The 123,165-nt window shown below is 39.3% G+C and overlaps 2 protein-coding genes across 3 annotated transcripts; one reads left to right on the plus strand and one right to left on the minus strand.

Moving 5' to 3' along the window:
• Window positions 1-17,948: 17,948 nt before the first annotated feature.
• AKNAD1 (AKNA domain containing 1) lies at window positions 17,949-63,388 on the plus strand. The gene is made up of 14 exons (XM_070361868.1): window positions 17,949-18,935; window positions 20,933-20,972; window positions 21,136-21,284; window positions 21,382-21,444; window positions 29,821-29,954; window positions 40,738-40,894; window positions 48,556-48,627; window positions 48,732-48,817; window positions 54,266-54,363; window positions 58,100-58,222; window positions 58,342-58,446; window positions 60,716-60,797; window positions 61,985-62,084; window positions 62,792-63,388. The coding sequence occupies exons 1-14, from the start codon at window positions 17,949-17,951 to the stop codon at window positions 62,921-62,923; spliced, it is 2,328 nt and encodes a 775-aa protein (XP_070217969.1). The 3' UTR covers window positions 62,924-63,388.
• A 5,213-nt stretch (window positions 63,389-68,601) lies between these two features.
• On the minus strand, window positions 68,602-122,774 carry STXBP3 (syntaxin binding protein 3). 2 transcript variants are annotated; one of them, XM_070367571.1, is made up of 19 exons: window positions 122,650-122,774; window positions 106,280-106,329; window positions 105,586-105,667; window positions 104,718-104,794; window positions 101,666-101,744; window positions 100,325-100,425; window positions 96,711-96,865; window positions 92,026-92,116; window positions 90,869-90,993; window positions 88,762-88,857; window positions 88,570-88,627; window positions 84,330-84,395; window positions 83,469-83,549; window positions 82,442-82,580; window positions 81,345-81,451; window positions 80,701-80,793; window positions 78,422-78,507; window positions 70,156-70,304; window positions 68,602-69,328 (listed from the first exon to the last, which is right to left on the minus strand). In XM_070367571.1, the coding sequence occupies exons 1-19, from the start codon at window positions 122,696-122,698 to the stop codon at window positions 69,234-69,236; spliced, it is 1,779 nt and encodes a 592-aa protein (XP_070223672.1). In that variant the 5' UTR covers window positions 122,699-122,774; the 3' UTR covers window positions 68,602-69,233. The 2 variants fall into 2 exon arrangements, with proteins under 2 accessions (XP_070223672.1, XP_070223673.1); XM_070367572.1 differs by having other exon boundaries at window positions 105,586-105,654; window positions 122,650-122,739.
• Window positions 122,775-123,165: the final 391 nt, after the last annotated feature.

Consider the following 123,165-nt stretch of genomic DNA (forward strand, 5'->3'; position numbering starts at 1 on the left):
ATAGGTTTCTCAAGAGGCAGGTCAGGTGGTCTGGCATTCCCATCTCTTTCAGAATTTTCCACAGTTTATTGGGATCCACACAGTCAAAGGCTTTGGCATAGTCAATAAAGCAGAAATAGATGTTTTTCTGGAACTCTCTTGCTTTTTCCATGATCCAGTGGATGTTGGCAATTTGATCTCTGGTTCCTCTGCCTTTTCTAAAACCAGCTTGAACATCAGGAAGTTCACGTTTCACGTATTGCTGAAGCCTGGCTTGGAGAATTTTGAATATTACTTTACTAGCAAGTGAGATGACTCCACATTAGTGTCTGTAAATTCCCTTCATTGCTTCTATTCACAGCCGATTACAACTGCCCACCAGCTGCCCAGTAGTTTCATTGTGCAGCTTCTTTCACACATGGCACCATGTGAAGTAAGAGCACTTGACTGATTGCTTTGCCAACTGGCAGCCTCCAGGTCTGCTGTTAGGCTGTAACACTGAACATCAGGCTTTAAGACATTCATGAGTTCTCAGAGTCCCTCGAACTGTTTAGGTGGCTTAGAGATATCTCCACGCTGTCATGCAAGGTATAAAGGCTAACTTTTAAGTCCAACTTTCTCAATTAAATTTCAATATATATATGTCCTTCCACTAGGGAAGGGGAGGAAGGGGAAAGAAGACTGGACAGTCATTGAGCACCTCCCCATGTGTCGGACTCTGAGCAAGCCATTCTCTATACTTACCTCATTTAATCCCCACAAATACCCTTTATCCTCATATTGTGAATGAGAAAACCAAGGTTCCGATCATTTAGAAAAGTTAGTCAAGGTCCTCAACAAGGAGTGAGCTGAGTTTTTTTGTTTTTTGTTTTTAATATGTGTGCTCTTTCCCCTCTTATCAAACAGCCAAATGGGTCTTTCTCCTTCCTTCCCCTCCTCCTCCTCACTCCCCTCCTTTCTTCCACCAATATTTCATAATTGTGATAAATGTCATTAAAGAGATACGAGAGGGAGAGAGTAAAGAGATAAAGTAGGTGATTACATAGTTAATCCCACTAGGGGACTGTAAGTAGAAAAATTATGGGAGACCCTGTAAGTTAATGATTACTCGAGAGAGGCACACACAACCAAGCAGGCTTGCTAAGCAACAAAACGAGGCAGCAGAGGCACAAGACATGCCCCCAAACAATGAAAAGATGGTGGCATGAGAGGCACATCCCGCTCAGTGAGCTCGCTAAGTTAATGATCCCTAGGACATGCCCTCTGAACACATAAACAATTTGTGGACCTAGCTGGACCATGAAGAGACAAGAAAACTCTCCTGCTCAACCTGGAGGAGGAGCTGATAATGGAAGCATGATGTCTACTCAAGAAAGAGTTTTTCTCCCCCTCCCTACTTTTCCTTGGATTGTGAAAAAGACTGCTTCTAAGCCTCACAAGCATCCAATTCTAATAGATCACTTCCTATTGATCACTTTACCTCTCACTGAATTTTATCCACACTGAGAACTAAAGGACTACTGTACCAGAGCTCTTGGGAGCCACCGAAACACCACCCAAATGGTTTCACACAGAGTGCTCTGAAGGCTCATATCACGTGAACCAGAACTACTACAGGACATGAGGGAAGGTTCTGGAGGAAGAGGAATGCTAAGAGACCAGTAAGAAATATGCAGGTAGAAAAACCTACTGTATAGCACAGGGAACACTGATCAATATTCTGTAATAATCTAAATGGGGAAAGAATTTGAATGTATATGTATAACTGAGTCTCTTTGCTGTATACCTGAAACTAACATACATTGTTAATCAACTATGCTCCAGTACTGAATAAAGATTCGAAAGAGGGAAGGTGGGACAGACACTTTTTAAGTAGAGTGAACAGCACGAAGGGAAGTCCCCAAGGTGGAGAGGAGGCGGGGCTGTTGGAGGAGCAGAAGAAATGACGTGCAGGGGGTACGAGGGCAGAGTGGAGCTCAGCAGTCTGCAAGGCAGACCGGGGCCAAGGAAAGTGAGTGCTTGAAGCTGGGGGAGAGGATCCTGTCCTTCACTGAATCATTTCACTCTGACCCGAAGCACTAAGGAAGAGGAGTATTTTCAGTCTTCACCAATAAAACACTTTTTTACCTTTGGAGTAGTGTTTCTTAACGAAGGCCCTATCGGTACTGGATGTGACTGATCTAGGTACAAGACTGCTCTGTCCCTTTCTTTCAGACTGGTCTCCAGGTAATAAGGGCTTCCCTGGTGGCTCAGACGGTAAAGCGTCTGCCAGTACTGCGGGAGACCCGGCTTTGATCCCTGGGTTGGGAAAGATCCCCTGGAGAAGGAAATGACAACCCACTCCAGTACTCTTGCCTGGAAAATTCCATGGACGGAGGAGCCTGGTAGGCTACAGTCCATGGGGTTGCAAAGAGTCGGACACGACTGAGCGACTTCACTTTTCCAGATAATAAATGCCAGCAGCAACTTCTTCCCCCCTAGCCCAGGCACTATGATGACCCAAAATACCCCACACATTTCTGAAACCTCCTGAGTGGTTCTGCCTCTCACTGAGAAAATTTTTCTCTAATTTGGGCTGCAAGAATCATTGCCACCAACTTCATGACTTCTTTATCCTTTCCTCTCTCAACATCCAAACTCCTCTTCTGCTAGATGTCCTTTCTACAGACATTCTAATGGTGCTGATGTTTGTCTCTATGACATATTGGGAGTGTTTTTTAAAAAAGTTATTTATTTATTTGGCTCTGCCAGGTCTTAGTTGCAGCATGTGGGATCTTTAGTTGTGGCATGCAGAACCTTTAGTTCCCTGACCAAGGACGGAATCCAGGCCCCCTGCATTGCAAGTATGGAATCTTAGCCACTGAATCACAGGGGAAGTCTCCTGGGGGCATTTTAATTTCATGTAGTAACTGTGGAGTCTGTTATATATCAAGGTTGGGAGTACAGATAGGGTAGTGACAGAGAAAGCTTACACAAGGGACAGAGGAGACAGAGGAGGAAGTGATGACCTCTCCTGGCCCACGAGGCCAGGGAGGATGAACATTTTACAGGTTGAGGAGGCAGCAGCACATTTTATGGAGACATAATATACCCAGTGAGCTTGGCAGCTGTAAAGAGCTTGGCATTGTTGAAGCATGAATTTCAAGTTGAGGTGTGGCAGGAAGACCGGTTGGAGAGAGGGGCAGCCACCGTTCACCAAGGGCCTCACATGTCATGATTAGGAGCTGAGAGAACATGCAAAATAAATTCCTAAATGTGGTATACTTACAAATTTTCAATCATCCTGAAATGACATCTGAATGAGATGTTTACGTTTTCTAGGGACTTCCCTGCCAGACTCCACACTTCCAATGCGGGGAATACAGGTTCAATCCCCAGTTGGGGACATAAGATTCCACATGCCATACATCGTGACCAAAAAATAATAAAAAATAAAAAATAAAATACAGCTTCCAGAAAATCTGTTCATTCATTCATTCACTCATTAAACTTTTTAAAAAAACTTTCTAAAGAGCTATATAGATAAGGTCATGTCAGTGTGACACAGTTTCTCTCTGACTCTATAACCTCATTTATGAAGTTCCTGTGTGCCTTGGTAGATTTTAAAGTTTCTTTTCATGAATTTTTTAAACAGCTTTATTGAGGTATAGCTGACAATAAACAGCACACACTTTGAGTGCACAGTTTGTTAATTTCATGTTTATATGACATACCTATACATTTACGAAACTATCAATACAGTCATCATATTCATCCATAAAAATTTCCTCATGCTCCTTGGAAATCCCTCCCCCAACCTCCATCTCAAACCCAGGCAACCACTGATATGCTTTCTGTCACCACAGATTAGTCTGCTCTCTGTAGAGTTTTATATAAATATGTACTCTTTTTTTTAATTTTGGTTTGGTGCTGGTGCTCAGATGCTCAGTCATGTCAGACTCTTTGCAACCCCATGGACTGTAGCCTACCAGGCTCCTCTGTCCACAGGGATTCTCCAGGTAAGAATACTGGAATGGGTTGCCATGCCCTCCTCTAGGGGATCTTCCCAGCCCAGGGATTGAACCTGAGTCTTTTACATCTCCTGCATTGGCAGAGGGATTCTTTACTACTAATGTCACTTGTGAAGCCCTGCTTCTTTCAAATAGCATAATTATTTTGAGATTCATCCATGTGATTTCATGTATCAATAGTTATCATTTTTTATTTTTTTAAAACACTTTCCACTTTGAGCTATGCCCCCCTACAGTACTTACTGTATCTCCACAAATTTGCTCCATGGGATAACAAATCTGCTTCACATTAGGAGGTGCTCTGGGGATAATAATCCCCCCTGGAACTATGAGATACTGCTTGAGGAAGAGATGATGATGCATAGACCCTAGTTTTCTAAGAATTCTCCCAAATATAAGAGTGCTATAATAAACAAAATAATGGAACCAAAATATGTCCACATCCTTGTGCCTAGAACCTTGAAAATACTACTTTACATGTCAAAAGGGATTTTATAAATGTGATTAAGATAGGGCTTTTGAGGTGAGAAGACTATCTTGGGTTATCTGAGTGGGGTCCTTTTGTAATCACGGGGGTCCTTGTAAGGGAAGAGGGAGGCAGGAGGAACAGAGTCAAAAAGAGACTGAAGATGTTGTTTGATGTTGTTGAAGATGTTGTTTGAAGATGATGTTTGATGTTGGCTTTGAAGATGGAGGAAGGGGTCACAGGCCAAGGAATGTAGATAGCCTTAAGAAGCTGGGAAAGGCAATGGAATGGATTCCCCCCTAGAGCCTGTAGAAGGAATATAGCCTGCTGACCTTGATTTTAGCCCAGAGAAACCTGTTCTTGGACTTCTGTCCTCTAGAATCAAAAGATAAGAAATTTTTGTTGCTTTAAGCCACTGCATTTGTGAAAATTTGTTATAGCGGCAATAGGAAACTGATACAAATACCAATCCTATTTTTAAAAACCCCCAGTCTCTCTGTAACAACCTAGAGGGTGGGGGAAAGGGTGGGACGTAGGAAGGAGGTTCAAGAGGGAGGGGACTATATACGCCTATGGCTAATTCATGTTAAAAAAATTTTTTTAATGCTGAATCTGACCACTTCTCTTTTCTCTTCCATTTTGTGACACGTGGTCTAATAGGAGTGGAAGCAGGTTGGATTTGGAATCAGACTGACATATCACAGCTGCTCCTCTGAGCTTATTTCCGCATCCTAAAGGAGGGGAGATGCAGTATTCATCTCCGGGGGGCATAGAAAGAATTGATGAGATGATATACACAAATGATATTTCACATGCTAGTAAGGTTATGCTCAAAATCCTTCAAGCTAGGCTTCAACAACACGTGAACTGAGAACTTCCAGATGTTTAAGTTGAGTTGGGGCAGAGGAACCAGAGATCAACTGCCAACATCCGTTGGATCATAGAAAAAGCAAGAGAATTCCAGAAAAATATCTACTTCTGCTTTATTTACTAAACTAAAGCCTTTGTGTGGATCACAACAAATTGTGGAAAATTCTTCAGGAAATGGGAATACCAGACCACCTTATCTGTCTTGTGAGAAACTTGTATGTGGGTCAAGAAGCAGCATTTAGAACCAGACGTAGAACAACTAACTGGTTCAAAATTGGGAAAGAAGTACGACAAGGCTGTATATTGTCACCCTGCTTATTTAACTTACATGCAGAGTATACCATGGGAAATTCTTGGCTGGATGAATCACAAGCTAGAATCAAGATTGCCAGGAGATATATCAATAACCTCAGATACAAGTGAAGAGGAACTAAAGAGCCTCTTGATAAAAGTGACAGAGGAGAGCGATAAAGCTGGCTTAAAACTCAACATTCAAAAAACTAAGATCATGGCATCTAGTCCCATTACTTCATGCAAATAGAGGGGAAAAAGTGGAAGCAGTGACAGATTTTATTTTGGGGGGCTCCAAAATCACTGCGGATGGTGACTGCAGCCATGAAATTAAAAGACGCTTGCTTCTTGGAAGGAAAGCTATGACCAACCTAGACAGCATATTAAAAAGCAGAGACATCACTTTGCCGACAAAGAACTGTCTAGTCAAAGCTATGGCTTTCTCAGCAGTCATGTATGGATGTTAGAGTTGTACCATAAAGAAGGCTAAGCACTGAAGAATTGATGCTTTCAAGTTATGGTGCTGGAGAAGACTCTTGAGAGTCCCTTGGACTGCAAGGAGATCAAAACAGTCAGTCCTGAAGGCAATCAACCCTGAATATTCATTGGAGGGACTGATGCTAAAGCTGAAATTCCAGTACTTCAGCCACCTGACGTGAAGAGCTGACTCATTGTAAAAGACCCTGAAGCTGGAAAAGACTGAAGGCAAAAGAAGGGAGCTGCAGAGGGTATGGCTAAGTAGCATCACCAACTCAGTGGACATGAATTTGAGAAAACCCCGGAAGACAGTGAATGACGGGGGAGGCTGGCGTGCTGCATCCATGGGGTCTCAGAGAGACATGACTTAGCAACTGAACAGCAACATACAGAAAGGGCCCAGCACACAGTACACCCTCAATAAATAGTCTTTTTCTTTACTTCCCACCGAACTTGATTGAAGAAACTCAATTTTCTTGCTAATGATGTGCTGTGAATTTTGGCTAAACTGCTTCTTCTCCTTCAACCTATTCCATGAGGGTAAAGGAAGATACCTGTTAAATCTCCAAGAGTGTTTATGAAGTCTCTTAGAGTTTGTAATGTGGCTAGATACTCTTGATTAAAAAGTATTATTTAGATGCAAAGTTCTGTTATCTTTTGAGTAGGTAATTATTTCCTGTCCTAAATTGTTCAGCGCTATACTAAAGTTCCATTTCTGAGATAATGATGTTGCTTGAGAGGGTGACAAGATACGTCACCTGAGTGTTGTGAGTCTTAATTAATTAACATTTTTCACTTTTCAAGCCTACACAAGCTTATCATAAAAAGCTAAATGTTGAGCATTATTTACTTTGTATATGGTGTCACTTCCAGTATTTTAATATAGCAACTAAAACTGCCCAATACAGGCTGGCATTTTAGCATTGGATTAGGCAATATTTACTTTACTTGGGGGAAGTCTAATTGAGAACTATTTAAAGAGCTTTGTGAGCTTCCCTGGTGTTCCGTGGTTAAGAATCTGCCTGCCAATGCATGGGACAAGGGTTCTATTCCTGGTGCAGGAAGATCCCACAAGCCTTGGTAAAACTGAGCCCGTGAGCCACAACCTCTGCACCAGTGCTCTAAAGCCTGTGCTCCACAATGAGAGCAGCCACTGTAATGAGAAGCCATGCACTCCACCTGGAGAGTAGCCCCCGCTCCTGGCAACCAGAAAAAGCCCTCATGCAGCACAGCCAAAAATAAATATTTTTTGAAAATAAAAGCTTTGTGCTTTTAATCAGTATAAGAAAAAGGTAAGGGAAATAGTGCTATTATTTTTCTACAAGGGTTTAGTTTTTAACAGATTTAAATGTCAAATTCTTCTCTCTTAGATAACGCAATACAGATCGGTTTAAAAAGCTAAAATTTTGAAGTACTGAAAGAGATATTTATGTAACAATAAACAATATTTTTCAGCTAGCATTTATCAGACATTATGTGCCACACAGTGTTCTGAACCCTGTGCATGCTTGAAAGCTAAACTAAGCACAATCCAGCCCCAACGTACTACAGTGAGTTAGAGAGCCTTGCTATCTGGATGGATTTCCAGGTATATAACTGGTTCATCAGGATGGGTGTGAGGGTGGAGGAGGATTTGTACAGCTAAGGACTTTGTTCCATAGTAATGGCTACCTTTTGGGGGACATACTACATGACAGACACTGGACAAAGCAAACACATTATCTTATTTTGTTCTTACATTAATCCTTTGAGGTAGGGTTGTCATCACCATTTTACAAAATGGGAAAATAAGATTCAGAGAAGTCAATTATCCAAAATTGTGAGTATAGAGAGTGGCAGATCTAAGATTCAAACTCAAATCCTGCTGTCCCCAGAAGTGTCTGTGTGAGGTATAGACACTTATCCTGCTGCTGCTGCTGCTGCTGCTGCTGCTGCTAAGTCGCTTCAGTCGCGTCCGACTCTGTGCGACCCCAGAGATGGCAGCCCACTAGGCTCCCCTGTCCCTGGGATTCTCCAGGCAAGAACACTGGAGTGGGTTGCCATTTCCTTCTCCAATGCATGAAAGTGGAAAGTGAAAGTGAAGTCGCTCAGTCGTGTCCGACTCTTCGCAATCCCATGGACTGTAGCCCATCAGGCTCCTCCGTCCATGGGATTTTCCAGGCAAGAGTTCTGGAGTGGGGTGCCATTGCCTTCTCTGACACCTATCCTAAGTACTCAGAAATGTTCTGTGACTACAAGTATGTTTAAACCACAGAACAACAGGCTCCAGTCAGGGTGATCACTTTTTATCTGTTTAGATAATCATGTTTTCCTCATTTTCAATGCCAGGTATATTTCATTTTCTGTGAATTCATATCCTTTGCTCTTTGGGGTCATTTCCTTATTGATTCAAATGATCTTTATTATAAAATATGTGGAAATATAAGAAAGCATAACCAAGGAGTCATGATGAATTCCTCCTTCACCTTCAACTACCTTCACAAGCATGGTGCTGGGTTCTGTTGATTTTTCCTCCCAAATATGTCTTGTGTCTTGAAAACATCCATTTCTTTCATCTTCACTTTCATCACCCACTCTAGGTCCTTTCAGTTTCTCCAACACACAGAGTTTTTTTCACATTCTAGTCTTTAGGTACATTTCCCCTGTGCCCAGAACACTCTGCCCCAGCTCTCTGCATGGCTGCTTTTGCATCCTTCAAGGCTCCAGTTTGAAAAGTATGTTCTCAGAGAGTTCTTCCCTGCCTGTCTTATCTCAGGAAAGTTTTCCTTTCTTACATTCTTTTCCTATCTTTCAGAGTACTTATCACCATTTATAACACAAAATAGTCTAAATCTTTTGCATGCAATTAATGAATTAATATTTGTAAAGTGTTTAGAGCAGTGTAAGGCACATAAGTACTATGTAAGTGATGATTTAAAAAAAAAAACAAACTCCCACAATCCTCACAACCCTACTTGTGCTATTAATGTCACCTTTTTACAGAGGACAAACAGGAACAGAGAAGTTAAGCAACTTGTCCAAAGCTGCACAGCTAATAAGTAACAGAGTCTAGCTACAAGCTCAGTCAGGGACCAAAATCTACGTATCCAACCATTTTCTACATTTCCTTTTCAGTCCAGGACCTAGAATAGTTCGTTGCACCTACTAGGTACTTTCAATAAATATCTGTTTAATAAATGAAGGGCTTCCCTGGTGGCTCAGATGGTAAAGAATCTGTCTGCAATGCGGAAGACCTGGGTTCAGTTGGGGAGATCCCCTAGAGAAGGATTGAAGGACCTGCTCTATTAAGAAAATAAAATTTACCTGTAATCCTACCACATAGAGATTTTGGTATTCATACTTTAGATTTTTTTTTAATGTAAGGTTATACTTTTCATCAAAATCATAACTTTCAGAAATTATTTTGATAATTTAGATTATCAAAGCATCATAGATCAAGCATCAGTACATAATGTATTTGACATTTTATTCTTTAAAACATTTATAATTTCAAGTGAATTTTCTTCCTTTAGAAAGTAGGTGGAAGGTGGGGAAAAAAAGGCTAAGTCTTTAAACAAATGATAAAGAATTTTCTTAAAATATTCTGGCCCTTCTTTATCTCTAGGTAGAAGTTGCCAAACTACAGCTAGAAAGTCTAGGGAAAGCATGAGATATTTTAAAAAATATTATACTTCTTTAAATCAAGTATGTTTTAAAATTTGTCATGAGAATTATCTTTAGAAAATCAACTGGCAAGAGTTTTCCAAATATTCTGAAAGCACAGCAAAGGTCCATTGTTTACAAATCAACAACAGTCTATGATGGTTACATGGCTATGTCAATGGGAAAATTAGATAAAAAGACAGCGGTCACCCATAATGGGCAAGAAAAACAAGCAAAGGCTACTGGTAAACACCAACGGGAAGCTTCTGCAGATACTGGTTTGCTCAGTTTCAAAGGATTTTTTTTTGTTCTTTTAAAATAGTTTCAGGATACATAACTTGTAGCAGCTGGTCATCAAATTCACATACACTCATGGAAGGCCCACACCACTAAGGCTGACTATGAATAATACATCGGCTCTCAGGGGAGGACTGGGTTGGTCTGCCGCTCCTTTGCAGTGTTCTCCTTCTGCCATTTGACAATAGCAAGATGAAGCCAGACACCATGCGGGATGGTGTGTGGTTACAGCCACAGACACTGCATTCATGAGCACTCCACGTTTCTGAGATAGAGTTAGTGGATAAGGACTACCAGAGCATAATCCAATGCAGTCACAGCAGTGGGAGCCTTGTATCACATCACCTTTGAAAATATTTTAATCTAGAAACACCATACATTGGATACAAAATCCATGACTACCTGACCTATCCCAGGCGTGGCCTGGGATATACTATTCCGAGATATCTCCTATTTGCTTTGGGTAAATAGAAATCTTGAGCTAGGAATAGAGAAAGTTTGAAAATTAAAACAGAGTCTAAGTATTTTTGAATGCTTTTAAAAGACAACGAAAAATGACAAGCTTAGATCACATCAGAGGCTCCTCATGTAGTCTTCAAAGCTGATTTCTTACAGTCAAAGGGACCCAGACGCAGCATGATTTTGAAGCTCAGACTTTGTTCTATTATTCAGTTGCAGCCAACTTTCAACTATTGAAGAAAGAAGAAAGATGATTTAGAATAACAGGATTGCTTGTCTGTATTGCAAGATCCTTCAAGCAGCTCACTACTTGATGTCTAGAGATCCCAGGATGGAGGTGAGTTTCTTTTGCTTCTGCTGTCATCTTATCACTTCGTGTTGACTGCAACATGTGTTGTTTGAAGACTTAGAGAGTATTGATTTATGGGTTCAAAGTATCGTTGGATCTTGTACTTAAAGCTCCTAACTGTAATTTAGGCACATTCTTAACAACACACATATAGAGAAGTAAGAAGATTTTGGATTATTGCATCATTGCCTCCAACACTCAGCTCCTATTTTCATTCCAGTCAGTAGGGTGGATCTTGGAAGAGTGGGGTTGAGGATTTGAGTGGTAAGTTCCTTAGTGGAAGGAGGCAGGGAAGTGTTGGTGGCGAGAATGCCTATTTTTCCTCTGCCTCTGGGCCAGATACACCCTGATAAAGGCTAGCAGAGGTCTAAACACAGAGGGTAATGGGGACAAGGTTAAGAGATTGACACAGCCGCATGGCCCCACAGTTTTTCTTCAAAGGTGAAAACAGTCCTCTGATATATAACATCATGTGTAACATCTGTATTACCACTAAATGGGTCTGGTAAATAGAACAAACATCACCTACCAGCCAGAAACGATTCCCTGACCTTCTTTGGACTCCATTACTAAGGAGTCTTGGTTTTTCCATCTATAGACATTCTTAGTTGATTTCATTAGATTAACAGTCATCCCAGCCATGGCTATCTTCTCTTAAACTAGAGATATTAGTGAGGTCAGGCCAGAACTTGGGCACCAAATTCAGACTTCATAATAAAGTAAACCACGCAGGGAATAGATGTCAGCATGGTGAGCACTTTGCTGTTCATCCCTATTAGGGGATGACTGAGCTGTTTCCTCAGGGCCAGGTGAGGTGCTGGCTGCGTTTACTCAAAGTGTTCACTCGGAGGGTGATTTGTGAGCTATTGCTGAGCACATAATGGTTAGGATAGCTGCAAAAGCAGCCATGGCCCCACACAGGTTCACCTGAATTCAGTAAATCAAATTGGGTTCTAGAGAAATGTTCTGTTGGATTCTGATCAGAAACTCTTGGATATGCCTTTGGATTTCAAGACAGAGCTGAATACTGATATGGGAAGATGGTCCACTTCCTCTGAGCTACCTGTAAGGGGCCCTTTACAATTCTAAGGATATAGCTTGTCCTTTGGCAGAAAAACATCCTTTTAAAATCTTGCAAGCAGACACAAAAATAATGGTAGTAATTACAGAAGCTGCTTTCCTGTGTGTAATGGGAGAGTTTCTCAGGCCTCTAGCTTCTCTTGGTGGTTGCTCTTCATTTTCCTTAAGAGTCATAGCAAAAAATAAATTTTATCAGTTTAGGCAGAATGATATTTTAGAAATTAGGATCTGGCTAACAAAGGGTCTTTTCCAGCAAGAAAGGCTTGGAGCTCAGCAATGAGCACCTCAAGATACAAAGAAGGTATGAGGATGAGTTTGGGGGCCACAGTTTGGGTCATGAAAAGTCCTGCAAATCTTAGAATTCATCTTTCTTTTCTTTTCTTTGTAGGCATTTAAAGATGCTCTCCCTCTCAAAAATTAGACAACTTTTAAAAACTGAAATATTTTGACATATAACAAGGTATAATTTTAAGGTATATGCTAATTTGATACATTATATATTGTAGTGATAACTAGATCACCATTGTAGTGATAACTAGACCTCCATCATGTTACATAATTATCATTTATTTAGTGGTTGGAATAATTAAGTTCTAGTCTCTTAGAAAGTTTGATGATTGTAATATTGTTGTCTGTATTCCTTATACTTTACTTTAGATCTCTAGGGCTTACTTATGGCTTGTTGCAAGTTTGTACCCTTAAACAACATATGTCTTACCCTCCATCCGCCACCCTCTGGTAATTTGTATGCATTTGGCCTTTTTAGATTCCACATATAAGTTATATCATACAGGACTTGCCTTTTTCTGTCTGACTTATTTCACTAAGCATAATGTGCTCAAGGTCCGTTAATGTTATGGTAAATGGCAGGATGTCATTGTCATTCTTTCTTGTTATATACATATGTATATGGCAGGATTCATTCTTTATTATATACATATGTGTACATATATATGTATATATGACATTTTCCATACACAAACCCTTATGTTCATAGCACCACTATTCACAGTAATCAAGACACAGAAACAACCCAAATGTCCACTGACAGATAAATGGATAAAGAAGATATGGTGCATATATACAGTGGAATACTACTCAGCTATAAATGGTATAATGCTATATGCAGCAACCTGGTTGGCCCTAGAGATAATCATACTAAGTGAAGTAAATCAGAAAGAGAAAGACAAATGTCACATGATATCACTTACACATGGAATCTAAAATATGACACAAATTCACATATTTGTGAAACAGAAGCAGACTCACGACACAGAGGACAGACTTGCGGTTGCCGAGGGGAGGCGGGGAAGGGCGGGCTGAGGCGTCTGAGACGGGCGTATGCAAGCTAGTGTACACCAAAGGCATAAACTTTGTTGCTGTTGTTCAGTCACTAAGTCGAGTCTGACTCTGTGACCCCATGGACTGTAGCCCGCCAGGCTCCTCTGTCCATGGGATTTCCCAGCGAGAATACTGGAGTGGGTTGTTATTTCCTTCTCTGGGGGATCTTCCTGAGCTAGGGCTCAAACCTGTGTCTCCTGCATTGGTAGGCAGATTCTTTACCACTGAGTTATCAGGGTAACTTAGACAATGCTTTATCTAAAATTATTTTGTATTGGTTTTCATCCTTAAACAATAAATTCACTTAAAGGTAGATTTTTTTAAAGTAGTTTTGAGACCCCTATAGAGGTCATGTCTCATATAGGCCATTTCTTCCTTTATCCTGCCAATATGCCACAGATAAAGAGTACCTAGCTTTTTGTACTGGGCATTCTTCAGCACTCCAACACTGAGACTGGGTCTGTTTTTCATTTTTAAACTACCCTTATTGATTTCTCACTCTGTGCCAAACACTATGTCAGAACTTTATATACCTTACCTCACGTTCATCTAGCAATCCTGTGACCTAGGGATTATTATTCTTATTTTTCAAAAGAGGAAACTAAAATTCAGAAAAGTGAAGTAACTTGCCTGATGGCATAGAGCTAATGACTAGAGAAGCCAGAATTCAAATCCTGGTCTCCCAAGCCCTACTTTCCCTCTGTGCTTTTGACCTTCCTGGGAAGCATTTCCCTTGTTCTTCAAGTTCAGTTGCAGTAGCCTGTAATTCTGTTCATACGCCTCACTTTACAGTAAATGTTAGACTGCTAAAGTAATCCTGCCGTGATGATGATGGTTCTTTTCCTATTTCTCTCTTTAAACAAAATACGTTTATTTGAATACTCTAACATTGACACCTATCTATAAATTCAAAATTGTGTACAATGTTTTATAGATATCTTTACCACATTTTATTTTTAGTCCCCCTTTTTTTTTTCCCTTCGAGAATTTAGCTCACTTTTTTTGGTCAAACATATTCCTTTAGCTTTTTAGGTTATATAAATAAAGTACAAGTTATAGACTCATAAAAATTTAGATGGGGGAGAAGACCTCAGAGATCTGCTTCTCCAACCCCGTCATTATATGGGCAAGGGAGGCCGGCCAGTGGTTGTGGCCTCTTAGTTGACTCAGAGCTTCAGTTACTCCAGCTAAAACTGGAGGCAATTTGACTACTTCTATAAAGTTGTCCCAAAAGTTTATAAATCAAGAAGAGATATTTAAATGGATGCTTTCAATTTTATTTAAAAGAATACAGTGAAAGCGTTAGTCACTCAGTTGGGTCTGACTCTTTGTGATCCCGTGGACTGTAGTCCGCCAGGCTCCTCTGTCCATGGAATTCTCCAGCCAAGAACACTGGAGTGGGAGCTTCCCTGGTGGTCCAGTGGTTAAGAATCCACTTTGCAATGCAAAGGACATTGGTTTGATACCAGGTCTGGGAAGATGCCACATGCCACGCAACAACTAAGTCCGTGCACCACAACCAGTGAGCCTGCTGGCTGCAACTATTGAAGCCCTGTGCCTGAGAGCCTGTGCTCGGCCACGAGAGAAGCCACCACAATGAGAAGCCCACACACCGCAGTGAAGAGAAGACCTTGCTCACCACAGCTAGAGAAAGCCGCATATCAGTAAGACCCACCACGGCCAATAATAAATAGATTAAAAAAAAAAAAAATACTGGAGTGGGTAGCCAATCCCTTCTCCAGAGGATCTTCCTGACCCAGGGACTGAATCCAGGTCTCCTGCATTGCAGGCAGATTTTTTACCATATGAGCCACTAGGGAAGCTCCCCCAAAGAATAAAAGACTCATACCAAATGGCAGCTGCTTTTGCCCTGAACATTTTCAGGAGTATCCCTAAGACGTGCTACCACCACCAGACTGTGGCAGCTTGACAGGACTGCTCAGACTCTTCTTCGTTGCTGTTGACTTACAAATTTATTTTAGCTTCAGGCATGCTGCTGCTGCTGCTGCTAAGTCACCTAAGTCATGTCTGACTCTGTGCAACCCCATAGAGGACAGCCCACCAGGCTCTCCCGTCCCTGGGATTCTCCAGGCAAGAACACTGGAGTGGGTTGCCATTTCCTTCTCCAATGCATGAACGTGAAAAGTGAAAGTGAAGTTACTCAGTCGTATCCGACCCTCAGTGACCTCATGGACTGCAGCCTTCCAGGCTCCTCCATTCATGGGATTTTCTAGGCAAGAGTACTGGAGTGGGGTGCCATTGCCTTCTCCGAGCTTCAGGCATATAACATAGTAATTCATTATTTTTACACATAATATTCCAGTTAAAGTTGGCTCTATTTGCTGTGCTGTATAACAGATCCTTGTAACTTATTTATTTTATACACAGTAGTTGGTGACTCTTAGTTCTCACTGCTAATTTCACCCTTTCCCTTTCTCTCCTTACTGATAATCACTAGATTGTTTTCTATATATGTGAGTCTGTTTCTGTTTTGTTTTGTTTCATTTTTTAGATTCTACATATAAATAACCGTTATCTTTGACTTATTTCATTAAATACAATAAACTCTATGTCCATCCGTGTTGTTGAAAAAAGTAGAATTTAACTTTTACAGCTGACTAATATTCCACCGTGTATTGTGTGTATTAGTCACTTGGTCGTGTCTGACTCTTTGCGAGCCCATGAACTATAGCCCACCAGGCTCCTCTGCCCATGGAATTCTTCAGGCAAGAATACTAGAGTGGGTTACCATTCCCTTCTCCAGGGGATCTTCCTGACCCAGGGATTGAACCTGGGTCTCCTGTATTGTAGGCAGATTTGTTAACTGTCTGAGCCTATATATATGTATCTATAGATCTATATTGGAGAAGGAAATGGCAACCCACTCCAGTGTTCTTGCCTGGAGAATCCCATGGACAGAGAAGCCTGGTAGGCTGCAGTTCATGGGGTCGCACAGAGTTGGACACGACTGAAGCGACTTGGCATAGATCTATATAGACATATATGTATATATATACACACCATATTGTCAATATCTATTCATCTGTTGACACCTGGGTTGCTTCCACATCTTGGTTCTTGTAAATAATGCTGCTGTGAAGTTTGGGGTTCATTTATCTTTTTTAATTGATATTTTATTTTCAGATATATACCCCAAAATGGAATTGCTGGATCATAAGGTAGTTATATTTATAGATTTTTGAGGAACCTTCATACTGTTTTCCATAGTGGCTGCACCAATTTACATTCCCACTAATGGCACAAAGGTGAAGTGTTCTCCACATCCTTGTCAACACTGGCTATTTGCAGACTTTTAAAAAAACTTTTTATTTTATATTGAAGTATAGCTGATTAACAACGTTGTGATAGCTTCAGGTGGACAGCAAAGGGACTCAGCCGTCCACACACATGTATCTGCTGCTGCTACCGCTAAGTCGCTTCAGTCATGTCGAACTCTGTGCGACCCCATAGACTGCAGCCCACCAGGCTCCCCCGTCCCTGGGATTCTCCAGGCAAGAACACTGGACTGGGTTGCCATTTCCTTCTCCAATGCATGAAAGTGAAAAGTGAAAGGGAAGTTGCTCAGTCGTGTCCGACTCCCAGCGACCCCATGGACTGCAGCCTACCAGGCTCCTCTGTCCGTGGGATTTTCCAGGCAAGAGTACTGGAGTGGGGTGCCATTGCCTTCTCCAACACATGTATCTAGTCTCCCCCAAACTCCCCTCCCATCCAGGCTGCCACAGAACACTGAGCAGAGTTCCCTGTGCTACACAGTAGGACCTTGTTGGTTATCTATTTAAAATACAGCAGTGTGTGCAAGTTGATCCTAAACTCCCTAACTCCCCCTTCCCCCCATTCTTCCTCTCTGGCAACCATAAGTTCGTTCTCAGAGCAAGGCAGCCTCTTGAACTGGGTCTGTCTGGATTCTAATCAGAAGAGGAATATGCTTGAAGGCAGACTAGCCTCCAGGTGTTCAAAAGACCTTTTTGTTCCTTATTCATATTTCTGTCAGTCATTCTCTGCCTTTTGCCAACATACGAGGGAAAACCAGAAGAACAGGACCAGAATGTCTAGGGGGAGACAGATGAAAAAGCACTAAAACACTGAAAGTCGGTGGTTTGTTTGAGCTGATCCAGCTCTCAGTTCCATACACAGAGGCTTATCAGTGGTATGTGGACAAGGGACAGCCATGGTACTTAAAAAAAAAAAATCAATCCCTTACTTGCATCCCAAGCTGCTATTTTGGGAGCACAAATTTCAATAGCACTTCCTAAGAGAAGTTGATAAACATTTGGTCATTAACTGGAAACCACTGTCTCCCTCAAAGTTTAATGAACACAATATTTAGCCCTACCTCCTTTCTAATTCCTTGCTTATATACCACCAATTACGTTAATGTAATATTTAGGATCAGTTCCTCTTGGCAGAGCTTTCTGCCTTCACGTTTATAACTGCATTTCTCCAAATGGAAAACATCCACTTTGATCTGCAGAAAAATGATCTGCATCCACTTTGATAAGCATAGTTTCATACATTACGTAAATAATATTTAACAATAATGTTCTTTTCATTTTGTACAGATGAGGACACACAGTGAAGACAATTAATGAAAACCAGAAGACCTACTGCTATAATTAAGAACATCAAGATCAGGAGCAACTGATAAAGGAGGTCAGGCTGCACAGACATGGACAAAGCCTATTTCCTGGAAGACACAACTTCTAAACAACAGGAGGATTTGCCTTATGATGAGGGTTTCTCCCAAGTTAAGCTATACCATGGTTATAATCTTACCTCAAGATATGACATCCTTGATGTCTCAAATCAAATGAATTTAACAGAAGATGAGTCTCAAGAAAAGGCTACATATAGAGAGACTTGCCAAGAGGCAGATATGACCATGACTTTGGATAAAATGACTGAAAACGCTGTCAGCAAAACATGTGATAAAGAGAATCAATGCACCATATATCTTCCTATTTCAGCTAATCAGGAAGATGCTTCAAAGTCAAACATTTCTGATATTTTACTCCATCACCTTTGCAAAGAAGAATTCTCCAAAGATCAAGGCATTAATTGTGAAACTCTCCCAGAGATCTCTAATAATGACAGCTTTGATGAAGCTATTATTAAAAATATTATTGTGTGGCACGTTAAGAATTCTTGGCCGACAGAACAATCCTCAGAACTCACTGACCTACTCAACTCCAAAAGCGATGATGAAAATAGCAATAAGCCCAGTTGTTTTCTGACTATGACGGAAGAAAACACCTCTGATTCAGATGAGTCAGTGGCTTCTGGAGAAAGCAACCATGAGGAAAATTCAAATTTTCTATCTAAAATCAAGAGTCTATGTGATAAACAAAAAAGTTGCCTATGGCAGACACCTCAGAAACAGGCTGAAAAAGCAAGCTCTGGCAACAAGTTCAAATATGGCCATAGTCAGGTTTATTACTGGTTCTCTAATTTCTCTAAGGTTGCTTCCAAAGTGAAAATTCCTAAAAATCACACAATTGACAAACCACTTATAACAGATCCACAAGCCAGCTTTTCTGCTAAATTGAGAGACAAGTCAGCTGTTGGGCAAGATATTTCAGAAAGCACATCTAGATCAAATTATGTTGAAAAACAAGAGCAGAAGTGGGAAACTACTCAACCTTCACAACCAGTAGAGGTGAGTGAAAGCAGCCTTCAGGAAACACCCGCCCAGGACCGCTGCTCATCCGTATGCGTGTGGGTCCTCAGAAGCTGCATAGAACTAAGTTGTAGTTCTGAGGTTCTGAATTCTAGTTCCAGTCCGGTACCCTGACCTCTCAGAGCTCAGTGGGTGTCCTCATGAGAAGAATCTGGAACTGAACTAACAATAACACAGAATAAAATCCAAATTCTTCAACCAGGAATTTGCATCTCCCCATGTTTTCTGTCATCCTAGCCTTCTGAACTCAGCTCCCCTCCCCCAGGAGTCATCCTGTTAGTGGGCTGGCCCCACCTTCTCTGAGCTCCTGCCTTACCAGGAACATCCCACCTCTGCTTATCAAACCCCTCTCATTTTCATGGTCTCCTTCAACTCCACACTGGCTGTAGGACTTTTCAGAATCTCACAGCCAGTCTTTTGCATCCGTGTTTCTTAAATATTCTGTCAGAGCTTATCTCAGCCTCCTTGCATCATTACGATTTCCAAACATCTGTTCCTTCGACTAGATTTCAAGGCTCTGGAGGCAGCTGCCTTATCTTCATCTTTCCATCACCCAATTCCCCCAGAGGCCTGGCCAGGTGTTTGCATATATTATGCCCTTGGTTATGAATGCTAACTTGAATTGTGATCTTTGATAACACATTTCAAGATGTTATACTGGTAACTATTTAACACAACATTTTGTTTACATTTAATTTATACTTTTTCCCCTTTCCCCATCTTTCCATCCTTCCACCCACCTTCCCAAATACTGAGGCTGAGGATCTCATTGACTATTTGAGGTTCCGTAGTTAAATAAGTTTACATTAATGATCAAAGTAAACACTTTAGTTCTCCGGCACTTTTCCAGGACTGTATGATTTTTCTTTTAAGCAGTCTATGAAGGGCACCCTGCCTGAACACACTCTGCCTGTCTCTATTTCCACCCCTTCATCCACCTTTTCTTTTAACTGAAACTTCTGGGGAATTTGAATAGAACCTCCCTTATGCCTTGCAACTACACACACACATACACACACCTGGAGTCAGCAGCCCACTCAGCCTTGACCGGGATGCTTCTCTCAGTCTTAGAGAAATCTGTACCCCCATGACACTGGGAAGTCTCCACATTCCTCATTCTGCTTGCAGAAGAACACTCTTGGGTGGGCACAGTTCTCAGGGCCCTGTGGGCAGTAGGGGCAGAACAAATATCAAGTTCATCTGTCTCTGGTAACGGGAGTCTGAAGTGGGGCATCTTCTTTTCTCTTGTCCTGTCCATTCAGGTTGGAGAACTGGGCTCTGTAGTTTCCATAGCGATCATATACCCGAGATATTCCTAATAACCACAGTCTAGTTTGACCACAACATTGGCTGTCTGTCTCTAGAGTGTTTGTGAGCTGTGTGTGTTGGGAACAATGGGAAGACAATCAAGGTGAATCACTCTGGAATTTGAACTCTTATCCAGTTAGCCTCTGGTGATTAGAAAAGGGAATGTCCTGTGTGAAGTCACTGTCTTGCTCCCAGACACTAGCCACCATGTATCTGGTGTTAGTGAGAGCCCTAGCGATACAGTCAGTGACGAGACCAACAGAGGTCCCTGCCCTCGTGGAGCTTGTGGTCAACCTGTAGGAGAAGGGTTTGAGTATTCCATATAATAGTATCAAACATGATAACAGTAATAGCTAACATATATTGAATGTTTACCATGTGCCAGATACTATGGTAACATTTAATTCTCATCATGACACTATGAAGTAGGTTCTGTTACTATCCCCGTTTTATTGCTGAAGAATTTGAGGTTTATAGCAATGACGTAATTGCTCTGGGTCACCCGGCAGATAAGTGTCAGAGTGGAATTCAACCTTGGCATCAGGGCCTCAGCTCTTGACATAACCCTGGGTGGCCTCCATGATGACCAGAACACATTGGGTCATCCTGCATAATGGTGTCGTTGGTTAATATCAACAGTAATGTTTTCTTATCTTTTCATTGTGCAGATGGAGCCCACAGTACATATCCACCAAGAACATCTCACAGGTACTAGCATTTTTAAACCTCTTTGACTTAGATATACCTTTTGAAAAGAGATTTTTTCAATAGCGAATGGTGGTGATTGCCACAGACTTCTGTTTTCAGTACTTAACAAAACTGCAATGCAGTTGAGATGAATGGTAGCCAAAATTTATTCTTTCTTTTACAGGAATAGAATCTGAGCCAAGTCTCTCTAACTTGCCATCGACTTCTCAGGAAGACCCTTCCTTGAGTTCTTCTTACATATTTCAAAAGATATCTCAGGGGAAGCAGATGTGTCAGAAGTTAAAAGAACAGACTGATCAACTGAAGGCTAAAGTAATACTTTTAAAGCTTATTATGAAAAACAGAAGTAACCAAATTCAAATATAAGACATCAGGCCCTTAATGAAATATTGCATTTTTTTCACTGCAGGTACAAGAATTTTCCAAGTGCATAGCACAGGATTCTCCCTATCATTTTCAACGCAGAAGGCTGGTAATGAATTTTATCACATTTCAAAAATCTTTATTAGGGAATTTGACACGCAAACATATGACATAAATGACTTTACAGCATCATATTTTCTCTATACTGGTCAGGGTAGGAATGTTCTGGTAAGAAAAATTTTGCTGAAGATTGAGCTATCTTTCTCTTACAAGGACTAAAAGAGAGTAGAGCTTTCTATTTCAATATATATTTAGCCCCTTTTCCTTCTCAGGGGGATCTGTATGGCTGTTTTTCCTCAGCAGTCATCCCATAATACATCGGAAACCATGGTAGGTTCAGGAAAACAATATGTCAGCCATTGTAAAGGGCAAGCACAGCCAGATTTGATGGGCCTGGGGGACACAGGCTATAAAAGTTGCCAATATCTGCAAACTCAATATATAAAACTTGAAAAACCTAAAAGTCAATCTTGAATACATGCTTTTCAGATCAAAATCTTTGGCTTTTACATCCTTGCTTTTTGTCACATTTCATCAAATTGCTACTTTACATTGGAACCCATAGCCTCGTTCATCAGTGTCAGGGTCATATGAAGTAGAGGTGAAGCGTGGCAACGGGGCAGAGCTGAGACTGCTAGAACCAGGGGTGTGTGAAGCTGAAGTTGTAGTTTAGGCCACTGGAGCAGCAGCGAGATGGGTGGTCAGATGTCCTGACACAAAGGACATGGGCAAAGGTCAGGACAGGCTGTGCTTCAGAAGCCAGACACAGACAAAAAACTAGGAAGATTCAAATGCTAAGACACACAGTTCATTCATTATTCTTTCATCATATGAAGTAAATAACTCACATTCATTCAACAACATTTGTGGGGTACTCCCTATGGCTCAGACTCTGCATCAGGCACCAGGAATTTGAAGACAAAGAAACAGTCCCTTTTTCAAGCTAATTATAGACTCCTGGGAACAACAGACCAGTAAACCCACAAGTAACATGCAGCATGGAAAGGTTACCTATGATTACACATGATGCTAATGGCAGCACGGAAGAGGCTCACCCTGACCAGTGGGAGAGGGCCTTGGAAGGCTTCCCAGAAGGGATTTCTGGACTGGGCAGTGTAGGAAGAATATGGCGGAGTAGGGCAAAGGGGTGTTCCAGGAAAAGGAATCAGCAGGTGCAGTGGCACAGGGGCAAGACAGTGCCGAGAGTGTGAGGAACCGTGTGGCAGTATAATTGACCAGATGGAGCTCACAGGGAAGGGAGGAGACTGGAGAGAGGTCCTTAGATAAGAACTGTACCATGAAAAGCCTTTATGCTGTGCTAAGGAGCTTAGATTAATTTCATCTTGAGGTGGCATGATGGGGCAACACTGGAGGGTTTAAAGCTGAGAAACAGCAGCCACCACGGGGGCAAGACAGTAGGAAATAGACTAGAAAATTACAATCCAGGTAACAAATTATGAAGTCCTAAACCAAGGCTGGCAATAAGGATGAAGAGGGGGACAAATCTAAGAGTTTAAGGAAGTGGTGGCAGACTGAACAAGGTAAATAAAGGGAGGGAGGAGGCCTGGATGCATGCCAGATTTCTAGCTTGGCTAACCAAGGTTAGGAATAAAAGTGGAGGATCCGGTTCAGAATGGGTGTGGGAGGCAGGCAGGAGGCCAGATGTCAAGTTCAGTTGGAACATTTTGAGGCACCTGTAGGAAATCCAATTGGAGGGGTCTAGTAGGCAATTAGAGCCACGGATCTGAACTTCAGAGGATGTGTTTGGGTCAGACACGTAAATTTGGGTACAGCTGTAGGTTGAGGCTGTGCAGTGTAGAGATTGCTCAGGCAAACAAGTGGAGAAAGCAGTGAAGAAATTCAAGGTAGAGTCATGGGAAACAGCAACCAGGGGCAGGTAAGAGATCGATAAGGAGAAACTGGAATGGTCAAGACAGACCTGGAAGGGGCAGAGCTACAAAAGCCAAGAGAAAAGAGGGTTCTGAGAAGGGAGGAGTGGGCCACACCATCCAGTCTTCAAAGAAGGAAGGAAAGCAAGATGTGCATTGGATTTGGTCACTGAGAGATCATGAGGGATCTTGGCAGCCCTGATTCCAATGAAGAGGTGGATCTACCGAAGCCAGATCGCAGGAGTCAAGGAGTGAATGATAGATGAGTAAAGTGAGTGAGTGAAAAGTTGCTCAGTCATGTCCAACTCTGTGACCCCATGGACTGAATAGTACTAAATTCTCCAGGCCAAATACTGGAGTGAGTAGCCTTTCCCTTCTCCAGGGAATCTTCCTAACCCAGGGATCGAACCCAGGTCTCCCACATTGCAGGCAGATTCTTTACCAGCAGAGCCACCAGGGAACCCCAAGAATACTGGAGTGGGTAGCCTATCCCTTCTCCAGCAGATCTTCCTGACCCAGGAACTGAGCCAGGCAGATTCTTTACCAACTGAGCTATCAGGGAAGCCCTTCTAAAACCCAGGCTTTCAGAAACCCGGAGAACATAAATTTTTAAAGGGCCAAACAAAACAGAGGAAAGTGGTTCGAGGCACTAGCCTTCTGAGGCCTCGGTTCAGGAAGTTTCCTCCTATGTTAGAGGGAATGTGGGGATTCGTGTTGGGACCCAGAGAAGAGGAGAGGTGATCTCTGACAGTGTTGGCCTGAGAGTTCCAGGCCCATTTGGTTCAGTGAAGGAAGGACAGACAGGGCTAAAACCAACCTTCTCAGCAAGAGCAGCATATGTAGAAAGCATCTGGATTTTGGAGCAGACATCCTGGTTCTATGTGTTGACTATACAAATTTAAACTTTTCACATACCTGCCCATCTCAGAGTCACGTGAGTTAAATGAAGTACATTTATGGTAAGAAAACTATGTCCTAACTTCTTCTGAGGGTAGAACACAATTAAAATTCTGAGATTCCAAATTATAATTCATAATTGCTTTCTTCACTCTTCTCTTTCCTTTGAACACCTCATTCCTACTCATGGCTTTAACCCCTGTTTCCATGCTGCCAATTCCCAATGACTAGTCCTCACTTCTCATCTACAGGGCCACATGCTGGTCCTGATTTTCCTTTGGATCTCCTGCTCTCACTGAACATTGTACCTTGCCCAACATTGACATCTTCATTCAAACTTGTTAGCCTTTTCAAATTCCTTGTCAGGAGGTTCACATTCTTCCCACCTCCCAAGCTAGGAATCTGTGTACCGTCTGTGAGATCTATAGTGCCAGTCAGGGTCTTGGCAAGAAAGAGATGACTTACTCCAATGGAGGAACTGAGGAGGGTTTAGGAAGGTATTATTTTATAACCAATTAAGGGACAGAAAGGATCTCATGGAAGGAACAGTGGGGAAGAGGGACGGAGGAAGAACAGATAATGGTGCATGAGGAGAGCAGCGGTAGTTACAGGAGTAGCTGACAAGCTCCGTGGCTTTTGGTAGAGACACAGCCAATCCATGATAATACAGGCAGGAGGAAATCAAGGAAATAAAGACCCTACCTCATCCTTCTTCAATTCCTCTCTCCTGCAGTTTGCCTTCCATTGACTGAAACCAACCAAAGCCAAGGGCGCTGGAGCCTGTTGGTACACTCCATTGAAGGCCAGCCTCCTGGTTGGGGGACAGAGAAAGATGGAGGATAGATCTGGAGGAAAATTGAAAACATGCACCACACTTGCCATTTTTTATTCCCTTTGGCCAATATGCTTCTAAACTTGTTTGTTTATTTTAATAATAGTAAGAGTAATAATGAAGATGATAGTTACCATCTATTGAGTGTGTACCATGCTCCTGGTGCTAAGCAGTATCTCATTTAATTTTCACAACATGAGGTGAGGGCTATTATGCTCTCAAATGCAAAAGTTGAAGCTTAGAGTTCAAGGTGACTGAAATCATACAATTAGTAGGTAACAATCTGAACTTGAACTCTGGTGTATCTGATTCTCTAACCCCACGATGCAGCATTCTTGCCTTTGGTAGTATCTCTCCAATTTACCCTTTCCTCTTCATTTTCACTGATACTGCCTGGTCCAAGCCCTCTTGAGCATCCTTTAAACTGAGTTAAGTCTCACGTCTTCCATTGAGCCATGGCAAAGTATTCTATTCCACAGTCTCTATTCCCAACTGGAATAAAATCTCTGAGACAAGAGACTGTGCCTGATACAACTTTTGTGTCTCTCACACTCTTGGCACAGGACTAAACATGGGCAGTGCTCAGGGAATGCTTAGCGACTGGGGCTGCACAGCTGTAGCCTCTGTACATCAAGACCCTGACCTGCAGAGTTTAAATACTCATCTGCATGAGCTACATCTGGAGGACTTACTCAAAGCTTCTGGCTAAATTTCCTGATATTCCTGCTCCATCACATCCTCCAAGCCATTCAATCCCAGGTCCTTTAACTTCAATTTTTTTTACTGGATTATTTATTTTTTATTATCATTGCTGTACAAAGTTGTGTTAGTTTCTGGAGTATAACGAAGTGAATCAGCTATATGTATACACATATCTCCTCCCTCTTGAAGTGGTCAAACAGGAGATGGCAAGAATGAATGTCGACATTCTAGGAATCAGTGGACTAAAATGGAGTGGAATGGGTGAATTTAACTCAGATGACCATTATATCTACTACTGTGGGCAAGAATCCCTTAGAAGAAATGGAGTAGCCATCATGGTCAACAAAAGAGTCCAAAAGGCAGTTCTTGGATGCAATCTCAAAAATGACAGAATGATCTCTATTTGCTTCCAAGGCAAACCATTCAATATAACAGTAATCCAAGTCTATGCTCCAACCAGTAATGCTGAAGAAGCTGAAGTTGAACAGTCCTATGAAGACCTACAAGACCTTCTAGAACTAATACTCAAAATAGATGTCCTTTTCATTATAGGGGTCTGGAATACAAAAGTAGGAAGTCAAGAAACACCTGGAGTAACAGGCAAATTTGGCCTTGGAGTACAGAATGAAGCAGGGCAAGGCTAATAGAGTTTTGCCAAGAGAACACACTGGTCATAGCAAACACCCTCATTCAACAACACAAGAGAAGACTCTACACATGGACATCACCAGATGGTCGACACCAAAATCAGATTGATTATATTCTTTGCAGCCAAAGATGGAGAAGCTCTACACAGTCAGCAAAAACAAGACCAAAAGCTGACTGTGGCTCAGATCATGAACTCCTTGTTGCTAAATTCAGACTTAAATTGAAGAAAATGGAAAAAACCACTAGACTATTCAGGTATGACCTAAATCAAATCCCTTACGATTATACAAAGGGAGTGAGAAATAGATTTAAGGGACTAGATCTGATAGACAGAGTGCCTGATGAACTATAGACAGAAGTTTGTGACACTGTACAGGAGACAGGGATCAAGACCATCCCCAAGAAAAAGAAATGCAAAAAGCAAAATGGCTGTCTGAAGAGGCCTTACAAATAGCTGAGAAAAGAGGAGAAATGAAAAGCAAAGAAGAAAGGGAAAGATACCCATTTGAATGCAGAGTTCCAAAGAATAGCAAGGAGAGATAAGAAAGCCTTCCTCAGTGATCAGTGCAAAGAAACAGAGGAAAACAATAGAATGGGAAAGACTAGAGATCTCTTCAAGAAAATTAGAGATACCAAGGGAACATTTCATGCAAAAATGGGCTTAATAAAGGACAGAAATTGTATGGACCTAGCAGAAGCCAGAAGATATTAAGAAGAGGTGGCAAGAATACACAGAAGAACTGTACAAAAAAGATCTTCATGACCCAGATAATCATGGTGGTATGATCACTCACCTAGAGCCAGACATCCTGGAATGTGAAGTCAGTTAGGAAGCATCATTACAGACAAAGCTAGTGGAGGTGATGGAATCCCAGTTGAGCTATTTCAAATCCTAAAAAATGATGCTGTAAAAGTGCTGCACTCAGTATGCCAGCAAATTTTGAAAACTCAGCAATGGCCACAGGACTGGAAAAGATCAGTTTTCATTCCAATCCCAAAATAGGCAATGCCAAAGAATGCTCAAACTACTGCACTTTTGTACTCATCTCACATGCTAGTAAAGTCATGCTCAAAATTCTCCAAGCCAGGCTTCAACAGTACATGAACCATGAACTTCCAGAAGTTCAAGCTGGTTTTAGAAAAGGCAGAGGGACAAGAAATCAAATTGCCAACGTCTGTCGGATCATTGAAAAAGCAAGAGAGTTCCAGAAAAACATCTATTTCTGCTTTATTGACTATGCCAAAGCCTTTGACTGTGTGGATGACAACAAACTGTGGAAAATTCTGAAAGAGATGGAAATACCAGACCACCTGACCTGCCTCTTGAGAAATCTGTATGCAGGTCAGGAATCAACAGTTAGAACTGGACAGGAACAACAGACAGGTTCCAAATAGGAAAAGGAGTACATCAAGGCTGTATATTGTCACCCTGTTTATTTAACTTATATGCAGAGTACATCATGAGAAATGCTGGCTGGAAGATCTACAAGCTGGAATCAAGATTGCCAGGAGAAATATCAATAACCTCAGATATGTAGATGACACCACCCTTATGGCAGAAAGCAAGGAACTAAAGAGCCTCTTGATGAAAGTGAAAGAGGAGAGTGAAAAAGTTGGCATAAAGCTCAACATTCAGAAAACTAAGACCATGGCATCTGGTCCCATCATTTCATGGCAGATAGATGGGGAAACAGTGGAAACAGTGGCTGACTTTATTTTGGGGGGCTCCAAAATCACTGCAGATAGATTTGCAGCAATGAAATTAAAAGATGCTTACTTCTTGGAAGGAAAGTTATGATCAACCTAGACAGCATATTAAAAAGCAGAGACATTACTTTGCCAACAAAGGTCCGTCTAGTCAAGGTTTTGGTTTTTCCAGTAGTCATGTATGGATGTGAGAGTTGGATTATAAAGAAGGCTGAACACTGAAGAATTGATGCTTTTGAACCAATCCATCCTAAGGGAAATCAGTCCTGAATATTCACTGGAAGGACTGATGTTGAGGCTGAAACTCCAATACTTCGGCCACCTCATGTGAAGAACTGACTCAATTGAAAAGACCCTGATGCTGGGAAAGATTGAAGGCGGGAGAAGAAGGGGACAACAGAGGATGAGATGGTTGGATGACATCACCGACTCAATGGACATGAGTCTGAGTGAACTCCTGGAGTTGGTGATGGACAGGGAGGCCTGGCATGCTGCAGTCTGTGGGGTCACAGAGTTGGACGTGACTGAGTAACCCTAGAAGTTAGGTGCTTCTCTGGAGGTGTAAAATTTTAGAGTTAGGGTTAGGGTTACTGAACCTCCCTCTTCGACCTTCCTCCCACTTCCCCACCACATTGCATCCAACTAGCTCATCACAAAACACTGAGCTGAGCTCCCTGTGATATAGAGTAGGTTCCCAGGAGCGATCTGTTTTACACACAGCAGTTCACACGTCAATCCCAATCTCCCAATTCATCCCTCTGCCGTATCCACATCTTCATTCTCTACTTCTGCGTCTTTATTCCTGCCCTGCAAGTAGGTTCGTCTGCACCGTTTTTCTAGATTCCACATACACGCATCAATATTTGTTTTTCTGACTTACTTCATTCTGTATGACAGATTCTAGGTCCATCCACATCTCTGCAAATGACCCAATGTATTCCTTTTTATAGTTGAGTAATATTCTATTGTTAATATGCATCATATCTTCTTTATCTCTTCATTGGTTGATGGACATGACCTGGCTATTATAAACAGTGCTGCAGTGAACATTGGAGTGCGCGTGTCTTTTTTTTTTTTTTTTTTTACCCCGAGTGGGACTCGAACGCGTGTCTTTTTGAATTATGGTTTTCTCAGGATTTGTGTCCAGTAATGGGGTTGCTGTGTCATATGGTAGCTCTAGCTTTAGTTTTTCAATGAACTGCCATACTATTCTCCATAGTGGCAGTGTCAGTCTGCATTCCCACCAAGAGGGTTTCCTTTTCTCCACCCTTCTCAAGCATTTATGGTTTCCAAGTTCTATGTGGCTTCTGGCATACTTTCTAGAGCTTCAATTTCCTCCTCTATAAAACTGGGATAATAAACCTACTTTGTGACATTTACCATACTGATAGTGGATTAAATAAGATAATGAATGGAAAAGTGCTCTATAAGCTAAAAATTATTCTGCAAATATGTGGGATTATTAACGTGCCATTAACAAAATTAAAAGGCCTCTGAGTGGGTGCTAGGAAAGAAATCAGAAGTCACTGTAAGTCTCACTCTGTGCTGTGGGGGTGTTGCAAATGTTAAGATGGCTCTTGGGTTGTCTGTATTTTAGATGTCAGACGCTGAAACACAACCACTGCCAGGAGAAGGATGGCGGCTTAATTTTAACACTCCTGTAGGGTACACCCTCATTGTGTTGGCAGAAAAAACTACTACTACACACATGGGCTTACACGTGAATGATTCCAGCGTGTCACTGCTACAGGTCCTGGAGAAATTGCAGGGACGCCTCAAACTGCTGGAGCAGGAGTTTCTGGCCAACAAGGAGAAGCACCTGACATTGGAGGAGCAAGTCCAGGAGCACGAATCCCCAGCTGTCAAGGACTTTGATCCAGAAAGGTAGGGCAGGCTTCACCTCTGTGGGGTGGAAGTGTCAGAGGTGAGCTCCTTCCGGAGGGATTCTGCAGGGGCTGCTGGCCTAGCGCTCGAGACCTACTGGTCTCGGGTCAGCAAAAACAGTGTCACCTTTGAACTGGTGTCACCCCACGCAGCGAGCAGTATGAAATTCCTGCTCTGTGTACGGTCCTGTGGGGGGCACCCAGAAGGAGTGTCCCAAATGAACAGTTGTCCCCTGGAGGAGACACTGCCACTGCCTTGCATTGTGCTGGATGTCATGATAATTGGTCCTGAGACTCGGAAGAGCACAAGAAAACCGCAGAAATGCTCATCTGCTAAGCCCAGAGGACCCTCTCCTCCACAGGGTCCCCCCGCCCTGCCCTCTCCTTTACCTCATTCCTGCCTTTATTTCCCCTGCCTAACTCTTTTCTGTCCCTCTTTTTCCCTATCCACAGACAATACCCAAGGGATAGCAGGCAGGAAAGAATCACTGTTAGGTTGATTAATGTTGGGGTGAGGGACCCACAAATCCTGATAAAGGCAAAATGTTAAAACCTGAAGTCAAATGATTCCTGAATTAATTCACATTAGAAACTTGAGCGCACAAGCATACTGAGGATTCCAGCTGGCCATTTTGATGGCCCCATGCTCTGCTCTCTGCAACCCAAATAATTTTAAAAGATATATCCTAGGACTCAAGGCTGGGGTTGGTTCCATGTAATTTCCTGGTATGAATCTAAAGAACTCATTTAGTAGGCTTCATATTTGTAAATTCAGCTCTTTCTATTCATAGTATTTTAACACGAATTCATTCTCAACGCCAAAATATTTTAATGGCTTATATTTTGGCACTACTGTCCTGAAGTAATTTTCCCAAAGTACAATCTTACTTCTTCAAAATGAATGACATCTCTGTCTATGGCTATTTCAATACTGAGTAATTAGACAGCAAAGATGTGGTTTTAATATTGATTTTTTCCCCCAAAGGCTTTTTTTCTCTTGGAAAAAAAGATCTCCACATGCTTTCACTATTTGTTTAAAAACTAATAGAGTGAGGATATTTATTTTCCAAGAAACCCCACTTGTTTTGGCAGTCATTTTAAAGACAGCCTCTGTGCACATTAAGACCAAAACTATGCAAGGCCTTATTTATATCCTAGTTACACCCACACTGTGCATGGCCCTGGTATAAATCAAAAATGTTTCAACTGCAGTTATATCCCATATACAGGAAAAGCTTTCAACACTGGGGCAAGAAAAAGACTTGGCCTCTCCCAAAACTCCCCTCAGAGCAAGCCAAGCATGGTCAGCTTCTCTTGTTCTCAAATGGGCAAAAAGCAGAACCCAGTCCAACCCTTGAGGCCTTGCCATGTTGAGAATCTTCTAAATGATGGCTACAAAGGCCACTGTCAATGGCTTTCAGTAAGCAAAAGAATTCTGCAGATTAGTGGACAAACTGCTTAAGTCAGCTATTGTGTGCTTATTCAGTTCAATTCAGTTGCCCAGTCGTGTCCGACTCTTTGTGACCCCATGAACCGCAGCACGCCAGGCCTCCCTGTCCATCACCAACTCCCGGAGTCTACCCAAAGCCACGTCCATCGAGTCGGTGATGCCATCCAACCATCTCATCCTCTGTCATCCCCTTCTCCTCCTGCCCTCAATCTTTCCCAGCATCAGGGTCTTTTCAAATGAGTCAGCTCTTCACATCAGGTGGCCAAAGTATTGGAGTTTCAGCCTCAACATCAGTCCTTCCAATGAACACCTAGGACTGATCTCCTTTAGGATGGATTGGTTGGATCTCCTTGCAGTCCAAGGGACTCTCAAGAGTCTTCTCCAACACCACAGTTCAAAAGCATCAATTCTTCAGTGCTCAGCTTTCTTTATAGTCCAACTCACATCCATACATGACCACTGGAAAAACCATAGCCTTGAATAGACAGGTTTGTGACATTCTACAGGAAACAGGAATCAAGACCATCCCCAAGAAAAAGAAATGCAAAAAAGCAAAATGGCTGTCTGAGGAGGCCTTACAAATAGCTGTGAAAAGAAGAGAAGTGAAAAGCAAAGGAGAAAAGGAAAGATATACCCATTTGAATGCAGAGTTCCAAAGAATAGCAAGGAGAGATAAGAAAGCCTTCCTCAGCAATCAATGCAAAGAAATATAGGAAAACAATAGAATGGGAAAGACTAGAGATCTCTTCAAGAAAATTAGAGATACCAAGGGAGCATTTCATGCAAAGATGGGCACAATAAAGGACAGAAATGGTATGGACTTAACAGAAGCAAAAGATATTAAGAAGAGGTGGCAAGAATACACAGAAGAACTGTACAAAAAAGATCTTCACGACCTAGATAATTATGATGGTGTGATCACTCACCTAGAGCCAGACATCCTGGAATGTGAAGTTAAGTGGGCCTTAGGAAGCAACACTACAAACAAAGCTAGTGGAGGTGACAGAATACCAGTTGAGCTATTTCAAATCCTGAAGGATGATGCTGTGAAAGTGCTGCACTCAATATGCCAGCAAATTTGGAAAACTTAGCAGTGGCCACAGGACTGGAAAAGGTCAGTTTTCATTCCCATCCCAAAGAAAGGCAATGCCAAAGAATGCTCAAACTACTGCACAGTTGCACTCATCTCACACGCTAGTAAAGTAATGCACAAAATTCTCCAAGCCAGGCTTCAGCAATACGTGAACCATGAACTTCCAGATGTTCAAGCTGGATTCATAAAAGGCAGAGGAACCAGAGATCAAATTGCCAACATCCGCTGGATCATGGAAAAAGCAAGAGAGTTCCAGAAAAACATCTATTTCTGCTTTATTGACTATGCCAAAGCCTTTGATTGTGTGGATCACAATAAACTGTGGGAAATTCTGAAAGAGATGGGAATACCAGACCACCTGACCTGCCTCTTGAGAAACCTGTATGCAGGTCAGGAATCAACAGTTAGAACTGGACATGGAACAGACTGGTTCCAAATAGGAAAAGGAGTACATCAAGGCTGTATATTGTCACCCTGCTTATTTAACTTATATGCAGAGTACATCATGTGAAACGCTGGACTGGAGGAAGCACAAGCTGGAATCAAGATTGCCGGGAGAAATATCAGTAACCTCAGATATGCAGATGACACCACCCTTATGGTAGAAAGTGAAGAGGAACTAAAGAACCTCTTGATGAAAGTGAAAGAGGAGAGTGAAAAAGTTGGCTTAAAGCTCAACATTCAGAAAACTAAAATCATGGCATCCAGTCCCATCACTTCATGGGAAATAGATGGGGAAACAGTGGAAACAGTGTCAGGCTTTATTTTTCTGGGCTCCAAAATCACTGCAGATGGTGACTGCAGCCATGAAATTAAAAGACGCTTACTCCTTGGAAGGGAAGTTATGACCAACCTAGACAGCATATTAAAAAGCGGAGACATTACTTTGCCAACAAAGGTCCGTCTAGTCAAGGTTTTGGTTTTTCCAGTGGTCATGTATGGATGTGAAAGTTGGACTACAAAGAAAGCTGAGTGCTAAAGAATTGATGCTTTTGAACTGTGGTGTTGAAGAAGACTCCTGAGAGTCCTTTGGGCTGCAAGGAGATCCAACCAGTCCATCCTAAAGGAGATCAGTCCTGGGTGTTCATTGAAAGGACTGATGTTGAAGCTGAAACTCCAATACTTTGGCTACCTGATGCGAAGAGCTGACTCATTTGAAAAGACCCTGATGCTGGGAAAGATTGAGGGCAGGAGGAGAAGGGGATGACAGAGGATGAGATGGTTGGATGGCATCACCGACTCGATGGACATGGGTTTGAGTGGACTCCAGGAGTTGGTGATGGACAGGGAGGCCTGGCGTGCTGTGGTTCATGGGGTCACAAAGAGTCAGACATGACTGAGCAACTGAACTGGACTAGACAGACCTTTGTTGGCAAAGTAATTTCTCTGCTTTTTATTATTTTGTCTAGGTTGGGCATAACTTTCCTTCCAAGGAGTAAGCATCTTTAATTTCATGGCTGCAGTCACCATCTGCAGTAATTTTGGAGCCCCCCAAAATAAAGTCAGCCACTGTTTCCACTATTTCCCCATCTATTTGCCATGAAGTGATGGGACTGGATGCCATGATCTTAGTTTTCTGAATGTTGAGCTTTAAGCCAACTTAACACCTTCTTATTGCTGCCTTTGAAAGTTAACATTCAAAAATACTTGGATTTCATCCATCTTGTTTGTCAGAATGTAGTCTGATAGGTATTTGATTCTTTCACACACTAGGACCAGAAAGCAAGGAGTCAAGAAATGAAGTTCTATCTCCATCAATTCTTTGTCTCTGATACTATCTGCATATACTCTTGTCTTCTATTTTACAGAAAAGATCACAAATTCCTTCAAAAAATGTCTTTTCTCTACCTCTGGATCTGCATGTTGTCACCTCCTCTTTCTTCATTCACCTTCCAACCTCTACAGTCTTGATCCTTGAGCCCATCTCTTCCTGCTACCTTGAGAGTTTCTTCCATCATTTCACTTCCTTTAAATCTTTAGTGTCCCTTGCTGCCTGCTGAATTTTCTTCTTCCTGCCAGACTAGAGCATATTTTCCTATATTTTATTTATCAGTCTGGCTTTCCATGCTTAGATCTTTGTCCCAATACTCACTGAACAGGGCAGCCTTTTCTTACCAGTGTAAAGCCACTTTAATCATATACAAAACCCCCATGTGTATTAATACACATCCGCATGCAGTGTGTTCAGTCATTTCGGTATTGTCTGACTCTTTGTGACTCTATGGACTGTAGCCCACCAGGCCCCTCTGTCCATGGGATTCTCCAGGCAAGAATACTGGAGTGGGTTGGCATGCCCTCCTTCAGGGGATCTTCCCAACCCAGGGATCTATCCCACGTCTCTTATGTCTCCTGCATTGGCAGGTGGGTTTTTTTCTTTACCACTAGTGCCACCTGGGAAGCCCAATTTTGGGATTGGTTTTATTCTCCCCACTGATCTATGTTTCTATTTCTGCATTAACCACATAGTTCTAAATTACTATAGGTTAAGTATATTTTTTGATGTTTCTCCTTTTTTAAACTTTCTTTAGGTATTCTTATTCATTCTTCTTACTAATTAACTTCCTAATTAGCTCAAATTTATTTTTTCATTGATAGTCACTTTTATTGAGAAATATACTTTTAAGAACCAATTTTCTTTAATAAAATTCCATTTGAATTTTGTTTAGGATTTCACTGAATTTATAGATTAGTTCAGGAAAAGTTAAAATCTTTGCAATGAGTATTCTCATCCTATTCCAATGAAAACATCTCCAGCAAGTTTTTTTCATGTAGATTTTATACACGTTTTGTTAAATTTGTTCTTAGCTATTTTAGACTTTTCTCTGTGTTGTTAATGGATGTTTTCTGTAATTCATATACAGGAAATAAAGAAAATTGTAAATTTAACTTATGTGGGGCTACCTGATGCAATTCTGCTCTTAATATTTCACTGATTTTCAGTTGATTGTCTTAGTTTTTAGTATGACAATCGTAGCATCTGCAAATGATAGGTCCCCTCATCTTCCTTTTTCTCCTTAAATATTTATATATCTTTACTTCTCTCCAACTTTTCTATATCACATTTCTTTACTTCATTTGCTATTTTTTCCAAAACAGTATGGAATAATCACAATACTAGTGAAAGCAATCATTCTTCTCATATTCCTAATGGTACTGGGATTTCTTCCAAATGTTACTGGGTATGAGGATTGCTGTAGGTTCAAGTAGATAAGCTTTATCAAGAAAGTTTCCTTCTATTCCTGGATTACTAGAGTGAGATTTTTTTTTTTAATTTAGGAAGAAGTTTAACCCATGGGATCTAGAAATCTACTTAATCTCCTTTAATTTATTAATATAATGAAACATATTAATAAATACCCTAATGTTTATCTATAGAGTGAGTGGGGATATTTTCCCTTTTCTTTTTGTGTTCCAGAAGCATTACTTAACATCTTTGTTGAACTCTCATATAATCCCACTTGGATTTGGGGCCTTTGGGGGAGGCAAAACCATAAAACCCCTAAAAGATAAGACAGGAGAATACCCGGGTGACCTTTGTTATGGTGATTATTTTTGAGATACAACATCAAGGCACCACCTATACAATAAATAATTGATAAGCTAGACTTCATTAAAATTTAAAAGGTGTGCTCTGTGAAAGACTATGTAAAAGGAATGAGAAGACAAGACAGTGACTGGGAGAAAATATTGGCAAAAGCCACTTCTGATAAAAGATAGTCATCCAAAACACACAAAGAACTCTTACAACAATAAGAAAACTAACAACCCAATAAAAAAGTGCTAAAGATCTTAATACCTCACTGAAGAAAATACAGAAAAGGGAAATACGCATATGTAAAAGATGGCAAAAACACATATGAAAAGATGTTCCATGTTGTATGTCATCAGGGAAATGCAAATTAAAACAATGAGATACAACTACACACACTGTTAGAGTGCCCCGAATCTGGAATGCTAAAAGCACCAAATGCTGGTGAGCATGTCGTCCAGTAGGAACTCTCCTTTATTGCTGGTGCGAATGCAAAACGCTGTAGCCACTTTGGAAGACAATTTGGTGGTTTCTTTCAAAACTAAACATACTCTTACCATATGATCTAGCAATCACACTCCTTGGTACTTACACAAAGGAGATAAAAACTTATGTCCAAAAACATGCACACAAATGTTTCAAGCAGCTGTATTCAGAATCGTCAAAACTTGGAAGCAACCAAGATGTCCTTCAATAGATGGACCATACTAATAACTATGGTATGTTCTGACAATGGGACATCATTTGTGCTAAAAGAAAATGAGCTATCAAGTTAGCAAAGACATGGAGAAAACCTAAATGCTTAATACTGAGAAAAAAGCTGATCTGAAAAGGCTACATATTGCATGCTTTCAATTATGTGAAATTCTGGAAAAGGCAAGACTATGGCAACAAGAAAAATATCAGTGGTTGCTGGCGGTAGGGATCGGTGAAGTTTGAATAAGTGGAGTACAAAGGATTTTCTGGGCAGTGAAAACACTCTACATGATATCATAAAGATGGATACATATTATACATTTGTTCAAACATAGAATATACAACACCAAGAGTGAATCCCAATGTAAAACTATAGACTTTGGGTGATATGATGTGTCAATGTAGGTTCATCAGTTATAGCACACGTACCACCTTGAGTGGGTGTCAATAATGGTGAAGGCTCTGCATGTGTAGAGGCAGAGAATATATGGGAAATCTCTGTATCTTCCTCTCACTTTTGCTGAGAAGCTAAAACTTCTCTAAAAAAAGTACTAACTGGGAAAATATTAACACATCTAAATAATTATTGCATTAAATAAAAATCGATATGACTAATCTACAGTTCAGTTCACTTCAGTTCAGTCGCTCAGTCGTGTCCTACTCTTTGCAACCCCATGAATCGCAGCACGCCAGGCCTCCCTGTCCATCACCAACTCCTGGAGTTCACTCAGACTCATGTCCATCGAGTCAGTGATGCCATCCAGCCATCTCATCCTCTGTCGTCCCCTTCTCCTCCTGCCCTCAATCCCTCCCAGCATCAGAATCTTTTCCAGTGAGTCAACTCTTCGCATGAGGTGGCCAAAGTACTGGACTTTCAGCTTTAGCATCATTCCTTCCAAAGAAATCCTAGGGCTGATCTCCTTTAGAATGGACTGGTTGGATCTCCTTGCAGTCCAAGGGACTCTCAAGAGTCTTCTCCAAAACCACAGTTCAAAAGCATCAATCCTTTGGCACTCAGCTTTCTTTATAGCCCAACTCTCACATCCATACATGACCACTGGAAAAACCATATCCTTGACTAGACGGATCTTTGTTGGCAAAGTAATGTCTCTGTTTTTGAATATGCTATCTAGGTTGGTCATAACTTTCCTTCCAAGGAGTAAGCGTCTTTTAATTTCATGGCTGCAGTCACCATCTGCAGTGATTTTGGAGCCCCCAAAAATAAAGTCTGACACTGTTTCCCCATATATTTCCCATGAAGTGGTGGGACCGGATGCCATGATCTTTGTTTTCTGAATGTTGAGCTGTAGGCCAACTTTTTCACTCTCCTCTTTCACTTTCATCAAGAGGCTTTTTAGTTCCTCTTCACTTTCTGCCATACACACACACACACTAATCTACAAGTCAATAATAAATGAGAAAAGCACATATGAAAACCAATGTATTGTAGCTAAAAAAACCACAATACTTTGAAGAAAATATTGTTTTAAAATGTATTTAATATTGGGGGGGGGTAAAGTTCAAAATCAATAAACTAAGTACTCAAACCAGGAAAGCAGAAAAAGAACAATAAAATAAACTTCCAAAAGGAAGAGATTCCTAAAAAGAAGCAATAAATACAATTTACAATAATTTGATCAATAAAATAAAATAGTTTCTTTGAAAATATCTATAAAATAGCCAATGGAAAGTTTGAGTGGAAAGCATAAATAACATTAAGAATGAGAATGGAAAAATACCAGAAGAAAAATTTTAGATTGACTGGGATTGAACAACTTCCTATCAACACCTTTTAAAATCTGGATGAAATAGACAAGTCTCTGGGAAAATATAAATTATTAAAATCTACTCAAAAAGAGGTAGGAAATCCCAAAAGACTAAAAACAAGAGGAAACTAGAAAAGATCTAGTTTGTTTCTAGAAACAAAAAATCTCCCAAAGGCACCTAATCCAAGTGGGATTATGGGTGAGTTCAACAAAGAAGACTTTAGATAACTCTTCAGGAACATTAAAAAACAAAACAAAACAACTCATTCGATACCTAAACATGATCCTTCTATTCCTGGCCTATGATCCATTCCGAGTTGATTTTTGTGAAGAGTATAAGGTCTGTATCTAGACTGATTTTTTTGTAATGAATGTCCAATTGTCCCAGCACCGTTTATTGAAAAGATTATCTTTGCTCAATTCTATTGACTTTACTCCTTTGCCAAATATCAGCTGACTAATTATATGTGGGTCTGTTCATGGGCTTTCTGTTCCGCTGATCTGTTAGTCTTGCGCTTCATCAATACTACATTGCCTTATTTCTATAGCTTTAGAGTAAGTCTCGTGGTTGAGTCCTGTCAGTCCTCCAACTTGTTCTTATCTTTCAGTGTTGTGTTGACTGGTCCAGGTCTTTTGTCTCTACATATAAACTTTAGATAAGTTTGTCAATAGCCACAAAAGAAGTTGCCAGAATTTTTTTTTTTACTAGGATTGGTTAAGATCAAGTTGGGAAGAACAGACATCTTGATACTATCAACTCTTTCAATCCATGGATGTGTAACATCTCTCCATTTATTTGCTTTTGTGATTTCACCCAGAGTATTGCAGTTTTCTCCATAATGATCTTGTGCACATTTTGTTAGATTTATACCTAAGTTTATGGGGTCGCACAGAGTCGGAAACGACTGAAGTGACTTAGCATAGCATACCTAAGTTTTGAGTTGGACAAAAAGTTCCTTCAGGTTTTTCTGTACAATAATATGAAAAATCCAAATGAACTTTCTGGCCAATCCACATTTAATTTTTTGGATCTAAATGCAAATGATACTATGTTTTTAATTTCAAATTCCACTTGTTCAGCAAAGATATTTAGGAAAGTGATTGACTTTCATATATTAACCTTACACCCTGCAACTTCACTATAATTGCTTACTAGTTTCAAAGTTTTTTGGTTGCTTCTCCTGAATTTTCTACCCTATCATGTCATCTATGGACAATTTTATTTCTTCCTTTCCAATGTGTACTCTTTATTTCCTTTCCTTGTCTTATTGCGTTAGGTCGCACTTCCAGTACAGTGTTGAATAGGAGTAGTAAGAAGGAACACCTTTGCATTGTTTTTGATCTTAGTGAGTGAGACAGCTGTGATATAATTTTTAAAGTTTTGGAATTTATTGATACTTTTTTTTTGGGGGGGTAATAGATAAAATTGTATAATTTTAATGAATTTGGGGAAAATTAATTCTTTGGGGGCAAAATATATATACTTATATTTGTATGTGCACATGGAGTCTCCTGCCTTGGAGGCAGATTCTTTACCATCTGAGCCATCAGGGAAGCCCTAAACTATACATATATACACATATACCTATATGCACATATACCTATGGATCAAGCTTATTAAATTACTCAGATTTTTCATGTTATTCTTTTTCAAGTCATATAAATCATTATTTTCTCAGAATTATAGCTCCTAGAACTAACTGTAAGGGACGTCAAAATAATCAGATCCACACAAGCAGGGTATTATCTCATAGTTGAGACACAGAAAGATTAAATAATCTGCCCAAGGATACACAGCTAATGAATAACAAAATAAGAATTAGAAATATACAACATAATATAATTAACAGTTCCGTATGTTATAAGGAAGTTGAGAGTAAGTCCTAAGAGTTCTCATCACACACATAAAATATTTTTTATTTAATATTATGTCTATATGAGATGATGGATGTTCACTAAACTTGTGGTAATTATTTCATGATGAAAGTCAAATCTTTATGCTGTACACCTTAAATTTATCCAGTCCTGTATGTCAATTATATCTCCATAAAACTGGAAGAAAATAAAGAGAAGAGTCCAGGCCTTTGAAGTGAAACTATAAACAGGATGTCTGTCAGGGTCCATCATCCTTCCTGTCTGAAGACAGACCACCTTAAAAATGTAAATCAATGCTATATTCAAGAACTGTTGTTACTAGTAACAATATGGACTGCATACCCAATAAGATGCCGTTTGTTTATATTTACCTAGAAAAGTAGAAGGTGAAATCTTCAAGTTGGAGATGCTACTTAAAGATTTTAAAGAGAAAATTTATAAAAGCAAACGTACTTCAGCTGTCTCTCTTCCTGTGAATTCTCCAATCAACCTGGATGACTTGTCATTCACATCCTCTCCACCCTTAAATGAGGTAATACAGCAACCTACAGCTAATTTCATGCCAGGAAAAATGGTTTTTATGTATGTATAGAATCCTAATTTATGGAATCACTGAATTCTATCTTAACATTTCATGAAAATTTAACTTTCCAAAGGCCTATGAATCATTATTTAAAGTAGAACCAGATTTTAAAAATTAGAAGCTATTTCAAGTGTTGGTTTTTGAAATTTCTTATTGGTTTAGGATGTAACAGTGCAGCTTAAACAGATGAACTGCTGAAGAACTATTTCTTCTGGATGAATAATAACATTTTTGTAGATTGTGTGTGCCTGGAAGAAATCATTTTTCTTCTTAATAGCTTTGTACTCTCCCTGCTACATAATAGCATACTCACTGAAAGAACTATTTTCCACGAGTCCACTTCTACGTTTTCTTTCTCTCAAGTTAAACTCTTTTGGATTGTCTATGTATGCAAGATCACGAATTCAAATTGATCACCACAGTCTCTCCATTCTTTTTGTAACCTCAAATATAAGACCATTTCAGACCAAATTAAAATTCCAACAAATGGAAACATCTGAATGATTGTGGATGTTACTCAAACTTAAATAGATTTTAGTCAGAGTTAAGGACAGGATGTATGTTCAGTTCAGTTCAGTTACTCAGTTGTGTCTGACTCTGCGACCCCATGGACTGTAGCACATCGGGCTTCCCTGTCCATCACCAACCCCGGGAGTTTGCTCAACTCACGTCAATCATGTCGGTGATGCCATCCAACCATCTCCTCCTCTGTCATCCCCTTCTCCTCCTGCCCTCAATTTTTTCCAGCATCGGGGTTTTTTCAAATGAGTCAGTTCTTCACATCAGGTGGCCAAAGTACTGGAGTTTCAGCTTCAACATCAGTCCTTCCAATGAATATTCAGGACTGATTTCCTTTAGGATGGACTGGTTGGGATCTCTTTGCAGTTCAAGGGACTCTCAGGAGTCTTCTCCAACACCACAGTTCAAAAGCATCAATTCTTCGACGCTCAGTTTCTTTATAGTCCAACTCTCATATCCACACATGACCACTGGAAAAACCATAACTTTGACTAGACAGACCTTTTTTGGCAAAGTAATGTCTCTGCTTTTTAATATGCTGTCTAGGTTGGCCATGGCCTTTCTTCCAAGGAGCAAGCGTCTTTTAATTTCATGACTGCAGTCACCATCTGCAGTGATTTTGGAGCCCAAAAAAGAAAGGCTCTCCCTATAATGTTTCCCCATCTATTTGCCATGAAGTGATGGGACCGGATGCCACGATCTTAGTTTTCTAAATGTTGAGCTTAAGACAACTTTTTCACTCTCCTCTTTCACCTTCATCAAGAGGCTCTTTAGTTCTTCTTTGCTTTCTGCCATAGAGTGGTTTCATCTACATATTTGAGGTTATTGATATTTCTCCCGGCAATCCTGATTCCAGATTGTGCTTCATCCAGTCCAGCAGTTCTCATGATGTATTCTTCATAGACGTTAAATAAGCAGGGTGACAATATACAGCCTTTACGTCCTCCTTTCCTGATTTGGAACCAGTCTGTTGTTCCATGTCCATTTCTAACTGCTGCTTCTTGACTTGCATACAGAATTCTCAGGAGGGAGGTCAGGTGGTCTGGTATTCCCATCTTTTTCAGAATTTGCCACAGTTTGTTGTGATTCACACAGTCAAAGGCTTTGGTGTAGTCAATAAAGCAGAAGTAGATGTTTTTCTGGAACTCTCTTGCTTTTTTGATGAGTCAACAGATGTTGGCAGTTTGATCTCTGGTTCTTCTGCTTTTTCTGAATCCAGCTTGACCATCTGGAAGTTCACGGTTCACATACTGTTGCAGCCTGGATTGGAGAATTTTGAGCCTTAATTTGCTAGCATGTGAGATAAGCACAATTGTGCAGTAGTTTGAACATTCTTTGGCATTGCCTTTTTTGGGGATTGGAATGAAAACTGATCTTTTCCAGTCCTGTGGCCACTGCCAAGTTTTCCAAATTTACTGGCATATTGAGTGCAACACTTTCACAGCATCAGCAGCAGCATCTGGAATTCTATCACCTCCAGTAGCTTTGTTCATAGAGACGCTTCCTAAGGTCCACTTGACTTCACACTCCAGGATGACTGGTTCTAGGTGAGTGATCACCCCATGGTGGTTATCTGAGCCATTAAGATATTTTTTGTATAGTTCTTCTGTATATTCTTGTCACCTCTTAATATCTTCTGCTTCTGTTAAGTCCATAGCATTTCTGTCCTTTATTGTGCCCATCTTTGCATAAAATATTCCCTTGGTATCTCTAATTTCCTTAAATAGATCTCTAGTCTTTCCCATTCTATTGTTTTCCTGTTTCTTTGCATAGATCACTTAGAAAGTCTTTCTTATCTCTCCTTGCTATTCTTTGGAACTCTGCATTCAAATGGGTATATCTTTCCTTTTTTCCTTTGCCTTTAGCTTCTTTTCACAGCTATTTGTAAGGCCTCCTCAGACAACCATTTTGCCATTTTGCATTTCTTTTTCTTGGGGATGGTCTTGATCACTTCCTCCTGTACAATGTCACAAACCTCCATCCATAGTTCTTCAGGCACTCTGTCTATCAGATCTAATCTCTTGAATCTGTTTGTCACTTCCACCTTGAATCTGTTTGTCAAATTCCTTACAAATAATAATAAGGGATTTGATTTAGGTCATACCTGAATGGTCTAGTGGTTTTCGCTACTTTCTTCAATTTAAGTCTGAATTTTACAATACAGAGTTCATGATCTGAGCCACAGTCAGCTCCTGGTCTTGTTTTTGCTGACTGTATAGAGCTTCTCCACCTTTAGCTGTAAAGAATATAATCAATCTGACTTTGGTGTTGACCATCTGGTGATGTCCACGTGTACAGTCTTCTCTTGTTGGAAGAGGGTGTTTGCTGTGGCCAGTGCGTTCTCTTGGCAAAACTCTGTTAGCCTTTGCCCTACTTCATTTTGTACTCCAAGGCCAAATTTGCATGTTACTCCAGGTATCTCTTGACTTCCTACTTTTGCATTCCAGACAGGTGTTGAAGATTATACAAATGTTAGCCCTTCCAAACAAGTTAGGTTTGCCTCCTCAGAACACTTACAAAATCCGACCTGGCAAAATCCCATTCATTCAAGCCTCATCTTCAGAGTTAGGCCATTTATATGACCTGACCCTGATGCACAGCCACCCGCCCCAAGGCAGAATTCTTTGCCCCAGCCTCTGTGTCCCCATACAACTGTGTCTCATTTGTCTTGCACCTTTGTACCCATCTTTGCAGCCCAAACATTTAAGTGAATGCCCAACATGGAGTGCATACTCAGTATAGTAAACTCTGAGCCAGGGTGGTTTTAACAAATGATCTCAAAGGTTCACAGCTGGTTCTCTCTCTCGTCCTGAGCCAGTTAGCTTCAGCATGGTGTGAACGAGCCTAGTGAGGCAGCCCAGCCTCCTGGTCAGCACTCCATGAGGTATGGGTTTGCTCTTAATGGGTCCCAAGTTTACAGCAACTGTTGCAAGATGATGAGGACTCTATAACTTTGTGATAAATAGCCCTGAAAAGAGAGTCTACTGCTAGTATTACCTATTCATTCAGCAAATATTTATTGCTAAATGTTAGGCACTTTTCTAAGTATTAGGGATACAATATAAATAAGACAGACAAATCACCTACTGTCAAGGTGCTTACATTTCTGTGAGGGACACATGCAATGAACAGATAAAATTAACGTGGAACTACAGAATGTTAAAAGTGTTATGCAGGTGCCAGTAATAATGCATTTTTATGACTCTGAAGTCAGACTGTCTGGGTTCAAATCCAGGCTCTGTCACTGATCAGCTTTGTGACCTTAAGAAAGTTATGTAACCTCTCTGAGCCTGTTTCTTCCTGTGTAAAGTGAGGCTAATAATACCTATCTAAGCTTCCAACTCCTCTTCAGCAAAAAGACTTTGCAAACTGTAAAGGTGTGAACCAGGATAACTATTATGTTTGCTATAATTTTGTCATTATCATTTTAGATCCAGGGGTTTTTAATCCCAGTATTTCTAGTGTGTTTATAATGAAATATCTCAAAGTTGGTCCCAAGACTAGCAGCATTGGCTTCACCTGGCAGCTTCTTGGAACTTTTAATGATGTAATGAGGATATTTAAGTGAGTTAATATATATACTTAAGACAGGACCTGGCTCATAGTAACTATATTACCTGGGGGTAGCTACCTTGGTCATGATGGGATTTGACCAAAAGTAACTCACTGGGGGAGGTTAGGGTCAGAGGTGAGATGTGAATTGAGTACTGGGGGATGAGGAGGAGGCAGCTAGGTGAGGAGTCTGGGGAAAGAGACTCGAGGCAGGAGAATGCAATGCCTTAAGGACACAGAACTGATTTGAGTCCATTCCTATGGGACTGCAGCCCTAAGGGCAAATCCTCTTGCGGCTCCCCAGTTACTCAAGGACCACTCCAGCCGTTCTGCAGGGCTCCCAGAGGGGACAGGAGGCCCCCTTTTCTGAGGAGCTGGCCCCACAGCCCTAGCAAAGAGTGCAGCGACAGGCTCCTCCTGAGGGTTCAAGAGGGAGAAGTGGACAGTGGGTTCCACGGGAGCCTGGCTGCCTGGGTTGGGGGGAACCCTCTGCACAAAGGCGTCTGGGGGAGGGAGGGTGAGAAAAAGGCAAGTGGTCGCTTGACGCCCCCACCACACTCTACTTCAGGCTACTCCTTCCCACCATCCCCGGAGTACTGAAATTAAATTCTCAGTGACTTCACCAGACTAAACAAAAGCCGAATAATCCCCCAAAGTGGGGCTCAAGAACTGACTCTAAAATTCAAACTGCTTTTTAAAAAAAAAACAACAACAACAAAACAAAACAGACTAACCAGAGTAAATGGCCGTGAGGTTGTCTTCTGCTCCAGGGTAGCATCTAGGAGCCCCGTCCTGGCTCCGTTCAGCTCATTGCCTTGGCACTTTTACCCACCCAGTATGGCTGCCTGTGACTCTGAAATTAGCATAATTAAGATCACTTAGCTCTCCTTCTAATGGGTGTCCTGGATGTTAGTGCTGGTGAGAGCTGCCCACATGGCTAACCCTCCCCACTCTCTGAGCAAGCAGGAGAAAGCTTCCTGAGGCAGTTGTTCTAGATCAGGGCTTGTCTCCAACTGCAGGGTGTCGAGGACTCACCTGCAGGTCTTACTGCATTCTGGCTTTGATTCAACAGGTCTGGGGTGAGCCTACAGTTCTGCATTTCTAACAAGCTCCCAACTGATGCCAATGCTGTTGGTTTGGGGACCACATTTTGAGATAATTCCATTATAAAGGAATTGGAAATACTGGGATTAAAAACCCCTGGGCCTAAAATAATAATGACAAATTTATAATAAGCTGTAGACAATAATAATTCTGCTGGTTCAGAACTTTGCTGCTTGCAAAGACTTCTTGAAGAAAAAAGTTGAAAGCTTACAAAGGTGAAGAGACTTGTCCAGCACAAATGATGGGGGATACTGGATCCCAGGTCTCCCAACTCAGGTAGAGGGCACCCCTCTACATTCTTCTAATATAGTGAAAGTGAAAGTGTTAGTCTCTCAGTTGTGTCTGACTCTTTGAGACTCCATCGACTGTAGCCCACCAGGCTCCTCTACCCACGGATTCTCCAGGCAAGAATACTGGAGTGGGTTGCCATGCTCTCCTCCGGGGATCTTACCAACTCAGGATCGAATCCAGGTCTCCTGCACTGCAGGCAGACTCTTTACCATCTGAGTTACCAGGGAAATCTGAAGTGCAGGGGTATCCCTTGTAGGCCTATGAGTGATAAAAGAAAACACAGAGGGAGAGTGAAGTAAAAAAAAAAAAAAAAAAAAATCAGAAAACAGAGAAAAGTATAAAAAGGAACATTTCTCTGGGAGAAAAACTGGTCTTTTTTCTCTGACACACATGCTTTTTGCAGAAGTGGGGTCATACATGTATTGTTTTAGAATATACTTTTTTCATTTAACATTATATTGGGGGCCTCTCAACTGTTACTGAGTAAACCTACAGCTGCATTTTTAAGCACTGCTTTGTATTTCATTGTATGGGTAGACCCTGACTTATTAAACCAATCTCTTATTGATGGACATTCAATTGTTTCTGGTTCTTTGATAGGATAAACACTGCTTCAGTAAAATCATTTAACATGGAAACATTTGGCCAGAGTTGATTAGTTCCTTTGGAGAAAAATCTAGGATTGCAGATGATGGTTCAAAAGGTACATAGCGAAAATTTGATAAACTAGACTTTAGCAAAGTGGTGGCCACGGCAGTGCCTGGGAATGAAGGTGCCTTCAGCCTGAGCCAAACCAGGGCATCTGTTTTTTCTTTTAAACCTTCACTAAAGTGATAAATGAAAACTGATATTGTGCTAATCTGTATTTCTTTGACTGTTTGTAAAATTTACCCATTTTTGTAGGTTTCTTGGCCATTTCTACCACCTCTTTGACAGTATCAACATTTCAATTAATGTTTGCAAAACCACAGTCAATATTTTTAAGAAAGGTGGACAACCTAGAAAACACTAAGAGCAATCAGTGCTCACTATTGAGATCTTTATCATACAAAGTGCTCTGACACAGGTACGAAAGAGCCATAGATGTGTGGTTAACGACACAAGTACATGGGAAGGGCTCAGATGCCGGCTAGGTCACTCACTCTGTGTGACCCTGACAAGCAGCTTAAACTCTCTGAGTCACAGATTATTCATCACTAAAATGAGGACAACCTGCCAGGATGGTGGGAAGGGATAAAGGAGACGATATGAGAGGCACCTGGCACAAGGAACGATCAACACATTTTTGCCAATAAGAAAACACTGAAACCCAAACCCAAAAAATTGATGGATAAAAAAATAACTAAAAGTCACAAGTAGGGAATACGACCAATAAATAAACATATGGGGAAACATTTATCTCCTTTAACAACAGATGAAATGTTCATAACACAAGGGCCACCCCTACTTTTTAAGTGAACAAGAACATTTTCAAGAGAGAATTCCTGATGCAGAGGAAGGTGTGGCCAAGCAAGCTGCCCATGTTGGCAGCATGCAGTTCGTGCAGCTTTGGTGGAAAGCAATCAGGCCACGTGTATCATCACACAAACACGTTCACAACCTTTGACCCAGACACTTCCTAAGGAAGTAATTCAAAATATGGAAATATTTTGTACACTGTACAAAACATTCTATTTGTACAATGATGCTTCTTTCTCACCATTGTTTGTAATGGTGAGAAAAGTGTTTATTTTTTTGTTTACATAAAGGGTAAAACCATAGCAAGGGTGGTGTCAGCCCTTTCAGTTCCATAGTGTGATGTTTGGGTGTGTGTTAAACGGGGACATATAAACAATAATTTAGGCCTCTAGACAGTCTCTAAACCTTGTTTTAATTCACAGTTGAATACAGTGCTTTGGAAAGGCTTTTAGACTCTGCTGAACAGTGATCAGATTTAAATCAGTGAAGGATTTAAAAACCATCCTCAGTCTCTTCATCCTCTAGTGGAGTTTGGGGTAATTCGAAACCAAAGCAAAGAGAAAAAGACGGGGTGTGTGTTGGGGGAGTGTTCTGTCATCTGTAAACTAGACTTTTAAATGTCTGGAGAAGGAAGGAAGTCAAGGCAGTGTGGAATCTTCCTTTCTGTAAGCCCTAGGCCATTACAGCACAGAAACCCCGCCCCCTCTTCCCCCAACTCTCGCTCAAGCCAGAAAGAAGAGCGGAGGCGTCCGGCGATGGTGAGTCTGGAGGGGTCCGCACGCGTGCTGGGCTGTGCCCAAGCCCCTGAGGGGTGAGTCAAATCCTCGGTCGCATCCACATCTGTGTATGTTTTGTGGTGCAGGAGGAGCCCAGCACCGCCTCGGGGAGGCAGGACCGTGCAGAGACGACCAGTGCAAGCTGTGCCTTCTGCCTCCGCGTACTTCAGTGGTGAGGGTTCCCGGCTGCTAAATTCCCAGGGTGGGTGGGAGCCTGTTCTGGGATAATAACTCCAGCAAGGGTGGGCATCAACTCACTGAACGACCAGCAGCCACGAGCCAAGTTACAGAATCACAGACCTCAGGGTTGGACACAGTGACTGCCCTCTCTCTCAACTGACAAATCCCTTTAGCCGTGGCCCTCAACTGGGGAGAGCTTCAACCTCACCGTGCACGCTCAGATGCATCAGTCGTGGCCGATTCTTTGTGACCCCATGGACTGTAGCCCTCCAGGCTCTTCTGTCCATGGGATTCTCCAGTCAAGAATACTGGAGTGGGTAGCCATTTCCTTCTCCAGAGATTCCTCCCGATCCAGGGATGGACCCCTCATCTCTTGCATTGGCAGGCGGATTCTTTACCACTTCATCATCTGGGAGGCCCTCAACCTTACCAGGGGACTTGAAAATAATGTATATGCCTCAGCCCCACCTACTGTATTAGCCTCCCGGGGGCGGAGCCCTTGTGGGAATATTTGTTTTAAATTTCCCCTGACTCTGATAGGCCCCTTGGTTAAGAATCACAACTACAGCATATGGAGGGTGGTTTGGCCTGAAGGCTCCCTTTGAACCTTGCCCACCTGGGAGATTATTATACACCACTGTATACTAGCTCCCACCCTCACTACTCTCCCCTCACAATGACTGAAAAATCTTCCCTATTGGGTCTCACCTCTGTCCCCCAGTCCCACCAGAAATAAGCCTAATTCCACATCTCAGGGTTTACTTCTCCCCTATCCCTCAGCAAGAAATCATCCAGGTGACAAGCTGTAAACTGGGTAACAAAGTGTAGATGTGAAACCCTAGGGAGAGACCCTTTATGGGTTTGAAACACTCTTAGGTCAACTGTTAGTCCCCATGGATTCAGAATCATTTATTTGAAGCTTCTATCAATCAGCCAGATGTGCCTCCTCCAAGCTTCCGAGGTACAGTGGACTGAGGCCAAACCTTGACTAATTGACCTTAGAAAGGTTGAAAGTCAAGGAGGGAGGGGCAGTTTAGTTACCACAATTACGTGTGTGTAATGTACGCTAATAAAGGCAGGTGACAAGGTCTGAAAGACTGCAGTTTCCTGTTAGAAAGCATTCCAGCATGGGAATAGGTAATTGTCATCAGGGTTCTATTGAGTTTCCACCCCCTAAAAAATCTCCATGTGTCATCTGGTGTGGACCATCGGTCTAATAAACCATCAGCTTTGACTCTCAGGGATAGAAGGGCCTTGAATAATGCCAACTCCCTCAGTCAACCCAGGCTCACTATTTTTATTTATTGAATTAAAATCTAGGTTTTGAGGTGTTTTTTTTTTGTTTTTTGTTTTTAGTAAATATAATAAAGGGCTTCCCTGGTGGTTCAGTGGTAAAGAATCTACCTGCCAATGCAGGAGATTCAGGTTTGATTCCTGGGTTGGGAAAATCCCCTGGAGGAGGAAGTGGCAACTCACTCCAGTATACTTGCTTGGGAAATCACATGGACAGAGGAGGCTGGTGGACTAGAGTCCATGGGGTCACAAAGAGTCGGACTGCTGCTACTGCTGCTAAGTCGGTTCAGTCGTGTCCGACTCTGTGCAACCCCATAGATGGCAGCCCACCAGGCTCCTCTGTCCCTGGGATTCTCCAGGCAAGAACACTGGACTGGGTTGCCATTTCCTTCTCCAATGCATTAAAGTGAAAAGTGAAAAGTGAAAGTGAAGTCGCTCAGTCATGTCCAACTCTTCTCGATCACATGGACTGCAGCCTACCAGGCTCCTAGCCATGGAATTTCCCAGGCAAGAATACTGGAGTGGGGTGCCATTGCCTTCTCCAAAGAGTCGGACATGACTTAGCAACTAAACAACAGTAATAAAAACAAGTATAATAAAAAATAGTCTGACATTTTAAAAACATTCTGATTAAGCATTCAAGGTACTAGATATTTCTCTACCAAATTTATAGTCTAGACCTCACAGAACCACTTAAGTACCAATACAGGGACCAATGTTCCAGACTACATTTTCTCTTTTATAACAAACAAGTTAGAAGGTAAAACACAGCCAAGTGTAAAATCAGATCTAACAGTAAATCTATTGCTGGCAATAGGCATGGTTTATCATTTGAAATCTTGGTAAACTACATCATCCTTGAGGAATTAATTGAACAGAAGACTGTATAGACTCTTTACTCTTTTAGAAGATTAGAGTTCTCTCAGATGGAATGTATTATCTATTTAGCCTACTGATGCACATACTGTTTGAAGGATATTTATATACATGCAGATAAATAACAATTATGCTACATGTAAAATGTTTATCCCTTTATGTCTGATGCAGAATTTTGGATTTAAGAGATTTTGGATTGCTGAAAAACTTTGTCTTGCTGAAAAACTGTCTTCTCAAGTAGAGCTTCCCTTAGCTGTTTGGCAAGAAGATTTTAGTGCACAAAGAAGTTTCAAAGAGGCGGAAAAAGAAAGTCGTGTATTAGACTGAGCTCACTTGAGCGCAATCCAAGTTTTCCACTTTGGAGAGCAGATGTTCACATGCCCCAGAGGAGGAGGGTGGAGGCAGAAAATAAGGTGTGAGAAAATATGTGACTCAGGAGGAGAGCATGTTTTTCCAAGAAGCAGGAAAGTGCCTGGCTTCTCAGCCCCTAGCCTCACAGACTCCAAGTAGGGTTGGAGTCCACCGGCAGCAGGCCCAGGCACAGTTGGATGAGCCTGCATTTGCAAGCAAGGCCTGAGGCTCAAACCCCATTTCCGGGAATCACACTCATTCCTGACTCACTGGCTATGTCCAGGATATCTTGGGCACGGTGCCCTCCACACTAAGAATGAGCAACGTTCCCTAGGGGCTTATTACAGTATCCTAGGGGCTGAGCTAGAACTTTCTTAAGAATTTTTATCAACTAAAATCCCTTTCAAGGAGTTAGAGTTTCTGTGAAGGAGGGAAACTGAAGCTACAGATGGCTGGGGGAAGTGTCCCAGTATGACTACCATAGCACATCTTTCTGATGTGGTGGCTTAGCATCGGTAAAATGAACACCACATGGTCTCTACAAACAAAGCATCACTATGAACAAAGCTACTGGAGGTGATGGAATTCCAGCTGAGCTATTTCAAATCCTAAAAGATGATGCTGTGAAAATGCTGCACTCAATATGCCAGCAAATTTGGAAAACTTGGCCATGGCCACAGGACTGGAAAAGGTCAGTTTTCCTTCCAATCCCAAAGAAAGGCAATGCCAAAGAATGCTCAGACAACCATACTATTGCACTCATTTCAAATGCTAACAAGGTAATGCTCAAAATCCTTCAAGCTATGTTTCAATAGTATGTGTACTGAGACCTTCCAGATGTACAGCTAGATATAGAAAAGGCAGAGGAACCAGAGATCAAATTGCCAACTTTCGCTGGATCATAGAAAAAGCAAGAGAATTCCAGAAAAATATCTGCTTCACTGACTACGCTAAAACCTTTGACTATGTGGATCACAACAAACTAGAAAATTCTTAAAGAGATGGAAATACCAAACCTGCCTTACCTGCCTCCTGAGAAATCTGTATGCAGGTCAAGAAGCAACAGTTAGAACTGTTGGACCTGGAACAACGGACTGGTTCCAAACTGGGAAACGAATACATCAAGGCTGTATATTGTCACCCTGCTTATTTAACTTCTATGCAGAGTACATCATGAGAAATGCCAGGCTAGATGAAGCACAAGCTGGAATCAAGATTGCAGGGAGAAATATCAATAACCTCAGATATGCAGATGACACCACCCTTATGGCAGAAAGTGAGGAGGAATTAAAGAGCCTCTTGATGAAGGTGAAAGAGGAGAGTGAAAAAGCTGGCTTAAAACTCAACATTCAAAAAACTAAGATCATGGCATCTGGTCCCATCACTTCATGGCAAATAGATGGGCAAACAATGAAAACAGTGACAGACTCTAAAATCACTGCGGACGGTGACCGCAGCCATGAAATTAAAAGATGCTTGCTCCTTGGAAGAAAAGCTATGACCAACCTAGACCACATATTAAAAAAGCAGAGACATTACTTTGCCAACAAAGATCTATCTTGTCAAAGCTGTGGTTTATCTAGTAGTCATGTATGGATGTGAGAGCTGGACCATAAAGAAGGTTGAGCACCGAAGAATTAATGTTTTTGAACTGTGGTGTTGGAGAAGATTCTTGAGAGTCCCTTGGACTGCAAAGAGATCAAACCAGTCAGTCCCAAAGGAAATCAATCCTGAATATTCATTGGAAGGACTGATTCTGAAGCTGAAGCTCCAGTACTTTGGCCACCTGATAGGAAGAGCTGACTCACTGGAAAAGACCCTGATGCTGGGAAAGATTGAGGGCAGGAGAAGAAGGGGATGACAGAGGATGAGATGATTGGATGGCATCACTGACTCAATGGACGTGAGTTTGAGCAAGCTCCAGGAGATGGTGAAAGACTGGGAAACCTGGCGTGCTGGCATGCTGCAGGCCATGGGGTCACAAAGAGTTGGACACAACCAAGTGACTGAACAACAATGGTCTCATAGCCTTTAGCCCCATATTTGTCATTTAGTCACTAAATCATGTTCAACTCTATGTGACCCCATGGACTGTAACCCACCAGGCTCCTCTATCCACAGAATTTCCTAGGCAAGAATATTGGAGTGGGTTGCCATTTCCTTTTCCACAGGATCTTCCTGACCCAGGGATTGAACCTGAGTCTCCTGCATTGTCAGGCAGATTCTTTATCACTGAGTCACCAGAGACACAGAACAAAATCCAGGACTTTTTGGATCGCTCAGCTTGTACTTTTGGATACAAAGTCATGTGATCTGGTACCAACAGGTAGCATAGCTTCTTCCCCTGATAAGAACTGAATTTGAAGCATGAATATGAAGAAAACTCTGTTTTATAATTCTGTATTTCATATTTCTGATTGTGTATGTGTATATGATGACTAGATATTATCCTCAGGAAAACGAAACAGATTTAATGTTTGGTATCCATGTTCTTGGGCTTCCCTGGTGGCTCAGACAGTAAAGAATCCACTTGCAATGCGAGAGACCTGGGTCGGGAAGATCCCCTAGAGAAAGGAATGGCTACCCATTCCAGTATTCTTGCCTGGAGAATTCCATGAACAGAGGAGCCTGGCAGGCTATAGTCCATGGGGTTGCAAAGAGCCAGGCACGACTGAGCGTCTAATATACACACACATAGATGTTCTCACCAGGCCAGATTGTGCTGGGTGCACTTTCTCATCAGGAAAGCTCTCAAACAGGCAGGCAGAGGGTTGAGGGTTGGCTGTGTTGAGAATGACATACATCCTCCATCGTTACTGGCTCTGACCTAAGAAATTTCACATTTCACTTTTACCAGTTCCTTCACTATCTCTATTAGCAGTGTACTAAATGTTTATGGACTCTTATGCACCTTTTTTAGGAAGCAAAAAATGGAGAAAAAAGATCACAGAGGAATTGACTGTGGAAGGTTTCCTATTGCCATTCAAGACAAGATGTTGCACCCAGATTCAGTGCTCGGTAAGCTGAGGGGTCTAGGGGCAGTCGTCATGGTTCCGGTCCCTCTTTGGGTTCTGCTCACTGTGGGCAGAATACCTGCTATGCTAAATAGCTTTACCTAGACTAGGGTGTTGCATGTTAATTTTTGTTTTTGCAAAATGTAAAGAATTAGTAATGAATTGATTCAGGCGAGATGTGGTCAAGCAGCGTGAAAGTGCCCACACCTGTCTCTGCCTGAAGTCGCAGGGCTCCATGACTCAGTCACGAGGTGGTCTCAGTTCTGTGTGGCAGCCCCCAGCATGAACCAGAATCTGCACCTGAGGAGCTCACCCACATGGGAGCTGCTGAGGACTTGTCCACATACATTTCATAGGAGCAGAAAGAGTGGAGAGGAGACCCAGAGAGCACCAGTGCATGGAATTCAATGATTTTTAGTCATAGGGACCTTTCTCCGAAGATAGTTTAAGCAGAAAAATAACCGCTGGCAGGACTGCCCTGTATGAAGAAGAGATGGGGCTGAGGCCTGCAGCTTAGGCAGCTATGAGGGAGAAAATCAGCACCCAAGCCTAATCTACCCAGTTCATACAGGAGGAAACGGGGGGCCAGAGAACTAACCAGGCTAGCTTACATTCCCATAGTCTGATAGCCAAGAGCCTTTTCTTCAAATCGGTATTATTCCTACTCTGTCACATGTAGCTCTATTTCTTCTCTGTAGAAGACACATTTTCTAATAATAATAATAGGTTTCACTGACTGAACACTTACTCTATACACCAGAACCGAGCAGAGATTTTCAAAATGTGGTCAGAGGGTCCCTGGAGGGCTGTGAGGTCCTCTCTATTCCCTGAAAGAACAATATTGCAACAGGTTGAATGGAGACACACCTGTGGAAGCCAGCTGCCTTCAGTTAAGCCAGATAGTCTAGGTATTTGCCAAAACACAAAACATTGCTGCTCTTCTCACAGGTCACTGATTTTTAAAATTTTCAAAATAGCTATTTTTCATAAAAAATGTTATTTTGTGAACATGAAATGATTATTGTTTTTAAAGTATTTTTTTTAATTTCTCAATTTAAAATTCTAAAAAAAAAACCCTTGGGACTGCTCATTCAGTCTTCAGTTCAGTTTAGTCACTCAGTCGTGTCCGACTCTTTGCGACCCCATAAATCGCAGCACGCCAGGCCTCCCTGTCCATCACTATCTCCCAGAGTTCACTCAAACTCACGTCCATCGAGTTGGTGATGCCATCCAGCCATCTCATCCTCTGTCGTCCCCTTGTCCTCCTGCCCCCAATCCCTCCCAGCATCAGGGTCTTTTCCAATGAGTCAACTCTTCTCATGAGGTGGCCAAAGTACTGGAGTTTCAGCTTTAGTATCATTTCTTCCAAAGAACACCCAGGGCTGATCTCCTTTAGAATGGACTGGTTGGCTCTCCTTGCAGTCCAAGGGACTCTCAAGAGTCTTCTCCAACACCACAGTTCAAAAGCATCAATTCTTCAGTGCTCAGCTTTCTTCACAGTTCAACTCTTACATCCATACATGACCACTGGAAAAACCATAGCCTTGACTAGACGGGCCTTTGTTGGCAAAGTAATGTCTCTGCTTTTGAATATGCTATCTAGGTTGGTCATAATTTTCCTTCTTAGGAAAATCTAAATGATTCTACAGAGTAAAAATGACTTGAAATTTATAAATAAATACTTCTCTACGGCAACCCACTCCAGTGTTCTTGCCTGGAGAATCCCAAGGACGGGGGAGCCTAGTGGGCCTCCGTCTATGGGGTCGCACAGAGTCGGACACGACTGAAGCGACTTAGCAGCAGCAGCAGCAGCAATCCATGTTCAACCAACTGAATGTTGTATGACAGTTCTCCAGTGCAAGAAGATAGACTTTTAGTGCAGGTATGAAAAACACCACATATTATGATATATGAAAATGTTAGTCACTCAGTGTGTCTGACCCCATTGACTGTAGCCTGCCAGGCTCCTCTGTCCATGGGATTCTCTAGGTAAGAATACTGGAGGGAGTAGCCATTCCCTTCTCCAGGGCATCTTCCTGACACAGGAATCGAACTTGGGTCTCCTGCATTGTAGCATCTGAGGTACTAAAACTAGAATAAACAAAAGCTCTTTAGGGTCCTCAATTTTAAGAGTGTAAGAGGGTTCGGAAATCAAAAATTTGAGAATTGTTGACATATAGTATATATCACTGAACTATCATAATACCCTAAAAGGTAGGAATTATTGTCTTTATTGTATAGATAAGTAGGAATTAAGCAACTAGGGTCAAAGAGCCTGGTGTATTATCTATTGCTATGTAATGATGTATCCCCAAACTTAATGGCTCAAAACAACAAACATTTGCTATCTCATTGTTTCTGTGGGCCAGGAATTTGGGAGCCATTTAGCTGGATGGTTCAGGCTCAAAGTGTCTCATGAGGCTGCAGTCAAGATGTTGGCCAGTACTACCATCATCTGAAGGCTTTACTGGGGCTAGAGAATCTGCATCTAAGGTTGTTCTCACACATGGCCATTGGCCAGGGAACTCAGTTCCTCGCCAGGGGGGCCAGTAGGCTGTTTGAATGTCATTATGATCTGGTAGCCTCCTTCCCCCAGGCAAGTGATCTAAGAGAAAGACTGAGATGGAAGTTTAAATGACTCTTACAACCTAGTTTTAGAAGTTACACAACATCATTACCACTATATTCTATTTGTTAAAAGCAAGTCACTAAATCCAACCACAATTGAGAGAGGAATTAGGTTCTATCCTTTGAGGAGCACGTTAGAGTTTGTGACATATTACCAACCATAACAGTCAGTACGTAGCAGAATCAGGCTTCAAACTCAGGCCTACGTTCTTTCCCTTGTACAACACAGCCAGCCCAGGGTGTACATCATTCTTCCTCTATTTGTAATTTCCTTGAGTTCTGAATTAGAAGGCATTCAGTGACTACTGACTGAGACTTGGGGAAGGGAAAAAACCTTCCTAGAGCTCACTCCATTTGTGATTTACACTTTGGTAGACAATGTTACAATGAGTGTAACCATGAGTGCAGCAAGGCAGGCATTAATAGCACTGGCAGCAGTTTTGTCCCCCAACCCCTTCTCTGCTGGAATCGAGATGTTGCTTGGACACCCGAGTGTGACATACTCACCTGCTGGACCCAGGCTCCCATGCTCTGGCCTTCCTGGAGAGCGCCACTGCCCACAGCCAGCCAAACAAGACCCAGACCTGCACCAGATACATATGCTCTCTACTAGCCTCTCTGTGGTTCTGATGAGTGCAAAGCTATGATTCAAGTTCCCATGTGGATTTATGAATGTGTTGTAGAGGAAAACCATCTTTCCAGTTGCCTGGATAATAAGCTCTTGGCCACTGTAGGGTCTGAGAAGAAAATGTGGATGTATCAGGGCAAATCTTGAGAAATAATTACAAATGCGAGATGGTCTGATAATTCAATAGGCCAAATTCTCTCAGATCCATCCATTAGAAGACCTACATGTGCTGGGCAAATCTTGAGACTTTCCTATCAGAACTGATACTTATCAAAACACCTCTCAGTTGTCATAAGGCGGGGGGCGGTGTCCAAAATATCACCCCTAGGCTGGCAACCTGTGTGATAAATTTCCCCCAGGGAAAATTGAACACTCTGGGGCTAATGTGTACTTTGCATGATCAGAGCTCTACTGTCCAAAGCACATTTTAGGATTATAGTAATAAAAACCTCACACTTCCTTTGCATAACTTGGGCTTTTTCAGGTTCTGATACAGGATACAGCTGCTGTTCTGCATCTCGGATTGGACTGCAGAGTAGTAAGTGTGAGAACTGTGGCACTAAGATTCATAACTCGCAGAGAGTCTGCAGGAAAGAACCACCTAAAGGTGAAAGCGACTGGGCCACCTCAGGATAAAAAAACAGGCTGTATCTGGTTCTCTGTCTGTAAGTGAGCACAACGGTTGTTTGCAGGCAATAAGTTGCATTTTTAATCTTTTCTTTTCAGAATTTCATTATAGATACAACACCCCAGGACAGAATTTCTTTAATCATACAGAAAGAAGTGCCTTTGCTCAGCTCCGCTATTTAAATGAAAATAATTCTTCACCGAGTAAGTACATCTCCTGCATGATCCCATCTTTGTAAATAACCTAGACTCCCTCCATGGGAGACACATGTCACACTGGCCACTGTTACCATATGCTGAGCACCTGCTGAGTGTGCTGCCTGGTCTCCAGCACTCATCTGACACTTCCACATCCAGCCCGACACCGGGATGGCAAGGGGCTGGGCTGGTAGATATGCAGTCCTAGCAATAAAGGACTTTGAAGTACGAAGTGCTATACCAGTGTAATCTGGCAACAAGTCATAAATATTTGATGAGCAAATGACTAACTGCCACTATTATTGTTATTATTCAGAAGGGGGAAAAGCTTTAAATATATCCCCAGTAAAAGTCAGTATGTAAAGAAATAGACTATTTTTACACTCCTTAAATATCATGTTGCTAATTTCAGTGCAAAATTTTGCTGTCTTTGGAAATACCTAAAATCCCCAAACATTTATTTATAAAGATGAATAAGACAATGGCTACCTCCTCTCAAGGAGTTTACAACCTGTTGAAAAAAAGGAACTCATACTCTAATGAGGAAAGTTCACGGCAAGATGTGGTTAAGTGCTAAGAGAGCAGAGTGGACCAAGGGAACACAAAGTGGGGAGGGCACACCCTTGTCTTGCTTCTGAAAAACAACCGGGTCTGGTTCTCCGACATCCTTTCCTCATGGGTGAGTTCATACCTTCAGAGCTCTTTCCATTGCTGGGGACAGGGCACCAGAGAGAATGTTTCTGACCTTTCACAGTTGCGATGCCCAAGACTAAAGAATTGTGTTTAGCAGACTGACCTCAGCTGTGTCTCCCCTACCCACCCCCAGCTTCCCAATCCTCCAACTGGATGTGTTCTGTTGAGGTGACAGTCCCTAAGACTCCACAGAAGCAACAGGCACATTTCTTTACTATCTCCTTGGTTTTGGGGTCAACAGCACATGAGACTTCTCATTCTAATATATGAATGAGGAAAGCAATTGAGTCGTTTGAAAAGTGATGTTGAAACGCCATTAGTAAATGTAGTGGCCAAGAGGGTAGAAGTCTCAGGGAGGCGTCTTTTGTTCAGTGTTTAAGAGACCCTCCAGAAAGGACAGAAAGTGGAGCAGGCTGTTGCAGGAGGTCGTGAGTTCCACCTGCAGGCTGAGATACACGGTACTTTGTCAGGATGTTGTACATCTGTAGACTGAATGAGAATGGGACCAGATGACTCTATAACCCTTTCCAACTCTCAGTTTCTACAAATAAAGAATGAGATGACCAAGGAGTTAAGACTGAGGTCATTAGTACCACTGTTTGTCATGACAAGTAAGTCAGGGTGCAGTGTGACTAAATTTGGACTTTCTGGCTCCTGCCTTGCCTTCCATGTCTGAGGGATAATCCCTCCCTGTCCCCTTGTCGAGTGGGACCCTCCTGAGAGGGAGTGAAGCTGAGATATTAGAGACCAGTGGATATGGCAGGAGACCAAAGGAGAAAGAAGGAAAACAGAGAAGAGAGGAGAGGCAAGAGAAGGGGGGAAAGGGAGCCTCAGTGACAGAGAAAGCAGATTTGTTGGCCACTGTGCTTCTGGGGTGGCTTAGTGCAAAGGAATCCACCTGCCAGTGCAGGAGACACAGGAGACATGGGTTCGATCTCTGGATCGGGAAGATCCCTTGAGGTAGGAAGTGGCAACCCACTCCAGTGTTCTTGCCTGGAAAATTCCATGGACAGGGTAGCGTGGTGGGCTGCAGTCCAAGGGGTTGCCAAGAGGTGGATGCAACGGAGCACACACACGCTTTGCCTCTCTTCCCTTCCCTGGAGCTCTTCATGTCTCCCATGGTGACTTTCTTACATTTATCTTATCTGTTTAGTCTCTATTTTCTAGGATTGTCTTAGTAACATAATTTTTTAGTTTCTGACTCCTAGAATCCTTGCTCCTAAAGTAGAGAGGACTTTAGAAATCCATTTGGTCCAAGCGCTTGGAAAATATCATCCCTCCATTTGCCAGATGAAGAAGTTGAACCCATAGATATGCCCAGGTCACCCAGCTAGCACCAAAGGAACTTAGACTCCTGGTTTCTTGTCTGCTAATAAAACTCCTTTTAAACGTTGAATTTCTTTTCTTGAATTCAGAATACTCAATGGCTACTTTCCATGTTCCCTAGGTCTATTTCCTTATTAAAACTTTATGAAATATTTCACTTATACAGAAAAGTTCAGGAAAGGATAGCCATATACCCACCATTGGATTTGGGGATCATTTTTGTGCTCTGAATCTGACCACAGCTAACATTTTTCAGCTCATTCAAAACCAAAATGGATCTGTTTCCAAAGAGCAAATCCAAAATCCTCTAATGACGGATGTGAACCCATATCAAGAAAGTAAGTATGATGAACAAAATGACCACCCATTTGGTGTATGCAGTGTGCTTAGTGCACTATTGTCTGCCCATGATCACCTACAGCAGCGGTCCCCAACCTTTTTGACATCAGGGGCCAGTTTTGTGCAAGACAGCTTTTCCATGGGGGTTCCGGGATGATTCAAGCACATTTATTGTGCACTTTATTTCTATTATTATTACATCAGTGCCACCTCAGGTCGTCAGGTATCAGATCCCAGAGGTGGGGGCCCCCTGACCTAGATCTTAAGTAGTAGTCAGGATTCAAACCTATATCTGGCTAGTATTTCAATCATTCAGTTATTCTTTCAACAAATATTTGAGTGTCAATAGCAGGACATTGTGCTTGTCCTGAGGACACAGTGACAAAGTCAACTACTGTCTCTGCTCTTACTTTTTTGGTAGAGGAAAAGGGGGCACAGAGTACTATTACCTAATACGGCGGTTTAGAGAAGCTGAGTTCCAAAGAGTAAGTATGAATGAGTCAGCAAGGATGGAAGAGCACGAGCGAAGAAATGCCAGTCTGAGAGAGCCTCCTGGTGTGGAAAAGCCCTTGGCAAGTTCAGGAACAATGTGGCAGGAGCCTAAAAGAGGGTGAGGCAGTGGGCAGGATAGGTGAGGGAAGGCTGGTGGGATGGGCATGGCCAGGCTGTGCAAGGGCTTGTCGGCTGCAGGAAGGAGTCTCAGGTTTAATGGGTAGCCAATGAGAATTTTTTTTTTAAACCAGAGTGTTTTTTAAAGCTTCCTCGTGTTTTAAAAGATCACTCTCACTACTAAGGGAGAGGAAATGGATTAGAGGAGTCAAGGACTGGAGCACAGAAGCCAAATAAGAGACCAGTACAATAAGCCAGGTGGGATGATGGCAGCTTAGCTAAGGGTGGTAGAAAAGGAAAGAGAGAAGACTAGTATTTAAGAGCTATTTAGGAGGCAGACTTGACAGTGTAGCAGAGTTCAGGCTGTGCAGTCACACTCATTCAGTGTGAACCCTACTACGCACTGCCTGGGGCGGTGCAGTGTGTATGAATACAGCCACCTGGGAGTTCTTGGGTTTGCATCTTGGTTCTGTGCAGATGGTGCACCAACTCCTCACACACACACACAGCCATTACTGAACCAGAGTTGAAGAGGGTGCTTTACACAAGTATCAATGTGCTTTTGCCTTTCTTACAGGTCAGACCTTGCTACACTCTCCCCCCATTCCCACTCCTGCAGGATTTCTGAAAACACATCCTCCAGCAACTTTAGCAGTAACAAAGAAACGGAATCTGAGGTGAGGACCTTGCAGCTTGTGAGTTTGGTCTTCCTAACTACAAAACTGATGGCTTTTACGTTATTACAGTATGAGAGCATCAAAAAGTGTTCTGCTGAAACAACTCGTGCTCAGCATTAACATAAAGACACACAGCCTGAGCAGCCACATGGTTTGTGTTATTCCTAAATTGGTTCCCAGGGAAATTTCCTGAGAAAGTGTTTTGTGGGTGGTGCCTCAGCTCTAGGATTTCCCAGTGTGCCGTTCACAAGTTTGTTCCAGTGACACTGGGGTTAGAGCTGCCAGCAGTTTTGTTCTCAGTCAGGTCACTTTCAATGTCGCCACAAGCACGCGCCACATCCCTGTGTGCCCCTCAGCGGCTACGGGCCCTAAATCCCCTTCAGTGCCCCTCATCCCAAGAGTCTTTCTTCCTTCTCACAGATCTCTTTTTCCACAGCAGGGAAACAGCCCAGCAGGTTGCTGACCTCATCCTCTGATTCATGCTCATCAGTCACGTGTTTATCTTTTTTTCTGTCCCTTTCTCTACAAAATATATTCCATCTCACACTGGTTTCCTAGGAAACCAGCTCTCAAAAACAGAAATAGACTGGGTGGAAAACAGAATACTCCAAAAATTCCACTTTGCAATGTTTAATAATGAGATAACCCAATTACCAGGAGCAGTAGTAAATTTCTGTAACCAAAATGTGTGGACTTTTCCTCTGTAGATTTTAAACTCGTCTTTGGATCATGCCCTAAGGACAGCAACCATTCTGAAACAAACTACTGATCAAATGATTAGAACTATTGCAGAAGATCTTGCCAAAGTACAAAGATGGAGGAAAAAGTTGAAATACTAGTTTGACTCAAGGCAACCAAGGATTAAAAAAAAAATGCAGAGAAAACTTGGTCTTCCCTCCAAAGGTATTTTACTTATTATACAACTTATGAAGATGACTTTCTAGAGAAAACATCAAAATTGAAAGAAATGGAGGACACAATTTTTTTAAAAAATGGACCTCTGATTCTTAAAAATCAAAGTCAACACATATTTAAAAATAAATGTTACTAACTCATAATAAAAGAAATGAATACAGTAACATATACTTTTACCTGTCAGTATGGCAAAAACTAAAGTTTGGAAAACCCAGGCTGTGTCAGGGAAGATGGGGGAGATGAGTGGTCTCATACACTGCTGATAGAAGTACATATTAGTGCCACTCTGTTGAAAGGCAACTCAATAATTGCTACCAAATTCTACAAATTCTGGAAGTATTTACTTTCTGAGCAGCAATTCCACTACTAGGATTTTGCTTTTAAGTCACTCAAACAATATGTCACATAATGTGTATGAGGATGGCCACTGATGGGAAGGGCTCACAAATGGAACACATCTAATACCCTCTATGATGATTCAAAAACAATTACAGTCAGGACTTCTCTGGTCATCCAGTGGCTAAGCCTGAGCTCCCAAAACAGGGGGCCTGGGTTCGATCCCTGGTCAGGGAATTTGATCCCACATGCCTCAATTGAAAGATTCCTGCATGCTGTAACTAAAGATCCTGCATGCTGCAAGGAAGATCAAAGATCCCACATGCAGCGATAAAGACTTGGAGCAGCCAAATAAAGGTGAAATTTAATTTCAAAAATGACAGTCATACAGTTAATTCTCTGCAGCCACTGAAAAGAATGAGGTGTATAATCTGTAAGATAGTGAAGAAAAGCAAGCTAATAAGAAATATGTGTGACTTCATTTGTTTTTCAAAGAGCATATACATTTTATGGAAAGATACACAAAAATATTCAGTGGGCTTCTAGGAAATTCAACCCAAGCCTCAAGAGAGGCTCTTTACTTTTCATTTACTTTCAGTACTTAATGGAATTCTTATGATTGTTTTATATATTATTTACTTAGAGATCTCCTGAAGTCAGAAATATGGAAAAATAACTGTCCTGGATTAATGAAACTTACCTAGGCAAAACTGCATGCAGGGATTAAGTCCTGATTTGCTGCTTTTAAGGACTGATGCTCAACCTCCGTAATGACAGAGTAGCAGGTTACTGGCTCTTTCCCTCTTTCCTGGGACTGAGTGAGTGAGTGAGTGAAGTCGCTCAGTCGTGTCCAACTCTTTGCAACCCCATGGACTGTACTACTTAAACTTTTGGGGATTCAACCCTCTTTGAGAATTTGATGAAAGTTAGGGAGCCTCCCTGCCCCATGCTCCTCTAAAAGTGGTATGAAATGCATGATTTTTCATACAATTTTTAAAAGTTCGTGCAGACCTGAAGCAAATCCATGGCATCCAAGTTAGAAGGGACTGCCATAAATGAATGTCCCTTACCCCACAAATTAACCTTTATAGAAACTATTGTAATTATTTAAAAATATGACCCATCCCTGCCTTATTAAACCATATTCCAAGTGTAATTTGTATTTCCTTGATGAGTATCATTATAAACAATCACCAAATCGTCTAATCCAAGAAACAGAAATCGGGCTATGCCCTTAAGGAATTCTGGAAGAGAGCTAGATTCTGATTTATAAGGATAATTTTATATTTACTGACTCAATAGTTTTTTGCTATCTCCTCCCTCATGAGACTTGACAGATCTCTTCTAATTCTGCTGCAATAATAAGCAAGAACAAGCTTCTAAAGTAAAAGTAATTGTATCTAGGACTTCCCTGGCAGTCCAGTGGTTAAGACTCTTCCAATTCAGGGGGCACAGGTTCAATTCCTGGTCAGGGAACTAAGATCCTGCATTTTGAGTGGTATAGCCAAAAAATTTAAAAAAAAGTAATTGTGTATCGAATGCCGAGTCCAGGGACTCGGCAGCATGAGTGGGACTCTTGGTAGAAGGCATTTACTGTCTGAGTTAACTATTAGATTTTACAAACGAAAATTCATCTAACATACCTTTCAATTGTAATCTTAGTGAATTATTTAAAATAGACCAAATTCATACTAAATAGGAATATATATTTATATTTAATAACCAAAATGTTGCTTTGGTAGTAGAACTTTTACTGTGGGAGGAAAACATTTCTTGTTCCTTTGATTTTAAAAGAAATCCACCTGTATCCTGAAGGGACTCACAAAGGGTACAAATACCTATAGCAGAACTGAGTTATGGAAGCATCACAAGTTAACAAACACACCACCAGGATCTGGCCCGCTTGGATTTAGCTCAAATTCAAGAATTTTTGTGAACTGCTGTTTTTATTTAATTTTTGTGAGTATGACTGAATGATATGAATCCACTACACTTTATAAACCAAGTACATCTCAACAGGAAGCAAAAATGTGCTTCATAGATTGTGAGTCAATCATTTCAGTTAGGAGCAACAACAAAAGTGTTTTTCAGGGTCTTTGTACCAGAATCTGCAAAAAAAAAAAAATCCCCAAATCTGGGTGGGGAATCAGTTTATATTAGGAATTTATGTGTAATGACCTTACATCTTCAAATTCAGTAAGAAATTCAAGAAACAAAGGGGTCTCTCCAACTCTAAGTCTAAAATGCATATGAAACGTAGGCCTACAGGATCTCTTATCAGAGTGACAGGACACAGGGACCACTGCGGTCTGAAGTGACTGGATGGACCAGCGTTTGCTGTCATCACACTCTTAGTTCCGTTTGTCACAGGGCATTGGATTAGTGTGGATCTGTTCCATACACGTACTAACCCTGGACAGATAGCTAACAAGGCATATTGAAGATCTCAGATAAAATGCAGACACCAAAAGATTAGCCTTCTCACTGGCAGTGTACTGTTCTCACGCTCAGCATTCAAAGAAAGCTGTTTATTAGACTGGTGGTTGCCAAGGCAGAGGGGGTTGGAGGAGGGACAGAGTGTTGGGACTGGTAGATATAAGCTTTTATGTAAAGCATGGATGAACAACAAAGTCCTACTGTATAGCACAGGAACGATATTCACTATCCAAAAGAAGTGTACATGTATGCACAATTCAATCATTTTGCTGTACAACACCACTAACACATTGTAAATCAACTATACTTCACTTAAAAACAAACAAAAGTTTATTAATGTCAAACCTTTCCTCTCCACATATACATGTCATCCAGGTTAAATTATATAAACTTTTTGTACCTTAGCTTTCCTAAGCTTTAAAATGGAGATGATAATAGTGCCTATTTTCAAAGGATTAAATGAGAAGATTAAATGATGTAATATAAGCACTTAAAGACTGCCTCACATATAAAAGCATTTGCACATTCTTTTATTAGCATTACTTAGTAAAATAGCAAGTTCTGAAATTAATATGTCAAAACAGTAACTTTCCTATATATAAAAAAATTCTGTCTGAAAAACATGATAGAAGATCCAACTTACGTGGAACCATGAAAAATACTATGGTGATATGCAATACCTGTATAAAGAAAATAATGATTCTTAAGGTCGTATTTTCCCTGAATCAACCTATAAGTTCACTATGAACCTAATGAAAATATCAAAATAACTTTTGATATTAACAAAATGATGCTAAAGTTCACTTTTAAAAAATGCAATACCCAGAGAATTTCTGAAAAAAATAATGCTAATTCTGGTATGGGTGGAATAGAGATTATGTCTACCTATTAACACAACCTGAATTAAAATAGGGAGGGACTTCCCTACCAGTGGCCCACTGGTAGGACGCCACACTCCCAATGCAGGGAGCGGAGGTCTGATCCCTGGTCGGGAAACTATATCCCACATGCCCCAGCTAAGAGTTTGCATGCTCCAACCAAAACTCCCCATGCAGCACAAAGTTCAAAGATCCTGTGTGCCGCGACTAAGACCCAGCACAGCCAAATAAATAATGGTGATTAATAAATTAGAGGGACTTCCCGGGGGCCCAGTGATTGGGACTTTACTTTCCAGTGCAGGGGTGCAGGTTGGATCCCTGGTTGGGGAGCTGGGATCCCACATGCCTTGCAGCCAAAAGGCCACAACAGAACTGAAGCAGTGTTGTAAAACATTAAAAAAAGACTTTAAAAAAGCGGTCCACATTTAAAAAAAAAATCTCTAAAACAGGGAATAAACTGGAAGATTGGGATTGACATATATATTCTACTAAATATAAAATGGATAACTAATAAGGACCCACTGAATAGCACAGCGAACTCTGACTTAGATGGGAAAAGAAGCTAAAGAGTGGACAGACGTATATGTATAACTGATTTCATTTTCCTGCACACTTGAAACTAACACAGCATTGTAAATCAACTATACTCCAATAGAAATTTTAAAATATAAAATAGAAGAAAATAAACTATAAATCAATAAAAAAGAATGTAGAAACAGACCAAAATTCAAACTTAGTTTATGAGCAAGGTATTTCAGATTAATTGGGTAAAGAGGGATTGTCCAATAAAATTTGGTACGGTATCTATTTAGAAAGAAATAAAAATGGATCTTTGTTAAATACTGTATCAGTTAGGGTTCTCTGAAGGAATAGAAACTCCTCTAGATATTTTAAGAAGAGAGTGTTTTAATATAGAGAATTTAGTCCTTAAAAATCATGGGAAAAGCTGCAGGGGAAGAAACTTGGGACTCTATTTTTAGTCTCATGTCATATCACAATCTGACCCAGGGAATAGGAAGGTAGTGCCACCAGCTGCCTCATTGCCATGAGGCAGGTGACAGACACTAAAGCGTGCAGTCTGGTTGCTACAAACAACTGAAGGTAGGAACTTACTTGTCCACTGGCACAGCCACAGCAGATGGCCTCTGCCTCCTTTCTACCTTCAAAACCCCGACCAAATGCAAATATAAAGACAAGCAGAATCTAACCTGTTCAGAACCCCGCTTACCTTTTGAGTCTGAAAAACTTTCTTTTTAGCTTTTCATCCCTTGTTATATGGAATGGGGAGGCATGGCACATAATGCCAAATGCTAAGAGACAATATCTAGCATACATTCTCATATTAAAATCAGTTTCGGCAGGATGGTGAGAGTTACCTATGAAAAATAAAATGAACCCATCAAAACGCTCTAGAAGATCAATGGGTGAATTTACAACCTTAGGTGCAAAGATAGCTCTAAGTACAATACAAATTTGGAGGCCATAAAGGAAAAGTGATAGATTTATCTAAATAAAAATTTTAAATGGTGGTATCAGTATTTTAAATGCACTAACATTTTGACAGCTATGTCCTCACTAGAAATTTACATTAAAGAAATATTTGTGTAAGTTTGCAAAGGTATGTACCCAAACAATGCAGCATTATTTGTAAGAGCAAAATTCTTTAGATAAGTGATATATAAAATTAGGGTCCATTATATGACAGAACATGATGAGGCCAGGTAAAAGGAGAGATCGGGAATGGAGAGGAGAGGTTCCCTTTGTGTAACACATGTACACCCATATCGTCACATTATTCAACCTTATGCAAAGACTACATCATTATCATCTAAGTCAAAAGGAGTTACCTTGGTGGAAAGATTAGGATACATTCTTTTCCTTCTTTGTAATTCTCTTAGAAATTTAAAGTTTCCCAATGTTCCCATCCTCCCCCCAAAAAACAAAAGATAATTTTTGTAAGTATGTATTTATTTTCTTAAAATGTTCATGATTATTTGTTTGATAATTTAAACATTCCAAAATTATATAAAATTGTGTTTTTTAGAAATATCTGGCAAGACAGTAAATGCTGTAAAATATTGCAATTAATGATTGAATTACTTTACATATAAAAGAAGTTATGAATTTCAGTTGAAAGAAAAACTGCACTTTTAGGAAATCATTCTATTATACATATAAATTTACAGTTTTCACTTTTATAATCTTTTCATTTAAAATTGTTTCCCCAAAAACTATATTCCAGCATAAGACAGACAAGTATCTAATAAGTAATTAGTATGTACACAGGTAGGCTGTGAAAAATTAACCACAACTATAATATATTCTGTTCCAAAGCTGAAAACATTTCCTTTTAGAAAGCATTTTAACATTTCTTCTCATCATCCACAAAGCAGCAATAATATTTAAATTAAAAATGGCAAATCCAATGATATGTAATCATAAACAGTCCCTTAAGAAACACATCTGAAAGTCATTATTCCTTAAAATATTTACACTGTTTAAATTACATGAGAGCAACAATGTCTTGATCTATTTTAGTTGAACAAATTAATAAGAATCTCTAAATTGCTCCCCACCCAAAATGTTATTCATCTTTAGTAAAGGAGACTTTATCCTTGGGCTTATTCAGCATCTTTATATCATCCAACAGTTTTCTGGGTGTTAAAATATGCGTGGATCCTGGAAGAGGAAAAGATAAATCTTCAGAGGCCAGCAGTCAAATCAATTTTCCCTGGCTAACTATATTGCCTTGTCCTTCAAATATACAAAGTACAGTAGCTTGGGGCAGCTTAACAAAATTTCTGTAGGCTGCCTTCCTAAACTACAATATTTTAATCCTTCCTCTTCACTAAGCATGCTCAGTAATCCACAAACAAGGCCCACTACTATATTTTGTACTGTAGTTACCACTTTGTACTATATATTGATATACTGAAGAGCAAAATCGGAGGTTAGCCTGTCCCCCTGACAGAACAGCAAGAGTCACTGTGAATTCAGTCACAGAGAACTGTTAAGCAGAACCACAGAATGAAGCTTGATGTACAAATGCGGCATCTCCACACGTCAGGAGAGTCTAGGTATCAGTGGCTTTGACTGAAATTCTTAAAACTAAATTCCATACAGGCTCGGCCAACGTCAGGTCCACAGCCACAAAAAGTTTCAAAATATTTCTGTAGTAGAAATAAATGTTTCAAAAAGTATTTAATCATGAAAGCAAGAAAAGGATAGGATGAAATATTTTAAAGGATATATTTAATTATATTTAAAGAATGCAATATTCCTGAAACTCATTCTCTCAAAATCAAAATTGTAATTTTAAAAAATCATCAAAAGGTCAACCAGGAAAAAACTGGTACATCAGATAAAACACACTGATTCAAAAAATATTTTTTTACACTCAACAATTTAGTTCTAAATGTAAATTACAAGATAAAGTTTTACATATATATTTTTGCATCTAAGGGTTTGTTTTAAAAAAATAGACAAAAGGAAAACACAAGTCTTACCAATAATAACTTCACAGGACTTATGTGCCTGAGAAACTTCATAAGCACAACGCATTTCAGAGTACGTAATCCCTCCAATCACAAAAACAATCAGCTTAGATCCATTTTTTCGATCCTCTAAATAATTAGTTCTGGGTTTCTGCCGAGCACTAAAAAAATAAACACGAACACGTTAAAAATATTTCCAAAGCCATACTGTTTGTAGTCTTTAAAAGAGCCTAACTCAGGCAAACTCAAATTTGGCACCAACTGCACTGATTTTCGGAGAAGGCAATGGCACCCCACTCCAGTACTCTTGCCTGGAAAATCCCATGGATGGAGGAGCCTGGTGGGCCGCAGTCCATGGGGTCGCTAAGAGTTGGACACGACTGAGCGACTTCACTTTCACTTTTCACTTTCATGAATTGGAGAAGGAAATGGCAACCCACTCCAGTGTTCTTGCCTGGAGAATCCCAGGGACAGGGGAGCCTGGTGGGCTGCCGTCTATGGGGTCGCACAGAGTCGGACACGACAGAAGCGACTTAGCAGCAGCAGCAGCAGCAGCAGCACTGATTTTAAGAAAATGACTTAACTATGGTATGACTGGAGCACCACGAGCTAGGCAGGAGAGCCCAAGTTCAATTTTGATCTGAGAGAGTTTGGACAAATGACTCATAATCTAGCTTAGCATGTTTACCTATAAAACGGAGCTATGTGTGTGTGTGTGCTCAGTCATGTCCAACTCTTTGCGATCCCATGCACTACATCCCACCAGGCTCCTCTATCCATGGGATTTTCCAGGCAAGAATATTAGAGTGGGTTGCCATTTCCCTCTCCAGGGGACTTCCCAACCCAGGGATCAAAGCTGTGTCTCCTGTGTCGCCAGCACTGCAGATGGATTTTTTACCTCTGAGCCATCTGGGAAGCCCCAAACAGAGCTAAGGGCCTGTCTTATTTATTTCAGATAAATACATAGTATACCTGGAAAGTCTATGACTTACTGAAGTTAAATAAAAGCAGGGCAGGTTGCATTGAGACAGTAGTAAGAGTTTTAAAGACATAGAGGAGGTGGGGAAGCCCAGGTACTGATTTGGAGCTAACGTGGTATGGCAATGTCCCTTGCTGGAACTCGCTGAAGTACTGAGATATCCAGACAGGAGATATCCAACACATCTGCACGCCTGTGTTCAATGCAGTTTTAGTCACAACAGTCAAGATATAAAAATAACCTAATGTCCATCAATGAACAAATTGACCAAAAAAAAAATTGTGTATATATATTGTAGAATATTGTTCATCCTTAAAAAAGAAGCAAATTCTTCCATCTGCAACAACATGAATAAACAGGGAGGAAATTATGCTAAGTAAAATAAGGCAGACTCAGAAAGACTGCATAATCTCACTTATATGTGGAATCTAAAACAGTCAAACTCACAGAAGCAGAGAGAAGAATGCTGGTGGTCTGGGAAGGTGGGCAGGGGAAGGGAATGAGACAGTGTTGGTCAAAAGGGCACAAAATTCAACCATGCAAGATGAGTAAGTTCTAGAGATCTAATATAGAGCGTGGAGACTATAGTTAACAAAACCACACTGTATATTTGAAATATGCTAAGAGGACAGATTTTAATTAAGTCTTCTTGCCACAAAAAAAGAAAGGAAAGAAGGAAAATGTAATTATGTGTATGTGGAGGTGATGGATATATTAACTAGCTTGTGGTGATTTCACAATGTATATGTATCAAAATCAAGCTGTATACCTTAAACATATGCAACATTATGAAATCAATTACCTCAATAATGCTGGTTAAAAAAAAGAGCAATGTGGGTTCCAATTCTGATTCTGCTTCTTTTTAATTCTGTATTATTTTTAGCAAGTTACTTAACCTCTCTCTAAACCTCAAGGGTTGTTTTCAAGATTAAATGCAATAATATACAGAAGACACTGTATGGAATACAGTGATACTGGGAAACCACTGAATAAACAGCTGTTATTTCTACCTCCTCCCCACTTAGAATGCTCTAGATCTGCACTTATCAAAATAGTAGTCACTAGCCACATGAGGCAATTTAAACTTAACTAAAATTAAAAATTCAGTTTCTCAGTCACACTAGCTACATATCAAGTGCTCAACAGTTATATATGGCTAGTGGTTATAAACAGGACAGTGAAGATAAAGGACATTCCATTATTGTAAGAAAGTTCTATTGGGTAGCACTGCTTTAAATCATAAAAATCACTATATTTGTTCCCATACCCCATGGGTAGAAATTCTGAGCTTTTATTTGAAAACTAAGTATTTTAGAATAAACATTTATGTAATCTATTAAAAATATGTCTAAATTATATATGTGTTCTAGTGAAATAAACCTTCTCCTTTTCCTAGTGTAAGAATAATATCCAATGTATTATCTTATACTCACTTTGGAAACCATATTATAGATACCTCTAAGACATACAATATAGGATATCATGGTAAACTTTTAATAATGTTCTCAGTCTAGCCTTTTGGATGGTAATTTCCATCTGCCATTGTAAGGAATGACGAGATAATAAACAACAGAAAAAGTAAAGAGATTTAGTAGCTGGTTTTGAAAGGTGAAAGAGGAACAAGACACATTCTTGGTTTCCATACAGAATAAATCAAGGACATACTAGAAGTACAACTGTGGTTTAAAAATGTCCAAAAAAGGCAAGATAAATCTAGAAAGCAAAAGAAAAACCAGTAATATTTGCTCAAAATGATTATGTGATTCGAACAATTTTTAAACTTCTGAATAGCAATTTCAGGACAACAGGATTACATTTAATGTGTTTCATATGTATGTCTAAGACACTGTAATAGTTTTATACTGTGAAAGACACATAAATGATTACATCTCTGTATCCTAGAACTCTCACTCCAGAAACCACCTAGAAGCTCCTGTTAAAATAAGAGCAAACATCTGTTTAAAAGCATAGCTGAAAGATGCACATGCAAAACCTCTCTGAAGGTAACTCTCTCTTGATCCTGGGTACTGAAATAAGCTCAGAATCCAAAACAACAAAGCACATGAGGAAATAAGCAACCGTTAAGTGTCTGCACAAATGAAAAGCAGTAAAATTAGAACCCAAAGAATGTCACATGTTGAATTTAGTAAATTTTAGTATTTATTATTTTAGTAAAAAATAGACTAAGTATGTTGAAAATGATAAAACAGAAAGCAAACAAAATAAGGACAAGGAAATCCAAGCATATCGAAAAAGAAACAAGGACAATTTCTAAAAAAAAAGAAAGAAGGAAAAGTAAAGTCGATGAACACAGAAACTAAAAAATAAATAAATACAGCTTACTCAGCAGTTTAGGTACAAATTTAAGACAGAACTAAAGAATTGAAAATTAAATCCAAAGAAAATTTTCTAAAATGAAATACAAAAAGTAAAAGAAATATTAAAACTTGAGAGATATTACAAGGCATGAAAATAATGAGATGTTTGAACAAAATAAGAATTTATAAAAGATATGAAACCTAAGATTTTAGGAAATACATTTGAATCCCAATGAAAGAAATAAAAATAAACCCTCAGGCAGACATAGAATGGCACCCCACTCCAGTACTCCTGCCTGGAAAATCCCATGGACAGAGGAGCCTGGAAGGCTGCAGTCCATGGGGTCACTGAGGGTTGGACATGACTGAGTGACTTCACTTTCACTTTTCACTTTCATGCATTGGAGAAGGAAATGGCAACCCACTCCAGTGTTCTTGCCTGCAGAATCCCAGGAACGGGGGAGCCTGGTGGGCTTCCGTCTATGGGGTCACACAGAGTCAGACACGACTGAAGTGACTTAGCAGCAGCAGCAGCAAACATAGAATAGGGAAATGTACAGAATATCAAAGACAAAAGCAACCAGAGAGAAAAGGCAAATTACCTATATAAAAGTATGAGGAAACTGACAGAAAACACCCCACCCCCATACATACACCTTCCCAAGAGCTAAAGTGGAAACCAAGAAACAGCAGAATAACACCTCAGTGTTGCATGAAGATTACCATGAGCCTAGAAATTCAAAGCTATCATATAAGAACAATAATAAAGACATTTTCAGACAGACAAAACCATAGAGACCCTACCACCAAGAGACCCACACTGAAGAAATTTCTGAAGGATACACATCAGAAAAGAATATAACTGAGCTCAAAAAAGGGGATGCAAGCAGAAGTGGTACACAACATGACTGGTTAATATGCACATACAACTAAGAAAAAGAATGCTCACCATTAATTCTGGAAATAAAAAAGACATAAGGTAAACAATAAAGAATTAAGAGAACATTTAAGGAGTGCATAGTTTGAATTAAGTTTTCTAAGGCTCCGTACTGTTCATCAAGAGGGCAAAGATACTAATCTCAGACTTTGGTGAGTCAAAGATGTGTACTATAATTCTAAATATAACTGCTATGAAAGTACAAATAAGCTATGTAACTTCTAAAATAGGAGAAAAGGGAAAAATAAACTAAATAAAAGGTCCTTAGATCAAGAGAATTACCCTAAAGAAATACTCAAACACACGTAAATGTGTGAGAATGCTCACTGCATATTGTTAGGAAGGATGCTAGTTTTGACCTAGTCTAAATTTCCATTGTGTGGAAAATACATGAATAAACTGTGATAATCATATAAGAATACACCAAACAGCAGTAAAAAAATTTATGCATGTATCAATTTGGGATAAATATCACAAGGATAATGTTGAGAGATACTTAAAAGCAAGTTGCAGGACTTCTCTGGTGATACAGTGGATAAGAATCTGCCTGCCAATGCAGGGGACATGGGTTTGATCCTTGGATTGGGAAGATCCCACATGTGCAGAGCAACTAAAGCCCATGCGCACAACTACTGAGCCCGTGCTCTCGAGCTCTTGAGCTGCAACTACTGAAACCCACATGTCACAACTGCTGAGCCTGCGTGCTGCAACTTCGGAAGCCCATGAACCTTGAGCCTGTAGCAACACGGGAAGCCCTGCAACGAGAAACCCACGTACAACAAAGAGCAGCCTCTGCTCACCAAACTAGAAAAAGCCTGTACACAGCAACGAAGACCCAGTGCAACCATAAATAAATTAATTAATTAATAAAAAAAAAAAAGTTGCAGGAAGACACAACATGACACCATTTATATTAAGATTAAAAACACAAAGATAGCTTGGGGTCATGATAGAGTAAGATGGTCAGAAGGCTGCCCACCAAGAAAACAAGTATAAACCTGGATGAAACTGTGGGGGAAAAAACCATTTCAGATCACTTGGGAAAATGAACCACAGGCAAATGACAAATTAAGAAGAATTTACTCTTTAAAAATGTTAGCTCTCTCTCTCTCTTCCTCTCTTCCTGCTTTTCTCACTTTTCTCTCCCCCTTCCTTTTTCGCTACCCTTCTCTTTCCTTTGTTTCTTTCCCTTTACCCTCTTTCTCTCTTTTTCTTCCCTCCTCCCTCTCTCTCTATCTCTTTTTCTAACTTCCTTTCTTCCTTTCTCAATCTTGCTGCATTCCCTGATTCCTTCCTTCTCTGTTCCTCTCTCCTTTTCACTCTTTAGCTTTTTCTCTATCTTTAGATCTTTCTCTATTTTCTTTCTTTTTTTCTTTTTCACTTTTTTCTTTTTATTTTTTTCTCCCCCTTTTTTTTTTTTGGCTTGGGTGAGGCCCCCCTGAGGGGGTTTTCTGCAAGGAGCAGGCTTTGTATATTGTGTATGTTTTAAAAGCTCCTTTGTTTAAAAGAATTTTTTTTTTAAATCTTTTTCAGCCTTAGGCAATGGTCTGGGAGGCTTTGGATGTAAACTGGGGAATTCTTAGGCCCTGGGAGGTGCAAGCGGAGGTGGGGTAGTGGCCTTAAATCAGAAATTGTTGGATAAATTTTTAAAGGTTTGTGTAGAGGGGGAGGGGGCTCGTCAGGGTGCCCGGCTGCAGCGTCCTCTAAGCCCTCTCCTTCCTCCGGAGGTAGAGCACAGTCTCCCTCCTTTTCTTTGTCAATGGCAGAAAATATGATCTGCGCAGGAGGTGGAGACCCACTACCATCCACCGCTATAGCCTCTCCCATAGGCTATCCAACAGCCTCATGAAAAAAAAAAAAGAAATGTTAATATATAGGTAAGAATGGTGGTGGTGACTATGCAACCTTTTGGCCTGAGGTTACATCCAACCTGCACAGTTCTTCCAACTCAGCAAAAACTGTAGCTTTACTGACTTGAAGCTGGCTGAGAGAACCACCAATTCTACTGCCTGAGGCGGAAGACTTGATACAAGGTAGGAAGCAAAGTGAGTACAAAATCCTACAGCTTTGCTAGTGAAAGGCAGACCTGGTTTAAAGACCTGCAGCACTGGTAGCACAAACCTTGGTCCCAGGATGGGATAGGCGGCATATCAGCCAAAATTTAATGGGGAAACCCTGAGACTAAGAAAGCCAAAGAAGACAAAGTCCCCCCACATCCTTAGCGACTGCCAAATTATGCCTGTGCCAGGGTAAGCCAAAGCCCAAGGAAAAAAATAAGAAAAAAAGAAGGGGGATAGTGGGGAGAAGACTCAAGAACTGACTATGACTTGTAATGCAGTCCTTAACCCACAATCAGATTGATCAGCGGTCGATGGAAGGTTTACAGGCTTGAGGTGTCTAAATACAAGCTCTGCCAAGATAACTGGCTGACCTCTAAACTATTCAGACATAGGGCAACTACTAGGAACCAAGCTAAAAAATTAAATTTAAAATAAAAAAAGCCCTACAATGATATCAGTGGCTACACTGCAAGGGGCATTGATCCCACAGCTTAAAATCTATACAAGTTACTAAAACAAAAAACAACTTAGAGTTGCTGTTACACAAAACAGTGTCTTAAAGGCCTAATTTTCAGCCAAAAATTAGTAGATGTGTAAGAAAACAATAAAGGGTGATCCACATGCTGGAAAAAAAACCATCAACAGAAACTGACCCTAAGTGAATCCAGATGTTGGATTTAGCAGACTTCAAAGATCCTATTATAAATATGATCAAATAATTAAAGAAAATTATGCTAACAATATGTTAATCAATGGAGAATTTCAAAAGAGAAATGGAAAGTAAAAACGAAGCAAATGGAAATTCAAAAGGTGATTAGTACAATAATGAAATGAAAAATTGAGTAGATGGGCTCGATAGCAGATTTGAGATGTCAGATTAAAGAATCAAAGAACTGAAGATGGATCAATAGATATTAGCATATCTGAAGAACAGAAAGAAGAAAGGTGGAAGAAAGGTAAACAGAGCCTCAGTGACCCATAAGACAAAGTCAAATGTTCCAACATCTGGGTGATGGACTTTCAAAAGCAGATGAGGGAGAAAGAAGTGGGCAGAAAAAATTTGAAGAAACAGCAACTGAAAACCTCCGAAATTTTGATGAGAACAATTAACTTGTAAATCCAAGAAAATTCAACTAATCCCAGGAAGAACAAACACAACAAGAACTCCACTTGGGCACACAACAGTTAAACTGCTAAAAGCCAAAGACCAGTAGAAAAATCCTACAAAACAGAACTCTATATACATTGTTTAGAATACAAATATATGTAGAAAATGTATGAAGATATATAGATCAATGATAAACAGCAAATTCAAGATAGTGAAGAAGGGAGAATAATAAAAATCAGAGAGTGATATATAGGAAGCTTGAACTGTACTTAAAATGATTCATTTGTTAATCTGGGCACCAAGTATAGGGTATGCATTATAATACTCTCTACAGCTTTCTGAATGCTTCAAATATTTTCTCACCAAAAGTCATCAAAAAGGATTTTGTCATCTGCTAATGTGAAGGAAAAAAAAAAGATAAGGGGAGAAACTCTTCTCTAGTTTCATGAAAATATTTTTTATAATAAAGCACATTTTCATATTGCCTCTCTGTGTGTATGTGTGCATGTGTGTCTGTATGTCAGTCATTCAGTCGTGTCCGGCTCTTTGTGACCCCATGGACTTTTCTGTCCATGGAATTTTCCTGGCAAGAATATTGGAGTGAGTTACCATTTCCTACTCCAGGGGATCTTCCCAACCAGGGATCAAACCCAAGTCTCTTACACTGGCAGGAGGATTCTTTACCACTGTGCCACCTGGGAAGCCCCATTGCTTATCTGGATTCATTAAGACAGTTACAGTTACAGAAAAACTACCTTTTAAGTGACTACATGCTTCAAGGAGAGTTATCAATATAGGAATATCTGTGTACCATTTCAATTATTAGTCTGCAATATCACAGTGAAAATTTCACTGACTTTCATTTACAGATTTTACCTTACAGCTCCTGAGCCATTCCAGACTGCTGGGCACTGGGAACAATATGGCCACTCTTTTGAATCTAATCTGTTATCAATGGCATCCTAGGGAAGATAAGAAATCCATCAAGAAGATACTATAAACTCCAATATTTTGTTTTACATAAAACTCAAAACTTGTATTTACAATTAAAGACCACAAGGGTACATATTTAATAAAATAAGGTTAGCCCTCTTTTTGAAACTCACAAATCTTATTTGCTACAAAATTAATGCAATTATTAAACCAATATTTATTGCATGCCTACATTTCTTATTTAGAGGGTTACCACTTTGGTGTAAAAATCCCAGGTACTTTATCAGGGTCTTTATCTCGAGAATGCTAGGGGTTTGTAAATACCATCTTAACCCTGACAGACTTCTTAGGCTACCAGAGTCCAGGCCTTGCCTTTCATAGCTGAAGTCGTTCAGTCGTGTCCAACTCTTTGCGACCCCATGTACAATAGCCTACCAGGCTCCTTCGTCCATGGGATTTTCCAGGCAAGAATACTGGAGTGGGTTGCCATTTCCTCCTCCAGGAGATCTTCCCGATGCAGGGACTGAACCTCGGTCTCCTGCATTGTAGGCAGACACCTTACCGTCTGAGCCACCAGTGAAGTCTTTGCCCTTCACAGTGACGGCTTTAAAACAAAACATGCATCCTGGCCTAGGTGTATTCAAGACTATCTGATGAGATGGAAGAAGCTTTCTTTTTCATTTAAAAATGTTTCCTTCTTTTTATGGTTAACATCTTACGATATTTATGTGTATGTATATAATACACACATAGTGTTTGATCAGTACAGCATTTATATAGCTTATAAATAAATGTATAGTGTTTTAATCAGTACAGCACTTACACAGTTTATAAACAGCCACATACTGTAGCCTCCTGGTCACATTTATTATGAGAAAGTATACGTAATTAAAAGTTTGAAGACCACCGATTTAGAACACCACAACTTTAGAACATGGTTGCACAAACAGTAACAATAAGTAGGAATGGACACAAGGTCCTCCGTAGTCCTGCTGCTGCTGCTGCTAAGTCGTTTCAGTCATGTCCAACTCTGTTCGACCCCATAGACAGCAGCCCACCAGGCTCCCCCGTCCCTGGGATTCTCCAGGCAAGAACGCTGGAGTGGGTTGCCATTTCCTTCTCCAAAGCATGAAAGTGAAAAGTGAAAGTGAAGTCGCTCAGTCGTGTCCGACTCTTAGCAATCCCATGGACTGCAGCCACCAGGCTCCTCCATCCATGGGATTTTCCAGGCAAGAGTACTGAAGTGGGGTACCATCGCCTTCTCTGTCCATAGTCCTAGAGTATTTCAATAAGACTGCAAGATGTGAAGCATCAAAGCTTCAGGAGAACCCCAAAGGCCTTAGGTTGCTACTGAGGTAAAGTGGAGTTTTTGAATTTAACATGTAAATCCTTGTTAAAAGGTTTGAGAAGGTCAATTCTTATTTTTAAAATACTATCAATAGCAAAGAAAAACTCCTTAGTTCCACATTCTTGTTACAGATCAGGAAAAAAAAAAATCTTACATTGTAGGGAAAAAAGTCTAAACTCTGAAATCTTCATCTTAAATCAAGCATGTGTAAATGACATAGAATTAGTCAAGCAAAACAGAAAAATCATGGGATAAACTGTACACAATTTCCAAAGGAAAGTAGAAATTAATGTTTAATAAGTTAAAGGCAAATTGGAATAAATAGAACTATCTGATTATGACTTTATTGAGCTCATAATGCAATTATTAGTTCATTTTCTAATTTCCTATAATTGAAAATTATTTTCTAAAAGCAAACAGTACTAAAAGAATCAGGCATCTGTCGATTATAAAAGCAAACGATAGTGAGGTTTACATTTTAATCACAAATCCATTTCTAAGAATATTGGAATTTAACACTCTAATAGTGATCACAAAAAATGTTATTTTGTTGAACTTTCATTCAACTAAATTATTCATATTTCTGCTACATAGTAATTTCAAACAACAGAGTCTTTTTCATAAAGCATGCCTGTGCTTATATTTTTAAATTTATTTTGAGGCAATTAGTGGTATGAATTGGCAGTCTTTAAGGGAGAACTTTCAAAAGCTTCCTCTCCTCCCTTGATATCAGATACAGCCTTCTTTTGTGAACCCTCTCAGTACTGCAGATAATTCCTGACCCAAAGATATGCTCAAACTGACAGATAAATGGACAGAGAGTAAAAAATATTCTACAAAGGGCAGAGTATAAATAAAATTTAATGAATTTTACCTCCAAAATATCTTTGATGAAAGGTGTCCATCTAGACAGTTGAAAAGTTTCTTCTGCAGACCGATCCTTTCTTGATGGTTTGCCTTGTTGAGACTAATATAATTAGAGGAAAAAAACTAAAGATCAGTGATTTTATTTAGTGATACTCTTTATCTTTTCTATCAAGATGTTTAATTTACAACAAATACTATGTTGTATTTGACTTAAAACTAAGAGTGGAAAAGTCCACTAAAAATATCTGAATAGGTGTAGTCACATAACTTCACAGTATTTCTGTACATTAATGATAAAATTTATGATAGTATCAGAAAGTGTGTTTTCTCCAAAATGCTTATATAAAACTTGATGGGAAAGAGTAAGATTCTACAGACTTCTTCAAATTTTGCTATAAATAAATCATAGAAAGAAAAGCATAAATAGCAAATTACAACGGAAGCTAAAAGATATAAATTCACTAGAAAAATGTATTTGTCCAAATTACTCATACATGGAAAAGAAAAGAAAAATTTTAATATTTTATTTACCAAATCTACAAAGGAAATTAAGAAGACTGTCTACATGGATTCCCACATAAGAAAACACATTTAATGCAAACAACCATGCACGCACATGTATAAGTTTATACAGAATGTAAGATTTCTTACTGGAGGGACAATGGGAACACCGAGGTAGCTCCAGTTACGAATCATGTCACTCTCATTTTCTATCTTTACATTCTGGATCAATCTGTCCAAGTTTTCTTCTGTAGTTCCTTAGATAAATAAAAATGAATGCACAGTCAAATAATTGCTACCACAATCATTTCTAGGTTTAGGTACCCAAGAATAAAGCTTTTTTTTCTTAAAGAAAGCAAACATTTAAATTATATAACCTTCAATCTGCTCCCAATTCCACATTTTTCCTTTTATTTATCTTAATCAACTTTAACCACTACTTTTGATTCTACCAGGGTTTGATCCCTGGGTTGGGAAGATCCCCTGGAGAAGGGAAAAGCTACCTACTCCAGTATTCTGGCCTGGGGAATTCCATGGACTTTACAGTCTATGGGGTCGCAAAAAGACACGACTGAGCAACTTTCACTTTCACTTTTCACTTTAATTTTTCTAAGATTCTCTTATGACCAGTAGTAAACCACTTATTGTAAAGTAATTTTAGATCTGGGTACTCCTTGGAAGGAAAGTTATGACCAACCTAGATAGCATATTCAAAAGCAGAGACATTACTTTGCCAACAAAGGTCCGTCTAGTCAAGGCTATGGTTTTTCCTGTGATCATGTATGGATGTGAAAGTTGGACTGTGAAGAAAGCTGAGTGCCAAAGAATTGATGCTTTTGAACTGTGGTGTTGGAGAAGACTCTTGAGAGTCCCTTGGACTGCAAGGAGATCCAACCAGTCCATCCTAAAGGAGATCAGCCCTGGGTGTTCTTTGGAAGGAATGATGCTAAAGCTGCAACTCCAATACTTTGGCCACCTCATGTGAACAGCCGACTGATTGGAAAAGACCCTGATGCTGGGAGGGATTGGGGGCAGGAGGAGAAGGGGATGACAGAGGATGAGATGGCTGGATGGCATCACCAACTTGATGGACATGAGTGTGAGTGAACTCTGGGAGTTGGTGATGGACAGGGAGGCCTGGCGTGCTGCTATTCATGGGGTCGCCAAGAGTCAGACACGACTGAGCAACTGAACTGAACTGATCTTTATCTTAATATATTTATTAAAAAATAAACAATCTATATTACCATTAATACTGAAGATATAAAGTAGGATTGCTCTTATTTTATCATAATTATCATGATTTTTACTGAGTAGAACTGGAAGGAGTACTCGCATAGCATCTTTGACTTTCTGTCCTTCTGCATCAGTTCCAAGTGCCAGGTCCTTAATGAAAATGAAATATAGTCAGTGGTCTATGATCTAAATTCATTTTTCAGTTAAAAATATTACTAAAATTTGCCAAATTTTAATGGAAAATTGATGATATTTCATAGGAAATGTGAGCATCACTTGTAAACAATTACTGTATAAAATGTAAAAAGTCAAAACAATTCAGAAAGGAAGAAAATCATTAATCTAAACTTTTGCTAACATGGTAGACATGAGCTACATGTGGCTACTGAGCACTTGAAATGGCTCTAGTCTGAATCAAGATGTGCTGTAAGTTAAAACAACAGTTTGAAGATTTACATTTGAAAAAAAGTGTAACATATTTCAATAATTGTTTTAATACTGATTACATGTTGAAATGATAGTATTTTGGATGTACTGAGTTAAGTCAAATATATTATTAAAATTAACCACACTCATCTCATTTTACATTTTTAATGTAATGACTAGAATATTTAAAATTAAATATGACTTGCATTCTATTTCTATTAGACAGTACTGATTTGAACAGTTTTGGCATCAGAGAGGAGCCTTTAATTAAATGTGCCTACACAGTACTCTGCAGGGTGTTACCTGAAATGCTGCACCCACTGAAAAAGGCCAGTCAACAATGTTACCCTGAATTAATGCTCCAAACATTGAAATCATCCCATTCAACCAAACATGCAGATTAGGAGGGACAGCCTACTATTAACATGATACTGTATAGCTACTTGTTAGCGTTGGTAAGGAATATTGTATTAAATACCAAGTGGGTGTATCTCCTCCTAAAAGAGATTGTGTGGTTTAGGGCACTATATTGAGCAAAAAGTTAGGTTTTACCTTACAGAGTTAATTCTGGAAATCTACCTTGAATGTAGGTGTTTCTGATTCTGCACTTACCTGTTCAGTTTTGCAGAGCTTTTCTATATTAGGCTTGAACTTATTCATGCAATCTTCTGCTAAGTTAAGATGAACAACTTGCTGAAAAACAGAAAAAAATCAATTATTTAAAGCATTTTCATTTCTTTCTGTGTAACTGATAATGCTAAACTTTTGAGATGGGCCTGAAGGGAAGTATGAGCTTATGTGGGAAGGAGGTACCATGTAAATCAAGGGAAACAACTCAAGAAAGGAAAAAAAGTGGAAATTATCATGATCTAAAGGGGACACTCAATAGACCACAAAAAACAGAACGAAAGGGTTGAACTTGTATTGGGTTTACAAGTAGTGAAAAATAAAGTGAGAAAAAACCAGTGAAGTCCATAAAGTCAAGCAGAAAAAGTCTGAATTTACGTTATTGATTTTTGATTAGGGAGTAATACAATAAAAAAACATTTAAATATTATTCTGACAATGACTTCTGAGAAGGACTGAAACAGCAAAAACAAACAAAAAATAGTTTACCTGCCCACACAGCTTTAATTGCTTTAAAATTTACTAATATATAACTATTAATTCAAAGAAGCAAGTATAATAACAAGGACTTGTCAATCCAATATTGAATTTTCTTATTAAGCTGATAAAAAATAAAAGTTTCTCTGGCTGTTCAAGACAAAGATATAAAAAAGTTTTGGCTGGATTTGAACAAATATAGAGAATTCTATTGGGTAGCTTAGACATTTGGGGTATTTCTCAGACCTAAAGTAAGGGTTCAAAGGACAACTAATACCAAGTATTCCATGACACCCAATGCTAAACTTGACTACAGAACTGGGTGGACTAATAAATTAAAAATGATTTCTTATATATGATATCACTTACCTTAGTAATCTGTTTACGGAAATGAGGCATCTTTTTCATCAGCTGGGTAAGAGCACTAAGTGATGTCTAGGAAAAATCAAACATTTTAAAAAACTAACTTATGATTCAGCTATTTTATACAATAACTTTTAAATCCTATAGTTTTAAATCTTTATTAATTTACTAAATATTTGCCAATTAAAAAAAACAATTTCAAGAGGTTTCCAGTTGCAGCCATGATAAAAGTAGCTGATATAAAAATTATTCTCCCTCCATAAACAAAACCCAAATTGGACAAAATAAAAAAAGACAACAGCTTTCAAGCAAAGGATGTCTTAAAAATAGTTCAAAGTTAGGTTACTTGAGCAAAGGGAAGCACAGGAGGTGATCCCTGCACTCATCTGGCTCTTCTCTGGAACATTTTCCAAAGCACAGTAAAAGGAGGTAGAGTTCAAGTAGAAAAAAAGTCTCTCTAGGCAGAGGAAAAAGAGATCAGAGTTTGGGGCTACTGAGGTAGGGTCTGCGGTCCAGGGGTAGCATAACTCACAGATGTGTAGAGGAGATGCCTTAGGATCCCTGGCCAAACACTAAGCTGCATGTGTACAGGGTATAAGTCTTAGAGGCCTAACAGAGAATGACTGCAGAGATTTCAGATGGTCTTTACACTAAGACAGTATTGGCATTCTCTGATCCAGACAAAGTAAAGAGCTCTAAGTGAACATCCCAGACATTCAGTCCTGGAAGGACTATGTCTTTGAACTAAATGTAAAAGTGAAATACATGCAACGTAACAAAAGCCTCACATGAAATTTTCACACAATCTAGGTTATTTACCAGCAAATTAACCGACTGCCAGAACAGAACTCAGCACTCTTTGTAAACAGAACATCATCAATAGCCTCTGCAATATAGCATCCACAAGCTCCAACATACAATATATAACTGGACATGTAAAACAGGAAAAAGTGATACTCAAGTGGTAAAAACAGTCAATAAAAGCAGACTCAAAATAATCCAGATGCTGGAGTTAGCAGACAAGGAATTTAAAATAACATATTTATGTTAAAGAAAACAGGGGAAAAGATAAACTATAAATGAATGAAAAGATGGAGTATATCAGTAGAGAATCAGACTTGATTTAAAAAAATGCAATGAATGTCCCAGAACTAAATGCAATCTTTGAAATTAAAAATACAATGAATGACATACATTATTGGTGAGACTGTAAAATGGTACAGCAAACTAGTAAGTTTGGAAGTTTTCTACATGATTAAATATACATTTACTATATAATATATAACCCAGCAATCCCACTCTTATTTAAACAAGTGAATGAAAACATCCGTTCACACAAAACCTGAATGTTCACAGTGGCTTTATTTGTAATTGCCATCAACTTGGGAAAAAACCTAAATGTTCTGCAATTTGTGAACGGATAACATCCATACAATATATCCATACAGCGGAATACTACTCAGCAATAAAAATGTCGAAGCTACTGTTATATGTCACATGGATGAATGTCAAGTGCAATAGATTAAATGAAAAAGCCATATTGTTGTTTTTATTATGTTATGACGCAAATGACACTTAGCTGTCATTCTGGAAAAGGCAAAACTATAATAATAGAAAAAAAGAATAGTGGTTCTAAGGTGGAGAGGTTGCCTACCAAGTGGCAGAAGGCAATGGGGGGATATTGATGGAACCGTCCTATATCTTGGTTGCATGAGAGTACACATTTGTCAAAACTCACAGAATCATACACTATAAAGGGGAACTTTACTTTCTAACTCAGTTTAAAAAAGCACTAGTCAAAATAAAGCAGGTATGGCTATATTAAAATCAGACAAAGTAGAGTTTAAGGCAAGGAATACTGCAAATGAAAACTACAATGACATTTTATACTGATAAAAGATAAATTCAATAGAAAGAAAACTATCTTAAATTTATAAAGAGTCTAATTAAACAAGGCTGCATCAGTTGATATAGCTTTGAGAGTTGATAAGATTATTAAAATACACTACTTCAACCATACATTATACCATTCCTGGTAACTGATATAAAAAACAGATAAAAAATTTGTAAAGAGATAGAATATTTGAATAACATGATGAATCAACTTGGCTTAATTAACATTCACGGAATTTGTATTCTTTTCAAGTACACATAGGGTATTTACCACAACAGATCATATGATAGGTCACAAGCCAAGCCTGAACAAATTTCAAAGGACTAAACTCATACAGACTTCATTCTCTGACCACTATATAATTAAATTACAACTCAGTAACAGTAAGATAAGTAGAAAACTCACAAACTCCTTGAAATTAAAAAAAAAAATTCCTATATAACACATGAGTCAAAGAAGAAATTATAATAAGAAAATATTCTGAGCTAAATGGAAGTAAAAATAGGTTATTCCAAAACTTGGGAAATGCAGCTACATAATGTTAAGAAGGAAATAACTAAATATATATAGGAGAGAAAAAAGTCAAAAATCAATGTTCTTAACATCCGACTCAGGAAGTTAGAAAAAGAAAAACAAGCCAAAGAAAGTTGAAATCAATTCAATATAAAACTAACATACAAAAGAAAAATCAGCAAAGCCAAAAGTTGGTTCTTCGAAATACTAATAATTTATAAATAGGGGATGTTAATAGTAAAGAAACTAAAACACAAATCAACAAAATTAGGATTAAATAGAACATAGGTACAGGTTCTATAGACACTGAGAAGATAAGAGGATATTTGAAAATGTAGATGTAGTAGACAAATCCCTTAAAAATGCAGTATCCCAAAAGTGATATAAGAAAAAATTAAAATCTGAAGAGCTCTGTACCTATTAAAGACCTTATAATTAGACTTCCACATAAAGAAAACTCCATGCCCAGACTGCTTCAGTTGTGAAGTCTTTCAAGCAATGGTGGGACAAGTAACGACCACGTTACACAAACACTTCCAGAGAATAATGTGACAGGGAAAGCATTACAATTCATTTTAGACCAATATAATTTTGCCACCAAAACTGCCTAGAACATTACCACAAGAATAAAAAGAATTATTGCTCATAAACCTAGAAATACTATTGCTCATAAACCTAGAAGTAAACATTCTACACAAAATATTAGCAAGCAGAATCCAGTGATATAGGAAAGGGATAAGTTATCATAACTTAGTGGAGCTAATTCTAAGAACGCATGGATGGTTTAATGTTAGAGAACAGTGAATGTAACTCATCACATGAACAGAATAAAAAAGGAAAAAATAATTTAATAGGTGCTGAAAAAGCATTTGATGAAGTCGGACACTCATTGTTGATTTAAAAAACAAACAAAAAAAAACCTGTTGACAAATATGGAATAGAAGGGAACTTCTTAATCTGACAAAGGATGTATCTACAATAACCTAAAACTACCATAATACCCAATGATGAAATAGCAAACACATTTCCCCCAAGGCTGGGAATGAGACAAGGATATCCTGTCACCAGATCTACTCTATATTTTACTGCTAGGAGGTATTAAGAAAATACCAAGAAAATACCAAATAGGAGGTATCAAGAAAATCAGTATAAAATGTATAAAGAGTCAAAAGGATAGGCTAAATTTTCTTTATTCATAGATATTATTGTGCAACTTTTGAAATGACAGAAATGTCCTATATCTTGATTTAGGTGGCAGTTCCACATGGTGTGTGTTTACATGTGTGTGTGTATGAATACAAATATATGTATGTAAAAAGTTATTCAGTATACACACAAGATTTGTGCATTTTATTTAGGTAAATTATGAATGTGAAAAGTGAAAGTGTTAGTTGCTCAGTTGTGTCTGACACTGCGACCCCATGGACTGTAGCCTGCCAGGCTTCTCTGTCCCCAAGGGATTTCCCAGGCAAGACTACTGGAGTGGGTTGACATTCCCTTCTCCAGAGGATCTTCCCGACCCAGGGATCAAACCTGGGTCTCCTGCACTGCAGGCCAATTCTTTATCACTGAGCCACCATAGCTTAATATTAAAAACCTTAACATGAATACATTTATGCAATTGGCTAAATGGTCTTTTAAAAATAAACTTTAAATGTAGCAAGACAGATAAAATATTGCTAAGTGTTGAGGCTGAGTAATGGGTACAGGAAAGTTTATTTTCTCTACTTTGTGTATGTTAGAAACTTCTCAAATGGAAAGTTAAAAAGATAAAAAAATTTACACAAACTTTAAAATTCACATTTGTCATAACCTTGAAAGTTATATTAACACTCTTACCTTTCCTTCTGTTGCTTTCTTTGTTGATGAAATTTCCTTCATAAGCTTGGGAATTTCCCTGTCAAATTATTAGAAAGTTCTTTAAATTTCTAAAGTTTAATTCACAAAAGTATCTTAAGATTAAAAAATGTACTATTAGTACTCTGTAATTAGTATTTAAATATGGAACAAAAATTAAACAGGTTCACATACTCTAATACAACTGCAATATGGCGATGCCGAATTTTGACCCAGAGGTCATCATCTTCTTCAAGGATTGCCTCCTTTTCCTTCCCATCTGTCTTATATCTACAAGTAAGAGAAGTATGAAACTTTTGGATTATTTTGTGCCAGATAAAGTAAAAGAAAAGTTTTTATAAATAACAATTTTAAGACACAGCTCAAGAAACTGAAGATTTTTAGGAGGATAATGAATACCTATCCAAAACTAAGGCATATTGCTATCCATACAACAAAAATCAAGTGCCACGCCCACCACGACCTTTTTACTTTCAATGTTACTTTCAATTTTTTGCTGTCATTATTACAGACTTTTATCTCAGTATCTTAGAAACAAAAATTCAGTGTTCCACAGTCAACTTTAACAAGAGTGAATATATTAACAATTTGTATTCTAATTGCTCAAAACAATACTTTTGATGTACTAACCATCAACACAATTGTCAAACATCCATTAAGAAATGTCACTCCCTAATGAAGTCTATTAAATACTGAAGGTGTTTCAGAGTTGATACAAAATTCACAAACATATATATTTATCTATTTCTATATTCTTTCCTTACCCTATAACCACATCTCCTTTAAAGAACTGGGAAAGGCAATGAGAAAAAAACTAATGTAGCCATTAAAAACTTTGATTGCTTTAATGAGTTCTACTGAACTGAGAGGCAATTAAAGAGGTTCAAGAAATTACTCCAAATGGATACTCAGAAATTTCTGCTCTGTATTATTTCCATTAAAAATCGTGATGGAGCACAATCCATAGGAAGTTCATGCTTCCCTCTAGTCTGACCCCTAGACTTTCTTGACTCATAAGAAAAGGCATATCTCTGATTTTTTTGTTTTTAAATAAGTCTCTCCACTACCCTTAAAAAATTAAATCTTGCTTTCCTTGCCAACAAACCTAGGGAGATAAATATTTTAAGTACTAGGTTAGAAATGTCTGAAAGTTAACGTCAATAAACTGGAACCAAATCCTTTAGTGTCCATTACTTCAAGTCATTTCCAAATCTCTTGAGCAATGTAGGTTTAGAGACCTAAAGGATAAGAGAGATAAATAACATCCTTTCTGAAAATTCGGAATAAACTGCTTAAAACTACTTTTATACTAGAAAAATAGCTATGTTGCTCTGTCAGCTAATATTAATACAAGTAACAAAGAAAAACTCAGAATTTGACTAGAAGGCAAATAAAAATACAAGAGAAAATACAAAATTAGTTTAAACAATATTTAAGAAAAAATGTTAAATATAATTAGCACAAATTTTTGGATTTTTTAATCTACAAAAATTACTAAACATAAGATTTCAGAAAACTAATTTTCATTTTTATTACTTCCAAGCAGTAACTCTTGGCTGAAAAATGCCAATCTGGATTTTGAAATTATGATATCAAATAACATGTTTTATATATATGTGTGCATGTGGTACATACACTCAAATAACATGTTATATATATATGTGTGTATGTATATACATAAATGATATACATAGGTGACAATAAGATGGTTCCTTAATAGAAAAATAATTTCATTTTCCATTTAACTATTTGATATTACTTTTAAAGTTAATATGCTTATATCAGAGTTAAATCAATAATAGGTACCAAACTGGTAAAACTGCTTCTCTTCTCAATAACCAGCCTATATAGTTTTCTAATATTCTAGTATTTTTAAATACATTATGGTGACAAGACACACGTTTACATACTTTTGGATGTCCAATTCAGAATAATCACTGCCTAACCAATTTGAATATGTTTTCCACTTCAGTAAATATAGTAGTGGGCCCAGTTTATTTACTGAAAAGTACAATTCCAGCTGTTTAAAACCTATTTTTGTTGCAGACATAGTTAAGGAAGCAAATATACCAAAAAAGCTTCAAAGCAGTTAAATTACCTATTAACTAACAAGGTCAGGACATTTTTAATAGATTATGATTATAGGTGTAAGAGAAAGATAAAGCCTTGAATAAAAAAGGGTATAGGGGCTTTAGATTTCTGTTGCCTGCATAAATCATTAAATGCTAACATCCTATCCTGTTTGTATATGCCCTATATATTCCCTTCAAGTTATACTTGCTTGTATGTATCATTCTCAATCGGCAGTAGATCGTATGCCATTGCCTGAAAGGTCAGTTCGTGCACAACAGTGGACACAGGATCAAAGCCACGATCAATTATTATGAGCTGGGAATGAGTTTTACCCTGGAATAACAAGATAAAATTATCTTAAGAAACTTCCATTTCTTTCTGTGAACACATTTTTAATATCTTAGAAAACAAAATCAGACTTATCCCACATTCTTAAACATGAAGTTATATTAAAATAGAAAAATATGAGAGGCACAAGAGGGGAAGAAAATAAGACTACAAAACCAAAGCTTTCATAATTAGATTAACAGGCCTACTTAATAATATGATACTGTGAAAATTCCTTTAAAAAAATAACATTTGGCTTTCACTAAATCTATTTTCTTGGAATTTAGCTTCATAAACACTAAAACTCATCTAAGTTATGAAAGGAAGATATTACCTGAGCTCTTTATGTTACACATTGCACTAAACTAAGCTTCCTAGTCCTCTGATACCACCTCTGTCAAGTCTACTCAGACTCCTCACTCTCCAACCCAAGCCCAAATGCTGGAATTCCCCAGGTTCCAATCTTAGTCTTTGATTATATTATCTTGATAAGATAGTAGTAGCTGTCATTTATTAAACTCCTATATGTGCCAAACACATGCTAATCTGCCTAATCCTCATACCAACCAACCAAAGTACATATCATATGATCCATATTATATGAAAATACAACTCACAGTAAATATGTCCAAGAATACAGAGTTGGTGATAAAAGGAAAAACTGTTTATTAAATGTTTACAGCTTCAAGGATTATTCTAAAAACTTTTTATGTATTAATGCATTTAGTCCTCTATATTATAAAATAGGTATTCTCCTATTACCCCCTTTTTATACATAAAAAACTTAACATAACTTGCTAATTGATATATACATGAATTAAATGGCAGAGCCAGGATCTGGACAAAGAACTTAATTCAAAACTGTTATGTTCCCCACTAAGCCACATTATCTATTACGATTTCTACTACCATTTAAATCAGTGATATCCAAATCAAAATTCTCAAATCAATGCTGGAAAATAAATGAACAGTTTCCTTGGTTTATAAAGAAATAAGACAGATTTTAAGCATAACCACTATTTGTTTTTTATATGTTACCTTTATTAGGCTCTTTTCATCAATCTTGTAGTAGTTTTCAAGCTTTTTTTCAACAAGCTGAGCAAGCTTACTGGCATTATCTAGAGGTTTACTAGAAACGAAAAAGATATTCAAACTATCTTTCAAGACACACTTTATATTATCAAGTTGAATTCTAAAATTAAACCATAAATTAAAAGATTTTATAAGCATGGAGAAATTTAGATAATAATACTAAACAAATATAATGCTATATCAATTTGTTTGGATTTTATCAATGTAAACCTTATCATATGTGCTTCAGATTTTTTTCATATGAAGGAAATATAAATAAAACTATAGTTTCTTTACTCCCCTCCCAATTCCCAGTCTTCACCCCTACCCCTAGCCACTCCTGCCCCAAAGCAACTACTACCATAATTTGATGTATATTCTTCCTATCATTACAATTATACATATATTTACTGTTTTATATGTATTTTAACAGTATATGTTTTTACTGTCATATATGTTTGAGATCTATGTTGACACACACATCAAAAAATATTTACTCATTTTAGTTCCACATAGTATTCCATCATATGATTATACTGGATTTACACATTCATTCCCCTAAAGATGGACATTTAAGTCATTCTCAATTTTATACTATTGCAAACAACATGGAAACAAATATCTTTATACATAAATATCCATGTAAATGTTTCTCTAGGTATATTATTTCTAAAAGTAGAATTGTGGGTCATATAGTATGTACGTTTTCAACTTTGCTACCATATTACTCTCCAAATTACTTGACCAATTATCTCGCCCAATTATCTATGAGATTTCCCTATATGCTAACATTTAGTCAACTTTCCAATATAGTTGTTTGTATAAAATCATATATCACTATCTTCTAAAATGATAAAACCATATTCTAAATTTTAACTTTAAGACCAGTGATATTAGTGTAACTTCTGAATCTATAAAGAAAATGTTGGAAAAGACTCTTCAATTAGCACACCAACCTCAAAAATGGAGGAACTCTTTGTAAAGGCTTCAAAGTGTTAAAGATCCTTTAGGTTTTATACTTCAAAAGTAAATGAAGCAGCAACTATACAGGATAATTTATTATACATTATGCCTTAAAATATTTTCAAAAGGAAATAATTTCATGTTAGAATTACACCTGAAAAGTTCATAAGGCATAGAAGAATACTTTACAAAAGAATAGGATAGGATTTTAAAAGCCTGGATTATTATTAACTACCACAAGAACTGGTAAGCTTATTAAATTATAAACCGGCTACAGTTATCCCTCAGGAGGGCTTCCCTGGTGGCTCAGTGGTAAAGAATCCACCTACAATGCAGGAGACCTGGATTTGATCCCTGGATTGGGAAGATCCCCTGGAGAAGGAAATGGCAACCCACTTCAGTATTCTTGCCTGGAGAATTCCAAGAACAGAGAAGCCTGGCAGGCTACCATCCATGGGGTTGCAAAAGTTGGACACGACTTAGTGACTAAACCACCACCAGTATCACAGGGGATTGGTTCCAGGACCTCATTCAGATATTAAAATCCACTGATGCTCAAGTCTCATATAAAATGGTATAGAATTTGCATATAACCTATGCACATACCCCATATCCTTAAAAATCATCTCTAGATTACTTACAACACTAATATAATGTAATGCTATGTAAACAGTCATAAATACTATGTAAATGCTATGTAAATAGTGGTCTGCATGTAGCGAATTCAAGTTTTGCTTTTGGGGACTTCCTCGAATTTTTTTTTTTTTTACATTTTCAATCCACAAATGGTTGAATTTGAGGATGCCAAACTTATGGATACAGGATAGTGGACCATATTACAGTTTCATTTCCCTGAACAAGCCAAACACCAAGAGCAGAAGCTTGAACAGAGACTGAACTCTAGCAAAACCACTTGGTTCAGAATGTAATTAGCACAGCACCTGTAAGAAAAAGAATGGTTCTAACACTTGAGGTATGAGTAAAGAGCTTGTCTGGTCACATATGAATTAAGGAGATTTACAATATTTCTTCTAAGTAATTAAGAAAACTTTTTAAATGGTTAAGGATAATGAAACTTAAATATAAAGCACTACATGAATTTGAAATTGAACAATTATGCCAACTACCTTGACAAATGTCAGTGTTTAAATTAAAGAACCTTTTAAAACAGAAACAAGTTATATTACTTATTATTAGTAATAATAGTACAGTGTATTTAATTCTACCGTTTCATTAGCGCCATGCACTATATTGAGTGCTTTATAGGTATTAACTCATTTAATTCTAAAAAAAACTTTATGATGTGATTACTATTATTTTTCCCACTTCATATATAAAGAAATTGAGAGCAGAAGAATCATACAGCCAGTAAACTGTATGATTAAACTGTATGCAGAAACTGCAGAGATTAAAATCCAAGCTGGCTATATAGAACAACATGAAAGTCTAAGAACATAATATTGAGCAAAGCCATATATAAAAAAATATCATGACCCAATGTGAAGTCAAGTGGGCCTTAGAAAGCATCACTACGAACAAAGCTAGTGGAGGTGATGGAATTCCAGGTGAGCTATTCCAAATCCTGAAAGATGATGCTGTGAAAGTGCTGCACTCACTATGCCAGCAAATTTGGGAAGCTCAGCAGTGGCCACAGGACTGGAAAAGGTCAGTTTTCATTCCAATCCCAAAGAAAGGCAATGCCAAAGAATACTCAAACTACCGCACAATGGCACTCATCTCACACGCTAGTAAAGTAATGCTCAAAATTCTCCAAGCCAGGCTTCAGCAATATGTGAACCGTGAACTTCCTGATGTTCAAGCTGGTTTTAGAAAAGGCAGAGGAACCAGAGATCAAATTGCCAACATCCGCTGGATCATAGAAAAAGCAAGAGAGTTCCAGAAAAACATCTATTTCTGCTTTATTGACTATGCCAAAGCCTTTGACAGTGTGGATCACAATAAAGTGTGGAAAATTCTGAAAGAGATGGGAATACCAGACCACCTGACCTGCCTCTTGAGAAATTTGTATGCAGGTCAGGAAGCAACAGTTAGAACTGGACATGGAACAACAGACTGGTTCCAAATAGGAAAAGGAGTACGTCAAGGCTGTATATTGTCACCCTGTTTATTTAACTTATATGCAGAGTACATCATGAGAAACGCTGGATTGGAAGAAACACAAGCTGGAATCAAGATTGCCGGGAGAAATATCAATAACCTCAGATATGCAGATGACACCACCCTTATGGCAGAAAGTGAAGAGGAACTAAAAAGCCTCTTGATGAAAGTCAAAGCGGAGAGTGAAAAAGTTGACTTAAAGCTCAACATTCAGAAAACGAAGATCATGGCATCTGGTCCCACCACTTCATGGGAAATAGATGGGGAAACAGTGTCAGACTTTATTTTTCTGGGCTCCAAAATCACTACAGATGGTGACTGCAGCCATGAAATTAAAAGACGCTTACTCCTTGGAAGGAAAGTTATGACCAACCTAGATAGCATATTCAAAAGCAGAGACATTACTTTGCCAACAAAGGTTCGTCTAGTCAAGGCTATGGTTTTTCCTGTGGTCATGTATGGATGTGAGAGTTGGACTGTGAAGAAGGCTAAGCGCCGAAGAATTGATGCTTTTGAACTGTGGTGTTGGAGAAGACTCTTGAGAGTCCCTTGGACTGCAAGGAGAGCCAACCAGTCCATTCTGAAGCAGATCAGCCCTGGGATTTCTTTGGAAGGAATGATGCTAAAGCTGAAACTCCAGTTCTTTGGCCACCTCAAGCAAAGAGTTGACTCACTGGAAAAGACTCTGATGCTGGGAGGGATTGGGGACAGGAGGAGAAGGGGACGACAGAGGATGAGATGGCTGGATGGCATCACTGACTCGATGGACGTGAGTCTGAGTGAACTCCGGGAGTTGGTGATGGACAGGGAGGCCTGGCGTGCTGCGATTCATGGGGTCGCAAAGAGTCGGACACGACTGAATGACTGATCTGATCTGATATATATATCAAGTTCAATATCAGGCAAAACTGAAATATGTGTTAGAAGTCAGAATAACAGTTACTTCTGAGGAGGAGACAGTGGGTGATGACTAGAAGGGATCATAAGGGGGGCCTCTGAGATGCTGCTAGTATTTTATCTCTTGACCTGGGTGAAGTTAGATGTCTATGTTCACTTTGGAATGATTTATCAAGCCACATAAATATAATTTATGCACTTTATAGTAAACTTTACTTTTAATAAGGAGCAAATAAATAAAGGTACATAGTACTAAAGTCAAACTTTAACTTTTAAAAAAAACCCCAAATCTATTTAAAATGGCCACTGTAATTGGATACCATATTTAGACACTATAACCAGTATCCAGATACTATGACTATTTCAATTTGGTGGAAATGTAATGAAACATTAAATGTAAGACAGTATTCCCCACAGGGCAACAAAGACATTCTTCTAAGCATTCCTTAAACTCATGAAAAATATTCATGTAAATCATACCAAATTTAAGCTCTGAAATTCAGTAACAGAGGCTATCAGTTACTCTGAAATTTAAGCCTTAAACTTTAAATCTATATATACAGCATGTTATAAAGAAAATCTGCAAACCAACACACAAAAGCACTGGGACATTACCTCTATACCAAAGAGCAAATAGACATCATAACATATAATGACACCACTGGGTGCCTTACCTTTTATATCTTACTCCAGGATTTTCATCCAGGGTAGCACATACTGTAACTATCTGCTCAGCCATTGCTTCCATGATGGTATCTTTTCCATTTCCATTACTTGGGTCTGGACTGTAACAGTAATAGAATGCATCTGGTACATCAAGAGTATATACCTAAGTTAGGCCAAAAAAGTCACACTGTCAATTTAGAAATTTGATTAAAAATATGTATCAAGAAAAGCACAGTTATTCCTTGGGACTCTACAAAATACTTGTACTAACCATGCTGTTTCCTGAATCAACTGTGTCTTTACCTTAATTAAATCTCATTTTCTCTGTCATCTTGATTTCATTCCTTTTCTCACTCTCCTTTCCTGCTTAATCTACCTCTCTCCTTCAGTTCTTGTTTTATATATAGATTGTACTGTTGGATTTTCTCTACCCGTGCAGCAAATAAAGGGATCTGAGGTAATCAAAGAAAAATAGAAACCTAATACCTGGCAAGAAGAAATAAAGCCAAAATTGGTCTATATATCTGACATACATTAAAATCTCAACCAATCAGAGAATAACCTAGAAATTTTCCAAAGTTAATATGTATCTTTAATTCCTTAGCTTATACTCTTGATATTAAGAGTATAGATAAATTTCTCTCCTTAAAGTAGAAAAATACTTCCCCAAAGAACACAGCATTGTGCCAGACATAGTACTGGTCTTTGTATACATACAGTAAAATCTCACAGACATTTTTCAACTAACAAAAGCATTTATCTACATGCAAAGAATTGGATTAGAGATTTACTATTGTGTTATTTGAGGAATACAAAACAAAAGGCTCTCTAATCGGAGGTGAGAGTTTCACATTCAATTAATTTTAATTTTGTCTTTAAACAATGGTAGTAATCCCTCTTAGCCTAATGTATTGAGTATAAAAGTAGACATGTAATAAATAATATATTAACTAATAAATTATGGATAAACTTCCCTGCATTTCCTTTCACACAAGTAATACATTTCTCTGAACATAACCTATCACTAACAGTAGGAGCCTGAACATGGACTGAGATTCAGCTAAAGCTAATGTGTTGTTTATGTCTGTCCTGCTCAGTCTTAGCTGCCATAACTGCCAACAAGTACCCTACAGCTGGACTGTGGCTTTCTCACAGTATTCTATCCCACTGCAGTGGAAAATATCTGTTCAAAAATATTTATTGCCCTTCCTGACAGGGCCCCTCCTTACAGGTGTATAGTTCCCACTCATGGATATCAGCCTATCTATGGTCATTGGAATGTGAACAGAAGTGACATGTGCCTACTTCCCTGCAGAAGCTTTAAAAGCCATTGTATGGCTCCACCATTTCTCTTTTCTTTCTGCTATGTCCCAGAGAAGAGTAAACTCTACTCCTTCAGCTTACATCCCAGAATGAAGAGGATATAGAGCAAAGACCTAGTCAAACCACAGTGGACAATAACATGAATGAGAAATAAACTTTGTTGTTGTGAAACACAGATTTGGAGATTTGTTACCACATCTTAAATTAATCTAAGTTATTATCTAATACTCCAATGAACCAAGTAGAACTCTGGAGCTGATTTTCTTTCTACATTCACATCTTGCCTTTCCTTCCCTTTCCTCCCCCTACTTTCTATCACCAACATGATGTGTTCCTTTAGACTATTACCAAATGCTTTCTTCATCTCCATGACCCACAACCAGTTCCTTAAATATAGGAATTCTCCGTTACCCCCACTCACAACTTCCATTTACTTTTCTTGCAAAATTATAGCTAGCTTAGATCTATTTCTATCTAGACACAATCTAGCACCTTCTCTACTAACTATACCAGATTTTTTGTACTCCTAAGGTCCACTGTAAACAAACTTTCTTATATTGATGCTTTCCATCTAATTGTCCTAATTTATATGTGATAGTATTAATTAAACCCTTTGAAAGGGAAAGAGTTTTCTTTAATCACTTTGACTCATGGATTTAGGAGAAGTCAACCACTTTTCTCTCCATGCAACTTCTAAATATGTTTAATGTAGAACTTCTCTTCTTTGGAAGACTATCATATCTGACTTTACCAATTTCTCTTCAATGATCTCCCAACTTCTACTTTTCCTTAAAGACTTTGGTACTCTTCTGTGTCTGCCCATTTTCTGCCATCATTCTTGATGGAACCTGGTGCCTCCTACAACTTGGTCCCAGCCTACCTACAGATTTATTTATCATACCATCACCCCTAATAATCCATAATCCTGCTGCTTTCTTGTACTTTTCTGCTTCTGTATCTTTGCACTGAGGCTAGTCTCACTTTGTAGAGTATTAAACTAAAGTTACATAATATATTCGGAGAAGGCCATGGCAACCCATTCCAGTACTGTTGCCTGGAAAATCCCATGGACGGAGGAGACTGGTAGGCTGCAGTCCATGGGGTTGCTAGGAGTCGGACACGACTAAGCGACTTCACTTTCACTTTTCACATTCATGCTTTGGAGAAGGAAATGGCAACCCACTCCAGTATTCTTGCCTGGAGAATTCCAGGGACAGCGGAGCCTGGTGGGCTGCCGTCTCTGAGGTCGCACAGAGTCGGACATGACTGAAGCAGCTTAGCAGTAGCACATAATATATTAAAGGAAAAAAATCTTAAAGTAACCTTTGGAAAACAGTTTAATGTTAAGCAGGTATCTAAAGATTTTACGATTATGGCCTTCATCAAAAACAGCAATAGCTTAAAAGAAAAATTCATTATTCAGGACCTTTTTATTTCTTAAAATATCAACCTTATGGTTCTAAGAAATAGTAAACTATTCCAATTCTACAAAATGTTAGAATCCAAACACAGAGAACAGAGCTAAACAATACACTAGCTGTGTGATTAGGGCAAGTTACTTAACCACTTTGATTTCCCCATCTTTAAAATGGAGACAGAATTACCAATACATTTATGTAAAGCATTTAGGAAAGCATCTGACAGAGAAAGTACTGTGTGTTTGCAATTATTATTATTAATTGAAGGCTCATTAACTATTCCAAAGGCAAATAAAATCTATGAGAATCCTTCATTTTATAAATTAAAATAAACGATAGTTTATATAATGTTGTGTAAAAAGTTTACTAAAGAATTTTGTTTTAATATCACAAACGGTTACAGAATATAAACATTTTTCTTTGGAGTCATTTAACAAAGATTATGCTCAAAATCTTTTGATTTCATAATCTAATAGGGCTGTACATTTTGACACACACAGGACTTAGAGATGTGAAATTTAAGTCCACTTTTACTATTAACGCTATATTCCAATTTAGTACTCCTGTTCCTACCTTCATCAGAGTAAATGCTTATTTGTGGATTGTTTAAAATTCACCAAATGTACAACACATAAAATATTGTTAGGATAAGCCTTTTTAGCAAATAAGTTCATAAAACTGCATTTTAAAATCGTTATTACAAGGGTCAAGCAAGGAGAATGGGCAGCTTGTGCTTACAGTAAAACTTTTTATTTTTAATTTTAGTTTATAATAATCCAAAATAAAAGGAGTTTTAATGCTTTAATGCTTTAATGCTTTAAGCCTTTCAATGCTCAAAAATTTTTTTAATAAAACATTTAAAAAATAAAAGTAGAAAGTACCTGAGATTCAAGTGGAATGAAGGAAATATTTATTTCTTTACATCTTCTTACTGACTTGGAGCAAGAAGCCTTAATTTTGTTAAAGAGACTGTCAGGGCAGACTGAGAGGAGGAAAAAAATCAAAGTATATAACTGCATTTAAATTTTCATTCTTTTGAATAAGTCATTCCAACATCCAAGAATATTTATTTTTATATATAATTACTGACTTTCACAAAGTAATTTACTATGAGGATAGAGATAATATGTAAATACTGCTTTTCACTTTATACAGCAGATAAATTCTAGTAATGAGCACTGTAACAGAAATTCCATTTTCCCCATTCATATCCACCATAACCTAAGATGTGTTTCCTTACAGAGCTGTTAACACAGCAAGCTAAAATTGTCAGGAAGGAAAATCAAGTCCAAACTAAGGACTTAATAAACTTTTGAAGGACTTTCAGAGCTTCTTAGGAATTCACACTTTTCTATATCTGCCACTAAGTGTAGCCACACCATACAAATTTTTCATCTTTCCTTGCATTATAGGGCTTTCTTCAATGTGAGGAAATTCCAAGCCTCCAAACTAGTAAATTCTGCACCCTAGAGCCGTCTTCCCCTTGCCCCTGCCTTTTACCTAACTGCTTATAGTTTCACTAAATCTAGGTTGGAGTATTAACCATGGGCTTCTACTATCTTTTAACACGATGTTCTTTAATTTCAAGATTCCTTAAATTAAAAGAGGCTTCACACATTAAAGTTTATCAACTCCATAAACATGATTTCTGTGTAACAAGGTTACTTAAATGGCAAATACTTATGATATGGCATTTTCTAAAATGCAAACTGCTGCTAGGTATGAGATAAATAATAATTTACAGGAAAAATAAGCTAGAAAGCTGCTTTTTATTTGAATCTACAGCATAGAAAAAGAAATGTGATAGATTTTCTCCCTTACTGTTAGCAAACAGATGACAGTTTCTTCACTGCATCTCCCAAAGGGTCTTATAATATACTTTATTATACAGTCAAATCCCCAGTTGTAACTTTGGTTTAAAGAAGAATTCTCCCTGTTATTGGAACAGAATTTGAGGGATAGCTCTCTCTGTCAAACCCCTCTCCCCTGTACACCAGCAAAAATGACCATCTTCTGAAACTAGTTTGGAATGATTTAATTTTCTATCACCTTATCATGAATTAGGATAGAAATAACCTTAGGATAGAATTTTTAGATTCTTTCTAATCTAACTAGAACAAACAATAAATACAAAGTCACTACTATTAAAATTAGCCTAAGAAATATTTCATAATTAGTAGGATTTGAAATAATGAAGCAATAACTTTTACAAAGCTACTTACAGTCAGTGAAGTAGATATACGCTGCTTTATATTTGTTCTCTGATTTACCTCCAAAATCACGTAAAAAACAGTCTACAGACTGAAAAAAGGTTGGATGTTAATATACATTTTATCAAATACTAATTTAAATGTGCTACTTTTGAAATAACTAAGATTATTTTGATGATAAAGTAAAACCTTAACTGTCAAAACTGTAACTTACAAACTGATTTTTTAAGATGCTATGTTATCTAGCCACTTACAGTGAGAAGTGAAATAAGTAGTAAGGTAAGATATATGAACAGAGAGTGCTCTTTTGGTGATGAGGAGACCTAAGAATGGTCAAGTAACTAAGAAGCTGAAGCAACATAGAAGACAAGACTACTGGAAGAAAATGAATGTACGGTGAAGTATTACCTACACAGATAATGAAACCATCGAGACTACTACTGGAGAAGTGTTAAAGAGACTGCCAATGAGCTAAGAGCTAAAATTGCCAAGAGGGATTAGAATGAAAGACTAAAAGGTTAGCAGACTACGAGGAAGAGGGAAAGCAGGTAATATACTCTAACAGTATCTGCCTCTCTGCTGGTAGTTTTCAAGATACAACAGTCTGAAAGCAAGAACAATTTAATCTTCTCATCCATCTGTTCCTTTCTGTCTCCCTGCAACTCCTACAACCAGTATATTTCTGTTAGAGCTCATTAATGTATCCTGCAAGTCTCTTATCTTCCCCACCATGATTTCCATGATTTTTTTTTTTTTTTTTGCTTGAGATACTTTTTTTTTTTTTTTAATATTTATTTATTATTTTGGTTACTCTGGATCTTAGTTGAGGCAAGTGAACTCTTAGTTGAGGCACGTGGGATCTAGTTCCCTGTCCAGGGATTGAACCTGGGCTTTCTGCATTGGAAGCACAGAGTCTTAGCCACTTGATCACAAGGGAAGTCCCGAGATACTTCGTTTTTATCTTAAAGACTATCAATTAAAATTTCCATAGTGATTATCCTCCTCTACAGTCAACTACTTAACTAAGAAAATATACTTCAGAGCTTCAGAAAGTTTTTACATGTTACACCAGACTCTTAAGTGTACTATTTTCTGTTCAGATTATCACCCTTCCTTCCAAGCTCTTGTATTTTGCCATATGTATCCTCTTCTCATTCTTACTAAACCTTCTCTCTCAGGTCACTTGACCCACTTAGATGTGTGGTTGCTTCCATGTCAGCTCAGCTAACACTTAGGTTTAGTTGTTGGGAGTATCCTAAAGAGAGGCAGTACCATAAGAAGAAGGTAAACAGGTTTCTCCTCCTGAGGGCTATAAGTATAAAAGAAAACAAACCACCCATCTGACCTTTCCCTAGCTTCCCTGGTGGCTCAGAGGTTAAAGCGTCTGCCTGCAATGCAGGAGACCTGGGTTCTATCTCTGGGTCAGGAAGATCCCCTGGAGAAGGAAATGGCAATCCACTCCAATATTCTTGCCTGGAAAATCCCATGGGCGGAGGAGCCTGGTGGGCTACAGTTCACAGGGTTGCAAAGAGTTGGACACGACTGAGCAACTTCACGTTCACATTCACAGATCTTTTATAACCAAAACTCTTCCTAAAATCTGTCATTTCATGACCCTTGCCTGAGAACTCTCTGTAGCTAGTCCCCAGATGCTTGCCCAGCCCCTGAGGAAGGAAATCTCACACCAAGTTTCTCTACAAGTGCCCAAAGAGTCCAAGGCTTCACATGTACCCATAGGTCTATAGGACCCAAAAGATAATTGATTCAGGACAGGAAGAGAAACTGGAGTTGGTTGTGGGAGATAAAGGAGTCACACTTAGATATAATTTTCTCTGAATTCTTTGATCCTTTCCTGAATATTTAATTCTGTATCCTGCTTTCTGTCACTTACATTAAAAATGAACATTTACATAGATCATTAAAATTTTCTAGAAATCTCATTTTCAATGGTCACATGGTCTTTCCTACCATTATGTGTTAATACTAAGAATTTCTCTGGATTTTAGGAATTTAGTTTGACCATTTACGGATTTTTTTTTAACAATAAATTTTACGATTCAGAACGTTTTAAGGTTCTTGATATGGCAAGTTATTTTCCAAAATGGCTGTATTAATCTATACTCCCACTAGCAGTGTATAGTAGTTTCTGCTCCATTATCCATTGACAATGCATATTGAGAGCTAGATAAGATACATAGATAAGACAAATAAATAAATAAATGTCTAAATATACACACACACTTTTTTTAGTCCCTCTGCCAATTTAGTAAGTGAAAATGGTGCTTTTAACTTTCATTTTTTTCTGAGCATAAATTTTCTTACAAAATTATATTACAGATAAGATACAAAATGTCATTAAAATCTACCAGCAGCCAACATGTAGAGATTACATAGTAAATATTTGGGTTTTTCCCTACTGTCTGCTAGAGTTAGAAGAAACTGGAAGTGTAAAATTAACATTTTTATTCTAAGAATAAGCCAAAGGATGTGTTGGAAAATGCACTCTCAGATACTATACAGAATAAATGAATCTGATACTTTATATGACTCTAAAAGCTTGTTGACTTTAAGTATGAATTAAATCATGGTTAGATTATAAATTTTAAAAATTCCTTTCCTATAAAAAATATATACACATACATATATATGCATATATGTGTGTATACACATACATATGTATGTGTATGCCATAGGGAAGTAACTAACACTAATGAAAGATTAATCCAAGACTATTTCTTTTACATACACTTCTATTCTCCTAAAATCATGGTTGACTAGAAACTACATGAGTAACAAATTATTCAAAGAAACTTTGAAACTCTATTGTTTTATACAAATAAATTCTGCTTTCATATAGGGGAGAAAGGAATTCTTTCACATACATTCCCATTGAGAAGAATGCAAATAAAACAATCTTCTAACTCAGAAAGATTTTCTTACACAAACTAGTTTATAACACTACCTGTATAATAAAGGACATTTTATTACTTTAAATTTTCTAAGAGAAAATCACATCTATGGTGACAGTTTTGAAGAACATACTGTTTAGATTCAAAACACTCACCTTTGATGTTGGAGAGATAAAATAAAGAGCTTTCATTTGTCTGACAGGTTCTCGATTTTTATAAATATTCTCCACAACTAACAAAAAAAAGTCCAAAATATAAACAAAAGAATTATATTTGACTTAGAGTCTCAGTTTTCACATTACAAATTATGGCATTTAATAGCTGTCTTCAAAAGTCTATTATGAAGAGCAAATTTAAATAAATGAGTTAAACAATGATGAGTTATGGATGATAATATGATTATGAATATTACAATATATTGATACTTTCCCCAAAATGTAAGAAAAATTAAAATCTCATTAACACAATCCTGCCTGGTGGAAGACAGCAACTGTGGCAGTGTTATTTTTCATAACCCTACACTAAAGCTGATTTAAATTTGCAATTGCCTCATATCCAGGTAATAAAGAGAAGGTTAAAAAGTCAGTATTACACACTTGGAAATATGCACAAAAGTTGATTTTATGACATAAATCTTACTATCCATTTAAAAACAAAACATGAAAACCACAAACATCAGCCAAAATACTTAAGTAAACTTACTGCATCAACACACAAAACTATAACGAATATATAAAACAATAAAAAATTTGAAGAACAAACTCAACAAGGCAAGTGACTTAGTCTTGGTTAGGGGTGCTTAATTATATGTCTCAGCTGAGGGGAAAAATCCTGACTTACAGAGGTTATTCTGAAGATTCACAAAGAAAAGAGTGTCCAGAATAATTATAGCTAGAGTTACTAAGAAAATAAGACATAATCCCCTGAGAAACACAATTACTAACTAAAATTTATTAATACTTTAAACTCTCCTTATCATAATAAAAAAAAAAGTTTTTCATGGTGAGTATTTGAAACACTTACCAGTTATACCCTCTGCTAGAAGATCTGTCATTTTGCAACATGATGCCAAAAGCTTAGTGGTAAATTCATCTAGAAGCAATATCTTAAAATGAATATAAATTAAGCAATAGTATAAGCATTTGACTGCCAAGAATTCACAAAAGACATAATTTAATGCATTAAATATACTCAAATTCCATAATCTTTTTATAACATAAAATTAAAATATCAGGAGAGCAAGCAAAATTATCTCAACTCATTTAACTTTCATGACTTAGAAATTTATTTCCTCAATATACGGTCATATAATATTATACATAAGTAAGCAATATTTTCACTTTGAAGCAGAATTTGTTCACTTCAAATGTATCTTATGTTGAACATCAAATTTTCTTAAAATCATAAAATGCTGCTTGTGGTGGAATAATTGTTCTAGGCACTGTTCTAAGCACTTTTCATGAATTAATTCATTTAATATTTACAACTACTCTATGTTACTACCATCCCTATTTTACAGATAAAGAAACAGGCATAGAGCCATCAAGTAATTTGCTCAAGAAGCCACAGCTAATAGGAGGTTAAGTTGGGATTTGAAGGCAAACACTATGGTTCTAACTCTGTATTTTATACAAGCGTAATAAGTAAAAAATATGTACAAGCCCTCAATAAAGGTTTCTAGTGTTATGCAAATTCTATGTGACTATGTAAATCCTACCTTCCATTCGCCTTCTTTCTTGCAGTCATCAAACACTGTTGCTTTTATCTCTGCAAAGAAAAAGAGAACTATTTAGGAATCTTAATAAATTGTTAGAATAACTACTCAAAATGTTCAAGATGGCTGGGAAATATCACTTGCAATTGCTCAGCTTCGTAACTGCTCAGCTTTACATATACATGAGTAAAAACCCAGTTCTCTTTAATACTTAACCTATACGGTACATTTAAACCATAATATATTTTAACTTTTTGAGACTAAAAATATTAAAAAGGCTAATATAATTATTGTCCTTTACAGCATCAGACTTTAGTTTCACCACCAGACACATCCACAATTGAGTGTTGTTTCCACTTTGGCCTAGCCACGTCATTCTTTCTGGTGCATGCGGGCTCAGTCACTCAGTTGTGTCGGATTCTTTGAGACCCCATGGACTATAGCCAACAAGGCTCTTCTGTCCATGGGATTTTCCTGGCAAGAATACTAGAGTGTGTTGCCATTTCTTCCTCCGGCAGACCATGTTTTGTCAGAACTCTCACCATGACCTGCCCATCTTGGGTGGCTTTGCACAGCATGGCTCATAGCTTCACTGAATTATGCAAGCCCCTTCACCAAGACAAGGCTGTGATCCATGAAGGCAATACGTGAACCGAGAACTTCCAGATGTTCAAGCTGGGTTTCAAAGAGGCAGAGGAACAAGAGATCAAATTGTCTATGTTTAGTGAATCATGGAGAAAGCAAGGGAGTTCCAGGAAAACATTTAATTCTGCTTCATCCACTATGCTAAAACCTTTGACTGTGTGGATCACAACAAATGGAAAAATTCTTAAAGAGATGGGAATACCAGACCACCTGACCTGCCTCCTGAGAAATCTGTATGTGAGTCAAGAAGCAACAGTTACAATTGGACATGGAACAACTGGTTGAAAACTGGGAAAGGAGCATGACAAGACTGTATACTATGATCCTGCTTATTTAACTTATATGCAGAGTATATCATGCGAAATGCCAGGCTGGATGAATCACAAGATGGAACTAAGATTGTTGGGAGAAGTATTAACAACCTCAGATATACAGATGATACCACTCTAATGGCAGAGAGTGAAGAGGAACTAAAGAGCGTCTTGATGAGGGTCAAAGAGGAGAATGAAATAGCTGACTTAAAACTCAACATTCAAAAAACTAAGATCAGGGCATCCAGTCCCATCACTCAATGGCAAATAGAAAGGGAAAAAGTGGAAGCAAGGACATATTTTATTTTCTTGGGCTCCAAAATCACTGTGGACAGTGACCACAGCCATGAAATGAAAAGACACTCTTTGGAAGGAAAGCTATGATAAACTGAGACAGCGTATTACAAAGCAAAGATATCATTTTGCCAACAAAGGTCCATATAGTCAAAGCTATGGCTTTTCCAGTGTTGGATGTGAGAGTTGGACCATAAAGAAGGCTGAGTGCCAAAGAATTGATGCTTTCGAATTGTGGTGCTAAAGAAGAATCTTGAGAGTCCCTTGGACTGCAAGGAGATCAAACCAATCAGTCTTAAAGGAAATCAACTGAATATTCATTGTAAGTACTGCTGTTGAAGCTCCAATATTTTGGCCACCTGATGTGGAAAGCAAACTCAGTGGAAAAGATCCTGATGCAGAGAAAGACTGAAGGCAAAATGAGAAGAGAGCAGCAGAGGAAGTGATGGTTAGATAGTATCACTGATACAATGCACAAGAATTTGAGCAAACGCTGGGAGTCAGCAGAGGACAAATGAGCCTGGAGTGCTACAGTCCATGAGACTGCAAAGAGTCAGACACAACTTAGAAAGTAAACAACAATAATATTTAATTATATAAACACATCTGGAAAAAATTTCTGCAAGTATTATTTGACTTGGTTTCCCCAACTCTACTTAAATCCTAAGTAAACAAGATGAAAACAAAAAACCTGCAGGAAAATCCCTAACCAGCTCATTACTAAATTACATCTGACAAATGAAACCAGGTAAGTAAGTTTCTTCCTGATTTACTTCATTACAATTTTCAAAAATGTGTTACAGCATTCAGTTCAGTCGCTCAGTTGTGCCGGACTCTGCGACCTCATGGACTATATAGCATGCCAGGCTTCCCTGTCCATCACCAACTCCTGGAGCTTGCTCAAATTCATGTCCATTGAGTCAGCGATGGCATCCAACCATCTCATCCTCTGTCGTTCCTTCTCTTCCTGCCTTCAATCTTTCCCAGCATCAGGGTCTTTTCCAATGAATCAGTTCTTCACATCAGGAGGCCAAAGTATTGGAGTTTCAGCTTTGGCATCAGTCATTCCAATAAATATTCAGGACTTATTTCCTTTAGGATGGACTGGTTTGACCTCCTTGCAGTCCAAGGGACTCTCAAGTTTTCTCAGCTTTCTTTAAACTCCAATTCTCACATCCATACATGACTACTGGAAAAACCACAGCTTTGACTAGATGGACCTTTGTCAGTAAAGTAATGTCTCTGCTTTTTAATATACTGTCTAGGTTGGTCATAGCTTTTCTTTCAAGGAGCAAGTGTCCTTTAATTTCATGGCTGTAGTCACTGTCTGCAGTGATTTTGGAGCCCAAGAAAATAGTCTGTCACTGTTTCCATTGTTTCCCCATCAATTTGCCATGAAGTGATGGGACCAGATGCCATGATCTTCATTTTCTGAATGTTGAATTTTAAGCCAGCTTTTTCACTCTCCTCTTTCACATTTATCGAGATGCTCTTTAGTTCCTCTTCACTTTCTGCCATAAGGGTGGTGTCATCTGCATATCTAAGGTTATTGCTATTTCTCCTGGCCAGAATACTAGAGTGGGTAGCCTTTCTCTTCTCCAGGGGATCTTCCCAACCCAGGGATGGAACCCAGGCCTTCCACATTGCTGGCTTATTCTTTAGCAGCTGAGCCACCAGGAATACGGGAGTGGGTAGCCTATCCCTTCTCCAGCAGATCTTCCCGACCCAGGAATCAAAGTGCCTCCACTGCAGGCAGATTCTTTACTAACTGAGCTATCAGGGAAGCCCAAGAAAGATAGTACTGTCTTTTGATCCCATGAACTGTAGCCTACCAGGCTCTTATGTCCATGGGATTCTCCAGGCAAGAATACTGGAATGGGTTGTCATTTCCTTCTCCAGGGGAACTTCCCAACACAGGACTGAACCCAGGTCTCCTGCATTGCAGGCAGATGCTTTACTGACTGAGTTATGCAGAAAGTCCAATGTTACAGCATTAGGATACAAATATTCAGATCTATAATGAATAAATATTAGCAATGTGTTCCTTGCAATGATTTTCAAAATTAATCTAAAAATATGTATTTTAAATTATTAAACAGTACACAAAGGCAATCCACATAAATACATGTTATTCTACTTGGTAAGACAAAAATTTCCCACATTTAATGTTCTATTAATTTACAATTAACTTTGAAAACTGTAGTAAAATTAAATATAAATTATAGCAACTTGTGTTTTTCCTTAATTCTTGATAATGAGATATTTATACAATGCATTTCTATTTAATTTATATTTGTTTCACTTCATACTTCTGGAAATTTACCATAAAGTTTTTGGCATCGTGTTAAAAATGACATGTCCAAGTAGAGGGTATATTTGATAAGGATATGCAGATGACACCACCCTTATGGCAGAAAGTGAAGAGGAACTAAAAAGCCTCTTGATGAAAGTGAAAGTGGAGAGTGAACAAGTTGGCTTAAAGCTCAACATTCAAAAAACGAAGATCATGGCATCCGGTCCCATCACTTCATGGGAAATAGATGGGGAAACAGTGGAAACAGTGTCAGACTTTATTTTTTGGGGCTCCAAAATCACTGCAGATGGTGACTGCAGCCATGAAATTAAAAGACGCTTACTCCTTGGAAGGAAAGTTATGACCAACCTAGATAGCATATTCAAAAGCCAAGACATTACTTTGCCAACAAAGGTTCGTCTAGTCAAGGCTCTGGTTTTTCCTGTGGTCGTGTATGGATGTGAGAGTTGGACTGTGAAGAGGGCTGAGCGCCGAAGAATTGATGCTTTTGAAGTGTGGTGTTGGAGAAGACTCTTGAGAGTCCCTTGGACTGCAAGGAGATCCAACCAGTCCATTCTAAAGGAGATCAGTCCTGGGTGTTCTTTGGAAGGAATGATGCTGAAGCTGAAACTCCAGTACTTTGGCCACCTCATGTGAAGAGTTGACTCACTGGAAAAGACTCTGATGCTGGGAGGGATTGGGGGCAGGAGGAGAAGGGGACGAGAGAGGATGAGATGGCTGGACGGCATCACTGACTTGATGGACGTGAGTCTGGGTGAACTCTGGGAGTTGGTGATGGACAGGGAGGCCTGGCGTGCTGCGATTCATGGGGTCGCAAAGAGTCGGACATGACTGAGCGACTGAACTGAACTGAACTGATATTCATTATAAGAATTATGACCTTAAAGGTTTTACTGTGTTTGGGAAGGTTTGAAAGTGTTAAGAAGTATTAGTTAAAGGGCTTTTATATGTTTGCTGGGGAGACTATGAAGTTATATGAGATTTACAGCAAAAGCCTGAAGTATTTAACCATAATTCAAGCCTAAAGCAGTATTTTCTAGTATTCTACAGGCAAAGAGGAAGGCTTTTAAGTAGCACTGAGACACTAAAACATTATGGTACTTCCCTATCTAAGCTTGCTTTATTCTTGGATACCTAAAACAAATAGAAAATCATAGACATTTTGCTTATTTTTGCCAAATTTGTGTCTTTCTCTTAAGAAATGAATGCTCATGGGATTTATGATGGAGCACACTGAACAGCTCCCCAGTACAAATCATTCTAGTCTTTTAACACCTTGGAAATGGCATTGTTTTATATGGCAGAAACTAATCACATGTGGCTTACTGAGCACTGGAAATGTGGCTCGCCTGAACTGGGATGTCCTGCAAGTATAAAATACATACCAGATTTCAAAGACTTAGTATAAAAAAAGAAATCTAAAATATCATTATTTTATTTGATTAGACATTTAAATGGTAACATTTTGGATATATCGAGTTAAAAAAATATATTTTAAAAATTAATTTCACCTGTTTAACTTTTTTTTTTTTAATTTGGCTATTAGAAAATTTTAAGTAACACATGTGGCTTGCCTCTTATTTCTAACTAGACAGTACCACCTTAGAATCTGAGGATACCAAGCCAGTAAGTGCTAGCATCTCAAAAATAAATGATAAAGAGATAACTAGTATGTGGACACAGAGAAGGCAATGGCACCCCACTCCAGTACTCTTGCCTGGAAAATCCCATGGATGGAGGAGCCTGGTAGGCTGCAGTCCATGGGGTCGCCAAGAGTCAGACATGACTGAGCGACTTCACTTTCACTTTTCACTTTCATGCATTGGAGAAGGAAATGGCAAGCCAGTCCAGTGTTCTTGCCTGGAGAATCCCAGGGACGGGGAGCCTGGTAGGCTGCCGTCTATGGGGTCGCACAGTGTTGGACACAACTGAAGCGACTTAGCAGCAGCAGCAGCAGCAGTATGTGGACAGAGGTTAGGGGCATCCATGAAAAGTGATTTGGTTACAGGTAAAATGTGTTTGGAGTAGTCCAAGGAAATCACATCAACTAATATTACAGAACTAAAAAGGTATTTCCTCTAATTATTAATGGAAATTATTTAACCTTATAATCCATTTCTCTAGTACCCTAAATACGGATACATCCTAAGATTCAATTCTCTTACTTTTGCTCATGGTCTCTACACTCTTCCTCAGAGACCACGTTCATCATCAAAGTTTCATCTATCAGATCCGTTCTTCAATTTTCCCCAACTTTACTGAGATAAACTCACATATAACATTGTGTAACTTTTAAGGTTAACAAGGTATTGATCTGATACACATATATTGCACTATAATTATGACTGCAGTGTTAGTTAACACCTCCACCACTCCACATACCATTTCTTTTTTGGGGTGAGACCATGTAAGATCTATTCTCTCTGCAACTTTCAATTATATAGTATGGTATTTTTATCTATAATCACAATGCTGTGCATGAGATCCTCAGAACTTAGTCATCTTCGAACCGGAAGCTTGTACTCTTTGACCAACTTCTCCCTATTTCCTGCTAATCCACAGCAATCCTTCATTTTTCCACACATTCTCATCTCTCCTTGTACTTCTTTCAATTACACAATACAGGTTTAAGCAGCTACATGCCTTAAATTGAGATTAAATGCCCTAAAAACTGCTCTAGATGTCTCCACTTCTATGAGTTTTATTGTCATCTTAATCATTGTCTTCAGCTATTTTCTCTTTTCTCCGTTTCTAATCACTGCTGCTGCTGCTGTGGCTAAGTCACTTCAGTTGTGTCCGACTCTGTGGGACCCCATAGATGGCAGCCCACCAGGCTCCCCTGTCCCTGGGATTCTCCAGGCAAGAACACTGGACTGGGTTGCCATTTCCTTCTCCAATGCATGAAAGTGAAAAGTGAAAGGGAAGTTGCTCAGTCGTGTCCAACTCTAGCGACCCCAGGGACTGCAGCCCACCAGGCTCCTCCGTCCATGGGATTTTCCAGCCAAGAGTACTGGAGTGGGGTGCCACTGCCTTCTAATCACTAGGCAGTATCAATTGTTCTTCTTGGCGACTGCCACCATCTCAGATGGTAAAGCGTCTGCCTGCAATGCAGGAGACCTGGGTTTGATCCCTGAGTTGGGACGATCCCCTGGAGAAGGAAATGGCAACCCACTCCAGTACTCTTGCCTGGAAAATCCCATGGACTGAGGAGCCTGGAGGGCTACAGTCCATGGGGTCACAAAGAGTCGGACACGACTGAGTGACTTCACTTTCACTTTCACCATCACTACCAATGCCCTGATTCTTACTCTCTCTCACAGAATTACTACAATAATCTCCTATCTGGATTTCCTGCTCCCTACCTCTAACCCCTTTACATTCCCCAGTACGTTTTCCACATTGCAGTCAAGAGTCCTCTTCCTGAAGCACAGCCCTGTCACTTCAATACCCACTTCAAAATTCTCTCAAATTCTGTTACCTCAGAATAAAATCTAGATTCTATTATTCAAAATCCTCCATCAAGTGGCCTTCACCCAATCTCTAAATTAATCTTCCACCAGTCCAAATGCTACCCAATTAATGACCTATTAATACCAATTACCCCAACTTTTCTCCTTTTTTTTCTTCTACATATGAAGTGAAATATATTTTAAATTTTAACATCAAAGAGGATGTGAAAATACTGATGGAAAAAATGAAAGCAGAACTAATAAAATAGTGTATGGCATCAGCAATGCCAAATGTATAATCAGAAGGGTTCTGGGGTTAACACTTCATAGAGGTGGTACTTACATGAATAAAAATTTATCCAGCTATACGTTTAGCAACAGCGCACTTTACACTAGCATTATACTTAGTGAAAACTTTAGGAACAAAAAATGACTTCCTTTCAGCATTGTTCTAGTCCGTCCACAAAATGCTGACAGCTGCTGTTGGAGGAGGAAAACAAACTTTTCACCTTTAATGGCTTCCCACTGCTAGAGCATTTTAAAAAAATTTAGCTCCAACCTACCTTTTATAGCCTTCATCCCCCTATTCCTTGCAATAAATATTCTGTACTCAAACAAAAGGAATTATTCCCTCTTCCATAAATAATCACATACTTTGATGCCTCTGGGTCCTACTTCAGATTTCCCTGTCTGGCAAAAACCTACTACCTTTCAATGTTACCTTCTATTTAGAGTTTTCCCTAATGCAGTTCCAAAGAGGAAAAAATTTCTTTTTCTTCTCTTTTTCTGTGAAACTTCTTCATGCTGCTAATATAGTACTTAGTACCGGTATAACTGTCTCCTCCCACTGAACTGTAAATTCCAGGAGGTCAAGGAATATGAATACAGAAGGGGGAAATGTGCAATCAATGACAGGTTTTATTTTCTTGGGCTTCAAAATTACTGTGGACAGTGACTGCAGCCATGAAATTAAAAGACGCTCGCGCCTTGGAAGGAAAGCGATGACAAAACTAGACAGTGTATTAAAAAGCAGAGATGTCACTTTGCCAACAAAGGTCCATGGAGTCAAAACTAGGGCTTTTCCATTAGTCATGTAGGAATGTGAGAGTTGGACTACAAAGAAGGCTGAGCACTGAAGAATTGATGCTTTTGAACTGTGGTGCTGGAGAAGATGCTTGAGAGTCCCCTGGACTGCAAGGAGATCAAACAAATCAATCCTAAAGGAAATCAACCCTGAATACTCACAGGAAGGACTGATGCTGAAGCTAAAGCTCCAATACTTTGGCCACCTGATGCAAAGGGCTGACTCACTAGAAAAGACCCTGATGCTGGGAAAGACTGAATGCAAAAGGAGAAGAGGGTGGCATAGGATGAGACGGTTGGATAGCATCAATGGACATGAATGGACTCAATGGACATGAATTTGAGCAAATGCCAGGAGATAGTGAAGGAATGACAGGGAAGCCTGTGCTGCAGTCCATGGAGTCTCAAAGAGTCAGACACGACTTATTGACTGAACAACAAAAGGAATATACACCTAGAACAGTGGGTGGCACAGGTTACTCAATAAAAATTGGTTTAAATGAATACATGATTCTGCAAATATCCAAAAAGCAAAAAATTGTGTTACAAGATAAAGAAGTAACCAGAATGAAAAAAGCCATAAAGATAACAGATTAAAACAGAAAAACAAAAAAATATTTTCTATATGCCCGTGTGTGTGTGTATGTACGTGTGTGCATGCATGCTCAATTGTGTCCGACTCTTTGTGACACCGCAGACTGTAGCCCACCAGACTCCTCTGTCCATGGGATTTCCCAGGCAAGAATACTGGGTAATTGCCATTTCTTTCTCCAGGGGATTCTTCCTGATCCAGGGACTGAACCCAAGTCTCTTGCGTCTCCTGCACTGGCAGGCAAATTGTTTACCACGAGCGCCACCTGGGAAGCCCTATATTTGGGAAAAATAAGTTCTCAAGGAATTTATAAAACAAACCTGACTGGTTGTCTCTGGGAAAGGAGTCTGGGCTCTGGGTAGGGATGAAGATTAATTTTATATTACAATCTTTTCTATTATCAAAATTTTTTGCCACATCAAGGTATTTAAGAATGACTAAAAATACTAATTACAAAGATTATGAAGGATGAAGAAAAAGTTATGTCAATGTTAAGCATTTAAAAAATGGAAGCAACAAAATGACGAGTAATTAATAATATATCTGAAGGTATATAAGGACTAGAAGAAAAACATGAAAAGCAAAAAGCTTATAATTTAAGGTGTCAATTTTAATTTGTAAACAAATTACTTTGATCTGTAATTTTTCAAATTTCACATTCTCCAACATTTCCTCTAAAATATACAAAGTAAATTATAGACATTAGACTATTGTTTATAATAGGCTGTAGTGAATAAGGAAAAATAAAATATTATAAGTGGCTTCAACTTGCTTTACTTAGTTACTATATTTAGTTACTATCGTTCTGCTGTGTTTTTCAAATAAACTACATCAAATTTTTATTTAAAATCTTTTATCAGTGATAGCTTTGCTACGACTCCCCTACAGCAAAAAATGGCAAATGAGCAATACTAAGCACTATAAATTTTTACTGATATTATGTACAGGAATTAATTTTGTAAATAAACGCAGCCCTTTGCACTCGAAACATTAAATTTTTAAAAGGGGTTTTAATGTAGTCCCTAAAGGCTGATTCCTTCTCATGTTTTAGGTCTCAGCTCAAATGTTACCTACTCAGAGAAATAGGGCAAAGGCTAACAGACTTTTGCCAAGAGAATGTACTGGTCATAACAAACACCCTCTTCCAACAACAGAAAGCGACAACTCTACACACAGATATCACCAGATAGTCAATACCTAAATCAGACTGACTATATTCTTTGCAGCCGAAGATGGAGAAGCTCTATACAGTCAGCAAAAACAAGACCGGGAGCTGACTGTGGCTCAGATCATGAACTCCTGACTGCAAAATTCAGACTTAAATTGAAGAAAGTAGGGAAAACCACTACACCATCAAAAATGAAAGTGAAAGTGAAAGTCACTGAGTTGTGTCTGACTCTTTGCCACCCCATGGATTCCTCCATGGAATTCTCCAGGCCAGAATACTGGAGTGGGTAGCCTTTCCCTTCTCCAGAGGATATTCCCAACCCAAGAATCAAACCCAGGACTCCTGCATTGCAGGCAGATTCTTTACCAGCTGAGCCACAAGGGAAGCCCTCTAGACCATTCAGGTATGACCAAAATCAAATCCCTTACAATTATACGGTGGAAGTGACAAATAGATGTAAGGGATTAGATCTGATAGACAGAGCACTTGAAGAACTATGGACGGAGGTTCGCAACACTGTACAGGAGGTGGTGATCAAAACCATACTCAATAAAAAGAAATGCAAAAAAAAAAAAAAAAGAAATGCAAAAAGGCAAAACAGTTGTCTGAGGAGGCTTTGCAAAAAGCTGAGAAAAGAGAAGTGAAAGGCAAAGGAGAAAAGGAAAGATATATCCATCTGAATGCAGAGTTCTGAAGAATAGCAAGGAGAAATTAGAAAGCCTTCCTAAGTGACCAATGCAAAGAAATAAAGGAAAACAACAGAATGGGAAAGACTAGAAATCTCTTCAAGAAAATTAAAGATACTAAGGGAACATTTCATGCAAAGATGGGCACAATAAAGGACAGAAATGGTATGGACCTAACAGAAGCAGAAGATATTAAGAAGAGAAGGCACGAATACACAGAAAAACTATACAAAAAAGAGCTTCGTGACCCAGATAATCATGATGGTGTGATCACTCACCTAGAGCCAGACATCCTGGAATGTAAAGTCAAGTGGGCCTTAGGAAGCATCACTATGAACAAAGCTAGTGGGGGTAATGGAATTCCAGTTGACCTATTTCAAATCCTAAAAGATGATGCTGTGAAAGTGCTGCACTCAATATGCCAGCAAATTTGGAAAACTCAGCAGTGGCTACAGGATTGGAAAAGGTCAGTTTTCATTCCAATCCCAAAGAAAGGAAATGCCAAGGAATGTTCAAACTACCACACAACTATATTTACCTCACATGCTAGGAAAGCAACGCTCAAAATTCTCCAAACTAGGCTTCAACTGTACGTAAACTGAGAACTTCCAGATGTTCAAGCTGGATTTAGAAAAGGCAGAGGAACCAGAGATCAAATTATCAACATCCACCAGATCATAAGAAAAAGCAAGAGAGTTCCAGAAAAACATCTACTTCTGCTTCACTGACTACGCTAAAGCCTTTGACAGTGTGGATCACAACAAATCGTGGAAAATTCTTAAACAGATGGGAATACCAGACCACCTGACCTGCCTTCTTAGAAATCTGTATGCAAATAAAGGGGCAACAGTTAGCAGCAGACATGGAACAATGGACTGGTTCCAAATTGAGAAAGGAATACGTCAAGGCTCTATATTGTCACCCTGCTTACTTAACTTCTATGCAGAGTACATCACATGAAATGCCAGTCTGGATGAAGCACAAGCTGGAATCAAGATTACAGGTAGAAATATCAATAACCTCAGAGATACAGATAACACCACCCTATGGCCAAAAGCAAAGAGGAACTAAAGAGCCTCTTGATAAAGGTGAAAGAAGAGAGTGAAAAAGCTGGTTTAAAACTCAACATTAAAAAAACTAAGATCATGGCATCTGCTCCCATCACTTCATGGCAAATACATGGGGAAACAATGGAAACAGTGACTGACTTTATTCTTTTGGGCTCTAAAATCACTGTGGATGGTGACTGCAGCCATGAAATTAAGACACTTGCTCCTTGGAAGAAAAGCTATGGCCAACCTAGACCACATATTAAAAAGCCAGAGACATTACATTACTTTGCTGACAAAGGTCCATCTAGTCAAAGCTATGGTTTTTCCAGTAGTCATGTATAGATGTGAGAGTTGGACTACAAAGAAGGCTGAGCGCCGAAGAATTGATGCTTTTGTACTGTGGTGTTGGAGAAGATTCTTGAGAATCCCTTGGACTACAAGGAGATCCAACCAGTCCATCCTAAAGGAAATCAGTCCTGAATATTCATTGGAAGGACTGATGCTGAAGCTGAAGCTCCAATACTTTGGCCACCTGATGTGAAGAACTGACTTGTTAGAAAAGACCCTGAAGCTGGGAAAGACTGAAGGCAGGAGGAGGAGGAGACCACAGAGGATGAGATGGTTGGATGGCATCACTGACTTGATGGACCTGAGTTTGAGCAAGCTCTGGAGTTGGTGATGGACAAGGAAGCCTGGCATGCTGCAGTCCACAGGGTTGCAAAGAGTCAGACATGACTGAGTATCTGAACTGAACAGAGAATCCTTTCCTGACCTATCTATCCAGAGCAGCCTCTTTCTATATATAGATATCAAGGACTGAAATAACCATGCTTATTCTTTGTTTACACACTTATTTTCTATTATTCACCACTTGAATAGAAGATTTCAGGAAGACAGGAAACTTATCTCCTTTCTATTGCTGTATTCCCACAGGAATTCAATATTTACTGAATAAATTGGGGGGCATTACAGAACTGATCTGTTCACTTTTTTTCCTGTTTATTTTTTTAAAATATTTATTTACTCAGCTTCATTGGGTCTTAGTTGCGGCCCATGGGCTTAGTTGCTCCCCAGGCATTGTAAGGCTGATTCTTAACCACTGGACACCAGGGAGGTCCCCCCTTCCCACCCCATCGCCACCCAACATTTTACTTTTAACAAGCATTATTACCCATTTCATTCTCCCAGGGACTGTTTGGAATTTAAATCTCTAGAAGACACAATAATGGACCTACCTTTAAGAAGCTTATTAAAAGAGTCACATCAGGCACCATTTGCAAAGTATAAACCACACATGCTACAGAAATATGAGACACGGGATTAAAATGAGAAGCTGCTACGGAGGTAATTGCCCCATTTGTGCTGAGTCTTGAAGGCTGGCTAACTTGGATAGTTGAAGAATAGGAGTAAGAGGAGCATTCTAGACAGAAGAACTGCCATCAAGATGTGGAGGCAGAAGATTTTGACAAGAGTCAACAGGATGGACTAGCCAAACATCAGTATTATATTAGGAAAAGTTGATAACAAAGTAGGCTGGAGCAGGTTATAAATCTTCAAATGCAGACTAAGTGTCTGAAAAGATCTTTAGGCACAAGTGCAGGGTATCTCTCTGCAGGTCTTTTTAAGCATGATCATAGCTCAATACTATTACAGGAAAACCAATCTGGTCAGATGAACTGGAGTGAGAAAGAACAAGGCTTGGAGGCTCATATAGGCTACTGAAACAGACTGGGCAAAAAATAAGGCTCTGAACTGAAGTTTAAACATTATAGAAAGTCATAGGTCACACAGAAACTCTGCAGCCAAAAAGATCTGGATTGGAATACTAAGTCTATATTTAACAGATGTATAAGGTTTTTTTAAAAAAATGGCTTTATTATGATTTACATATCATATAACTCACCCAAAATATACAATTAAATGGCTTTCAGTATATTCAGAGCTGTATGCTTATCACTGTAATCAATTTTAGAACATCGCATTACTTCAAAAGGAAACCCAGTTCCTTAGCCATAATTCCCACATCTCCCCAGCCTCCCTAGACATAAGCAACCACAAATCTACTTTCTACTAATCTCTATATATTTGCCTATTCTGGACATTTAATATGATTGGAGTCATATGGTTCTTTACGCCTGGCTTCTTTTCATTTGGCATAGTTTTCCAAGGATCATCAATACTGTAGCATGTATCAGTACTTCCTTCTTCTTATTGCCCAATAATATTCCATTATATGGACATACCACATGTTATTAATCCATTCACCAGTTGATGGGCATTTGGGCTGTTCTGACTTTTTGCGTATTTAGAATGCTGCTGCTATGATAATAGGTATATTAGCTTTAACATCTGTTAAAGAGATAATAATTCTTATTAAGTTTTAATGTTTATAAAGAATAGTGCCGGGCACAGAGTAATGTTGAAAAAACATTAATTCCCTTCTTCCTACTTTGCAGGTAAATTGAAAGTTACTTATCTTTCTACCCTCATCAAACTGTACTACCCTGCTACTGCTACTGCTGCTGCTGCTGCTAAGTCGCTTCAGTTGTGTCCGACTCTGTGCCACCCCATAGACGGCAGCCCACCAGGCTCCCCCGTCCCTGGGATTCTCCAGGCAAGAACACTGGACTGGCTTGCCATTTCCTTCTCCAATGCATGAAAGTGAAAAGTGAAAGTGAAGTCGCTCAGTCATGTCTGACTGTTAGCCACCGCATGGACTGCAACCTCCCAGGCTCCTCCATCCATGGGGTTTTCCAGGCAAGAGTACTGGAATGGGGTGCCACTGCCTTTTCCGATACTACCCTAAGCCGAGCAAAACCTTTTCCCAGTCAAATATGATTCTCCTACCTCTGAAGAGATGTCCTCATTTCTTTCAGACTCCATCTTCTTTAGCTAACAGAATTCAGGGGCTCCCACTTCTCTACTCACTAAATGTTGAATGAATATTATCCTTTTAGTTATGATCCTGTTTACACAGGACTTCCCTGGTGGCTCAGACGGTAAAGCATCTGTCTACAATGCAGGAAACCCAGGTTTGAGCCCTGGGTTGGGAAGATCCCCTGGAGAAGGAAATGGCAACCCACTCCAGTACTTTTGCCTGGAAAACCCCATGGACAGAGGAGCCTGGTAGGCTACAGTCTATGGCATCGCAGAGAGTCGGACACGACTGAGCAACTTCACTTTCACTTTCCTGTTTACACTACAATTTCAAAAACTATTTTTTTGAATCTTTATAACACTTTTCTTCCGTTCATCATCCCCTCTTCTTTATCTTACACTCCATGTTTATATCCTGGTGCTACCTCAAGTTAACAGCACAAGATGGAAATTTTGTTATCTGTAAACATTCCCTCTTGCCTCGTTTCCATGCTATCAACACTAATGTTACTAACATTAACCTTTTTTTTCCTGACAAATGCTGATGTTAAGGACCGTCTTGAAATTATTTATACAACACAATTCATTACCTATTTTTTATATATATATATTATTTAAATACGATTGTGATTTTAAAACATTATCAACTCTTAAAAGTGACCCATATAAATTTTGAAAAACAAAATGGTAACCTTATAATTGTGTGTAAGTCACTCAGTTGTATACGAATCTCTGCGACCCCATGGACTGTCCATGGAATTCTCCAGGCAAGAATACAGAAGTGGGTTGCCATTTCCTTCTCCAAACCTTATAATTATCCAATTAAAAAAAATGTTATAACTTTTTTCCCCCTTTCTATTTATACACTTGTTTCTAGTACCTGATATGTTAAGGAATACGACAGCTATCGATTTGGAGTTTTAATTTTACACAAGAAACTCTATAACCCCCAGAATTTTATTAACTCAGTCATTATTTCTGTTCTTGCTCAACAAGCCAGAACCAGAAATACTAATTAGATGTTATACCCCTTTCCACTACTGGGCCATAATTACTTTGAACCCAGCAAGGCCAAACAATGATGGTTCTTCCTGTCTGGCCGTTTCATTCTCTCTCTAAGGTCGCAGACACAGGTTTGGAGTGATATTTACGAAAGTTGTAGACGACACAGCAGAATGGCAGAGTGTCAGTCACCAGTAAGTGGTGAAGCCCTAGATGAAAGGCGTGGCTCCGAGAGTGTAAAGAGGTTGAAGGTGCAACTTTGCCCCGAGATACACTCATTCCCGTGGTCCCTTCTCAAGAACTCTTGAGAAAGTGGGTTCTTCTAGAAAGAAAGAAGGGTCTGTTTTTTTTAAAGGACAGGCATGGCAAAGTACAGGTGTAAAATTCTCCCGGATACTAAGACGAATGAGCAGAATACGCAGTCTTCGGAAACTCAAGTGTGGGGAGACGCGGGGGGACGGGATAAGGGAACACAGTGCTCAGATTGTCTCGGGTGGAGAGACATCGCCTACTGGTGGGGCCCAGGCAGGGGTGCGGCCGAGATACGCGCAGGGGCCCCGGGCGGAAAAGCTGGGCCGGGGGCCGCTCATCCAGGACGGGACGTCGATGTCAGGGCCCGGCCGAGCAGAGCCCAGACGGTGGCGGACGCCGGCATTCAGGCCTCGTCCTCCCGCTCCCAGCCCATCTCTGGCGCCGCCAGAACGCCAGAGGGCTGGGAAGGAAAGAGGAAGAAATCCTAACAGGAAAAACAGGAAGAAATCCTAACAGGAACCTGGGAGCCAAAGCAACAAGTGCCCACCGCGGCTCTCCAAGACACTGCTGGTCTGGGAAAGGAAAGCAGGGCCCGGAGCCACGGCATGCTGGCCTTCCCTTTCTCAGCCTCTGCCCCACCGAACTCACTCTGCCACACGACGCTCTTCAGCCCCCTTTCCGTCACCGGCGGCGCCATCTTCCCAAACGCTGTGGAGGAGCAGCCACCGCCTCCTACTCGCAACCTACTTCTCTGTGAGAGGGAGTTCTGGAGGGCCCCGCCCTTCGCTGCGGGGACAGCCCCGCCCACACCCACGGGTCACGCCCACAAGTAACGTCACGAGCTTCTCATGGGATTCCCGCCCAACCCCGGACTGAGGCTGCGCAGTGTGGGTGAATTCTCCGTGGGCAATTGCGCGCCCCCTAGCGGGAGGCTCTCAGCCGAATCTCGGCGTCCTGGGATGTCAGAAAGTGAAACCGTACCAATGGATTGTGAGCTAACACCGCCTAAGAAACTCGAATTCACGCATAGGATTCATGAAAAAGAGAGGGGTTCTTCGGTTTACAAAAGAATTCTTCACTTTGAGAAGCTATTTATAATAGACTTCACTCAGTCAGCTACCGAATAGAAAATTTAGCCTCCAAAAAGTTTATTCACTTTTCAAG

This window comes from Bos mutus, chromosome 3 (genome assembly GCF_027580195.1).
Source record: "Bos mutus isolate GX-2022 chromosome 3, NWIPB_WYAK_1.1, whole genome shotgun sequence".
In the NCBI taxonomy this organism is placed as follows: Eukaryota; Metazoa; Chordata; class Mammalia; order Artiodactyla; family Bovidae; genus Bos; species Bos mutus.

Excerpts from the sequence above, each read along its gene's own strand:
- AKNAD1 (XM_070361868.1), top strand. The coding sequence starts at position 17,949 with ATGGACAAAGCCTATTTCCTGGAAGACACAACTTCTAAACAACAGGAG. Across the intron at positions 48,818-54,265 it reads TGCCTCCGCGTACTTCAGTG|GAAGCAAAAAATGGAGAAAA; the intron begins GTGAGGGTTCCC and ends CACCTTTTTTAG. Across the intron at positions 58,223-58,341 it reads CAGGAAAGAACCACCTAAAG|AATTTCATTATAGATACAAC; the intron begins GTGAAAGCGACT and ends TTTTCTTTTCAG.
- STXBP3 (XM_070367571.1), bottom strand. The coding sequence starts at position 122,698 with ATGGCGCCGCCGGTGACGGAAAGGGGGCTGAAGAGCGTCGTGTGGCAG. Across the intron at positions 96,866-100,324 it reads TCATTCCACTTGAATCTCAG|GTATATACTCTTGATGTACC; the intron begins GTACTTTCTACT and ends GGCCTAACTTAG. Across the intron at positions 80,794-81,344 it reads GTGTTCCCATTGTCCCTCCA|TCTCAACAAGGCAAACCATC; the intron begins GTAAGAAATCTT and ends TAATTATATTAG.